Source organism: Populus alba, chromosome 2 (assembly GCF_005239225.2).
Source record: "Populus alba chromosome 2, ASM523922v2, whole genome shotgun sequence".
Lineage (NCBI taxonomy): Eukaryota > Viridiplantae > Streptophyta > Magnoliopsida > Malpighiales > Salicaceae > Populus > Populus alba.
The window spans coordinates 14,205,286-14,341,019 of NC_133285.1; the positions used below are offsets into that span (position 1 = coordinate 14,205,286).

Genomic DNA, 135,734 nt, shown 5'->3' on the forward strand with positions numbered 1-135,734 from the left:
CACACAACAAATAACATTTGATTTATTTTGAGTAATTCATTGATCTAAGAGGGCAAGCACATGGATGGAAAGTTGGAGGGGACATTGTCACATTATTTTGGGTCAAAAAGAAGAAAGAGACACCTCATAAAGAAGGAAGAAAAACGTGCACCAAAGTGTTCTCCAAGTTATCCTGATTTGATTTTCCAGAACACCTTTCAGTGTTATGTCCATAACTTTTGACTCAGATGTCCAAATGAGCTGTGCTTTAATGATCTGGAAAGCTAACAAAATGACCTATAAATATGTCTCTAATAACCATCTCCTCGAGGCTTCTAAGAGGGTCGAATTGTTGTCCAAAGTTAGAGTCAGATTTGTGTTAGAATTTTTACTGAAATTTTGTTGTGATCTTCTTTGTAGACTCCAATTCTTTAGTTTGTAAAACTTATTATTTCAGTTTGATTCAAGTTATTTTGTGTTTATTAAATTGTTCTTATATATAATTATGGTTGGCTAATCTTTTTCTTGGATCCAAATCAAAGACGTGATGATTGAGGTAAGTTCTTTTAAGATATGAATGAATCTTAATGTTTATCTTCTCATTTTCTTCATAAATGTTTTATTATTGCAAAGAAATTTTAGAAATCATTTAGGTAATGTTATAATCTTGAATTTTTATGCACAAACCTTAGTTTTGGTATAGAGATTACTTGATTCAATGTCTTACTTAATATGAAAGTACTTGTTCATTCTTAAGCAATAATCAATCTTCATCTTTTTAAACTTCATTGTAATATCTTCCGATCTAATACCACCATCATTGATATTAGGTTGAGTTATCTTATATATATGTTGAAGGAATCACCAATACATCACTATTAAAATTGATTTGGACCACGACTTACTTTTTCTTATCATTTAAAATCTAGTTACACTTTTTCATCTTTGAAAACAAATCCATCAATTATTTTCAATCAAGTTATTGTTAATTTAATTTTTTTTTTGTTTTTTTTACCTAACTTAATTTTCAGATCTAACTCTCTGTGGATATGACATCGATCTTACCGAGTTAATTGTTACATCGCACACTCGTGCACTTGCGAGTTAAAACAAGCGGATCATAAAAAACGGTCAAGCAATTTTACTGAAATGTTTGAGGTACTAAAGAGCCCTCATTTCTCCATTCAAAATTTAGGTGGTTCCTCCATCCAGGATTATAGGTCTCAAAATAGGGATTGCCTACTTGGTTTGAAAATGGCTTTCTAACATTACTTGAATCAGAAGTTTGGCCATATAGCATTTCTTTGAAGGCTGGAATGGTAGGACACTCAGTTGTCCTATGCCCTTTGCTTTTACGAACAACACAACTTTCCTCTTGTTGTTCACTCATGACATGCACTTTTTTTTTTTCTCAATAGACTCTACTTTCCTAGCCAATGAGGCTAATCTAGCATTGAGGTCATCAGTCTCTACTTTCAATTGGAACTTCCCACTTGAATGAGAAATGGTGTTTTTAGACTCAACATAAAGTGGGAGAGAAGTCTCTCATTGCTTTGTGTTCTTAGCCAATTGATAAAAAAAAATCAAAGGCTTCACTTGGTTCTTTGTCATAAAACTCACCATTACACATGGTCGACACTAGCTTTTTAAAATCTGCGGTTAGAGAGTCGTAAAAGAAACTCACTAACCTCCACATCTCAAAACCATGGTGGAGGCATGCGTTTAACAAGTCTTTGAACCTTTCCCAAGCTTGGTGAAATGACTCATTTGGACTACAAGAAAAAATCATCATTTGACGTTGTAAGGCTGTCGTCCTATAAGTGGGGAAGTATTTTTTCAAAAATTTAGCTTGCATTTCTCTCCATGTACCTATATACCTAGGACGCAAGGAGTTTAGCCAAAGCTTGGCTTTATCCTTTAGAGAAAAAGAGAACAATTTAAGCCGGATAGTTTTCTTGGTGAATGTTCTATCAATAAAAGTATTACATACCTCTTCCAAGTCCTTAATTCGTAAAATTTATGGAATCACCCGCAAAGTATAAATTCACTAACAAATTTACTCAAGATTGAGGTTGTATGTATGGATTTTCAAAATTCATACCATGAAATGTGGAAAGAAGTTAGATCATGCCTGATTTCAAACTGAAAGCTTTTTGGTTAAGAGGTAAGATGATACACGAAGGTGTACTTTGTCTAGCTGGGTGAAGATACTCTTTAAGAGTTCCAAAATTAGATTGATCATTAAATTGTAAGGTCCATTACCTTGAACACTCCCTTTACCCTCTACATCTTCAACATTAGCTATGACAAGGAAAAAAAATATATATATAAAAATTATATGAATATGAAAGGAAAAAAAATAAAAAAAGAAGATTGCAAATAAAAGTAAATAAAACGTAAAAGATAAAGTAATAGCACAAAAATAACAATATAACAAATTAAGAAATTCACACTTCAACTAATAAGCAATATTAACAACAATAAACATTAAAAGATAATTATAACAAGTATGAATAAAAAGACGGTAATACCGGCCAAGCACTTCAGACAATAAATATTAAAAAATAATAAACAACAAAATAATAATAATATATAAAAAAAACAAGAGGTGGTAAAACCAACCTTATAATATAAAGAATAAATATTATAAACTAATTAGAATAGAAATTAAAGGAAAAACGGTTGAACCAACCAAAATCCAACAATTAGTAGTCCAGTCCACAGTCCAATATCCAAAAAGTTGAGGTCAATTTTTTTTTTAAGCGATAGAACCAGCCATTTGATTATATATATATATATATATATATATATATATATTTTCCAATAATCAAAACTAAATTTGTTACCTTTGTTTAGCTCCCCGGCAGCGGCGCCAAAATTGCTTGACCCTTTTTTTATGATCGGATTGTTTTAACTCGCAAGTGCACGAGTGTGCGATGTAGCAATTAACTCGGTAAGATCGAGGTCATATCCACAAAGAGCTAGATCTGGAAATTAAGCTAGGTAACAAAAAAAACTCAAAAGAAATTAAATTAACAATAACTTGATTGAAAACAATTGATGGATTTGTTTTCAAAGATGAAAAAGTGTAACTAGATTTTAAATGACAAGAAAAATTTAGTCTTGGTCCAAATCAATTTTAATGGTGATGTATTGGTGATTCCTTCAACATATATATAAGATAACTCAATCTACTATCAATGATGGTGCTATTAGATCGGAAGATATTACAATGAAGTTTTAAAAGGTGAAGATTGATTATTGTTTAAGAATGAACAAGTACTTTCATATTAAATAAGACATTCAATCAATCAATCTCTATACCAAAACTAAAGTTTATGCATAAAAATTCAAGATTATAACATTACCTAAATGATTTCTAAAATTTCTTTGCAATAATAAAACATTCATGAAGAAAATGAGAACATAAACATTACGATTCATTCATATCTTAAAGAACTCAGCTCAACCACCATCATCCTTGATTTGGATCCAAGAAAGAGATTAGCCAACCATGATTATATATAAGAACACTTTAATAAACATGAAATAACTTGAATCAAACTGAAATAATAAGTTCTACAAACTAAAGAACCGAAGTCTACAAAGAAGATCACAACACAATTTCAGTAAAAATTCTAACACAAATCTAACTCTAACTTTGGACAGCAATTCGACTCTCTTAGAAGCCTCGAGGAGATGGCTATTAGAGACATATTTATAGGTCATTCTGTTAGCTTTCAAAAGTATTAAAGCACGGCTCATTCGGACATCTGAGTCAAAAGTTATGGACATAACACCGAAAGGTGTTCTGAAAAATCAAATCAGAATAGCTTGGAGAATACTTTGGTGCACGTTTTTCTTCCTCCTTTATGAGGTGTCTCTTTCTTCTTTTTGACCTAAAATAATGTGACAATGTCCCCTCCAGCTTTTCATCCATATACTTGTCCTCTTGGATCAATGAATTAACCAAAATAATCAAATGTTATTTGCTGTGTGGACATGTAAAATCATGGATTGTGCTTGAGTTGATTTTGAGGTTGATTTAGGGCTTGTGATTGTGCATCAAAACTATCATTAAGTTTCTTATTTTACATATGTATTTATTGTTTTTATTTGGGTTTTTTATAACAATTGATGTGCTTTTTAGTAATGAAGTTTCTTTTAATGTTTCCATAGGTTTTTGAAGCTTAAATGAATTATTTCAGAAAATTCAACGTCGGAATTCAAAACAAAGAATTGAAGAGAAATTTAAATGAAGATTGAAGCAAATCTTGGTTCAAATAAATGCTCCAAATTTGCCCAAAAAATCAATTATATTCCTATTCTAGAAAAGATTATCATATGATCTATTTCAAGCCCAAACTTGCCTTATGTTGTGTGCAAATTTCAACCATCAAACACTCAAGGGTTCAATGTAAAACTTAGCCCAAATAATAGGTACATTTATATCCTTATTTGATGCTTAAATTAAGCCCCAAATCATACCCAAATCAGCCTCAAAATCAGCCCAAGCACAATCCATGATCTTACATGTCCACACAACAAATAACATTTGATTTATTTTGGGTAATTCATTGATCCGAGAAAGCAAGCACATGGATGGAAAGCTGGAGAGGATATTGTCACATTATTTTGGATCAAAAAGAAGAAAACGACACCTCATAAAGAAGGAAGAAAAACGTGCACCAAAGTGTTCTCTATGTTGTCCTGATTTGATTTTCCAGAACACCTTTCAGTGTTATGTCCATAACTTTTGATTCAGATGTCCACATGAGCCGTGCTTTAATGATCTGGAAAGCTAACAAAATGACCTATAAATATGTCTCTAATAACCATCTCCTCGAGGCTTCTAAGAGGGTCGAATTGCTATCCAAAGTTAGAGTCAGATTTGTGTTAAAATTTTTACTGAAATTATATTGTGATCTTCTTTGTAGACTTTGGTTCTTTAGTTTGTACAACTTATTATTTCAGTTTGATTCAAGTTATTTCATGTTTATTAAAGTGTTCTTATATATAATCATGGTTGGCTAATCTCTTTCTTAGATCCAAATCAAGAATGATGGTGGTTGAGCTGAGTTCTTTTAAGATATGAATGAATCTTAATGTTTATCTTCTCATTTTCTTCATGAATGTTTTATTATTGCAAAGAAATTTTAGAAATCATTTAGGTAATGTTATAATCTTGAATTTTTATGCACAAACCTTAGTTTTAGTATAGAAATTGCTTGATTCAATATTTTACTTAATATGAAAGTACTTGTTCATTCTTAAGCAATAATCAATCTTTACATTTTAAAACTTCATTGTAATATTTTCCGATCTAATATCACCATCGTTGATTTTAGGTTGAATTATCTTATATATATGTTGAAGGAATCACCAATACATCACCATTAAAATTGATTTGGACCAAGACTAAATTTTTCTTGTCATTTAAAATCTAGTTACACTTTTTCATCTTTGAAAACAAATCCATCAATTATTTTCAATCAAGTTATTGTTAATTTAATTTCTTTTGAGTTTTTTTTGTTACCTAGCTTAATTTCCAGATCTAGCTCTTTGTGGATATGACCTCGATCTTACCGAGTTAATTGCTACATCACACACTCGTGCACTTGCGAGTTAAAACAAGCCGATCATAAAAAGCGGTCAAGCAATTTTGGCCCTGCTGCCAGGGAACTAGCAAGCAAAGGTAACAAATTTAGTTTTGATTATTGGAAAACAAATATATATATATATATATATATATATCAAATGGCTAGTTCTACCGCCTAAAAAAAAAATTGACCTTAACTTTTTGGATATTGGACTGTGGACTGGACTACTAATTGTTGGATTTTGGTTGGTTCAACCATTTTTCCTTTAATGTCTATTCTAATTAGTTTCTAATATTTATTGTTTATATTATAAGGTTGGTTTTACCGCCTCTTATTTTATTTTATTTTATTTTATTTTATTTTATTTTATTTTATTTTATTTTATTTTGTTGTTTTGTTGTGATTATTTTTCTAATATTTATTGTCTGAAGTGCTTGGCCGGTTGTACCACATTTTTTATTCTTTTCTTTTTTTTTTCTAATTTTTATTCTAGTTTCAAGTATTTTTCTAATATTTGTTGTGATTATTTTTCTTTTCTTTTCTTTTTTTCTCTTTCCTTTCATATTCATATAATTGTTATATTATTATTTTATTTTATTTTCTTATCATGACTAATATTGAAGATGTAGCGGGTGAAAGAAGTGTTCAAGGTAATGGACCTCCACAATTCAATAATCAACCTAATTTTCAAACTCTTAGAGAGTATCGTCACCTAGCTAGACAAAGTACACCTTCTTGTATCATCTTACCTCTTAACCAACAAGCTTTCAATTTGAAACCAGGCATGATCCAACTGTTTCCCACATTTCATGGTATAGATTCTTCCCACATTTTATACTTTACGGGTGATTCCACAAATTTTATGAATTAAGGACTTTGAAGACGCAAGTAATACTTTTATTGTTAGAACATGCACCGAGAAAACTATCCGACTTAAATTGTTCCCATTCTCTCTAAAGGATAAAGCCAAGCTTTGGCTAAACTCCTTGCGTCTTAGGTCTGTAGATACATGAAGAGAAATGCAAGCTGAATTTTTGAAAAAATACTTCCCCACTCATAGGACGGCAGCCTTACAACGTCAAATGATGATTTTTTCTTGTAGTCCAAATGAATCATTTCACCAAGCTTGGAAAAGGTTCAAAGACTTGTTAAACACATGCCCCCACCATGGTTTTGAGATGTAAAGGTTAGTGAGTTTCTTCTACGACTCTCTTATCGTAGATTTTAAAAAGCTAGTGTCGACCATGTGTAATGGTGAATTTTATGACAAAGAACCAAGTGAAGCCTTTGATTTTTTTTTGATCAATTGGCTAAGAACACAAAGCAATGGGAGACTTCTCTCCCACTTCATGTTGAGTCTAAAAACACCATTTCTCATTCAAGTGGGAAGTTCCAATTGAAAGAGACTGATGACCTCAATGCTAGATTAGGCTCATTGGCTAGGAAAGTAGAATCTCTTGAGATAAAAAAATATATATATATATATGTCATGAGTGAACAACAAGAGGAAAGTTGTGTTGTTCGTGAGAGCAAAGGGCATAGAACAACTGAATGTCATACCATTCCAGACTTCAAGAAGTGTTATATGGCCAAACTTCTTATTCAAGTAATGTTAGAAAGTCATTTTCAAACCAAGTGGATAATCCTTACTCTGAGACCTATAATCCTGGATGGAGGAACCACCCAAATTTTGGATGGAGAAATGAGAGCTCTTCAATACCTCATTGATATTTTACGAGTTAATATTTTGTTCAAGAATATTTTGGATTCTTTTATTCAAGAATTCAATGGGGAGTCAAACACATATAATTAATATTTTGGATTGACGTCCAGATATCAATTGTTAAACACTCTCGTTGATTGCCCATTCAGAGCTTTCTTTAATTTATCTTCTTATTTATATAAGTTTTCAAACAATCTTTTTAAATCATCAAACATCAAATGAGAAGAAATATTAAATTTAGGTTGGCACCAAAAAGATTTAAATCATTGATTCTCTACAAAGTTAAATCATTTTTGTTAGGGCTTTTCAACTGCCTTAATAGTCATCAAATTTTCCTCTCCCTTGCCAACCCCTTTTTATTTTAGGACTTAAATTCTAAAATCAAAGTTCTTTTATTCAAATCAATCATAAAAGAAAATTTTTTATATACACCTAGATGACTTCAGATGTTACTTATCTCATTAAGTATAGTATAACAACCATAATCTTTCTCACAATACATGCATGCGAGCTTTAGAATCACCATCAAGTTTGTTAAAGTGATTCTAAATTTGAGAATTTTTTTATTAGATCTAAAAGGTTGATGATTGTCACCTTCAGTATTACTATTTGTACTAGAGGTAGTAATCGGAACATGTGAAGGATTGAGTTCCAAACTTAAAGGATTTGATTTCTTTGGTATAGGATCTTTCTAATTATCTATCTGGAAAAAAAAAAAACAATAATAATAATATGTATTAACTAATAATTAACAGCAACCAATGAAGTATTAACAGTATATTACAAGCTAAAAAATTCCAAAAATTACATCCACCCAAATGAATCTAGCATTAATATATATTAACATTAGGTTAATCACAAAATCCTTCATCAAAACCAACAAATTTATATTAATAGTAAATTTAATCAAAGAAAAAAAAAAGAATAATCAAACAATCTAGTATTAATATATATTAATATTATGTTGGTTCATTATCATGGATCATCAAAACCCATAAATTTATATTAACAGTTAGTTTAATCAAAGAAAAAAAATAATCAAACAATCTAGCATTAATATCTATTAAGTTAGGTTAGATAAAACCTGAAAATAGGTTGCGCCGAGTCACTGAATACTTCTTCATTTTTTCTTTTCTTTTTTTGGTATCAAAACAAAATACTTCGTCAAAACCCAATTTGAACCTGAAAAGCCTTTAAGATTACAAAATTAAAATCAGCAATCAATTAAAATAAAAAATAAAAAACATACCATGTTTGCAAGCGAATAAAGAGAAGAGAGAGGAGAGAAACGAGTCATGAACTCATGGTGACCGTCAAGAGAGAGGAGAAAAAATAATACAGTTACTAATTAAATTAATACATTAAATTAAATGAAATAATTAAGAAATTTCAAAAGCGATTAAGAAAAACCCTAACTACTAATTACAATCCAAGTTACGAGAAATTAAAAAAGAAAATTGAAGATTGCCTTAAAATTGATGGATTGGGTCTTCGATCAAAAAAGATGAATGAAAGAGGGGCAAGGGGGATGGGGAGGTGCAGCTGCTGCCAAAAAGGAACAATCGAGGATAGAGGAGATGCTGCTAGCAGCTGCTGTCAAAGGAAAAGGGGGGGAATGTTTTAGGGTTATTTTGGTTTTTAAATTGGTTTCTTCAGTTTTTTCTTGCAGCTGGTGTTTTCAGTTAATTTGTTTTTTAAGTTTTCTCAGTTGGTTGGTTTTTTTGATCACCTCTCAAAGTAATTAGAAATCTGCAGAAGTCGAGAAAGATAATGCACTAAATGGGTGGAAGGAAAAAAGAAACTTATGAATGAATTTCTCAGAGAACAGGGTCACAAATGACATAGGACATACTTTGCTTCCCCAAAATACACATCCAGGAAAATCAGAATACCCACAATATCATAATCAGACAGTAATATCATGGTTTAACAAGAAGAGAAAAATATACCATTGCGAGTTGTTCAGCCATGCCATGGTTCAATTCCTCAAAACTGTAGTTTCCCCAATTTTCATGGTTGTTTATGACAGCATGAAGAGATTGTTAGCACAGGCACAGAAACCATTACTCAGATTTGCAGAATATTTCAAGAATATGAACTTGAATACATCTGAAAAAATTTTGCAGTTCTAGAACTGCAGTTCCTTTCTCTGAACAAGCAAGCAATCTAAGCAATCACATCAATTCTTCAATTAAGGGCTGGCCAATTGTTTCATCTTTATAATTAGAAACTTGACAAAAGTTTATAATTCTTTTATTCAAGTTTCAACCATTATCAATCCAATGGGCAGTCAAACACGTATAATTAATATTTTAGATTAATGTCCAGATACAAGGTTTTCAAAAACACAATTTTGACATGGCATGGAAAATGCAAAATAAACTTGGATCGTAAAATCATAAGGAATTTTTTTTCATACATAGATCAAGCACCTTAAAATACATGCTTCAAATAAAAATTCATATTCAAATCAGCCCTGGATTAATCAATCCAAACATAATATGATTCTAATTAAATCTTTGTTAAAAAAGAAGTACCATAATACATGTGTTAAAATCTGCAATGATAACAAAACTCACTATAATATTCTCATTCAGCAACTAAACAATTAAAATCCATGCATGGCAGTCCCCAAAATATACTAAATCTGCAATGATAAAAATCAAAAGGGAAGACCAAAAACTTATTTCTCCGATTCAAATGACAGAGAGCATAAATAAAGTAATTATTTCTCCGATTCAATAATAATTGACATCTCAATTATTTTTTATTCTCTCCGGTCTCCACCATTATTAATTGTTAAACATACTTGTTAAATTATTAATTGTTAAACATACTTGTTAACGGCATTGAGAGCTTTCTTTAATTTACCTTCTCATCTACATAAATTTTCAAACAGTCACTTTAAATCATCAAACATCAAACAAGAATGAACATTGAATTTAGGTTGCATTATCCAACAAAAAGATTTAAATCATTGACTCTCTACAAAGTTAGATCATTTTTGTTAGGACTTTTCAACTGCCTTAATAGTCATCAGATTTTCCTCTCCCTTGTCAACCACCCTTCATTTTAGGGCTTAGGTTTTAAAACCAAAGTTTTTTGCTTCAGATCAATCATAAAGATAATGAAGCATGGGCCATAGTAAAACCAAAATATGATATGATCACTTTAAAAAACCCAAATAATGCATCATTAGCATGGGCCATAGTAAAACCAAGACTAAATATTTACCTCATGCATTTCTCTCAAAACAGCTTCCTCTCCAGCAGCCTTAGCTCTTAGCACTCTTGATGGAGATGATGCAGATGCTCCTAAGCAAGAAACTTGAATAAATCTGATGATGCCTCCAAGTTCTCTTGAAATCTGCAGAAGTCGAGAAAGATAATGCAGTAAATGGGTGGAACTTCTGAATGAATTTCTCAGAGAACAGGGTCACAAATGACAGAGACCTAAGATAATAAGATAACATAGGACATACTTTGCTTCCCCAAAATACACATCCAGGAAAATCAGAATACCCACAATATCGAAAATCAGAATACCCACAATATCATAATCCAACAGTAATATCATGGTTTAACAAGAAGAGAAAAATATACCATTGCGAATTGTTCGGCCATGCCATGGTTCAATTCCTCAAAACTGTAGTTTCTCCAATTTTCATGGTTGTTTATGACAGCATGAAGAGATTGTTAGCACAGGCACAGAAACCATTACTCAGATTTGCAAAATATTTCAAGAACATGAACATAAATATATCTGCAAAAAATGTGCAGTTCTAGAACTGCAGTTCCTTTCTCTGAACAAGCAAACAATCTAAGCAATCACATAAATTCTTCAATCAAGGGCTGGTAGAAAAGCCTGTACGCCTCCATAACTTCAAGATACTACATTGCTTCTCATCCGGCAATGCCGAAAGATCAACCATCCTACGTACCTAAAATTAGAAAATAAACTGTTATTATCCACACGATCAGAGTCTGTTCAAAATGAATTCTTTGCAAGTATTTGATTGAAATTTGAGGGATCAATTAGTAAATTTTATCAAACTATGTATAAAAACAAATTGTTCGCAAGTATACATCAATCAATTTAATGTTTTTTCAAATAAAAAGCAATTTGAAAAGCTATTAAATAAAAAACTCGGGGATCAATTCGTAAATTTATCTTAATCACAGGAGTCTCAACAGGACGGACAAGGTACCCTCCAACTACCATCACATACATCCCTGTACAATTCAAAAATACACCCAAGAAAAACAGAGCGATCTATATATGCTAAAATGTGCCAAAAGAAAAAATAAATAAGAAAGGAAAAGGGGTACCTAAGTCCCAGTGACGGAGGCAGAAGTCGCCAGAAAGGCAAAGCTCGATGACACCAGTGCCGTCATCGAGAAGGAGACGGCCGTCACCGTCGTTGGAGACCAAAATTCCCTGGAGAACAACAACAGAAAGGAATTACATGGGGGAGGGGTAAAATGGAGAACCGGTAAAAAGAGAAGAAGAGGAACCTGCACCCAGGCGCGTTGGAAGAGAATGCCGCCGAGAGTCAAGGCGTTTTGAGAAAGAGTCTCACTGGCGTCTTTCAGTTGGACACGCAGTAGCTTAAGCGCTGCTAGACTGTAATTCATCTCCTGATCTCCACCGATTCCTCCTCCCTCTCTTCTCTACTCTCTTCCGTGCATATAGAAATTTTAACAAAAAATACCCCCCAGAAACAAAAATCAATTTATGACACCAATTATAATCATTTGTCACTACAAATTTGCAATCTCGACTCAAAATCAACAACAAGAACAGCCCATTTGAGCTTTCAATCACTTTTACACATAACAATTAGGATTAAAGAAAACAACAATTCTGAAAAGAGAAAACAAATTTTCCCAAATAATGTAAAACAAAGCAAAATACTAAACCGCAAGACTATTCACAACTTAAAGAGACAATAAAGTGACCGATGGACATACGGAAACAGAGAGAAAGAGAGAGAGAGAGAGTAATAAGTTACCGTTAGGATTACTGCTGCAAAGAGAAGTGAGATTAAAGAGTTGCGGGCCTTGTAGGGTTTATGTTGTCGTTGAAAGCCTATCAAGTAGAAAACTTCAAAGATGCTGTGGTAATAGTGGGCCGGGCCTTCATGGTCTAAGTGGATAACAACAATAATTTTCGGTGGTTTTTACTTTTCGTTCCGATTCAAGGTTTACTTATTTCATATTCCTAAGATTCTTTTAAAAAAAAAAAAAAAAACTCATTTCATCCTGTCTATTTGGAAAAGCGTGCGTTTCCAAAAAATAAAAAATAAAAAAAATACAGCAAAAGCATGTTTTTTGCTGCTTCTAATTTTTTGGGAACGGGATTGTACCGCTGTCAATCCCGTGGTCCCAAACAATGCCTTACCTCGAGGAATCGATAGCGTCACGTGTGTTCCAAGTTTCCAAATAAATGATGGAACATGAACATTTTAAAAGGAAAGATCAAATAATCTTATGGGAAAGAATTAGGGGAAACCCTTTCGCTGGTTTAATTGTAAACTTCAAATGATGTTGTGCTCATAACTTTTACATGGTTTCTTCTATGGTCTCGTAATAACAAATTTCAATAAGTTTCAAACTTATTATCATGAGACCATAGAAGAAAAACATTACACTTGATAAGGATATATATATATATATATATATATATATATATATATATATAAATCCGTATAATTTATTTTTATTTACAAATTGGTTCTCATTTTCAAGTTTTTATTCTTATATTTTATAAAATTCACAATTTAATCCTTTTGAAGGAAAAGAAGGGAAACCTCAAATTAACCTCTAGCATTATCAATCGAGTCTCATATCTTTTGATTTTATCAATTTTAAAACATAATAAATTAGACAGTGTCACCTTTCGATCCATTCATTATTAATAAAAGTTAATATTCCATCTAACATACACAAACTTGTTATGTGCTAGCATCCAAAGCACCAAAATAGACCTTAATATACATTAAAAATACAATTTTAGTTTCAAAGCATAATAAAACTTTCTCCGAAAACCATCCACCTTTTTTCTTTTCTAAAAGTTGCAAAAATGACAATGGAATGTCAGGCAATCATACAGCCCTCAAGCATCTACAATTCAGGTTATTCCGGACACTCTTCAGAAACTTATGATGCTGAGGCTATGAGCTTATTATGAACTTCATAAACTTTATAAACGATACAACTGCAATATCCCAAGTAAAACATGGTTTATTCGGATGAATGTTTCTTTCACCGTGAAAACAACGTCATTTCGTCCATGTCTTGGTTCCCTCAAGAAACCGATGGTGACATATGTGTTCCAAGTTTCCAAATAGGTGATGGACCATAAACATTTCAAAATGAAAGATCAAAGAATCTTATGGGAAAGAATCAGGGGAAACCCTTTCACTGATTGTAGAACCAAATTGTGGGCCACCCTTACGATATGAGATGAGAAACTCAATAGGGTATCCCTTCAGCTTATGCGGTACAATCCCAAGATCATTGAATGTTAAAGCTGCAAGCCAAACCCAGAGGCAAGGAACACATAAGTGAGAAAAAGAATGAAACAACGCAGCAAAAAGGACAACCTTAACTTACTGAACTAACCATTCTCTGACACAACTGAATCGATAGTAAGGGCATTGATCTCATCCAGGTTGAAGATGTTTGGAGTGGGTAAAGGAAATGGAACCTTATTAATTAATACTGCTCGTGGTGTTGCAAGTGCCTGCAAACATTCAATATGCAGGTGCAATTAAATGAAATTAAGATGTCAACTAACAAGTCAACTAACAAGAAGTTCAAAATTTCCATCTAGAAAAAATAGGCAAGAGGATGCATAGCCATTAACATATTGGTGAAAGCACACCCAAGGTATGTTTATTTGGCATTGTGCATGATAGAAGATATCTGCTGGGTATCAGGAAGTGTGAACATGAGCATGTGCATGCACACTCGTCGTAATAGTGATATCTGCTGAATATTAGAAGTCTGTTTGTTCCAAGACAAGCATTTTTGTATCTACAGTACAAGTGAATTTTAGATCAAACAGCTCAAACTCGAGCAGTATCATCTCCTCAATGCAGGTGAATCAGATACTCAATTTCAAATGACCTAGAGCCTTATGGGTAGTTCAGAGCAGTAATAAAAGCACTTTCTTCTTTGGAGTAAAAATAACTACCAGCATACAAAAGCTCACATATTTACCTTGGCAATGGGAAAAGGAACTTTCACATATCGAGGCCATTCACGAATCACGTCATGCATAAGGTCTGCCTGCATTTCACAGAAGACTTTAGCATTTCGAGCATCTCAGTATGAAAATTAACAAAATGGGAGAGAGGTTACCAATTCTTGCATGGTAAAGATTTCTGGCCCACCAAGCTCATATACTTTCCCCATACTGCTTCCATCATCTTTCAAGGCTGCAATAATTGCAGCAGCAACATCAACAACATATACAGGTTGGATTCTGCAAACAAGACCCTATTAGGAATAGAGGCACAAAAAGTTCAGAAAGGTTTTTTTTTTTCATGCTTAATTCAAACATTATTGACATACTTGGTAGATCCATCTCCAATGAGTGGAAGAAACGAATATTTTTTTGCAAAGTGGGCCCACCGGTTCAAGATCCGATCCTCTGTACCAATCATCACAGCAGGTTTCATGACTGTTGCCTGTAACAAGTCAATGTATGTAAAAACTTAACTTTCAAAAAAACAGCATGCTGACAACCAAGAGGGGGGAAATTGTAGAAGGTGGAGCAGTTTCTTGCATGGTCTTACATCAGCTTTGATTTGCACCTTACAAAATGGTTGTCCAACTAATTTTTTTCCCTTCCCCTCTCCAATATGTTTTGGATACCACAGTGGACAAGTTAACCTAAGGAAGACATCTACGTATTTGCATTAGGGCAGTTCCTGTTATGGGAACTTTAGAAATATCTGTAAAACAAATTGTGCAGTCTCAAGAGAAATACATGACATTCTTATAGTACCTTACATCACAGGGTACATAGTTGAAGTTATCCAAAATAAAAGGGGCTGTACCAATTCAAACCAGATTAAGAGGTTATCAATTCTAACACCCAAAATACTTCTCTAATCCCACATAGTGTTCGCAAGCACACACAAGTATTGTGTGCAATAAAGAAAATTTAATCTTCAAATAATAATGTCTGTGATTGCAATCGGCTCAAGAAAATATACAAGCATATCAAACAATCAAAACATGAATCAAACAGGTGCCAAATGCAAGCAGACAAAACACAACATATGCAACAAACCCTTGTCAGTTGTGCTTTGAATCAACAAAAAAACACATTAAAACACAAGTGCATGCACAATGGAGGAAATTGGAAGAGAAGATAAAGAGGTGAAAGGAAAGGAAAGAGAACAGGCATCTCTCTTCGTTTGGCAAGAATGATAAAAGGGAAAGGAGCTTCCCCTCCAAAATAACAAAAATATTTTCATTGGAAAGTGGATAGAATAGAGGGGAATGCATACTTTTGTTGGATCAAGGTAACAAAAGCTTTCCACCAAAAGTAGAAGCAAAATGCTCCACTCCAAAGGAATGGTGAGGATACTTAAATGCATGATGAAAATTTGCTTTTGGAGTGTGGATCCACCATAGGGCTTACAGCCAAATGACATCTCCAAAATCCCCCTCTTCTTCAAAACCAAATTCACAGCTTCTATTTAACATTAAGAAACACAAAGCACATAAAAGGATTATTGGTTATAGCAACTCCTGGGCGCATAAGCCATGCATGCATCAAGATCGTTGTAGGGTTGAAACTTAGCTCCCATGATATGATCACTTAAAAAAGCCCAAAGGATGCATCATTAGCATAGGCCATGGTAAAACCAAGACTAAATATTCACCTCAGGCATTTCCCTCAAAACAGCTTCCTCTCCAGCAGCCTTAGCTCTTAGCATTCTTGATGGGGATGATGCAGATGCTCCTAAGCAAGAAACTTGAATAAATCTCATGATACCCCCATGTTCTTTAGAAATCTGCATAAGTCAAGAAAGATAATGCAGTAAATAAGTGGAAAGCAAAAGGAAACTTCTGCATGAATTTCTTAGAGAACTGGGTTACAAATGACAGAGACCTAAGATAATAAGACAACATAGGACATACATTGCTTCCTCAAAATACACATCTAGGAAAATCAGAACATCCACAATATCATAATCCAACAGTGCTATCATGATTTAAAAAGAAGAGACAAATATACCATTGCGAGTTGCTCGGTCATGCCATGGTTCAATTCCTCAAAACTGTAGTTTCTTGTCTCATGATCCCTTCCTGTCAATAATAATGCAAAACTGAGTGAGCAGTTTTGCAAACTCTAAGCTCTAAAAAGCTCAAAGATACTACAAGTGAAGTACATACCAATAAGATTAATAACAACATTGGCCTTCGCCATTACAGCCTTGATAGAATTCTCATCTCTTGGGTTGTATTTCATTGGTACTATCTGAGCAAGTCAAATGACAAGATACCAACGTTATCAGGAAAATCAACATGACAAAATATCCCGAAATATGCAACAATAAAAAACTGTGCTTCCTCCAGACAGTTTACATAATGAAAAACTCTATATTAATTCACCACTCTACCTGACCCAAATCACCCATCAACTTGAGGTGGCGATGACTATCCTCAGAACCTCTAAAAGGAACTAACACTTGAGAACCCATTTTTGCTGTAGTACAATCAAGCAACATTAAGAATTACTTACCAACAAATAACAAACTAATACTGCTGAAACGTAAGACTTGAATCAAGGGTAAAAAAAACAAAAAAGAACACATTTTGGATAGAAATGATCATATTAGTAGTTAAGTTACAGCCATAATAGAACCACAGCAATGTACTTCCCATTCAACTCACCAAGTTGTTGCACAACATATCGACCCAGGAACCCCGTTGCTCCAAACACCGTAGCAACAATTCCACTGCACACACAAAAAAAAAAAACACTAGGCATCAAAACACAATTAATTAACCCTAAACATCAAAACAAAATTAATTAACCCTACACATTAAGACACAATTACTTAATCATAATTAGCAAGAAAACATCTTTCTTTATCATTTCAATTGTAAAAAAAAAAGGAAAGGGAGACCTGACAGAGGATCTGCCACCGGTTCCCTTGCGAATAAGGTGGCCTACACCTTTGGCAGCGATAGAGGAAGCGTGTCGTGGATGATCAGCTCCATAATCTGAAGATTAATGACTAAAAAAATAAGGAAATTGAGAATTAGGGCATCGTAAATGTTTATAAAAACCTTATAATGTGGAGGATTACGGTGATCGGAGAGCGGGTAAATTGACTTGAAAGAAGATAGTGAAGCAGCTGGCTTCAGCGATTGGTGCCCTAATCGCCTCGATATGGCTTGCATCCTTCTTGGTTAGAGAGAGAGGCTTGAGAGTGAGCGTTCGGCACTAGAGAGATAGAGAGAGAGATTGGAGAGAGATGTCGTCACTCGTCAGAACTCAGATGTGAGAGATTTGGATTTGGATTTTTTATGTTGCGATCCGGCCCAACTTATACGGGCTGGGTTAACAAACGTAGGCCCATATATGCATGACCTGGCTGGTTTGCGCATCGTTTTGACATCGGGATTCGATTTTTTTATTTTTTCCTAAAAAGCTCCGATGTTTTTTATATATAGTTTTAATATTAAAATTATTAAAAATCACTAAAGAAAAGTATTGTATAAACACCTTTTCATATATAAAACATTCTTAACCACGTAATCATACACACACTTTTTTTAAGATAAAATAGAAAGTCAATTTCTTTTTATTTTCAGTTCAGTAAGAAGAAATATTATGGGACTAGTCAGTGTTTTTAAAAAATTTAAATTTTTTTATTAAAATTAAATTTTTTATATGTTTTAGATAGTTTTAATTCGTTAATCTAAAAAATTATTTTTAAAAAAATAAAAAATATATTATTTTGATATATTTTGACACAAAAAACATTTTAAAATGCAATCGCAACCACACTTCCAAACAGACGATTAAAATTTTCTCTGAATAATCTTAAAAACACATTCATAAGAATTTAATAAATTTATTTAGATTTCAATCTTGAGATTTAAAACTCAAGAAATAAAATTCTATTTTAGATATCAATGTTTATTAATTTTTGTAATGGTTTAAAATTAACTTTTAACAAAAATAGATAATTTTCTCTTCTTTTTAAGATAAATTTTACTTTTATTTCTATCTTAAAAAATTATACTTGGTTATTTGGAATTACCTCAATTATTATAATATTAAAATAACTATTCTAGGTTTGTTTGGAAGTTGCTTTTCAAAAGTGTTTTTCGTGCCGAAATATATCAAAATAATATTTTTTTATTAAAAAATTATTTTTTAAATCAGCAGCATCAAAACGATTCAAAACACATTAAAAAATTAATTTTTAATAAAAAAATATTTAAATTTTTAAAAACACAATTTACACTACATACCCAAACAGATCATGAAATGGGTTTAGATTTTATTCCATTCTGCAACCTCAAGTTTAAAAGAAATTGTTTGAAAATAGATGAAATTATATTTTTTTAAAAATTAAATATTTTATTTAAAATTAATATTTTTTATATTTTTAAAATATTTTTTTTATTTTGTCCATAAGTAAAATAAAATATTCAAAATCTTACCCTTTTTTATACACTTATTTTTTCTATACATCCAAGAGATTCAGATTCCTCCTATATTTTAGTATTTTAGTAAAACAATTCAGTAACTAGCATCATCATGAATAGGAAATTATCCTAGCGACCTGAAATTATATTTTTTAAAAAATTAAATATTTTATTTAAAATTAATATTTTTAAATAAAGTTTTAATATTAAAAATAATTGTTTTTTTAATATATTAATAAAAGATATTTTAAAATCATTATAGTTGCTTTTCAAAAAAAAAAAATTACTTGAAAAAATTTATTTTTAACCTCAAATGATTTAAAAATACTCAAAAATATTAATTTTAAAAAAATAAAAAATAATATATTTTTTTTAAAACACAAAATCATAAATCAAGACATATTTAAGTCTGAGGTTGAAACAAGCATATCAAAACAGGAAGAAAAAAATAAAAGCATAACAAAACAGTACCATTATTTTCTACCTCTTTTATTCAAGACAGCAACCAAACACCAAAGTAGATCCTTATGAAAGATTAAATACATGAATAAAAACAGAGAATTTTGTACCTCTTTTATTCAAGACAGCAACCAAACACCAAAGTAGATCCTTATGAGAGATTAAATACATGAATAAAAACAGAGAGAAGCAGCAGAGAGGATTCAAGGAGAAATTGGCGGACAAAATTTCTTAGAATCAAAAAGTCTATCTACCCTAAGACTGAATCATGGTGGAAGGAGTGGGAATGGCATTTGACGAGTTCAGCTCTAATGATTTTGAAATACAAAAGCTTGCCTCAACCTAGACCCTACTGTATGGACACCATTGAACAAATACAACTGTTCCCTCCTCTTATTTGTTCTCTTCCCAACAAATAAACTTATTCTCTGTTACAAAATATGATAGAGATGCATGCTCGAGGGGGGTGAATTGCCTTGCCTTGCCATGATAAGTTACTTATTCCTAAAGGGACTTTGTGCAAGCACCTACACCTGTGCCTTCAGCCTTCCCATTTGTCTTCCAGTTTGCTGAACGCAACAGCTGCGAGGAAAGCAGCACCGGCCACTTTATTTTGGAGCCCTTGGCCTGCTCTTGCTGACTCTCACCTGGAGGTTCTGGGCATGCCGTCTTGTTCAAAAATCCGGGATGCCACTTGACCTTGAAGAATACTCTGTTACCAGCTTTAGAAACATGGATGATTTATCCTCTAACAGCCGTGTTGGAGTATCAAACTCAGCAACTAGACCTGCACAAAAGAACATGTCTCATGAGCATTTTGTAGCGGCTCGATTATACCCGTCTCAAAAGATTGCTTAATAATGTGACTACCACAGCAGTCCCAGACAGTTGTAAGGAGTTCACTAAGAGGGGCAATAGGGATAAATAACCAAATTAGTCCCAAGGATTAAGTTGTCAAGCTTGTGAGCCCAAAGCCCTGAAAAAACTGTTTTGCAGACGAAATTGGACAGGTAAAACAGACAGGATCATTCTGATCTAATGACGTCGTAACTAGATTCTCAGGAGAGAGAAATGACGTCCTAGCTAGAGATTGTGATTGAAATTGTTAACCATGTCAAGATTCTGAGCCACATTTACCAAGTAACCTCTTGACTCTGAACCCAAGAAACATTTAAATGGTTCTCGATCCAGATGAAAGGTTAGATTTTCACTTCATAAAACTCCTCCCAAAAGAAACTTTCACTTCATCAAAGTTGTTTATGTTAATTGTTTCATGCTATTTGGAGTTGAAAAAATAAAATAAAATATAGATATGCACGCACCATCACTGAGAACCAGAACAAGGTCACTGTCAATGACAGTTGGGATGCGATGTGCAATTGTGCACACCGTGCAATTCTTAAACTCTGTCCGGATAATCTTTTGAATGAGATTATCAGTAGCTGTATCAACAGATGCTGTCGCTTCATCAAGCACCAGAATTCTTGCCTGCTTAAGCAAAGCACGACCCAGGGCAACAAGCTGCCGCTGTCCCACACTCCAGTTATCTCCATTTTCCACAACTGCAGATTATGCACTCAATTACAACCAATCATTTATTTCAATGCACCAATAAATCTTTGACAGTACCATTGCATTAACAACTTGTTGTTACATACCTAGTGAGTCAAGCTTTTGTTCTTTCTGTCGGACTATCTGTCCTAGTTGTGACTTATCGAGAGCCTGTGCCAAATAGTTGAACCGTTAATTGGGGCACATCATCATAAATGCATACACATAATTTTAAGATTCAATGCAGTTTATGTTTTGGCATACAAGGCAACATATTGTTAAAGGCTGGAAATAAAGTTATCAAATCTACAGTGATTTAAATCGGACCATTCAGTACATGCTTTGGGGATTGTGTAAAAAAAATAGAATTGCAATTTGGAAAGAAAAAAAATTACTCTTGAATCTAAATTCCAGAACAAACTAAATAAATTTATAGTAACAATAATATCACCCAAAGATTTCTCAGAATTCTTAGACATTTCAAGATCAGTCATAATTTTAATAATTCAGGCACCACTGAGATTTTTTTAAGTTCTTAGGCATGTTCAGGAAGAAGAGAAAGACCTGCCAAATTTCCTGATCTGAATGCTCTTCAAGGGGATCAAGGTTTCCCCTAATGGTCCCTTCAAATAAAGTAGGATCCTGGGGTATGATACTCAGGCGGCTACGAAGATCATGGAGGCCAATAGAAGAAATATCGATGTTGTCTATAATGATCCTCCCACTAGCTGGTTCAATTAACCGAAATAATGCTTGTATCAGTGTAGATTTACCACTTCCAGTTCGTCCCACAATTCCAATTTTGTTCCCACCAGGAAAAGTACAGGATATCCCATGAAGCACCATTGGAAGATTCTCACCATATCGAACCTTCAGAAATAAAAACAGTGCTGATTGTTAATAACAGACTCAAATCAAAATGATCATGGCCAAAGGATAAGGGAAATCAATTCCAGAAAAAAGGGATTATGATTCTCCTTTAGGAAATGCTTTGCAAATAACAGAACATATAACTCGAAATAATATTGAGCAATTAAAATAGTTCCTCCACATGACAATGCACATGCATACTGGAATAACTTAACAAAATACCTTTAAATCGATCAGATCGATTGTTCCATTCTCTGGCCACAAGGATGGAGGGCGAGAATCCTCTATAACTGGTGGGGCTTCACCAGGAAGTTGGCTATACTGATAGATCCTTTCAATGGAAATAATTTTATTTTCAAGCTTGCAAAAGCTAAGTATCCACCGTGATAAGCGTGCATTTAAATTAAGGCCATAAGTCACAGCAAGCCCTGCCATGCCTGTTAAAAAACAAGCAAATGTGAATAGAAGAACCATAAATTCACAAATTCCAAATGTTACATATTATCAGATAGATCAAGTAATGCACAGTAACATCCTTACTTGGATCAATACTTCCCTGGGGAAAGCTAACAAGTAAAACCATGCAGAAAGCAAATACAAAGGTTGAAAGCAATTCCATGCGTAGGCAGAGCCACTCAATAGCAGCAAGACTGCAAAAGAATGGACGAGCAAAACAATCAAGAAGATACAGATTCCTCTTCAAGAACCTCTTCTCTTGCCCAAAGCCCCTTATTGTGGCTGCTCCTGCAATTGTCTCCCCAAAAAGATGGATGATTGGAGATTTCTGAATGCTAACAATACGGACCAGTTCCCTTGATGAAGCCATGTAGTATTTCTGCAATCATTGATACTAATAGTAAGGTAATTTATCCTTCAATACCATTTATACAATAGATTTAACAGAATATGAATCCTTAAATGGGTAGTTAAAGTCAAAATGCAATAGGATTTATGTTCATCATCAACAACCTCTGTCTTTTCTAATTATTTAGTGGAAATTAAATTTCATCAGTGATGATTGGAACAGCTCAAGGTACTGGGAGAGAAATGATGAGGTTTCAAGCATTTGAATCATCAAACCAAAAAAAAATCAGTTTCTGAAACCATACAGATATCAATTTATACGATGGGTCCAGCAGCAATGTGTATTGACTTTCAGTTGCAAAAAAGGTAATATAATGTTTAAAGACGTAAAAGACTACATTGAGTGAACCTTGAAGGAACAAAGGATTGTTACTGAAATGGAAGTCAAGAAAAAGATTGACAATTAACTTCCATCATCCACCTTATGGATTTTATGCTTTACTCAAAATGAGGCTCTTGTGAATGCCTAGTGTGAACGAAATATTAGACCTCTGCAGCTTATATTTGAAGCAACAACATGTCCAATTTCGTTCATGACCACACATCACATATCAGTGGTCTCTAGAATCAGTTGCATAATTACAAAGCAATATCTGTTCATTTCCCTAATCTTGTCCAACAACCAACAATGCCATCGTTAACTCAGGGAAAAGGATAATTAATCACCTGCATCCAGAAGCAAGCAACAGCCATTGGAACAACAAGCAACAAAACTTGCCAGGTGACTTTGGTCATTACACCAACAATCCCAAAAAGCTGTATGGTAGTTGAAGCAAATCCACCAAGCCTGAAAGGAATATCAAGATCCACTACACTTTGATCAATTGACACCTGTAAGATTGTAAATGATCAGCACAAAGCAAAGTGAAAGACATAAAAGAGAGACAAAGGAAGCAAAGAAAAAGAAAATAGTCATCTACCATATATGGGTGGAGAACATGTATAGGATAAATATTTCCAGCAAAAAAAGATGAACTTACTCGATTCAAGATCCGTCCAGCTGGAGTAGAGTCAAAAAAAGACATTGGTGCTCGGAATACACTTCTAAGCATCTTCAGAAACAATTTCTGAGCTGCTGCTAAACCAAATGTAGCAACCAGAACAGCCCTGACAAATATAAACCACGAGCTCCCAAAAGCAAGGGCCATATAAACACCAAGAAGGACCATAGGGCTCACTCTAGGCTGGCCTCCTTCCATTTGGGGATTTGCCCAGGCCATCCACCAATTACTAGCTATTTGAAGAAATTGAAATGAAGCTTGTGCAAGGATTATGAGTGGAATCAATAAGCCTTTATATGCTGCAGCCATATAGGACAAGTAAACCTTCATGCTGACTCTTCCTCTTACTCTTTCCTCTTCCTGAACAAGCTGCTTTTTCCTTGAACGTTTTCCTTTCTTTTTCTCTTTGATTGCTTTCTGATCTGAAGCTGATGCACTCTCTTGCACTTCCTTTGCTAAGCTTTCAATACTACATTCTGACGCATTGCATTTTTTATGTAGTGTGGCAGATCCATCCAACAACAAATTTTCATCTGATTCATCTGATGAGTGATTTAGAATATCCATAGCCCCAATTGCTTCATTGTGAGCTGAGACTAAGGTGTTAAAGTCAGTTCCTGCTTGCAAAAGTTCATCATATTTCCCTGCCTGTATTATGCGGCCTTCCTTGAGAACCTGATGTGATGAAGATAGATATCAGAGAATATTTTTTTATGGAATAAAGGAAAAGGAGAAGCATCAAATACATGGTCTCTGATTTACCTTCTTTAAAGCCCCCCTTCCCCAAAAAAAAAATGTAAAGCGAGGGTCTTACTAAATGAAGCAAGCAAAAACATGATCTAATACTTTTGTTGAAATGTGTTATGACATTTTTATGCAAACATGTGCTCATATTCTACAAAGTGACGATGCCCAGTTGTACATGCTAAGAACCTATGATGCTACCAGAAAATTGGTTGAGTTAAAAAAGGTGAGATGGCTATGCATGAATGTTAGAATGACTATCCTAGTCTCAAATTAAACACAACCTGGTATTTAAATCAAGCTAAAAGGAAACATTCAACTCTATGAGATGCAAAACGTAAACCATAGATACCAATCAGTTCTTTCATTACACAAGCATTACATAGAGGTGAGATATTAAAACAACTCCATACCAGAATTAAATCGGCGGCGGGCAGAAATTCAACCTGATGGGTCACAAAAACCACAGTCTTACTTGCTAATGCTGTCAATATGTATTCCTGCAGTTCACAACACATTTAGGCAAACTGCATTCATTTGAAAAGCAACATTGATTTTACACAAGGAAAGTCCAACCTTGAACAACTCTGAACCAGTATGCGCATCCACAGCACTGAAGGGATCATCAAGCAAATAAATGTCTGCATCTTGATATAATGCTCTTGCTAGTTGAACCCGCTGCTTCTGGCCACCGCTCAAGTTTATACCTCTATCACCAATAATTGTCTGGTCACCATGTGAGAAGAGTTCCAAATCCTTTTTCAGTGAACAAGCATTGATTACGTTTTTATACTTTGCTTTATCCATTGGACTTCCGAATATAATATTTTCTTCAATATTTCCAGATTGTATCCATGCTGACTGTGAGACATAAGCAGCGGTGCCACAAATTCTCACCTGGAAAAGGGAAAGGGAGAACAGGAATGAATCTTCAATGCATAATAGATTCCAGAAAGAAGAAATCACATTTAACCGGAAATATCATTTAAGCTATGAAATTAAGAAAATAGGTCCATGAATCTAACTTACTTCGCCAGAGATTTTGGGAATCTCGCCAAGGATGCAGGAGAGAAAGCTTGATTTGCCAGAACCAACCACGCCACAAACAGCTACCCGCATCCCCCTCTCGACTTTCATTTGTATCCCTGATAATGTGGGCCTTGAAGAAGAAGAAGAAGAAGAAGGGTCCCAGCAGAATGCAGCATCTTTAATTTCTATGGCCAAGTTTGTAATGCTTCGAGGCAGAACAATGGTTGCATCTTCCTGCAACTCTTCCTCCTGCAGGAATCCGGAAATTCTATCAAGAGAAACTTTAGTCTGGGCCATCATCGACACCAAGTCAGGGAAATTCCTCAGTGGTTCTTGTAGTATTCTGAAGGTGGCCAAAGCAGAAAGAACACCTCCCGCTGTGAGCTGATCACCTAACAATATAGAAGTACCAAAAGTGACAGCTGAAACAAATATGGGGGAGCTCCAGAAAATGAAGGTAATAAAAGCTTGTGAATAGAGGGCTTTCCGAAGCCACCGGAACTCCACACCTCGCATCTCCTCCAATTTTACTCTATACCTGTCCTCCCATGCCTGCAACTTCAGAATCCTCATGTTCCTGAGGCACTCTGATGTTTTCCTCATCCTTTCATCCTTGGCAGCCATTAATTTGTCTTGATAATCTTCTTGTATCCTAGCCACGGGGATTGTGATAACAATGGAGATAATGGTGGCGATCAAAGTTGCAAAGGAAGCAATTCCAACATTCTTATACAAAATTGCAAGAGCAAGAACTATTTGCAGGGGAAGCATCCATATATCATGGAGATACCAAGAGTAATCCCCTACTCTTTGGACATCAATTGCCATGTAATTAACAACCTCTCCACTGGTGTGATTTTGCTTGGCCAAGCTCGACAGCTTCAGTCCCTTTCGGTACACCATTGCTGTTAAAGCTGACCTCACTTGCATACCCAGGATGTCAACCCCAAGATACCATTGCCGGGTCGTTAACGTCTCCACAAGCTTGGCTGAGAAGAATATCCCAGCAAGAATATAGCCCTCGTGAGGGAAAGTCTCCTTACCCCCCAGATAATCAACAAAATAGCTAATCATGTACGGACCAACGTATGAAACAAAGGTGTTCAGCAAGGCAAAGATGGCATTGCAAGCTGCTTCCTTCCAGAATGACTTCAGAATTGCCCAAGCTAAAGACGGCTGCTTGGAAGGATTTTCAGCTTTTCTTCTTTCCCAATTTGAATTCAAAATCTTATAGTTTGTCTTGGCACGATCTTTCGGTGCAAGAAGGGGAATGTCCTTAAGCTCTAGCGGTCTCTTTGCGCCAATAGAAAGAAGGGGGTTTAACCAAGAAAGGGTTACTAAGCTGAAAAGCCCAGCATCGCTATAAGGAGTGACCTTAAGACACCCTGCCTCTTCTTCAAGAAGCAATGGCTCCTGAAGATCAGAGTTCCTACAAACTTGTATACCAGTAACACCTCTAAACGCAACAAAACATAGAAAAGCAAGAGCTGGGGTTGCAGCAAAATTCGCCACAACATGAGAACTCAAATGCTTTGAACCTCGAGTAAAAAAACTGCTCCCATCAACATACAAAGTACACAAACAAATCAAAAATGAGAAAAACCACCACACCCTCAACAAGACAGGAAATTTCTCAGACAGCTTAAATTTACATTGAAGAGCTGAAAAGCTCAAGACAAACCAAGCCAAACCTTGTGCAGCAGGGACACAAATCTCAGACCAATCCACATCTTTCCCCTTAACAGCCTCTCTAATCAGAGCAACTCCATCAAACCCCAACACCAAGAATTGCAAGAGCAAAACATAGAAACAACAAAACAGACACAACTTAAAACCCGTACCGATTATAACATCACGAATCTCTCCGTCAACACTAGACCTTCGAATTGGAGTCGGATTGGGAACTGTAGAATCATCCTTAAGGAATCTTACTCTGCCAACACAGACAACTATCTGCCTTGCAGAGATAATGAAGAGAGACACGATAAAAAGTGTCAAATTCACACAAATGGAGGCGAGTTCCAACGTGGGCAGGCCTTGAATTGCCTTCAAAACAGGGTTGGTTGATCCTGAGCTGATATTATTAAGCAAGAAAACGATACCCATTATTGGAAACAAGAGGTAGTGATTGAAGAGAGTAAGCCCTCGTTGTGGTCGTCAATGAAAGGCAGCAGCAATTTGATGAAGAGGAGAAAAGATCAAATCGTATAAAGAAGAGGGGCATTTCACCATCTGGGTTTTGAACAGAAAGGTGTTGCTATATTGGAAATAGAATCTGCAGACACATTGCACAAAGAAACAACCAGGTTTTCATCAACAACGGACACGAATACAGAAAGAGAAAGATTATAAAGAACCCTCCTTTCGACTTTGCTTTGATCCTTCTACCTACAGACTCTCTCTCTCTCTCTCTAAAGAAACAGAAGGAGACAGAGAGATGGACGTCAAAATCTCGAAATCTGAAAGAGAAAACACCAAAGTTACTGACCTCGAAAATTGTCCAGGGTAAGCCGGTGGCGATTGTCGAGGTAAAACCAGCCTGTGATTGATAGGAACCTCTTCGTATCACCTTAAACACCCAAAAAAATAAAAAGCTCTTTGCCTTCTCCTCCTTCTACACCACACACGCACACATATAAAGAAACAACGAGTAGCAAGCGAAAATGACTTAACTTTAAAATGCAAAGATGGAGAGAGAGAAAACGAGAGAAGTAGAAAGACTGCAACTTTTGATCTCTCTTTCTCTTAAATCTTTTATAACGATAGGAAATAAATGTATTGACTAATGTTTTTATCTCTTGGTTTTTTACATCTATCTATAATTGAAGTTTGCTGCTACCTTGGACGGTTGCTGGTAGTAACTATAGCACTTGCCGTGTTGGATGTTTCAATGTGCTGTGAGTCACTCGTGGTGACAGAAACGGGAGGTGCTCCTTTAGACGAGAGGCTAAAGGTTCTACCTTTTCCTTGACAATTAACAACGTTTTCAGGCTTTTAGCTTATGTTTTCAACCTCGCTTGAGTTCCCATGTCACATGTATATATATATAAACAAAAAAAAAAAACAAAAAACAAAGAGATAGCCAGCCAGGGGGTGTGAGAATAAGAATATTAATTGCTACAGCATATTTGTGAGAGCAGAATGTGGATCAAAGTATGTGATAAGATATTGATGGGGATCCAGTTAAGAATGGGTTGAAAATAAATTATATTATTTTAGATTGGAGATAGAATTGTTTGTTTATGCTTTACAGTGGAAGATGACGTTGGATTTCAAGTGAGAGTGTATGAGTGTGATGCCCATGATGGTAAGCTTTTGAGGTCATTGATTTTTAATTTATCATGCTTTCTACATTGGACTGCCTTTATTTATTTATCAGTATATAGTATAAATAAGTAAAGTGCTTTTCAAGAAAACACTTTCCTTTAAAAAATTAAATTAATTATATTTTTAGTATTCCTTGATGATGCAAAAACATAAAAAAAAATCTAGAAAAAATATTATGATACCAAACATGCTTCAAGTGCTTATATAAAAGAAGAAAAATCAATCTTATTATAAAATAATTTAAATCATATCTTAAAATTTTATTTAACAGTTTAAACTATTAAATTGAGATGATTTTTAACATGGTTTCAGGACCTTAATAGCCTAATAATCTTCAAGGTTTAATTTTATTATGTCTATTTATTTGATAAAAATTAAACACAAGATAATGTGATTCTGTTCAAGTTTCGAGCACAAAAACTTTCATTTAAGATAACGTGTTTGAAAATGATATAAATTATATCATAAAACCTCACCTAACAGCTTAAATTATTTGATTGAGATTATTCTTTAACAAATCTTTAAATATTTTTAAATGGTTTCAATCCACTATATTAAAATTAATGAGAGAAAAAAAAAAATCAAATATAAACATTTGTGATCATACTCGAGCTATAATATATCATCAAACAAGAGTGAGTGTGTTGCATGGTATCCAAAGGACACCGATTAACAATGTATACAAAGACAAGATCATGCATCATTGATGTCACAAGTGTTCATCAGACAAACTGGCATTGTCAGTGGGACCCAGCCGCGTAGGAATGGAGGGAGGGCTAGTAAAATTGTAAATAAACATCTTTTGTTTCTTGTGTTGAAGACAACAATCTGCCCACTTATCTCAAGTTTCTTTGCTGCAGTCATGAAAATAAAGATAAAAATGGTGACCTAACTTTTTGTGCTTGCAATATGACCGTGTACGTGATTTTATTTTATTTTTCCATGGATTATTTGCTTACAAAGTGCTGCTGGATCGTACTTATCTAGGTTTTACAATTTTTTAAGAAAATATATTAATATATTTAGCATTATTTTATCATTTCCTTATTAAAAATAAAAAATATATTATTTTAATATATTTTATATAAAAAAAACATTTTAAAAAATATTATGCACCACGATAACACAACTATAATTAAAAGCTTTCAAGTATTGAAAGGGCATGATCTTTCGCTACTGTAGTTTCGAGCCCACACTCGAGAACTAACTCGGAATTACAAAATCATCGGAATGATTCTTGGGTTATTAAAATTAGGGGTGATTATTTTTTATTCGGTTCAGTTTTTATAAGAAAAAAGGAACCAAACTAAAATTAAAAAAAAAAAACCAGTTCAAACCAATTTGACTTGGTTTTTCAATTTGACTCGGTTTTTTCTAGTTTTGCCCAGTTTTTCAGTTTAGTTTTTTCAATTTCATGTTTATAAAACCAAAACACAACCCAACCGATAAGTTTTTTTAAAATTTTAATCGATTTAATTGTTTTTTTTTTACAGTTTTATTTTTTGGATTACTTTTTTTTTTCTATCGGTTTAATCGGTTTTTTCGGTTTTTTTGCTCTTTTCTAATTAGAATAATCTTGATTAATTATTTTTATTAAAATAAATGGTTTTTTTATCCCTTTCATGTTAACTCCACCAAGTTTAGATCAGATCAAATAAATTATTAAAAATCTGAATATATCAATCAGTATTTATCAAGGAAATATTTTATCCATTCAACTAAAAATCTGAACCGAATCAAGATAGGATCACAAATTTCTCGGGAGATCCAACAATTATGTTTCCTAGCTCTCAGGCATTGCATAAAACGACAGCGCACCAGCAACACTGCCAGGGAAAGAAAATCAGCGTCTCGCAGCCCGCATGAACCAGCAATCATCTCTTGATATGATTGGAATTTAAGATAATCCCAAAATGGCAATCAAAGCATCTAATTAATTGCCTTGATCCATTATGATCACTGTACAGTTATTTTTAATTAATCAAGGCATCTAATTAATTACCAAAAAAGGTTAGAAAAAAAGTAATGCAAGACATAAAAAAAATATAACAAGAAGAAATTATGTTAATGTAAATAAAATATTCAATCAAAAATACGATAAAAACATATTTGCTAAGGTGAAAACATATTATTTATATTTATTTTTTTAAAGGATCCTTTTTTTTTTTGTTTTTAATTGCTATGATTTAGTTTTAATTTTATTAATCACATTTTTTTTACTTATTTATTGGTTAAATTAAGGAACGCATTAAGTGACAATTGATTAAAAGCATGTTTGGAAGTGTGATTGTAGTTACTTTTTAAAATATTTTTCATCCATAAATGTATTAAATAATATTTTTATTTATTTTTTAAAAATTATTTTTGATATTATAATATCAAAATGATCTAAAAATATAAAAAAATATTAATTTGAAGCAAAAAAAAAATAATAAATTTTTAAATTTTTTTAAAAGTATTTTTAAAATACAAAAACAAATAGGACTTTAGTAGATTTATCACTTTTTTCCATTCTGTAAAAAAATAAAAGATTTTATATTATATATTCCAATGTTATATGATGTATGCTGTGGAGAATTATCATTGGATATAAATTATTGTTTTTTTATTGAAATCTTCTTATTAGCAGGTACCAAATGGCGGAGAATTGTGAAGCTATGTTCCTTCTATGATATTAATCATATAAAAAAAAAACACTCGGTTTTTAATTAATTATTTAAATAAATCGAGTGAGGTTTGATTTTATTTTATTTTTTAGCAAGGGCATATGACACTAAGACAATTCGTTTTTTAATTAATCAGATAAAGTCTCAGTGATACTAAACCCGGTCTAGTAGGGTGTAAAAAATTAAATCAAAACCAACCTGGTTTGATTTCTTCAATTTTATTAAAGCTTGTTTTGATTTTATTTTTTTTTAATTCAAAATAACTATGTTAATATTATTTTAGTATGTATTTGATATTACAGTATAAAGAATTTTTTAAAAGAATTTTTTATTTTAAAATATATTAAAATATTTTTTATTTTTTATATAACCGCATAAAAAACCTTTGATTTAATATTTTTTAAGGCTGACACATTTAAAAAGCGTATGAAAACAAATACTACTTCATTTCCAAGCAAGTTAATTGATCCGGTTTAACTTGTCTAATTTACAACCTGTATTTTAGAGCGATAAAGAAGCGAGCCAGGTTTAATAATTTTGGGGTATTCCTGCTCGTTTCTTGCTTAGATCTTGTTTAGTATTATAACAATGATTACTTTTTAAAGTATGTTTTACTTAAAAATATATTAAAATATTTTTTTCCCTTAAGTAAAAAAAATAAAAGATTTTATATTATATATTCCAAATGTATGTTGCGGAGAATTCTCATTGGATATTCTTATTATCAAGTACCGAATGGTGGAGAATTGTGAAACTATGTGCCTTCTATGATATTAATCATTAAAAAAAAAAAAACACTCCGGTTTTTAATTAATTATTTAAATAAATCGAGTAGGTTTGATTTTATTTTTTAGCAAGGGCATATGACACCACGACAATTCGTTTTTTAATTAATCAGATAAAGTCTCTGATGATACTAAACCCGGCCTGGTAGGGTGGAAAAAATCAAATCAAAACCACCCTGGTTTGATTCCTTCAATTTTATTAAAGCTCGTTTTAATATATATATTTTTTAATTCTAACTTCGTTTTAGTATTCCTTCAAATACTACTGCACTTCCAGATAAGTTAATTAATCCACTCCAACTTGAGCAACTCATAACCTGCCAAGTTTAATAACCTCGTGGTATTTTGTTTATTTCTTGCTTAGAAATTATATTTAAAATTATTTTTAAATTTTTAAAATTAATTTTTAATATCAAGACATCAAAACTATAAAAATAAATTAAATAAAAATAAAAAATATATTTTTTATTTTGAAAAGGGGATTTTAGACGGTTTACATGGTATTGATGCTGGCTTGAGATAGTGTCACAGTAGTGTAATGGGAGTAATCACATCAAAGTTGGCAAGCCAGCCCCATACGTCACTGGACTTGTACAGGGTTGCTCAGCAATTTGTCTCCTACTAGAAACTTCTTTCGTACGTATAATTGTACTCCTGATCAAAATTAATTACCATAATATATAAAATATCTCTGTATAGTCATACTTATTCGTTTTAAAAAAATGTTTAAGCACACCAATATATTTATATATATTATATTAAAGTAAAAAAGAAGAAGAAAAGTTAAACTCTCTAGTGGCGGGGGCGGGGGCGGGGGCCCGGCACTTGCAAGAATTTCTTTTTCAGCCCCTAATGATTTATAGTCTTGGCTCTGAAGTTAGAGAAATTTAAATCTTGATTCCGTGAGAAATCTGTTTTTTAATCTAACCCCTCTAATTAAGTCTTCTGGCGCCGCCCCTGAAACTTCACCTTCAAGTTTATTTTTCATTTTTAATTGGCGAGTATTTCTGAGACTTGGATTCATAGGTTGACCCCTCACGTTATCAATTTTGGTTTGAATTTTAAAAAAACATTAAAAAAATATTTATTGTAGATATATTCTCTCAGTCCCACAGTGTTTATACAGAATTTTTTAGATATAAAAAAATTAATTAATGGTGTTTTTTAATAATAATAATAATAAAAGAAAGAAGCCATGGCGGCTGTGAATTTTGCTGAAGAAGAAATATTTTGAAATAAGTTTTATTAAAACTTGCAGTTTATTTTGGATTTTTCTTGAAATCAATGACCGGCGTGTTGCATCCTCGTCATCAACCAACCAGTGGTCTGGTCTGGAGTTAGCAAGTAGTTTACGTCTGCTGACTTTGGTTCGGTTCTCACTGTCAAAACCGGACGGAAGACTCTGAGTCATAGTTCAGAAGGTGGGTCCAGACTTTTTATTTTTTTTAATAATAATAATAATAATAAACTCTATTTAAAAAAAAAATTAAAAATTTTGACCGAACCAGTCTAATTTTTATTTTTATTTTTTATTAGCCTAGACTAGTTTAGATTTAGGGCTGAATCACCAAGTCAGTCCAAATTTTCAAACTATATGATTTAATTTATACCACAGTTTCATAAACGAGAAAAACTTAGATTATTAGATGGAAAAACTAATTTTTAAATAATCAAATTTTTATTTGTTAGAACAAAGTAGTTTTATTTATTTCTAGATCAATCACGAACAATGTCGTTTTGTTTTCTGTCATTGACAACGTGGCTTTCATTTTGACACAGAGGGAATTGGACCAGCGAAGGACAGGGACGACCGACCAAAGAAAAAGACGTCCTACAGCGTGTCTCATGACAGGTTGTAGTCCCTCTCAAGGTGTGAAATACACTTCAAATTTGCTTTCATTTTAAAGGAGTGTTGTTTACTGGGTAAAACTTGTTTTTTAAATTAATTTTTTATTTAAAAAATATCAGATTACTTTTTAGATATTCTTAATAATTCTGACATCCTAATATACAAAAATAATATATTTTTAATTAAAAAAATGTTTTATGCAGAGGGACGTAAAACTTGATGGAAAAATAAAAATTCCATGGAAAAATAAAGTTAAAATATGAAACACGATGAAGAACACGAGGTATTCATTTTGAGAGAGGCATTCATTTATCTCCATCATTCATCTCGACATTGTCTCTATCATTGCTACAAACACCACAAAATACCTGCAACAATATTATCCGCCGCAGGAAAAGCTGAAATTATCAACATCTATAAATATTTATGCTCACCAGGTAAAATATTTGAAGCGGATAAGTACAAGTTATTTTTGTTTTTATATTTTTTAAAAAAATAAAAAAATTATTGACATGTATATTAACATAAACAATTATTTAAAAAATAACTATAATTATTAAATAATCTACTGTTCATTTCTCTAGATACACTTTTCTCATGCTCTTCGTATCATTTTTTTTCTATATATTATCTTCTTCGGAGAGTTTTTTATTCTGTAAAGAAATTTGTGCGGCAAGAAACACCGAGCCTATAGAAAAAAACCCAAGTTGCAGCCTATAGAAAGTCCATTCATGGCTGAAGTTTTCACGACTTCATCATGATTAATTAATTTTTTATTTTTAAATTGTTGCAGCAAGTTTTCACTCAGTACATGTTTTATGCAGCTGGATTCATATGAAAAGTAAACTTATTATAAGATAGCTACTATAATTACATTTTTGTATCTTATGATGATGATGATGATGAGTATTTAACTATTGATTGTGTTAAAAATATCCAATAGGTTATAGAATAAGAATGCAGGAGAAGAGGTTTACATGATCATATATAATAGATCGAGATATATTTAAATTAACTCATATATTTATATTAATTAAAAAAAATACATGAATGGAAAGATTTATAACCATTCTTTCTTTATCTATTTATTTTGTGGCTATGTGATATGTGATGTAGTGGTTTTTGTTTTTTTGCCGAACCACAGAAAAAAATCATTTAATCAGTCAAATAGTTTGAACTAATCTCGCATATAATTGCGTTTTAAATTCTAGTTTTGTAAAAATTAAAATAATATATTTTTATTTATATTACATGTAAAAAATTATCTCCCAATAATTTTAACCAAACTTATTTTTAAATATAAACAATATTTACAAGTTTTTAAAAAAACAAAACTATTTTTTTAAAATCACAACCATGTAAACAATTACATTAATATCCAACACAAAATTAACAAAACCAACCCAAGCCAATTTAGAAATCATAAGATCCACTATATCCACATCTCAAAACACCATGTTTTCAACAAGATGATAATTTCAATCACAAAAAAAAAAAAAAAATGTAGAAAAAAACAAAAAATGAAATACCGTTCATCAATGCGAATACATCTTCAATGCTAAAGCTTTACAATCCTGTCTACGATGGAGACGTAGATGGTTTTTCATTTTCTTTTCATTATTTTTTTGTGTGTGTTGATGCATCCACTTGAACAAATTTTAAATTCAAAGTTGGTGAAATTATAAATGAAATGAGCTGCCTTGCAACGTTTTTATTACATACGATACCATGTTTTCAACGAGGCATGAATTCTGACCACAGAGAATTAAAAAAATAAAATAGAAATAGCACCATAAATTTAAAATATCATATTACAAGTACCAACTACCAAGAATGAGTACTATTTATCTCCCTACCACATTTGTATCGATTATAAATTATTATTATTATTATTATTATTACATGTGAGATTTGAATTATCATTAAACTACGGCTCACGAGTTAGAAGTGAAATATTGCAACTCCTGATTAAATAAAAATCTAGACTTCATTTATAAAAAAAACATTTAATTTAAATGAAGAGTTATTCCCACTCGAATGTATATATAAGTTTTTTTTATAAATTAAAGTCTGAAAAACAATTTATTAAAAATATATCTAACAAAACTAAATCATTTACAGCTACACCAACCCGGTATGTGGACAAGATAGCGACGGCAGTGCGCCCTTATGCAGTGGCATGGTCAGCTCTGAACGGACAGCTCAGCGGCTGCACCATGTGTGGCTGGTCCTTGGGTGTCCAGCTCTTCTATCTTTAATATTTTTGTTGTCTAGTTTATGTAGCCAAGTATCGATCTTGGCTACCATGTCATTGATTAATTTTATATTTTTGCAAAAATAAATAAAAGAAAATGGCACCCCTGAATCGTACCATCAAATGATTAGATTTTGCCATGAGTTTATTGCGACCGGACAAGATTTTTATATATATATATATATATATATATTTGAAAATATATATAAAATAATATTTTTATTATTTTTTAAAATTATTTTCAACTTCAGTATATCAAAAATAATCTAAAAATATAAAAATAAATTAATTTTAAAAAAAAAATTTAATTTTTAAAAAAACACAATTTCAACCATGTTTTCAAATATAACCTGTTTTTTAGATCCTTTGATTTTTATGGCATGTTTAATTTAGTGTTTAAATAATCTTTTTTTTGCAATGAAGCCTTTACATGTAAACACTTATTTTAATAAAATTGGTCAAATTTTAGCAAATCAAATTAAAAAAAAATAAGTGATAAAAAAAATATATGAAATAAAAAACCAAGAATTATTTGTTCTATTGGACAAGCTTATTTCATCCTCTATAGCTGGACAATAATTATTTTTTAAAGGTAACTTAGGACACTATAATTGAAAAATGTTTTTGAAAAAAATATTTTTTTTATTTTAAATTAATATATTTTTTATATTTTCAAATCATTTTGATATGTTTATGTTAAAAATAATTTTTTTAAAAATAAAATATTATTTTAATATATTTTAAAATAAAAAATATTTTAAAAAGTAATCCTCGCTACTTTCAAACACCCTTTTAGACATAACAAGGAAATTTCGTGGAACATTCTCAAAACTTATCTTCTCATTTTTAAAGTGATCGGAACCTAAACTAAGCTTGAATTAGCTTAGAATTATTGAAAGAGCCCGTGGGTAGATTTAGAGAGATGTTTTGAATACATTTTCTATTTTTTGAACGACTAGGAAGACTTAGAATATTCTTCTAAGAAAATATCCTTGGAAAAGTATTTTCTTGGAAGAATTTTTATTTTTCCTTTCGAAGACCAAGAGAATATGGATATGGTAGATGTTGCCTGCCATGAGAGGCACATTGCCTCTTTGTCATTTTAAGCATGTGGGAGAGGCCCTCTTTTCAAAGAATAATGGATAATAGGCACATAACAAGAATATACCTTGCAAAATAACTCTCTCTCTCTCTCTATATATATATATAAGGAACATATATAGAGATTTCCTCGTCAAATAATTTTCTTAAAGGTAGGAGATATTCTCTTATTGATTGGTGCTTTAATCAAAATTAAATTCTCTAAATGGATGATTTTCAAGATATATTTCACATTCATTCATAAAAGAAATTATGTTGTCAGCAATTCATGGATTATCAAACAGTTTATTTCCTAACAAATCTAATATTAAAGAATAAAATAAAATAAATTAAAAATAATTAAAAGATATATATATAAAAAAACAAAGCATATCTTATTGGTGAATAAACTTGTTGACCCTATACTAAGTTGGGCTAGTACACCAAACTTATAAACTAAGTTATGGACTCCGTTAGGATTATAATTTGTTTTTGAAAATTATTTTTTATTTAATTGTATAATAACAAAAATAGACAATTGTGAAATTAAATATTAATCCAATACCGGGATGTTTTTTTAGATCATAATAATCTCATAAAAGGCGAAGCGAAACCAATTATGAAATTGAATTATCAATTAACCTGTTATTTAAGGATGAAATAAAAAAACTAATTAAAAAAAAATTTAAACTTGCTAGACTTGCGAACCAAATCAACCAACCAAACCTGCGAATAGGTCTATGGACTTTATAAAGTTTGATAACATAACTTTTATCTAAAATTATTATTTTTTAACTATATAAGAAAATAAATAGATGATAAAAAAATCAAGTTTAATTAAAAAAGAAAAGCACTCTACTAAATTCATAAACCGGGGTAATTCGGATTACCTTGAAAAACCTGTAAACCATGCTAACCTTATAGAAAAATAAAATAAAATAAAATAAATTATGAAGCCAAAATTTCAATCATCTTAGTATTAAAAGATGAAATCAGCAATTTTTTTTTTATAAAAAAATCAAAACAAAAGGAAAAAAAGAAAAAGAAAAAAAACATTGTGAATTACAACTGTTATTCATAGTGCAATGTTTGTGGGTGAACAATATTTTTCTCACACCCTTTAATTTTTGTTATTTTATAAAGTTTAATAACATGACTTTTCTCAAATACTATTTTTTTTTAATTATATGAAAAAAATAGACTATAAAAAAGTCAAGTTCAATTAAAATAAAGACAACCTATCAAATTCATAAATCGAGGTAGTCTAGGTTATCTTGACAAACTCATACACCAAGCTAATCTCATATAAAGACAAAATAAAAAGAAGCAAATTATGAAGTTAAATTATCAACAATCTAAATCTTAAAAGATAAAATCGACAAAAACATATTTGAGGAAAAAATCGTAACAAAAATTTAAAAAGAAAAAAAGAAGAAGAAAGCAAAACATTGTGGATTGTAATCCACCAATGCAATCAGTGTTGGATGAAAAATGATTTCTCTATATCCTTTAATTTTTGTTATTTTATAAAGTTTAAGAACATAATTTTTTTTAAAAACTATTTTTTCTAATTATATTAGAAAAAAATAGACTATAATAAAGCCAAATTCAATTAAAAAAAGAAAAGAAAAAACTCCACTAAACTCATAAATCAAGATAACCGAATTACCTTGATAAACCTGCAAGCCATGCTAACCTCATAGAAAGACAAAATAAAAAAAAAAAATTATAAAGCTAAATTTTCAACCATCTTAATTTATATATATAAAAAAATAAATAAAAATAATTTTAAAAAAATCATAACAAAAAAGAAAAGAAAAGAAAAGAAAAGAAATCATATATTCAAGAAAAATAATAATATAAGAAGACACAATCCATAATTCACAATTCCCCAAATTTTATGAAGAAAGCTAAAATGATTTCCCGAGCATGCTTTGAAAAAGTAAAATAACTTTATTTGGAGAAAGAATATATGTAATGATTTTTCATTTTTGTGTAGCATTGATTCTCAAATGTGGGGTTAATTAAGAATATAAAGAGATGTTAAGTCCGAAAATTTGAACTATCAACTTTGTAAAATATTCATTTTGATTAAATTGGTCAAATTTTATTTAACCAAATTAAAAAAAATAAATAAGTGATAAATAAGAAACGGACAATATAAAATTCCATCTTTTATGACGGGACAAGAAATTTGCTCGGGAGGTGTATTTCAGACAAGAACAAGGATTTTAGTCCTTATTCTGTCCGAAATATACATATTCGATTTTTTGAACGACTAGGAAGACTTATATTCTTCTAAAAAAATATCTTTGGAAAAGTATTTTCTTGGAAGATTTTTTTTTTCTTTCATAGACTTTAAGAGAACATGGATATGGGAGATGTTGGCTGCCATGAGAGGCAACTTGCCTCTCTCATTTTAAGCACGTGGGATAGGTATTTTTTTTTCATAGTTTTAAATCTTGTTCGGTTTAGTGAATTGACTTGGAACCCAACCAACTCAGAACTGTAATCGGGTAGAATTAAAAAAAAAAAATCTGATATGACACGACTAACTTGGTGAAAAACTCGGTTGCAATTTGTTGATTTTTGTTTTTTTATTACTAAAACGATATTGTTTTGATATTTTTTAAAGGATTGACCAGGTCATAACCCGAAACTCGAGTCTTGGATCGGGTCGGCCACTAGATTGGATCTAAAAACTATGTTTTTTTTTTCCCCCAAAGAATATTGGATAACAGGCACATAAGAGTGCATGTAATTTGAATAAGAATATACCTCACAAAATACTCAAAAAAAAAATAAAGACATCTTCATAGAATAATTTTTTAATTGGATTATTTTAAAGATGTATTCATATTCATTCATAAAATAAATTATATTATCACCAATTCGTAGATTCTATCTGGTCAACAAGATTATCTTCGCATTGGTAAATTACAACCATGCAAGTGTATTGATTTTTTAGCCAATTAGTTACGAAGAATCAATGCAAGATGATGATTTTCTTCCAAGAAATGAAGGCACAAAGACATTGAAAGAATCAGAAGCTGCCACATAGAAAGCGATCTTTTGTAGAAAAATTCCTTGTAGATTGAATATTCCTACGGAATAAAATTATTTTAAATTAAAAAATACTTTTTTAAAAACACTCTGTTTCAAGGAGTGATTTTACTTATTTCTGCATTTCAAAAACGCTTTTGAAAAAATTTGATTTTTTTTTTTTTATTAATTTAAATTAATATATTTTTAGTATTTTCAAATAATTTTGATGTGTTGATGTCAAAAATAATTTTAAAAAAATCAAAAAACATTATTGGCATGTATTTTGGCACGAAAAACTGTTTGAAAAACAACAATAACCACACTGCCAAACAAGCTCTTAATTAGCTCATCAACCTCTCTTATTTTATAATTTTCATAATATAGCCCCTCCTCAATTAATTTTCACAAGCCAACTCGGTATTTAACATCAGAATTTGGGTGGAAGGACTTCTTTAAGCTTATTTTTAGAAAAAAATTGTCTCTTTCCAGGTACTATGTTGTTTGAAAAATTAAAAAAACTTAAGGTAGAGAAAGAATATATGTAATGATTTTTCATTTCTGTGTAGCATTGATTCTCAAATGGGGTAAGTAAGAATATATGCAGAGGTGTTGAGTCGAAGTTTTTCATGGATTTGATCTTATCATACATGGACCAAATCAATTTGATTCCTCCTTTAGCATAATTGGTTACTGTAATTCATCACTAAAGAAGGGTTCTGTAACATGATTGATTCTATTACGATAATAATTTAGATTTTTTGTGTTAGAAAATAATATAAAATTATTTTGAAAACGCAATATATCATCGAATAACAAGTTTCTCAATTGAAGTGGTTCTTTAAATAAAATCTAGCAATGGATTTGACAATCAATCCTTGGATATGCTCTGGTGGGAAATGATATGCCTGAAGTAACAGTTCTAATGCTCACAGGACCATTTCTCAGGTTCAGGATTCCGGGGGAGGATAAGAAAACCTGACAGGTCCTGTCTGGTGGTGAGAATTGAAACTTCATCTGAACGTAACCAGGCAGATTGGGACTATTTTTCAAGAATTTTAGATTGGATATTCCCAGCAGATTATAGCAGAATCAGCATATGTACAAGCTTTTTCAAGTTGATTATGGTATCCATCCTAATTTCTCCTTTAGATCAAAATTCGATAGAACTTGGTAGAAATGTAAACAATCAGGATGGTGATTCAACATTGAGGCAAAATATTATGCTGGCTTCTCAGCAACTTAGCTTGGTCACCCCAAAATCATGAAACAATTCATTATTCTCCTTCTTTTTAAGCTCTGCCTGCAAAATGTCTGTTACCTTTTTTTGTGTCATGTCAAATTTGGGAATCATACAGACATTCGAGGATCAATTTCATGATGGAAAGAAAAAACACACCAGAATTTTTTCATTTCCCCCCTTCTTTTGCTTGTGTAAAATAAATGGCAATCAATCAGGAAACAAAACAAATTCACCATCAAGAACATCTTACAACGTTGTTTCAGGCTCATTTGGAGCAGAATCTGATATATGTTTTTATCATGAAACTAAGCAAATTCACCATATTTTTTACGATGTTCATAGGGCAAACAGCAGCAAGGTTTGTCGAGTGCAGGATTCCGAGAAAGGATAAGAAAACCTGACTGCCCTATCTCATGGTGAGAATTGAAACTTCATATGAACGTAACCAAGTTGACTGGGACCATTTTTCAAGAATTTTATATTGGATATTTCCAACAAGCTATAGCAGAATCAGCATTGGTACAAACTTTTTCATGATCTGGTTCAAGCATATTAATATCAAGATTAATTCAGCGTTAAAATGCATAAACACAATTCAAAATCAAAACATTTACCACTACTGTAAAACTTTCAAGACTTACATGCATAATAATTGGTTGCTTCTTGATTGGACATGGAAATGTGTACTGCTAGAGCTAGAACTTGAGGGATGGGTTTAGACTTCAGACTTTGCTCTTTATAGAGAAAATGAAATGCACTACTGCACTAGCTAGCCAGCTAGCTGATAATAGACAGCTACTGGTGGGTTTTAAAGGAGAAAACAACGTTTTTGCAATGGACGTGGGAGAGAGCTTCGATGGTCTCTTTCTCCATATATATTTTTAAATTGGTTTTTGAACTTCTTTAAACGTCTTGGTCTCCACAAATATACATCAAAATGTAGAACTAAAAATCACTGTAATTATGGATGATAATTTGATATTCCCAAATCATCACCTCATACATCAAAATGTAGAACTAAAAATCACTGTAATTAGATCTGGGCTATTGTTCAAAGCTTTTCAAGAAACCTAAAGTGGTAGCTTACTGTTATTAAAGCATAATTTGTAAGAAAAAATTTAAAATCCTGCATGCATCTAGTTGTAGCCTTGACCCTTCCCTTCAAACTCAAGGTTACCAGTGAAATCACTTGCTTCAGAAGACTGCATCTGATAAGGAAAGCTTGACATGGGAAATTGTATAGATGGCATAATTGGCTGCTTGGTTGGAGCAATATAGCTCACTGAGGAATCAACATTGTTGAACCATACATTATCCCACATCCATGGTGTGCGGTTAGCACAAGGCAGATTACTACTGTTAGACAGCTTACAAACAAATTGATCGCTCGTATTCTGATCGCAACCCATCTTCATAATCGCATCTTCCATTGCATTTAGATATGACGAAGTCCTATGAGCATTCTGCTTAGGTTGGAAATGCATTGGTGGTTGAACGTTCAATGGATTTGGTTCTAAGTAAAGTTGCAGGTCTGTTGAATAACAGTTGCCATTGTTGCTCTCCCATAAACTTGCATTCCTTGAAGTCCCATGAGAAGTCTGTTTACACTGGAAACCGACCGGTAACTGATCATCTAAAGGCCTTGGTTCATAGTAAACCTGCAAGTCTGTTGAGTAGCCATTGCTATACTTACTCTCCAGTAAGCTGGTCACCTGAGAACTCTGCTCAGGGTAGAATGCCATAGGTGGTTGAGCATCAAAGGGATTCGAATTGTGAATAAGCTGCAAAAAATTGTCATCTCTGCTCTTCATGTAGCTCTCCATGTCGTGAGAAACGCTTGGACTCAGCGAGGCAGCTTGCACCCCTGGTGCACCCATGGCATACTGATTTGCGTTGAAACTTCCAAGTTTCTTGTCAGCAAGATCGATTTTAACATCCAAATGACCAACAAGAACCCTTAATTGATCTGCATAAAGCCTGTTGAGACGATCATCCCATGCAGGGTACTTGGCTTTGATAACTTGCTTGTGCAATCTTGCAAGCTCAGAATCAATCTGTTTCTTTTTATCAGCAAAGTAGTCAGAGACCTGGTAACATCTTCTTGGTTGATCACTGCCCTTGTACCTGTTGATAATACACCTAACGTCTTCAGAACGTGGAGGCCAAGTCTCAGTTGCTACAGGATGATGATCATCCTTGTGCTTTGGTCCGAAGATTATTACGCATGCATCAACACCGCAAAGAATAGAGAGCTCAGAAGCCTTTTTAAGCAAACCTGCCTTCCTCTTCCTGAAAGTAAGCATACGAGATTTCTCCTTCCTTATCAATTCCATTTTGATTCTTTTTTGACCCATTGTTTGATCTAGCAAAACGGTGACACTTATCAGAAACACAAAGCATCAATGACATAAAAAACAAAAAAACGTGTTCAGTTGAAAAAACAAAATAAATATATTAAGATGTTTTTACCATCTTTATCTCTTCTATATATTCATCTCTTTTATATCGATAGAGTAACTAAAATTCGTATTGCACAGTAGGGAAATTTAATATCAATCACTATAAACTGGGATAAATCACTATCTGTAGGGATGAAGGTTTCTTATGCTCCAGGAACTCTGAATATATCCATGGAACAAAAGCTGGGATAAATCCCAGTTTACACAACGCGCATGATAGAGTCAATACATCACCAGCATTGAAAGCAAATTAAAAGAGCAACAGAAGGAAAGCGAACCACCACAATCACAACACAATTTCATTGATTTATTGCTCAACAAAATATCCCTTTTCCTACGATTAAATTGAAACAAGAATTGTGGTAACAAAATAATCATTACACCATAAATAATTAGATAAATAAATAAATAATCATCTTTCTAGGCATATTTAATTACATGTTCCGCATGCATCAACCTAAATTGTCATAAATTAGAATTAAAATCAAGAAAAAAAAATCTATAACCCTATAAAGCATATGAAAAGAAGAGTTTAGAAGGTAAAAAGCTCTCATGCAACCCTGAAATAGAAGCTAGATTTTTTCCTTCCAAACGAAAAAAGAAGCTAATTTTCTCATGAAAAATAACAGTTATTATTACTATAAAAGATACAAAGACAAAGAAAGAAAAAAAAAATCAAAAGAATAGAAAGCAGAAGAAAGTACCTTTAATGGCAGACTGCTAAGAGCTCCAAAAACCTAATACAACACTCAATGTAACAATAATATTTCTATAACCCTTATGGCCCTTTATTATATAGGAAATATAAAAGATTTCCAAGAACACTAAAATTGATTTTCTTTCCAAATCAAGAAAACAATTAGTTGCTGCAATAATTTTTCCTGCTTTATTTAGGAAACAAAGCTATAGCCATAATGTCTCGGAAGATTTTTTCTTTCTTTCATAGACTTTAAGAGAATATGGATTGGTAGATGTTCGCTGCCATGGGAGGCCCTCTTTGTCACTTAAGAGTGCATGTAATTCGATACATAACAAGAATGTGCCTCGCAAAATAACTATAACTATAACTATAATATATATATATATATATATATATAGAGAGAGAGAGAGAGAGAGAGAGAGAGAGAGAGATTTCCTCGTCAAATAATTTTCTTGAAGGTAAGAAATATTCTTGTATCAGTTTGTGCGTTGACATATTTCATGTTATTCAATAATAATATCTTCGCATTGTTCAATTGCAACCATGCAAGTGTATTGATAATTTTTAATTTTTTTTTAAACAATGACAAATTAGATTGATTTCGGTCTCTCTATGACCCGTGTTATAGACTTTATTAGATTCAATAAATTTTTTAGATAAATATTTTTTATTTAATTATATAATAAAAATAAATGCTCACAAAATTAAATTTCAACAAAAACAGACACTTATTTGAGGTAATTATTCCTATAGAAAGTAAACAAAAATCAATAATGTAATCTATTTTCCAACCAATCGATCTAATATTAAAGGATAAAATTAAAAAATAATAAATTAAAATCAATTGAAAAAAACCATATCTTGTAAGTAAACTTGTCAAACCTATGAATCGGATAAGTCAAGTTAGTACACAAAATCTGTGAACTGGATTATGGACTCCATTGAAATCATAATTTGTTTTTTTAAAATTATTTTTTATTTAATTATATGATAAAAAAATAGATGATTGTGAAATTAAACATTAACCCAGTATCGATATTTTTTAGAATGTGATAACTTCATAAAAGATGAAGTGAAAACTAATTATAAAATTAAATTTTCAATTAATTTGGTATCTAAGGATGAAAAAAAACTAATTAAAAAAAAGTTAAACTTTCCAAACACGCAAACCAAGTCAATCAGTCAAACATGTGAATAGGTTTATGGACTTTATAAAGTTTGATGACATAATTTTTATCTAAAACTGTTTTTTAATTATATAAGAAAAAAAATAAATGATAAAAAAGTCAAGTTCAGTTAAAAAAGAAGACACCCCACCAAACTAAAAAACCAGGGCAACCCAAATTACTTTTATAAACTTTTAAACCATGCTAACCTCATAGAAATGTAAAATAATAATAATAAAAAAAACAAATTCTCAATTATCCTAATATTAAAAGATGAAATCGACAAAAATAAATTAAAAAAAAAACATAACAAAAATTAAAGAACATAAGGAAAAAGAAAAAAAAAAAAGCATAACACTGTGGATTACTATTGTCGTTCATAGTGCAATGTTTGTGGGTGAACAATAGTCTTCTCACACCCTTTAATTTTTGTTATTTTATAAAATTTAATAACATGACTTTTCATAAAAATCTATTTTGTTTAACTATATGTGAAAAAAAAAATTTACAAAAAAGTCAAGTTCAATTAAAGTAAATACAACCTACCAAACTTATAAACCGAGGTAACATGGATTATCTTGGCAAACTTGTAAACCATGCTAACTTCATATAAAGACAAAATAAAATGAAGGAAATTATGATGCTAAATTCTCAACAATCTCAATCTTAAAAAATAAAATTGATAAAAATAGATTTAAGAAAAATATCATAACAAAAACTCAAAAAAAAAAAAAAAAGCAAAACATTGTGAATTATTATTGTAATCTACATTACAATAGGTATTGGGTGAAAAATGGTTTCCCCATATCAGTTAACTTTTATTACTTTATAAAGTTTAATAATAAGATTTTTCTTAAAAAACTATTTTTTTTTTAACTATATGGAAAAAAAATAGACTATAAAAAAGCCAAGTTCAATTAACAAAAGAGAAAAAAAAAAGAAAAAAAAAAAAGAAAACCCCACTAAACCCATAAACTGGGGTAACTTAGGTTATCTTTACAAAATTTGCAAACCACGCTAATCTCATAGAAAAGAAAAATAAAAAGAAAAAAACAATTCAAAGCTAAATTCTCAATCATTTTAATATTAAAAAATAAAATTGACAAAAATAATTTTGAAAAAAAATTATAACAAAAAGAACACAAAGAAAACAAAAAGAAAAAGAAAATCATGTATTCAAGCAAGAAAAATCAGAAAATACTATAACAATCCACAATGTTTTATAAGTTTTATGAGAAAAGCTAAAATGATTTACCCCACATCAAGGTTTTTAAAAACATATTTTTGACACGGCATGAAAAATGCAAAATAAACTCGGATCATAAAAACGGATCGTAAAATTATAAAGTTGTAAGGAATTTTAACATACATTAAAAAAAAAATTCATGCTTCAAATAAAAATGCATACATAGTTCAAGCATCTTAAAATACATGGTTCAAATAAAAATTCATATATAATTTAAGTAACTTTTCATTAACTAATAATTAACAAACTTAAAACAAATAATCTGTTGGTGTGTCATGTAAACTAAAACCAGCTTCATTACCTTCATCTTCCTCATTATTCCTCAGACATTCATCAATATCACTAGCATCAAGAGGATTATTAGTGTCACTACTAGTACCAACACCAATATTATGAACATTAGTGCTATTACTAGTACCAACACCAATATTATCAATTTTATTTAACTTAAAACTCCTTGAATTCTCTAAATTGTCATCAATTTGAATCTCCAAATCATCTTTAGTACCTTGACTCTCCATTTCAGCATCATTAGGAATTTCTTCTTCATCACTTTCATCTTTTTACCATTTTTTCTTTGTATTGCATAATTAATAGCACTAAGCAAATCAATGATTGAATGTTTTTCTCCCTCAGTTATCAAATCATCATCATATGAAAGATCATCTTTTATACCAAAATCATCAGCTTGCTTTTTGACTTGGTTATCATTTAATTTTAGATTGCACATTACAAATACCAAGTCATTCATTTTTCTCCGGTGCAAACAATTTCTTTGTTTTGTAAGAACCTAAATAAACAATTCAAATTTATAAGATTTTTATCAAATATTTCAACATTTAAAATAAAAAAAAAATAAAAGAACTCATCATTTCAAATGTACTCTAGTTACGCTCACGTCTAGATGAAGTACAAGTCAAGCTTAGAACTCGGATTGCAAACCTTTGTAATTCTAGACATTCATCCCTATAAGAATCCTACCATTAAGTTGGAGTTTTTTTTATCTCTTGATGTCTTGGAAGCCTCAATGCCAAACAACCATTTTGTATCCTTGAAGGATTCATGTTACAAATCAATTTTGCACCTTTCACTTGCATTAGGTACCATCCTTTCTAAGCATTGATATAATCCATTTTTAATGTTGGCATTAACCTTAAAATAGGAATTATAATGATAATGAAGATTCAAATAATAAGATGCTGCATGTAAGGGTCTGTGGAGTTGAAGTTCTCATCTTGCATCAACAATATTCCATATAGGTATAAAACTATATAAAAAAAACAATAAAAATACCATTACAATCTAGGAATATCTCAATTGGAAGTATCTCTAAAAACATTCATATTAACAGATGACAACATTTGAAATAAAAATTAGCAAAATATATATATCTTTTTTTCACAGAACCAAAATTCACTTGTATCTTCTCTTTTGCTCCATCCATTGCTTTTTATATAAAACCCATAATGGTTTTTATTCTGAATAAACTAATCGAAGAACTTTAATTAGAGGATATGTTGTCTTGATACATATAGTGACATCATGCCAAAACCTGTTGTCCAAAACACAATTTTAAATTCGTTTCCCTTCTTCTATTCTTACAAACCTACATGAACTCCATTGTTTGGAAGTAAACATAGTTTATTAGCTGCATTTTATGATCATTCAAACATCCTAGAGTCAAATATGTAGTAGCAAATCGAGTGGCAGAAAGCCTAATCAAATCCCTTCCTTTTGTAAAGTGCCTTAGCATGAAAATAAAAATAGTTTTTAAATAAACATATGAGGTGATTCTCCTCCTTTTAGTAATAGTTACTTGATGAACCACTAACTTTTTCTCAAAATATTCTAATATCAAGTCAATACAATGGGCAACACATGATGTCCAAAACAAACTCTTTCTTTTTTCCATAAATAATTGTCCCGCAGCCTTATAATTTGCAGCATTATCGGTGACTACTTGGACAATATTTTCCTCCCCAATTCTCTCCACAATGGAATCTAACATCTCAAATACCTTATCAGCAGTCTTGGACATATTAAAAGTATCCACCGATGACAAAAAAAAATTATCCCTTTAGGACTATTAGCAAAAAAGTTACAAATACAATATCTTTTTTTATATGTCTATCCATCACATACATTATTGAATAACTTGTTTTTTTTTTTTTTTCATTCTAGCTTGTACTTCTCAAGCAATTTCATTCTTTGATCCACTTTTTGCTTCAAATACTTCTCTCTAATATCATGGTAGGATAGAGGCTTAAAACCTAGCCCATATTTTGCAACCAATTCAAGTGCTTTAAGAAACTTAGGGTTTTTTACACAATTAAATAGAATTGCACCAGTGTAGAAAAACCTTGCAATTTATCGACATGCTTATTCTTTAATATCTTTTTTTAGCAATTAATTTAGGGTTATTTGTGTACTTTCACTCCACTAGTTGCTTTCTTTTCTTTGTCCTTAGAGCTAATTTTTTTTTATTTCATCATCATCATTTCCACTATATTGATGGGCCTTTCTTTTCTTTTTATTTGCTTCTTGATTTTTCACCAAAACACTCAAAATCATTTGCTTAACATTTTCTAATACTTGCTGACATGGCTCAATATCTTTACGAATGTAAGCCAAATGCTGCTTGAAATGAAAAATACCTTAGCTGATAATTTTTTGACAATATTTGCACTGAACTTTTCTAGAATTTTTATCAATATCTATACTATGTTGCCATCCCATATCAAGTCTATTACCAGAATAATTTTTTCTAGATGCCACAAGTTTAACAATTCAAGAATCAACTCAAATCAACCATGTAATCAATCCAAACATTTTATGATTGTAATTAATTTTTTTTTTTTAAAAAAAGAAGTATCATAACATGTGTTTGAACAATAATGCATCTAGATATTAAACATCCCATATGAGCTATCTAAAAAGAAGTACCATAATATTGTTTTCAAAAATTAATTAAAATCAATAACCTAAGTCTTAATCAATAATTTTGAGATAGAATCATGTAATGAAATGTTGATAGACTGAACACAGAATAGAACTCATTCTAGCTTGTAATGAGATAAAACTAATTAAAAATAGAGGCATTGCTTTGAGTGAAGTTGGTAGTCGTCAAATAGAAGGCTAACCTTTATTGAAATGACAGAGCAGAGTTTTGATTAAGGCACAGAACTGTTCAAAAATCTACTATTTTATTAGAACGGAACCCAATGATTGTGACTCATTTAAAACTAGTCTTTCTATCTCCTTAGGGTGGCTAATGATTTAGGGAATCAAACTCGATCAACATTTCATATATATGGTAAACAACAAGTCATGTTAAGATAAAAAAACACAGACAAGTCATAAGCAAAAAGTGGGTTAAAAAACACAACCTAACAAATTTTATTGATCAATGATCAGTTTAGTTGGACAATCAAATGGTTCATCTAAAAAAAAAACTATACAATCAAATGGAAACTTTAAACCATGTAGAAGGATCTAACAATCCAAAGAAAAAGGGAGCCAAAAGTTGGGAACCAGTGAAGAATGGACACGGAGTAATGTTAAGCTATAACAGAATAAGCTCTTAAGTCCTAAGCTATCTAAAATCTATACACAAGTGATATCTATTCAAACATAAGATGGAGCATGCACAAGATCAACATATAAAAAATATGGATAATAGAGATGCAAATGAATGTTGGTTTATGCAGTGCTAGTTGTGTTTTTCACTAGGAGCCAGTGAAAAGGGCCTTGCAAATCTTTTAACTATTGTAGCCATGTATTTTCCCTGGTGCTTCGCAAGAGGTGAAAAACAAAGTATGAAATAATTAACAGTGTACACTTTAGATCATGATGCTTTTTGCAGGAGGTGAAAAAAGATAAACATAATAACTTACTTGGTGGAGACTTGAGAGACGTTGTTGTTGTTATCTGGAGTCTGGACTTTGGATCTTACGGTGGCTGGTTTTCTAGACGTTGTGGATGATGGAAAAATAAAAAATAAGAGGATGGTTGGGGGTGGTTGATTGTTAAAAGGCTGAGAGAAAGAGACTACGAATTTAGAAATTTAAGAATTTCAATTTTGTTCTGTAATCTCTGTGTGTGGGATAGTGGGAGTGAAAGTGAAAGAAGTAAAGAACGACAGAACGTGATTTTGCTTTTGTTCAGTAATAGCAATAGGCCAATAGTGGCTGGACACCTGGAGCAATAGGCCAACAATAATGACAATTTATGTTCTTTGATAAAATCATTCAATTGGTGGTGAAATCACAATTTTAAACGATTTCACCTGATTCCAACTCAATTTCACCCATTTCTGAGTTTTTAGAACGATTTCGCACGTTAAGCATATATTGACGTGTAAAATCATACGATTTTACGAGTTAAATCATGATTTTAACAACCTTGCACCGCACGAGCTAAAGCTTTTTGAAAAAGTAAAATAACTTTAGGTGGAGAGAATATATGTAATGATTTTTCATTTTTGTACAGCACTGGATCTCAAATGTGGGGTTATGTAAGAATATATGCAGAGCTGTCAAGTACGAAAATTTGAATTATCAAATTTTTAAAATATTTATTCTAATAAAATTGATCAAATTTTATTGTTGCTTGAATAATTTTTTTTTGTTTCTTATTTAGGAAACAAAGCTATAGCCACAATGGGTTTGAGAAATATTTTCGAGTATCTGGTGGATAGATTGATTGCTTTTAGGGCTTTTACTTTGGCCAACAAAGCACAGCTTAATAGATAGCCACAGTGGAGCTATTGACGCAGAGAAAAAGATAATTGGCTATGGCATTTCTCTGAATATTTGATGTTTATTCAAGATTATATTGTTTGATTAATTTAGGGCTTTAATTCAGGATTCTTACACATTAATTTCCCGAGTGCTGTAACTTTTAGCTCTCATGCATGTTTACACTATGGTATTAGACATGGATATCAAACCCCGGTTGAATTGACAGATTAACCTGGTGATATATTTATCTAGAACATGATTGAGGCCATATTTGCTTTCGAATCGTGTAAGAAATAGAACTTGTCACACTTAAATGATTTGACGCGTCTCAATTAAATAAACTTCAAATTATTTTTTAATTTTTGTTTAAAATAAGAATATTTTATTTTTTTCAAATTGATATTGTTTTATTTATAAAAAAACTAAAATGATATTATTTTATTAACTTTTTTTTTTAAAAAAAACTCTGAAATAACATCCTAACGCGCGACTAAGTCTGGGATATAAATGGTGAATTGCATGCTAATTTGCTCAGGTCAAGTTTATATATATATATGACATGTTGCTAGGATGCCAATGATTATCCACGGGTTGAACTTTTTTTATATTTATACTTTATTTATTATTTTTTTAGTAAGAAATTTATATATTTATAAATTCTTTATTGGGTTTTGAGTATTGGTATCCATTATTATTATTATTTATTATTCAATAAAAAATAAAATAGTTAATATATATATTGAAGTATATATTTGTATATTAAATGATAAAATAATAAATATTATAAACATTTTTATGTCAACATTAAGATACATATATCATAATGTATTAAGAAAAATTTAAATGTTCTATATATCTATATAATATAAACATATATTTTGAGTTAGATTCAGACGGATTTCACAGTATTTATATTCTACCCATTATTCATTGAATAAAATAACTATTAATAAAATATTTATTTATTCAGGTTGGTCAATTTTTATTGAGTTCAAATTAAATTGTAATTTTTTATGTTTTGTAAATACTTAGGTCATCAATATCTTCATTTGGGTTATCCTACAGAGAGAGTATAATCTCTCAATGATCAAATTAGAATTACAAAACATGCTAGACCTGTTAGAAATCATGCATGGCAAGGATAGGTCTATTAATTGAATTCTCATTGTTCCAAAATCCAACCTCACTACTAGGAAGAGTGTCATTTGCTGAGCCTGGATATGCTCTGGTGGAAAATAATATGCCTAAAGCAACATTTTTAATGCTCATAGGACCATTTTTCAACCAATAAAGTGTTGGTTTAACGTATTTCCCTGCAAAAATAAAAACACAAGTTCGATCCTCAAGAAACGTATTTATTAGGAGAAGCAGCTATGAATCTTGAAAAGAGACTAATCTCACTCTTTAAATAGGATGTAAGGATATCTAGGTAAGAAAAATAAAAATAGAACCATTTTTCAGGTTCAGCATTCTGAGAAAGGATAAGAGAACCTGACAGGTCCTACCTGATGGTGGTGAGAATTGAAACTTCAGCTGAACGTAACCAAGCTGATTAGGAACATTTTTCAAGATTTTTAGATTGGATATTACCAACAAGTTATAGCAGAATCAGCATTGGTACGTACTTTTTTTCATGCTGATTATGGTATCCATCCCTTCTCCTTTAATCACAATTCGACAGAACTTGGTAGAAATATAAACAAACAGGATGTTGATTCTACATTGAGGCAAAATATCATGCTGGCTTCTCAGCAACCTAGCTTGGTCACACCAAAATGTTGAAAAAAATTAGTTGTTCTCGATCTCTTTCAGCTTTTGTTGCCAGCCAAAAAATGCCTGTTCCTCCCTTTTGTGTTTGTCAATTTTGGGAATCATCATAGAGCACAGACATTAGAGCATCAGATTCCTGATGGGTTATGCCAATAACAAAATCAAATAAATCAGAAGGAAAGGGGGAAAATGAAGTGTGGTGAGTCAATTTCATCAACCACGGGTAGATTGCACTAAAAGGATTAACTAACCCTATAGACTTCCTAATAAAGCAGAGGCCTCATCTTGCAAAACCTTCCATGCTGCAGTAACATGCCTCTCTTCAGTCAATGGTGCTCCCACAGCAAAACGTAATATGTACTTGCCTGATAGAACCTGCAAAGATTGGCTATGATCAGACAAGCAAACCACAGTTCTCCTTTCCCTTAAGTAGATGATAAATTACAAAAAGAGAGAGAGAGAGAGAGAAGAAGAAGAAACCACTGCATGAGCATTTTAGTTACTGCAGAAAAGATATATAAAAGTAACATCGATCTTACTGTATGTGATATGAAAATTTTCCCTGTTGAGTTTACAGCATCTAATAGGTCATGGTTCAGATTGTTTCCGTGATCTTCATTGTTGTTAGGGGGTAGAAGGCGAAAACAAACCAATGAAAATATCCGAGGGGTGACAACCTGCAACATGAATTATGGTACAGAGAAATCATAAGAGTATTGATTTGCATAAAAAAAACATAGCTATGGGGAAGTTTCATAAACACGTAGACATAGAAATGATTAAAAAATGCAATGAAATGGTAGTGGTTGCTTATGGCACCTCTCTTTCACACCAGTTTTCAATCTTTCAGCCTAGTTTAATGCATCTAGCTTATTACATTACAATAGCAACACCAAAAGGAAAATTCCTGTTTCAAGGCAAGCAGTGGTTGTGTGCCGAGGTGAGTAGCTAACATAACTGATTTCTTATTCTGGCAATTGAAGGAAGGTTACCCACTTATTTCCTATCTTTTCCAAAGGGTTCAATAGGCATTTCATGCTTAAGACCACTAAGCCCAGCAATGGCTTATCCCATGTCAGGTGCGCTAGCTGACATGAGAGGCAGTACTTACACCCCTTCAACAAATACGGGAACAGCCATTTCAGCATCAGCTCATCCACCCTTACAATTTAAACTCTTCTCTACCAAACTAACAAGACTCAGGACCAAGTTTAAGTAAAAAACAGCCACCATATCAACAAAAATCTGCCAATTTGGTGAAATTAAAGGTGTTAAAGATAAAAAGAATAGAGTAACTAGACCTGGTTAAAAACGTTTTATCTGTGAATAGGTATGTATTAGAAAGATCCGAGGTCCAATCAGGTGTGTAAAATAGAAACACATATAGACACACATAACAAGGTCTATCTACCTCAAATCTTGAATCTGCAGCAACAAGCCCTTCAAAATATTTAGCCAAGTTGATATGATTTCTGATGTAGCACTGTAGATTTTCCAAACCATATAACCGCAGTACCATCCACAGTTTCAGTGATCTGCGAGGTAGCATTTTAAGTATGATTAAATTGCACTTCTGGTATATGGTGCATGGCTGTGCAATAGAGAAACTTGTGTGAGGATGCATTCACAAAAGTTTTCCAAATCTTTTTGATTTGGCTGAAAAGCCTATGAAGGAAGAGGCATTGAGGCAAAAGTTTGATGGCACACCTGAACCGACGTCCAAGAGGAATTTGCCAATCTTTGTAGTCCACAACCATGTTTGCTTGAGAGGCCTGACATGTCACTATGTTAGGAAATATCATTACTGAAATGTGCATCATAATCCATAAATTATGATTGGTTAAGAATTTAATTTGTTTGATATTAAAAATCCAATCATCTACAGCTAGCAACTTGTTCTAATGTTACATAAACCTGTAACCTTTCGAGGCTTACAAGCATGTTAAGAAAACAAGTTCAGAGATTGACATGTATAACAAAATTTAAATCATGAAAGCTGTAACCCCCAAGTTGGGAGATTATGAATATCTTCTTAGAAAATTAAATGGGCTATTTTGGAGCTTTTGAATTGCAGATTGATGAAACACGTCCAATGGCAGTCAAATCAAATTCATTGTAGCACACTTTGGGAAGACATGAAAATTCCCACCCTTCAAGTCCTCACAACATAATCCTTTACTTAGTGAACTTCAGGTGCAAAAATTGTATGGAAATAAGATTAAGAAGATGTCAAGGATTCTTACTTTGTTCTTCAGGAACTCGGGATTCGTAGAGAGGGACTGGATTAAAGCATTTCTATCCTGTTGTCCAGCATAAAAATAAAACTCATTTAATGTATTTGCATATTCAAACAACTAAACTAACCAAAGAAACAACAATCAGTAGCCCAAACAATTTAGGAATTACAGCAATTATAGTCCTCGTGTTTTAATTATAGCAACTAGCTTTTCATTTCTTCTTGGACAATTAGAAACCAGATATTCTAGATTTACCAAGAATCCTTGTTTATCTGGAACTGCATGGACTACTTGACATTTCAAAAAAAATTTAAGAGCTGAAAGCACATTTATGATGCAGCATTTTAATGATTCCTTTAGTGACAATAGTGCAACACTTCAAGTGATTTCATCATGCATCATTTCTAGATTGCACAAAACAGAACTTGAGTATCTGCTCCCATGATTATTTTTGAGAATCCCTTCTGTATAAACTGTTTGAATCAAAGAAGATTGATATATTCTTATACTGACGAGGATGGTAGTAAAGATATGAAGATATCTGACTGAAAAGTGCAGAGCTCCAAAATATTGACTTTTTGACCAGACAGAAATATGCACATGCACAGAGCAATAGATATAAAAAATATCGACCATGCATGCATATGCAGTGCAATAGATGTTTCACTGCAAGTAGTACAGAAAAAGGAAATGTCAATCGTGTATATTCCATGAAATTTTCTTTTAAAGATATTGGATATAATGATTTTTATGTTACTGACTTACTAAATGGAACCTTAACCTCAAACTCCAAAAGAATCCCACCCCAATTCTCGTTTTCCACAGGAGGGAACTGCCACTGCCCAATAAGGGGTTCAATTACGTATGAACTGCAACTTAAGTGTACACAAAGAGTGTGCATGCTAGCAGGCACGTGTTCATGTGTGTGAGTGAGGGAGGGGGGGGGGGGGAGTGTTCAGATTTTAGCATCACTGAGAGTGAGTGAGCTATAAGTGCTTGTGGACAAAACAATGATTGGTGCAGATAGCATGAAAAAATGTAAAAATCATTAAACATGGGCCAACATATGATAAATATGAGCAGATAAGAAAAAAGCATACCTTTACCCAAAGAGCCGAACAATCAAAGTTCGTCAGAAACCATTTATGAGCATTCATGTTGAAAGAGTCTGCTTCTTCAACACCATCAATGTAACAACGATATTCTGGACAAATACAAGCACTTCCAGCATATGCAGCATCCACATGAAACCATATTCCATTATTCTGTCAAGAGGCCATGTATACAACCTTTGTTATCACGAACAAAAACTTTCATGGTAGTGTCATCAAGGTCATCATATAGGATCTATCAAGGTCATCATATAGGATCTCACACACCTCTAGATAAAAAAAATCCTCAAAGGGTTTGAGAACTGGAGTGTACTGAAGGAGGTTTTAGGATACAGAAACGCCGGAATTTGTTATCATAAACAATTTTTCATTACAGGCCTTCTAATAGACAGGTTAATTTTGATGTCAATGTTTCTGAGTTTTTTAACATGTTTCTTTTGGAATTCTACTGGGATGTGTGTGTGTGTGTAGAGCGAGAGAGAGAGAGAGAGGGTTACTTGGTGAATTCATTTTAACCTGCAGCCAGGGTAGCCTGCTTGTTTGGCTTAGCTTGTGCTACTTACCAACCCATCCCTTCCTTATGCTCTCTAAACAAAATTCTACCTATTAAACTTTAATTGTGGGTGCAAGACTGCACTTGCCATTGCTGCTAGATCTTGATAACAATAGAGTATGGAGTTTTGTACAGGCTTAAAGCAGATTTCTTGCTTATTTCACTAAACACAGGCTACCTGTTACCTTAGCCATCTTTCCTAGAGAAAGCAAAGGGTCAACAGCTGTTGATGATGTAGTTCCTACCTGCAAGAACATGAAAGACTTTTAGTACCATTAAAATACCAAAAAAGAAAAAAAAAAAAAAAAGGGAGTAAAATCTACTTACAATCACATTACATGACCATGTATAAGGATTCACATACATAATCACTGGTTAAAATGGAACCTGAACTTTATATCTGGATTATTGCTAGTCCAACCAAATTGTCTTGTACAAAAAAATTTACAACTTCAACACCCATAAGGAACCAAACACATTTCTTATCTACATATTCTGTGATCCCATTAAGGAGCCACAGCCTACTGCAACAGTAGAAGTTCTAGCTTGCAAACACAAACTGTAAGGTTCTAGTCTTGAGAGAAACCATTACATGCAAGAATTGTAAGTGGCAGTTCTATTTCTAGAGTTTTATCACAGGGAAAAAATAGATAATGTCCTTTTGAATATCTATCCTAATAATCAACCCCTAAGTGCATTGCACAATTTGGTGATGCCCAAATAACCCCCAAGTCAAAAACCATAAAGATCCACAGATCTATATCCAGTTCCTGAATTCAGTAAGCTTTATATGTGCTGCAAGATGACAAAAATCTTGCGATTTATCAATTCTCAAGCATATGGTGGCGGATTTATTTGCAGCTAGTGTGATCAAACTAATCTTTTGAGAACCTATTGAACAAAAACATGTTTGCAACCAATTCAAAATCCAGTTACTAAATGTCTTAACAGTTGACTAAATCAAGGATTTAGTGAGCTCTTTCTAGTTTATTCCAATAGAGTAACCAGATGACAGGTATAGGTTTCAAAGAAGATTTTCATATTCCAAAGTCATCATCAGCATTCTACCTAAAAATAAAACAGTGCTTGCCCAAGCACAGAGCCAATAGACCTTTTAGGATGCACCAACTTGTTCCATTGACGTGTTTAAAAGACAAAAAAAAAAAAGAGTACACGTCTTAATTCTACCATTATACAGAAAGAATCACCAAAAAAAAAAACATATGGTCAAGGTCAAAGAGCATCAAAATAAAGCAACCAAGGAAAGTATTTTCAGTGTCTTACTGTAGCACATAAGAAGAAAGGGACCAATCCAGTGGAAATGTCATCTGAAATTGCTTTACTAAGTAAATCTGGAGAAAGGGCATAATTTGTTGAAGAGTCTGTTTTTAGCAGCTTGCAATTTTCTGGATGGATCCCTCCTATCTGTCATTAATTAGAAAAAAAATATATCATACGAATATAAAAGACATTACAAATAGCAAGAATAACTTCACCATGGTAAAAATATATCCATAAATACACACATCTCTATATAAGTGTAAAAATAAAATAAAATGAAAAACATGTGACTGCTGAATAGTGATATGTGCTTAAAAAAGCTCTGAAATGTATATATTATATTTTTATTATATAAAGACTAATCATGGTGCTAGCTTTCACTAGCATGGACACATGATTCGTCCCATGTGAGGGGAGACCTTGACAAACTCCATCGTAATGGAATGTTGTGGGAGTTTTTATTCCTAAAGCAGCTGGAACAATCGGTTTTAGTACCACACCAACTTGGTTTCAGCTGGAACATGTAATTTTATCTGATTTAAGAATATGAAAATTTGATGCACAATGCAATGTAGAAAATGAAAAATTGAAAACTCCACCCTCCCCTCGGGCCTGAAACCCCTACTCAGAAAATGAATGCTTATAGTTCAGCACGAAGCATCATGTTCAGAATACTTTTTCTGTTGGTCTTCTTGGGAACATGTCAACAATGGAAAGTTAATGGTATGAAAATGCTCTGTAAGTTATCAAGCAGCTGGAAAGGTAGCTTTTAGTGCTGCACCAACATAGTTGCCAGCTTCTGCTTAATTTAATATGAAGTGGCATCCATTGACCAAAGTTAGAGAAATTATCGTGTAGAGCAAAATTAGCTTGACCAAAGGCTACAGGTAAGAGTAAGACTATGGAATAAGAAGTTGAAATGCTGTGTTGGGCCATATATGAAGTGCATTTACTATCACTCACCTCAAATAGTACCACTTAAATATTTATACTTGATTTATGAAAAATGGGCACATAACAGAGTCATTACAAACAAAATTTTGGGCTCCACCCCCCCTCCTCCTCCAAAAATAATCGTGACTCAGAAAACGGAAGTCAATAGTTCAGCATGAAGCATCATCTTCGGAATTTTTTGTGTTATTAATGGGTGCAATTTTATGGATGCTTGTGCATAGTTTTACAAAGATACCTGGCAGGCTTTTTGCAAAGCAGAGTGTGTTTGATCGGATGCATAAACAACAAGCTTTTCAAGGGCATTTTTTCCAAGCTTCCTCAAGACCCTATCACGAGCAGCCAGAAGCACAACTAGAACAGCTTCACTTGCAGTGCCCTGTATCACTCCACCACCTTGTCCTGCTTTGCAAAATTGCACCAACCACAAACATCAATAATTTAAACTCTTTTGACCATAACTCTGGTATCAAAACTGCTTATGCAAGTGTCCTATGAGTGAATCATTGTGCAATGCCATCTTCAGACAGCTGTTGAAAACATTGCAAGAAACATTTCAGAATATCAACTGAAAAGACTGAACACAGCTGGTTTCTGCTATACCATTGACAAATTACTGAGCATTTTATGGCATCCACGTGAGCACATAGACCAAGTTTGTGCGGATATCTTGATAAAATTGTATGACAAAAAGCCTGTGCTGCTTTTCCTTACGAACTTTAACATTCATTCATCAGAACCCTTACCGGTAGAGAGAAAGTCTTCAGGTAGCTTGAGCAATTTACCAAGCCAATCTAGAACAATCATTTCAAGCTCAGTTGCAGCGGGAGATGTTATCCAGCTAAAACCCACCATATTAATACCAGCACTAAGCATTTCTCCCAAAAATCCAGCAACACTACTGTTAGAAGGATAATAAGCAAAATAGCTCGGGCTTTGCCAATGGGTCACCCCCGGTAAAATCTTTGCTTGAACATCTGCATTCACATCAAGAAACTAATCAATGGCAAGAAAAAAACAACCAAAAAAAGTTCATTTTTTCCCTCTCTTTGTTTGTAAAATAAAGCAAATTCACCATCAAGAACATTTTGCAACGTTTCAGGTTGATTTGGAGCAGAATCTGGCAGAAGTTCGCGTAGATATCCAGGCTGCACACACAGAAAAAACCCATTTGCCACCAAATTCACACACACTCATACACAACAAAAAGAGAGACCATAAAGAAATCAAAAGGGAAAGAAGCGCAGATAAAGTTAATGAATATTAAAGCTTAGGAAGGTTAAAAACCTCAACTTGGCTGAGAACAGGGAAATTCTCAATGGATTTGTAATAATCAGCAATAAAGTCGACCATTTTATGTGCATTCTCTCTCAGTTGCTCTGAATCCATTGGTTGCAACCCCTTACTCTCCCTAAAAAGCACATTAACATCAAGATTAATCCATCATGAACATGCGCAAACACAGTATAAAATCAAAGCATACACTACTACTGTAAAACTTCCAAGACTTACATGTTTAGTGAAATGTGTGCTGCCAGAGCTTGAGCTTGAGGAGTTAAGACTTGAGACTATATTCTTTAAAGAGAGAAACAAATGCACCAATACTCTGGTGGGTTTAAACGGAGAGAGCTATGTTTTTTAACACAATCGTTTGAACGGATGGATAGGTAGGCAAGGGAAGGGAAGGGAAAGGGAGATGGAGGGAGCTTCGATGGTCTATTTCTTCATGCGTAAATTATGAGTCAGTCCCTTTAGTTTTAAAACATAAATTAAATAGTCCCTCTATATTTGTTAATTTTATGGAATTTGTAAAACTTTACATATAATTTTAGGACGGCTTGATTTTTTCAATCTTAGCTAAAAAAGAGATTCTAATAATCCAAGAGATCTAATCGATATTACTGATAACATGATTTTAAAAATGTTTGATTTTTTGAAAATATTATAACAAGGTTGATTTATTTTAAAGTGATGTTTAAAATTGTGGTAATAGTTAAAGTATTTTTTTATGGTATTTATTTTTATTTTTTAAAATTTATTTTTGATATCAAAATATCAAAACAATTTAAAATCATAAAAATAATTAATTTAAAATAAAAATAATTTTAAAAAATTTTAAAAATAATTTTTAAACACAAAAACCACAACCTATGTAAAATTATGTAATTCAAAAATTTGAATCATGATTTTAGTAATTAGGGTATTCATTGACTTATTTTGATGGTATTTTTTTTCTTTTCTCATTAATCTTTCCATATTATTATTTTTATATTTTTATTTTTTAAAAATAGATTATAAAATAACATAGAATTGATGAAAAAGATTAAATTATAAAAAGGATATATATATATATATAATTTTTAAACCATGAAAACTAATTAATTAGTTTTAAAAATTACAAGGACTAAGGTATAATTAACTCATTTCACAAATCAGTCCTCAAGGTGTAAATTTACATTTTTAATTTAAAAACATTGCTTTGAAACATCATCATTTTTTTTTGAAAAGAAAAAAAAAATCAATCCATCAAAAATACTAAACACAAACTAGAGTTATTAAATTTAACTCAGGATAAGATTAGAATTTCGAATAAAAAAAAGTTAATACCAAAATAGATTATACTTGAGTTTTCATCTGGATAAAATTAAATCAATTATTTCCTTTTATTTTTTTAATCCAAATTAATCTAGACCTGGAATTGACCCAAGAAATCTGTCCAGGTTTTACAACTACACAATTGCTGTGCTTTACAAAAAAACACAAAAAACTCAACTAAATGGAAGTGCCATAAAAGAGTGTTTTATTTCCCTGTTGACATTTACAAGAAGGTGGTCTGATGGGTGATGAAGGGAGATGGGGTTTCAAAAAGCCCTAGATCATACTCCCCATGTAAGAAAGACAAAGACTATGATCATATTGCCTGTGTCCTCAACTGATACAACAAACATATCATTGATGCGAGGCATGTGAGGAAATGTTGCTATATCTCTATCTACATTACAAAAGTCAGTTTCTTTTTCGCAACTTTCAGCTGCATATATCAGTTCACAGTTGATGGCTCCAAAAGCTGTTGCTGAGTCAATAACAATGGCAACAGAGGCCATCATCCTGCATTTTACTTAGATTATGCTCATTACCACCTTGAAAAACTGTTCCAGTGCTGGCAAATTGTTAAGTTAGAAGCTCCCATGCTCGAAGCTCGACAAACGAGAGTCTGACAGAACGGCAAATAGTTGTGTGTCTACAAAATGCTGCAGAACACAAAAATCAATACGCAAAAGCAATTGAAAGTCTTGTGATCAATCAATTCAAAAATGAAGATTGCATATATTAAGCTCAGTTTGAGAATCTAGAAACATGTATCCAAATATAAAATTGTAAATGTCGGTAAAGATTTGTATAAGAGTTTGTTTGTTAACGCGGCCAACCATATAGTGGCCGCGTTAACATTAACAAATGCTAAATATATGTTTGCTATTATAGTAGCTTTTATGATTGTGATTTGAAAAAATAAATTTTAAAAAAGTTATAAATTATAACTTTTTTTTTAATCAGGATTTCAAGGGAGTTTTCAATAGGACACGTGCAGAACTGTGGTGTGTTGATTAACCAAACACTTCAAACACTATAATTGGAGCAAATCTCAGTTTCATTCAAACCTCACCGCACTATCAAACAGGCAGCAGCATTATTGGGCAAAAAAGTTGAGAAGAAGGGTGAAAGAAAATGAAAGTTACCTTAATAAAGGATCGGTCCCTACTATTAAAGGAGTCAATGAAGCTATCTTTGAGAAGTAAAGAAACCTGAAAAGGATTAATTCCAGATAAGTATATACTTGGAATTGAAGGTACTTGGTTTTTTTTTTAATGATGACCTCAGGTGTTCTTACCCTGTCATTGTTTGATTGCACGCTCGTTATTGTATAAGATCTCAAATCTGAACAAAGAGACTCCAAGTAGCGTCTCATGACAGTCAAAAATCGTGTTGCAGCTTCAGCCTGGAATTATCAAATATAATCAGCTACCATACAAGAGTGCAGGATGAGAAGAAATCTAACAGTAAAGATTCGATGAAGATGTGAAGAAATCTAACAGAATAATGATGGTGGTGGTGAGTTTAACAATGACAGTAGTGATGATCATTATGTCGAAAACGACAGCAGTAATGGTTAAGATGGCAGTCTTTTCTTGAGAATTAGCATCAAGAAGGCTGCAAACAATGAAGAGATTTTCCCAGTAATGATGTGCAAAAGCAATATACACTGGCCCCGCACCATTCTTACAATAATTTTAATCAACATTCGACCAGATAAACTTTGCTTAAAGAAGCCACCATGCCTGTCAATGCTTTTGTGAAGCTTAAGTTTCCAAGAATAAGACAGATAGGCATGCAAGAAGAGAGGTTTTGCATTGAGTCCAGCTACAAGTAATACCTGTACATCATTGCACCTATACACAGGATGCCTTTTAGCAACCGAGCTTTCTAATGATAGCCTGTCGTGCAATGGCCGAAGTTCAGAAACAAGCTCTTTATACCGTGGAAGTGTCGGCAGGTGGCACATTTTCACCTTCAGTGGAGAGGAAACAGTAAGAACACTTGAAGAGTATCATGATTTATGAAGTTCAGGCTCAAGTATACAAAAGAAGGGAACGGTCAAAAAAGCTACCCAACCTGGTTTTTGAGCACATTAACATGAACAAGGTTAGAGGTTTTTATCTTCAAGTCAGCAGGTCTGTGCTGTATACCAACCTGTAAGAGAAAAAGGCTATATTAAAACATTTGACATGAATTTCTTAGTGTTCTGGATAATTTAGCTCAATGTCTTGACCAGCATAAATTTCTTGGATCATACTTCATGTAACAAACCTCCAATATCCAATTTTATTTGACAGGTTAACTCAAATCACTACCGCAAAAAGTTACATAAAGCATGTTTCCAAGTGTTTGAAATAAAAAGTTCAATGTCAGAGAAATTGGAAACTTCTCACTGAAGACAATGATTGTAGACTTTACACTAGAACTTATATGATATATTTTTTAAAACTATTTCAAATATTGATCAGAAAAACAAGACCAAAACTTACTGGAGAGCTCATAAACTCTCATAACAACAGATAAGATAACGATGATCGGAGCAGGATTGTTGAGAACATGCACCTTTGCCCATGTCCTACTAAGCTGATCCCTCAAAAAAATCTGGGGCAAAAAACCCACCTCCCAGTGCTTAATCTAATATATACCGTTCTGGTCCTTTTTTTTTAAGGACATCTGCCTTGTTGGGTGATACATTCTCCTGTTTAAGCATCGACCTCTACTGGAAAAAATGAATCACGGTCTTGCTCACTTTGCCATGAGCTTTTCTCAATCTTGAGTGGAAGATTTTGAACTTGATTGAAAGGTTCAGTGAGGCTCATAAAAAAAGTTTCCAACACCTGGACAATTTACGCCCGAAGAGATGAGCGAAATTGTTAAACTCAACCAAACCTCCATGGCAAGACATATTTATGCCTGAAGATATGAAATAATATGTTAATCTTGCGTTTCAGCCTCATGATATATCAACCCTTATCCCAGGCCAACTTGTCCATGCTTTAATCATCATTTCAACTTTCCAGCATGCATCAACTCCAAAACCTTGTGATCTTCTAGCAAGAGCCATCCTAGGTACTAACATAAACCAGTCCAACCTCACCACACCCAGTTACATGCAGGTCAGAACAGCAGTTCCAAAAGGAGAAGTTGCTGTAAGGTCTTTCACAACACCTGATCAATCCTGCATTGTTTTCAGAGAAGTGACATTTTGCTAGACTGACAAGTAATCGATTCCCAGAAATTCAAAGTTTGCGAGCTCTTCAGCTACAAACTGACAAAGGATTTTTCTGGAGATGGAAGGATACTCCCTTGAGAAGCATCCAAAACTGGCAACAGCCCAACACGTGGCCAACAATAGAACTTCCAGCCACCATTTGATGACAGACTCAATGTTAAAATCTCAATTCTCTTCTATCATCTCCAATCCTTTAAAATGTTGCTTGCCCATTTGACTTGTGATCACAGAAAGGACAAGATGATGACATCCTAGTTCCCGGAGATAAATGAAATAATAGAGCACAGTACAAATTAAAAGGAAGAAACACAAAAAGCACAGACCAATACAATTGCATGGTAACTGCCTTAGCAAAAAGAGAAAAGGTTAATATCTGAAACTCACTATAAAGGGAACAGGAGCATCAAGAAAATCAAGCATCTGCCGTGGCAAGATCTGCGAAAGATCAACATAAATTTTAGCCAAAAAAAGTCATGCCAGATCGATAAGCATCTAATAGAAGCAGAAGTGAAGAATATTAAAATTCCATTTCTACTAAACCAAAACCTAAAAAGGCAAAGAAAGAAAGAAATTCCAGCATCCATTTTGACCAAAACCAAGAAGCTACTGCATCTCAACACAGCTTCACATATCCTGAACAGACCACCACCAATTATCTGATGTAGTATTCCAACTCCAGTTAAGCTTAACGTATATTCAGAGAGTAATATTTCAATCTTTTCTGTCTTTTTAACATTTCCATTTTGGCTTGCATATCAGGATTTTTAACAAGGATTAGTTATCCATTGTTCTTTTATTATGTCTCATTCATTTACATGAACTTTCAACGACACTTTGAGGAGAAATAATCGAGGATGTGTGACAGTAACGTCATTATTTTAGCTAAATCCATGATGTTCTCCATTGGCTCAAAACAGAAAACTATAGGGGTATAAAAATTATGAAACTTACTGGAAGGAAACTTACTGGAAGCAATAAACTCTGCCATTGAAATGGACGAATCATGGGGACAAGGGATAAAACGACTGCAGATAAAACACCCTGCAACAAATGGAACTCGAGTCAGGACAGACAACCAATTCAAAACAGCTACTTTGCATAAGACATTGTCCAGAGCTGCAAATAAATATACATGCGTGCATACTCTAGAAAATATGTGTACAAGCGTGTTCATGAACAAATAATTCATCTGTGGGTTGACAAAATTATCTCCAATAACAACATTAACTCACCAGGTTTGGGCACACTACCACCACTTGTTTTTCCAGTAATACGCCTGCAACCAGTGCCAAAACCTGGAAGAAGAAGCATATATCAGACTTCCAACCACCAATCTGAAAATGCAACATGGAAGAAATGGAAATAGGATTGCCTGAACAAATGGAATAAGATTTCAACTACAATGGAGGGTTAAGCTTGAAATTGTTTCCTAACTACCTGCATAGTTTCTCAGGATTCCTTTTCATAAAAACAGAAATTTTTTAAAGAAACTTAATGGTTATAATTGCTGATAAACAGTCCTAGCCTGAATCTACAAGACCAAGACTCCACCTCCGTATTACACAGCAACCCTTTTCCACAATTATGCAGCCTCAAAGGAATTGATTAGAAATACGAGTGCTTGCTTAAGGATGTTACAAGTGGTGAAGCAGACAGTTGGAAAAAGATTGAACGCTGCTGAATTCAAGACAACATAACTTCATATGATAGGGACTTTACATTTTCCAGTGACAGAACCCGACATACAGTTGCAGTTGTCCATATTGACAGCGCAAGAGCTTCCTCAGCAGCAGCTAACTTCGCATTGACCTTTTGTACAGAATACCAAGATTAGAATATCAAGAAAGAATTTTTAATTATTTATCAAGGAACATAGTCTAATGACAATCAAAACGCTAAGAAATACCTTGGCTGCTTCGAATGAAGCTAGATAATTATTGCAAAATCCAAGGTCAGAGGTTGGAGGCCGCTTATACTCGATAGCTTGTAAATGATCAAGAGGCTGAAAAACTATCCTGTTTCCTCGTTGGGGAAGAGGCATTGCATGATAACCACAAATTATCTGTAACAAATCATTTTTGTTTTCCTACCCAAGATCCAAGAGGTAGCGTTCAGAAAAAAAAAAAAAAAAGATGGAATGGAACTCGGTAAGTCACATGGGTGAACAAATGTATAAACAACAGGAACAATCATAAACTAACCTTAGCCCATTCCAATATCAAGTCATCACCAAAATCTTTTTCATGATCTGGGAAAAGTTCGTCATCATCGTCCTCTGATACCATGCTTCTAACTGAACTGTCAAAGACAAAAATATATCACTATTGTACCGAAACAACAAGTGCCTTGGAGTTACATGGCTTAATGGAGTTGAGACACATCAAGAACTCAACACACAGTTAACATGTGACAAATGTAACTACTACCTAAATAAGGTATCAAAACTTCCAAGACGATCTAATCTGCGGCTCCTAGAGCAGGAAAACATCCCAAGTACTGGAGAAACATGACCATTTTCATCACCTCCATAACTTCTTTCTAAAGCATCACAATGGCTTTCTGGAGACAGGGAAGCATAATCATCAAAATATTGCAAATACTTCCTGCCATCCTTATCTACTTCCCTTGCTTGGCTGGAATCTGAAGCCTCGCTAGCAGTAACACTTTCAGGAGAGTGAGGTTCCCAAATCTTTGGTGATAAGGTTGGAATCACATAATCAGGTATAATTCCAGCAGCAGCAGCAGTAAGGGCTACTGCACTGTCAACAGGTATTGCAGAAGCCATCCAATCAGCATCGTACTCTCTATCAAGACAGTCAACATTTTCATACATTTGCCCATGCTGTTTAGATACTGAAGGCATGCAAGCAGTGAGTGACATTTCACTAACAAACTGGGTTATCCGATTCAAACGCTCCTGTGCAATGATACTGCATCCATGTAAGTAAATGTAGTGAATTGCACTGAAGTAACTGAACCAATGTGGAAAACATTAAATTTATTTGTCTCCCTAGAAATCATTAACGACTAATTAATTGATGAAATTAATATTAACCTGTTCAACATCTCATAATGTAATTCAAAGAAAGGAACCCTCGTGAGCACACAGTAGCAGCGAGGTGCAGAAACCAAAAAACGGCAGCATCGACCAGTTGATCGAGAAAGGGGTGACTGGCTGCTTAAGATACCAGGTGGCCTTTGAACGATTTCTGTAACATGCAAGCAGACCCCGTAAAGTGTATCATTGTCTGCCACCTGATCACGAGAACAGAAGGCAATTTTAAAAATCCAGACAAATTCAAAGAACCCCATGAAAAACAACCAGACAAATTCTTGAGACAAATCAATGTCCAGCCACCAGCATTAGCAGTGAATCTTTTTCTTTGAATTCCAAACGTTTAAATCAAGATCACACGAAATACATCAAGATAACCAACTCATTTATATCCCAAAAGGTTTTCCCAATTTGGTCCTTTTTTCCCTCCAAAATGTGTTCTTCCCATCTTACCTACTTCAATTTTCTTAATTTCTATTTTTTCAAAACAGAAAAAAAAAAAAAGAAGAGATGAGAATGATTCCAACAAGCTGGGAGGTCAAGGGATTATTTAATAAATTTTGGAACAAGAGGGGCTAATTATTTGTTTCTTGAAAACACAGCTACTAAATTTGATTTTCGTATTGATAGTTCAGTAGCTCGGGAGAAGGAGAATTCACAACTTAAAACCTCCATTGAGGCCAAGAGAGCATGCCAACTTAGGCTTTGCAATGGCCATAAAAGGTATGTGCGATATGTAAACAAGATGAAGAACAAAAAAGGAAAAGCTTACCTTAAGTGAAAATATGAACGAGAAATCGTCTCTGCCCAAATGCTCCTGCAACAAAATGAAAAGGAACGTTGCGTTATGACTGTAAGGTTAGAGAAGTTTGAGAGAACGTAGCAAACATAGAGGTGCTAGCCAGTGAATAAGTACGGTAAATAAACAAGAAGTAAAACATTGCTTTTGATGTCAAAATTAACATGGATTCAGTAATTAACTTCCAGGCCCTAGATTGTGCTATCTAGGAATCGTAGCCTCCGCTAAATTACTCTTATCCAAACATTGTTTTTAATAGGATAGAGCAGCTCTGCAATCACAAAAGCTATGTGGATTTCTTGAAGCAACGAGAACAATGCGGACAGGACGCAGTAAGTAAGCAAGCTTGAAAACAGTAAGATATGCGAGGTGAGAGATGCTCTAGCATACCTGTCCATAAACAAGCTCGTTCAGTTCACTCAACGATGGAGTCCTCTCCAACAACCGCGTCTGCACCATGAAAATCCAACAGAAATGAGGAAATAGATTAAAAAGGAGAAGATGACCAAGAAATCTGTATATAGGGACCGCGTAGAACAGTTACATTAGAGAAAAAATATATGGATTTATAACACTAGAAATTGCTTCTCAACCTCAGGACTGTGATGGGAACATTTGATATGTACTAGACCTTCAGCCCCCGCACAATGAAGATCAATTAAAATTTTGAAAATAAAAACCGAGATCCTTGAATTACGAGTGACACAGCAAGAGTGATCAAGGGGAGAGGAGGCAACTTCAATGCCCAAGAAGTAACGAAGGGGGCCTAAATCTTTCATAAAGACGGTGTTTGTCTTCCATTATACATAAGAAAATTAAGCTGTGGAAGTTAGCTCCTTTCCTCTCTACGCTTTAGCTACTTTAAGAGACTCTGTCAGTAAAGATAAATAGACACTTTCCAAAACCATGTTCTTGAGTGTCTTGGACCTCTAAGGTCATGGTTTTCTGGAGGTTGCAAACACCCATTTGGAATTATAAACCCATTTTTAGCTCAAAACCTTTCGTTTTCCAACTCTACTACAATCCAAACACGAACTCTTAGACAGTGGAAGATCTGATATTCTATATGCAAAGGACACATGATCTACGATAGTTGAACTTGGCTGGCTGCATTTTTGTCTATTGTTGGAATGCAACACCATGGCATCATACGACAATGATCGATTTACAAAAGAGTGAGAAAGCAAATGTTTTAATGTCATATGAGTGAGGAATACATTGCATGTAATCTGTACAGTAACTTAAAATTAGCATGAACTGAGGAGCCATGTAGATTAAAAATCACAGAGACTAAATCTTAATTTATAGATGATCCATGTGACCGTCAAACCTTGACACCTCCAGGAAAACAGAAGGCAGCTAAATCCTTTGAGCGCATAGCTAATCTCTTCCCAGGAGGATATTTAAATAGTATCTGGAGCAAAAAGAAAGTAGTTAAAACATGAAAATGAGCTAAGTACTTTCGGCTGTAGAACAAAAAGCAAATCCCCTCTATCACAAGGGACTAGGAAGCACAATGATAACAGCTAAATCATTTTCTCAAAAAGAAGCTGCAGCGGAGAATTCCACAGACTTAATTAAGCAGAAGTGCCAACTACTATATGGGTTCAATCAAGTATGAAACTGTAGCCAATGCCAAACCATATTCAAATTACTGATGTGGCTAACCTGAGGTTCCAAAGTTGGAAATGAAGGTGCCCGTCGCTGCATGGAGTTGAAATCCAACAAGCCAGACTTCTCCATATCCGACTCCCACTTCTTCTCTGTTGCAAATGCATCCTCCACTTTCTCAAGATTGGCATCCGGGTGAAGCCCCGCAACAATGAAGTGTTCAAACAGTGATGTGGGCTCATATTTTGAATGATTCTACAACATAATTAAGCACACATAATTCACTAAGTATAACAAAAAGAAAAAAGTGCAAATCTCAACATAAACACAACAGAAATCGGATGATTGTTTAGTTTAGTACCAGAGATTTAGAATTAAACTGATACCACTGGCGTTTCTGGTTTGCCAAGACCTCTGGATTAAAACTCGGCGAGTAACCTCGTTCCCTCGAATCACCACCCCAGCGCCAAGCATTTTGCATCCGAGTTTTCAATTTACGAAAGCTACTGCTACGTAAACTCCCAGCCCCATTTGTGAAAATTTCACTCTGGCTACGCTGCATTGACTTAAAACCAGGATCAGTTCCTGGGTAGACGCTATGCAGTGCCTCACCAGCCACCCTAAATGCCTCCTCTGATAAATGCTGCAACACCGAATAAGGCGAATGCGGACGTTCTTCTTGTGATTCACTATCTCCTTTTGTGCCCATTTTCTATCTTTTAACAACCAAGTATGTCACTTACCTTGTCATTAACCTCTCTAATCACACTTGTCCACCATCATCAACATACTAATACCCCAAGCCAGACGTCAAGAAACAAGCCATTTGAATCTTCCTTCCTTGAACGTTAAGATTTATGATTACATACGCAGCAGAGCAGGATCAAGAAAACCTGTAAAGTTGAATCGAAAAAGAACAGAAATAAATCAAGAATTTATTAACTCTACGTTTGTGTACATGTTATTGAGAAAATTCGAGAAAATTAAAGAAAAAAATGTGTAACGGAAGATGGGAAGATTTTGAATTCAAGGGAAAGAAGTTAAATGCAGAATTTATGAAGTGATGGTTACAAATTTTGGTAAAGATGGGTCATAACAGGCTTAATTGGCTTACCTTTGTGTTATGGTTATGGAGGTGGAGAGAGAGGGAGAGGGAGTTTTTTGGTTAGCAGAGGGAGGGGGAGAGAGAGGTTTGCTAAAAATGGAAGGGAGAGCTGCAGGAAAAGAGAAAGGGAAGTTAGACACAAAGCGAAGGAAGGAGATGGAGTGGTAATGCTTTTTTCAAAAAAAAATCATGAGAGGGAGAGAATACAACTTGAGTGGATGTTGATAATTTTCATTTATTGCAAAAACTACCCTCTTGCTTCAAGTATTCTATTTAGTACCCATTTGACAATGCAGTGCGTTGCAATTTATGTTTAGAGAGTGTTTAGAGGTATAATAATGATTGTTTTTTAAAATATTTTTTATTTAAAAATAAATTAAAATTATAAAAGAGATGTGTGTTAAGAAAAATAAAAATAAATATAAAAAAAAACATGAAATAAATATAAAATATAAATACATAATTTTCAAAAACCACGAAAAACTAAACTACAAGAACTATATTATAATTAACTCATTTTTCAAATGCTTACGAGTTAACAGCCCTTCATATTCAAGCACGATCAAATAAAAGGTGTTTGATTAAGGAATTGCTTACAAGGAAGGGGTGTGATTGACGAATGGAAATAAAAGACTGGGCTTTTCCATAATTACCAATAAATTTGATTCCAAAATTAAAACAATAGTATTTCAAATAACTTCCAATAACGAGAAAGTGCATTTGACTTTGGACCATCGGCGTGTCGCGTCAAGCACATCAACCGTTGACTGCATGCGGGCTCCCGGCTCTTCTTACTGTGTTCTTCAGATGTAGCTTCTCCTTAGATCTAAGCCGTTGGATTGAGACTTTTGGGTCCCGCATTAATTATCGAATTCACCCATTTCACTTTCTGCTTTGGGGCGTTTATTGCACGCTCACGTTAGAAATCTATAAAACATTAAATCCATGCAAAAAGGACTGTTATTTTTGTTGTTTGAACTAATTAGTTAAAAGTCATCCAATATATATCCGAATAGATGAAAAAGGACTTGCATTCAAATATAAATTTTGTTGAGTAAATGTATATTTGCTATTGTAATGTATGATGTTTTTTATAAGTGTTTTTTATTTAAAAATATATTAAAATTATATATTTTTTTTAACATTCAACACATCAAAATGATTAGAGAACACTAAAAAGTATTAATTTAATGTTTTTTAAGTGAAGTGCACTTTTAAACTGAATCTAAAAATAGAAATTATTGCACTTTCAAACACTCGTTAAATTCACTTACAAAACATTGTTTTAATTTCTTTGAATTAAACAACGCATTTTGAATAAAAAAAATTAGCTAAGATAAAATATTTATCACCATGTGCATGATATAAATAAACATTTCAATATTTTTTTTATAAAACCAGTCATTGAGAAGTATAACTTCATATAATCATTTTACTCTCCAACAAAAATATGAAAACATGTGAACTCTTTATTATAAATATACTTATATAAGATTCTTATGTAAATAAATATTTATTCTGACTCTCAACATCTTAATTTTTTATTGTCTTGTTCATCTTATATTTTCTTTTTTATCTAATGTATTTTTAATTATTTAAGTATTGAAAATCTTCCTTGTAGTAGAGCATTTGCGTATATTTACAAGTGACATATAAGTTTTTTCATCTCTCATGATTGATAACACAATAATAAAATCAACTTAATTTTTTTTACTTCACTTAGCTTTGATTATTGACTAAAAGTTGTATGAATTTTTTAATAGAAAAAAAATAAGATAAATTTTTTAATTTTTTTTAAATATATTAAAATAATATTTTTTATTTTTAAAAAATTATTTCTAATATCAACATGTTAAAAAAATTCAAATATATATATAATAATTTTAATTAAAATAAATTTAAATTTTTTAAAAAATATAATTTCAAACATGTTCCAAACGAAATATTAAACCCATGGACAAAATTAGCGTGCAAGCAACGCGCATTATTGCCGTGGACAACGTCATGAAACCAAGGCATTAATAGCGGGAAAACCGTCCGAGTTTGCACATGCATGCTGCCGTCCTTCTTTCTCGAGCACTGGAATTTATTAAATTTTTGAATATTTTAAATATTTTTGGAAGTAACTTTGTGAGAAAGATTCTCTCATTGCTGAAAGCTAAGCAGATTGTATAACGTGATTGATTAATTAATATATAATATGCTCTATCGATATTGGATTGTTATTATTATTATGTCCCCTTACTATTATGAAAAAAAAAATAGGAGCATAACAAAAATTATTTTCTATTTAATATTTTGAAAATAAAAAATTTATTTATTTATATATATTTATCTTATTTTTTCAATCAAATATTTTTTTTTTATTTGTATCATCTCTTCTTGTTTTTTTTAGAATAAGAACCACACATTAACCTTAATTATCATGTAAGAATACAGGGTGTGAGATATGAAGCTCGAAGAGAAAGTTTGAAGAGAACTTTTAGCCCTTAACATTTTCTTAATTATTGATGCACTGTATTTTTTTTTATATAGAAAAAATTATTTTTAAACCAATTTATATAATTATTGAAATTAAATATTCTTCAATATTATTTATATTGATAAGATACCTTCAAAAGAATTTAATATTTTTTCTTAACATTACATCATTAGTTAATTAACAAGCCTGGATATTATCTTATAATTTTTTTGGGATTGTGGTGGAGATTATTTTTTAAATTTGATTTTTACTTGGAGATATATTAAAATATTTTTTTAATATTAACTTATCAAAATAACTAAAAAAAAACATAATAAAAAAATAAAACTAATTTTTTTTAATTTTTTTTTATAATATGATTCAACTACAGTTCCAAACAACACATGCACCAGGGAAGACTCGGTGTTGCGGGAGGGAAAAGTGGGGAAGGGGTTTGTTGAGGATGGCATAACCAATTATCAGTGCAGATGATGCCTCTGTAGATGAGTGCCATTAGAGGGTTGGTGAAGCTTGGTGGGCAGTAGCTCTCGAATTTATTTATTTTTTTTTTTATTTTTTTTTTCCTTCTACAATTGCATCATTTGGAAAAATAAAATAAGCTTGCAAAGCCCACAGAATTCTTAGAAAAATTAATGCCACTGGTCTCTCTTCTTCTTTTTCTTTTTGTTTTTTTATGGTCGATGGACCACCTACGGTGGTTGGTGGTGGTGACGCCACCAACCAAAAGGCCGAGAGATGCATTTAATCCCGACCTCCGTCCCTTAAGCCCATACAGACAACGCAAGGCTGTCTTGTTCATACGCAATGGCACATAAATAGGATATCCGAGGGAAGAACATAAATTAATTAAAGAGAGTTTAATGCATAGCCGTGAAACCCATATCAATTTTTGGGAAAATAAATTATTTTTTTAAAGTATTTTTTTTATATTAAAATAATATTTTTTATTTTTAAAAAATTATTTTTAAATCAATATATTAAAATAATTCTAAAATATATAAAAAAAAAATTATATTTTTGAAAAACCAGTTTATAAACATTCCCCAGTTAGAAATTTAAACAAATCTAGGTTTTGAAAAAAAAATTTTGATTAATTTATTCAAAAAATTAAATTTATAATCATTAAAGGACTTAGTTATATTTTCAAATATGATGGATTAAGTTATAATCAAGTTCAAATCCATTCCTAAATATTAATTTATTACCCGAAAGATTCCAATACTCTATTTTTTTAAAAGGATCTGTCAATGCTTATACTTACATGAAGAGCAAGTGTCCCAAATCCTAAGATTTGAATGGAGATCTAAAGCAAGGCAATGTTTAATATTTTATTAAATCATGATTTTTAAAAATATTTTTATTTTAAAAATCCCATCAAGTCAATAACTTGATTGTCAAGAAAATATCACGAGCCAGACCAATTCTAGCTCAAAAAGAAACGTGGACTTTGAAAAAATAAAAAAGACTTTGATTGTTTTTTTGTTCTTATAACATACGTTGAATTTTTTGTAAAGTTTATGAATACCTTTCTAAAATTTTAATTTCTTGAAGGAAAACCAAAGAGGTATAGGAAAAATTACAAAGATGTTTTAATGAGAAAATAATGATTAAGTAAGTGTTTGGGAACGCGGTTTGTTAATTTTTTTTTTACTAAAAATTATTTTTAATACATTTTAACATAAAAAAATATTTTAAAAAGTAATTATAACTATATTTTTAAACAATTTAATACGTGATTTAAATTATTTAAAACATGTGTAGGTATGTTGCATTGTCTGATTATGTTGGTGGCTCCTGTCTTCTGCCCACCACCATCAATCCTCCATTATTACATCATACCTTGATAAATATTCATGGACCACTCGGGATTTTTCCTCTTAATGGCTTCCAACCAGAAAACAATGAAAGCTTGGGGCCATGAGCAAAGCAATGTGCATATGTTTGGTAGCAGTAGCCTCATGTTGCTGTCGGCTAATGTTTGAAAGTGTAGAAAAATTATTTCTTAGGGTGTTTTTTTTTTAATATATTAAAATAATTTTGTTATTTTTTTAAATTTATTTTTAACATTATTATATTAAAATGATCTGAAAATATTAAAAATTTAATAATTTAAAGTAATTTAAAAAAAAAAAACATTTTTAAAACCTAAAAATAAAAAAAAATCCTGGCAGAGAAATCCGATGCCATTATTCTCTATCTCCACATCCACCAGCCACCTTCACCCTAACGGGCATGAACTCTTTTCCAGGTATTTCCACCGGCACAGAACTGATGTCTTGGTTCCTGGAGCTTGAACGCAAAGTGAAATTAAGGTAGTGTTTGGAACGTGGTTGAAAATATATTTTTATAAAATTTAAATTTTTTTATTTTTTTATTAAAATTTAATACGATTTGTACGTTTTGATGTGCTGATATTAAAAATAATTTTTAAAAAATAAAAAATATTATTAACATACATTTCGGCATAAAAAATTATTTGAAAAGTAACCGCTACCACATTACCAAATATACTTTGAGCGTATTCGGCAGTGTGGTAACGGTTGCTTTTCAAAAAACTTTTCGTGCTGAAATATATGTCAATGATTTTTTTTATTTTTTAAAAAATATTTTTGACATCAGCACATTAAAATGATCCAAAAAATATAAATCACACTTAATTTTAGTAAAAAAAAAAATTAAATTTAGAGGGAACATGGTTTAAATGGCAGAACCCAGCTTGTCTTTTCGAGCGATCCATTTCTTGACGCGTTAGTGACACGAGGATTCCTGGGATTTTATCACTCAGAGCCCTGTTTAATTAGATATCGTGATTTTATCACTCAGAGCCATGTTTAATTAGATATCGTGATTTTAAAATATGTTGCGAAATTAGCAATACCCGTCAATGGTTGATCGAATTCCCTTTCAATGTAATGCTTGAGTGATGATGCATTCACGACAAGCCTACCGTGATAATTATTATTTTTTAAAATATATTTTATTTATAAATATATTAAAATAAAATTTTATTTTTTAAAAAATTTTATTTTTAACATTAAAATATTAAAATGATAAAAAATATTAAAAATTAAAACAAAAAAAACCTAATTTTTTTTTAAAAAAAACATGATGATACCGCAATGCTACATAATACCTTAGTAGCATGCATCATTTCAAATCGTAGCTAGGATAAAAAAAAAAAAAAATCAAGGCTTTTCTTTCCAACCACAATTTCAATGATATCATTACCATGTAAATAAATAGTTAGTCATTAATTGCTTGGATGTTGATGTATGATCATTAATTATGTGTTTAGTATTGTGATATAAATTATTTTTTATTTAAAAATATATTAAAATAATTTTTATTTTTTTTTTTTATTTTAGCACATCAAAATCTTAAAAAAAATACTAAAAAAAACATTAATTTGAAATTTTTTTAAAGCTAAACACACTCCAACATAATTTCAAATGAAAAAAAAAAGGAGGAGGAGGAAATAATCAAACCCATCGGACTAATATTGATCGCAAGATAGATCTTGTGATGTTGAATGAACGTACGAGGCCCAAGCTCAAGTATGAATGGAAGGCATTGAACCACCATGGCCCATTACTAATGCATGAAAGAAAAAAGATTTAGAAACAAAATCACAATTGTAAAATTAAAGAAAGGATAAATGTATTATTAATAATAATCAATCAAGGATCCCATGATGATTCAAGTAAAAATTAATTAAACCCCGAATTATCATAATATTATTTATAATATGTAGTTACATTCATAAATAAATCTGTTTAAAAATAAATTGAATTACCTTGTATTATAAAATTGAACTTGTAAACAATTTATAATTCAAAGTGATAAAACATGAAAAAAAAATAAAGAATAATATCAAAAAGCTTTGTAAATATTTTAAAATCTCACAAACCATTTAAATTCAAGTTATCCAACATTAAAATGTGTTTTTTTTATTATCCAAAACATAGAATATATAGACAATAAAAATAAAATTACATATTTTTCTTATACTTAATGTTTCTCGTAAATTAAAAATACAAAAATTTATTTATTTTATATTTTTATTTATTTATATTATTAACTTCATAGTAACTAAATAGTATTTTATCAATATGTCTTTAATGTTCGCAATAAAAAAAATACTCCCATCAAGTCAATAACTTGATTGTCAAGAAAATATCATGAGCCATACCATATCTAGCTCAAAAATAAACGTGGACTTTGAAAATATAAAAAAGACTTTGATTTTTTTTTCCTAGTTTGATCACTTGACCATTCTCTGTTTCTTTTAAGAGAAAAATTAAAATCAAAACCCAACCAAGAAACAGTAACAGTGGACAGGACAAAAGTTCTCGCCGTTCCAAACAGCACCAGAAGTTCAACCTAACTAACCACTTGCCTGGAAAAAGTCTCGTGACGCACCTAGACCGGGTATATTACAACGTAATCCTTATAGTATAGAAAAATAATCAAAGAATCCTTATAGTTTTAGAAAATATGTATTTAGTCCCTATATTTTAAATTCACTTATATTATGGCCCTTTTGTCAATTTAGTTTTGTTTTTAGGGGATATGAGTGGTATTGCAGATTTTATTTAGGGGTGCGAGTGGAGTTTTATCTACACCTTTCTCCCTTTCTTTCCAGCCCTCTTCCAACCTCCCTCCCTTCCCTCACTCACTCTCTCCCCCTAAAATAATAAAAATAAAACTCAGACTCTCACTCTCTATTTTCTAATCCCTCTACACTTGAATTGGGGATTTCTAGATTTTGATCAGCACATGGTAAACGTCAAGTCGTTTACACAAAAAAACCCTCAATTTTGCCCTAATTTACAATGGATTCAAATTCTGTTGTGTTCGACATCAGCTCAGACGAAGAGCCGGCGATTGAAGAGCCCAAGGAGTTCGACGACGATTGTAACTGGTTGACGGAGCTGTTACGGACCGTTGACAAGGAGAAAGATGATTCTGACGAGGTTGTGATTGTCGGGGAGTATAATCCGCCGAAACCTAAGTCCAAGTCAAAGTCGTCGAATCAGGTGGCGGATATTAAGTTTGTTCTCGATGGTGACGATGATGATTGCGTTGTGTTGGGCGGTGATCCTGATAAGCCGGTTTCTGCTGCTGATGATGTCTGCCGGAACGAGACCGATAGTTCTGACGACGGTGATGATGTTCTTGTTGTTGCTGAAAAAGGCCAGGTAATTCCTTTCTTTTTTTTAAAAAAAAAGTTAATGTGTGTAAATAAGATGGATTTTTTTATGTTAGGGTTCTTGTGTGTTTGAGAGAAATATAATTATGTGGTTTTGTTGGCGACGAATGGTGTAATTATTGTGTGTAGGAAATTGTTGTTGATTTTGTGTTGCAGTAATGTGAAGGTGGAGGATGAGAAATTGAGACAAGTAAGGGGATATGAAAGTGCAACCCCACTGGCGATTTTACTATCAATTTGTTGTTTTTGAATGATGGTTTGTGCTGCATTCATGAAATGTTGGGATGATTATTGTTCTGTTGGAAGTGAAGGATTAGGGCTGGATTCTTTCAAGGAAGGTGAAAGAAAGGAAATTAAAATACATGAGCTATGGCGAAAGCCTCTCGAGCCTGTCATGAAGGGAGCTTCTAAACTGATTATTTGGGACTGCCTCACCGTTACTTAATGCGATAAGGGGTTTAATTGAGAAAATTACATTTCTTAATGGTTGAGCATTTGGTTTTGGTTTTGAGATTATTCATGGAATTTTGGTTAATTTTGTTCATGATATTCACTTCTGTGTCGCATGCAATGCAAGTTGTGTGAATCATTTAGGGACTTGGTTGGAGGTTACTTCTGGCCACTATATGTTCGGGTTCGTTCCCTGAATTTGTGTTCATTTTTAACATGTGAGAGGTTTGTTAACAGATTTGTAAACTACCCTTGGTGGGTGTCTTTTTATTCTGTTTGTTGCTCATGTATTACTAGGCCTGACTTGTTCCTGGAGTTGTAATTTGATGTAAGACAGTCAATTTAACAAGAGGAATTATTCTTCAAGTGCGCTGCTTTGTGAATAGTATTTATTAGTAGCATCTGAAAAAGTAATTGAAATTTCTTAGGCTGCACAATTGTGTGATCCTGCTGGCTTCGCGTGCAGCATTAGAACTGTGCTGCACACTTATAAACAGAGGTTTAAAGCCTGTAATTTATGTTAATTTAGTTTGCATTCATTCATTGAAAAATAAAGTATTGCGCTCACTTCTGCACATACGCGGGATAAATAGTTGTAAAGCTTGAATGCTCAGAAAAATAAGAGCTTTTGGGCTATCAGATTGCCTATGACTATATATTAAAACTCTTAGAATGTAGATAACCTCAAGCTAGGACACAATGGTGGAAATCCAACTCAACATTAAGCCTGGAAATTACCAAAATCAAGACTTGTGAATGAAGAGAACATAAATCAATGAAATCAATTTCTTCCTAACCTAATTAAATGTGAAAATATGGTGTAAATCTGCTGATATGGACTTTGAAAACTCTTTAGCAGGCCCTCATCTGCTTAAGAGAAGAACTCTAAATGTTGTGCATAATCCATGGATTTTTACTATTTGCTGTTAAACAGTCAAAATTTGTCTGCTTGCAGTCTGATAATCTCTTTATTTTGGTAGCCCTAAATCCCATTTTTCCCCTGTTTGGGCATGAAGCTGGTGGTACTATTTCTCTGATGCTTACCTTCCTTTTTGCAGGTTGCATGTCGAGACTACCCTCATCCAAGACATCTTTGTGTTGAATTTCCTTTTGGTTCTACTCCACATGAAAGACATTGTAACCTGGCAAGTTTGCTCTAAACTCTTCTGTAAAAGCCAAACATCAACTCTTTATAGTCAATACTTGCATTCTGCTTTTCTGATTTCTGTGTTTCATGACATGCAGTGCCACTGTTACGTTTGTGACTCACTTGCACCATGTGTGCACTGGGGTACAGGTGTCTCTACTATTGACCATTGTCATGCCACTGATAAGCAGGAGACGTGGAAAAATCAGCGTAAAATTTGTAGAACAGGGAAAGATGTTCCAATTCCAGTTTCAAAACTTCATGACATTACTGTTCCAATGGCCTTGCCCCTACTTAACCATGTAGCATCTCTAGATATTGTACCGCATAATCAGTCCTTGACACACAATCCTATGCTGCAGAATCAGGTTTCCAGGATACATCCGATCCGTTCTTGCTCCTCCTCCACCATCCCAAATATCATCAGACGCCATAGAAGACGCCAACCAGGATGTGTTCTAGGCGGAAATAAACACCTATCTCGCTCAGTTTCACAACAAGCACTTGGTGTGCGTACTGATGTTCAACGGGATAGACATCCTAATGCCTTAGGTCAATGTCCCATCTAGTACAATGTATAAAAGGCCGGGATTTGATGCGCATGCTTTGGGTACAAACAATCCAACACATGTATCATTGAACATGAATTATGCTCCTGCTTCAGGATATGCAAGGAATGTTGCTCCTCTGGCTACATCAAAGGAAAGTCCCTCTAGTATGCATTATGGTTTACCCAATGCAAATTTTGAATCACATACATACCAGAGCTCCCCCCAGCCCAACATGGGCAGTGTCATTGTAAATACCATGCCTTCGAGATCTGAAGTAGGCAGTCAACCTACCCTGCAGTCAAACGATGGCCAAAGTCTTTATCAGCTTGGGAATCAAGGTGAAAATGATGCAGATTCGTTTTTTTCTGATTTTGACTTTTGTCAAGTTAACAACTCAAGCCAAAGTGATCAGGGAGCTTCTATTGAAAATATTATTCATGGAACAGTGTCCAACAATGAGCCATCAACTGTTAAGCTGTTAAATTCTCAGTTTGCTGAAATTGAAAGCGCTCAATTCCACTACAACGATCATGAGCTTGTTGATAGCTTTTTTTTAAACCAAGCTGTTCCAGTGGTTTCAGATGGTTTTGTGCCTCATGATCTGAATGGCTTTTCTCCTGAACGTCCTGCTATTGACACAGGTATGCTTTATTTTGATGAAAATTTTTGGAATGATCCGACACATGTTTAGCCATGGCCACTGCTTGTCTTAAGAAAATAAGCATGGATGATTGTTGCCGCTAATGTTTCACAAAATAAACATAATAGCTGTTATTTTTAAGCTGATTGTGTAAAATCCTTCTTGACAAAAATTGTACAAAGTGGCTGGCTGTTATGTGTTCTTGTATTTATGAATCCAAATGTTAGATGAACAACTCTGCAAATTTTCTCTCACTCTTTTCCCCTGGAACCTCTATGTTGGCCTCCATCATTTCCATCTATCCATTTTCTGCAATTCACGCAAGTCCAAGAGCTGGTTGTCTATCTTTCTTCAGTAGGCTATTTGCAGAACGCTAGAAGTATTGATGTTGCAATGTGATGAATGGTTATCAATCCTCGGCTGTTGGTAACCATTGATCCAGATACAGGTGCTGTTAAGAAAGGTCCGATATGCGCAGGGCTGGGTCAAGTATCAGTCTGTAGAGAGCCAGAAATGGTCTTTTATTTCCATAATCTGCTGTTGGTCACCAATGGTCGTCATGTGTGAGAAGCCATGGACTCCGCTGACAGTGATAATCCCCTGTAGCGTATTTTATTTTACTGGAAAAGAACGTAGCCTTGTTAGTTATGAAGAAGCACTATGCTCTATGGTTGGTTCCATTTTATCGGCCTGAGAATTTTCACCAGCATTTCCTTAAACATTATGATCGTCTTGCCTGAAACCATGGATGGACTTGAACGAGGTCCTGACTGTTTTTCTGGATATGATGATGGACTTGAACGAGGTCCTGACTGTTTTCCTGGTTTGAAGGGTAACCTGACTTAATTTAATTTGTTTTAATTTGTTTGTGTTTTTTATTTAATAATTTTTTTTAAAAAAATTATTATTGGGTTGAATGAGTATTGAGTATTATAATTTATTTTTTATAGAGTTCTAATGGTTTTATGATTAAGATCGTAGCTTTGACAAGTTAATCCTAGATTGATTTGTTTTCATTTTAAATATTATTAAAAGAATTGTTTTGAAATATTTTTAATTAAATTATGTTTTTACTAAAACATATATTATTAACTTCTAAATATTTTTTTTTAAACTTTAAGATCTGAATGCTAGATAATAATCTAGTATTTACTAAATGTGAAAAATCTAATTTTAACAAAAAAAAAAAAACTGAAACAAAAATCTGTGTCCCACAAGCTGCCACGGTTTAAATGATGAAAAGAAAGGATTTTTTCTTCCATAATTGGGTCAAATTTAATTTATTTTCTATAAATAATTATTTAAATAAACTATATTTATAATTTTCATATAAAAAAATTAACAATTCATTGCAGTAAAATCTTAAAACCATAGGTGTTAAAATCTATACAGTTTTCTTTCAAACCAACCATCTACTAAAATTTAAGTGATTTATTTGATTAACTCAATTATATATATATATATATATATATATATATATATATATATATATATATAAAATGTTTTCTAAAAATTAATCCAAAGTTGATCCTGGACTTTAATCAGGTTTGACTCCATACCAAGTCAGATAATTACACTAAAAAAACAAGGTACTGTTACTCGACGAAAGACATTTGATTAGAGATATTTTGACTCGGGGGAGTCCATTGCAGTTTTAAAATAGTAATTATTGCAATTGAATAATACTAAATATTAAGAAATATAATTATAAAAAACTTTAATAATACACATATAACATGAATTAGTAAAATCTATATATAGATTCCGAAATAAGATCATGTGTATTTTGAAGTTTTTTTTTTTTTTTTTTTTTGTATTTTTACTATATACTTCTTATTTATTTATATTCAATAATAAATAAAGTTATTGTAACACCTCTTAGGTCTCAGCTTCCGAAGCTTCATGAAAATCTCCGTACTGGCTGCGTGCGTGTGTGCTGATAGTATAAAGAAGAGAAGTCCATCACCCTAGACTCCCTCTGGAAACCACGAGACAAAAACACAAACACCTTTCGTGTTTCAAGAAACGCCGACGGCAGTCTTTCCTTCTCTGAGTGTCGTAAACAGCAATTAGGGAAATGGCGCTATGGATGGAAGCAGGGTCAGAACCCAAAACAGAGAGCGAGATTGCTGACCTCCAAGCCATCTCCGCTCTTAAACACTCTACTGCACTTGAACTTAAGGTAATTATTTATTAATTTATCTCTTCTTCATCTTTTTCAAGAATTACTGCTATTATTTTTATTTCCGTTCAGATTCTTGAATGCCCATGATTTTTTTTTTGAAGGAGAAAGGTAATGAATATGTGAAGATGGGTAAGAAGCATTACTCTGATGCTATCGAATGCTACACGAGGGCGATAAACCAGGAAGCTCTTAGTGATTCTGACAACTCAATCGTTTATTCCAATAGAGCCCATGTGAATCTACTGCTCGGAAATTACCGGCGAGCTCTTACAGATGCTCAGGAGGCTATTAAGCTTTGCCCCACCAACGTTAAGGTAGTTTTTATATTTGTTGTTGTTATTATTATTATTTATTATTTTTATCTCAAGTCCTTCCTTAGCTTGCTTTATCTTCTGGAAATTGCTTTGATGTTCTGGTCTGCTGTGAATCATCTGGTTTAATTACTAGGCAATGTATCGAGCTGCCAAGGCATCTCTGTCATTGAGTTTGTTGGTGGAGGCAAAATCTTTTAGTGAGAATGGACTCAAGCAAGACCCAGATAACGAAGAACTGAAAAAGCTTGCCAAGCAGATAAATTTAGTGAAGATGGAACATGATAAACGTGAGGCTGAAGTTTCAAAGGCTTTGTCAGAGGCTAAGGTTCCATTTTTGAACTTTTAGAATGAATGATGAGCTGTAAACGATAGGTAACAATCTTTTCTCTACTTCAAATGTTCAGGACCTACTTTCTGCCATTGAAGATAGAGGGTTGAAGGTGGGGAAGGCAATGTTTGGAGAACTTGTTGGATTGAGGAAACCAGTACTTGATAAAAATAAAATTCTTCATTGGCCGGTTCTTCTTCTGTATGCAGAGGTTATGTCCAGTGACTTCATTGAAGACTTCTGTGAAACAGACATGTTTTCGGCCCATCTTGACATGATATCCATTTTATTAGCATTCTTTGTTTTTATTACCATATGTCCTATTAATTTGCATTTAATGTTCCCCGCCCTTGTATATATATACTGCATTATATGATATCCTTAGCTTTCAAACATGTTCTCAGAAAGTTGTCCGCCATTGCCATGGGATACAGAAAACAATTATACCCGTGAAGCTGTTGAATTATACTATGAGGTAAGCTCTTTCTAGTCATAGCAATGCTCACAAATCATCTCATTTGTTATTCGACATTGCAGTGTTCTATCAAAGATTTAATCATGATCCTCTTGCTATTGTGCTGTATGCAGAATAATCTTATGTATTAGGGCTGCTAATATTGTGTTTGTTTTGTGTGCGTATTTGGAGATAAGGCTGCTTATATTTTTAAACTGCTAATTATTTTCAAACATGATATACCCCTTAGGCGTTTCGAGTGCTACATACTCATTATTTTGAAGTAATGTCCAGATCATAATGATTTAGAGAAGATTATCTGTCCGAAAGTTCATATACATCAGACTGACAATATTATATAGCAGTGGGTTTCATATGTAGCTTTGGTGATGACTTTTTACTTCATTTCTAATTACTGCTCTTCATTCATCAGGCTGGTTCTGGAGTTCCTTTATCCAAGAAAAAAATTCTTCATTACCTACTAGATGGGACATCGGGTGCCAATGTGGAGAGTGTTGATGAAGAGAAGGACACCATCGAAAGTCATGGTTCAGGTATCATAAAATTTTCTAATATTCCCTTACGAAGACTGTTCTTTTCAAGCAAGTTGATCACTTGATTTTGGTTCCACTTTCCAAAGAGAAGGGGATTGCAGCCACTCTATACCTGCTGTATTTTGTTGTTTGCTGTTGCTTCTTAGTTATCAGTTCCATGTATGCTGTGGACTGATAACTTCTGGTATGCCAAAACTGAGGTCTTCAGTTGGGGGTTGGGATCAACTGACTTGTACCAACAGCAATCATTTAGCGGTTTGTTCCTTCTGTCCTTGATAGAAAGGAGGGCCTCTGTTAAGCATGTGGATTGTGTTCTTTAGTTTCCAACATTCTATGTTATGATTCCCTAATAAGCATATTCACTGAACCAAATCGAATGGAATGACATGTCACCCTGTCATCAATGTTAGCCAAATACGAATAGTTTCCTTTAAAATCATGCTAGCCAACTGCATATGTTGACTCTGTCACGGAATTTGTCAGAAACCATTTTATTGTAAGAATTAAGGAATGGTTATCTTTAGAAACATGCTAGTCAAGTGGATTATGTTGGCCACAACTGTTTTATTGGAGGAATTAAAGAATGATGCCTTGAAATGTTGAATACTGTGATACTAGATAAGTTATTAGGTGCACCCGCTTCACCAATGGCTTCATTCTCTAATTTCAAGTTTCCTTACCTTGAAACATGCTTATTTTGTTAAGACTGATGATATAGGTTGATGTGTTATTATTTAATCAATTTGGTCCACATTCACAATCGTTAGCTAGCCAAAACTAAGGAGGTTGAAATCAAAGAACCTCTGCTATATAATCAAAGAACACGTGCTATATACTTGCCAGTGGAAGTACTAACTGTCAAGGAGTGAAAACTACAAGGAACTAGCTAACTACTGGTGTTGGTACAAGTCATGTTTCTTTTGACCATTTATTTCTCATCAACATGGATTGTTTTATGTATTACCCAGGTGAATGTATCTAAACTTCTTCTGTTTAACTTTCCAGGAAAGGGCTCTTCAAAATGGGTAAAAGTAAATGAAAAGAGAATGCTTTGTGATGTTTTGAAAGAACCTGACTTCATAATCTCTGGGATCCCAGGTCTGCGTATAGGTTCCTGACAATTTTTGCGTGCATAAGTGCAGCCATTTCATTTCCATTTCGTTTTATTTCTCTCCATTCAATTTGGTATGTGCAGTTTTTTATGTCGTTTCAAAACGCTCGAGCTTCTATAAAGAGTTCAAAGCTGGCAAGTGGTCTCTTCCACCATGAGCAAGTTGTGTCTGGACGATAACTAGTGACACTGGTTTTCAAAGGTTGTCGACATCCACTAATGAGTCAAAGCAAACTACCTCGATGGCACCTAGTACCAGCCACAATTTCATTGTTCAGGATTATAGATGTAAACCAACCATAAAGTATCACTACCGTCAGCAGCCCCAGCACCGTGTCTGGAAAAACAAGGGTGTCATGTATCAACTGTTCAGGCTATCATGCTGCTTAAATTTCCTCGTATCAAACCATTGAAAATGAGTACTTATTGCTTATTTTATATGGATAGCCATTAGCCAGTGCTGAAAGCGCTTGAAAGATGTGTAATGAGCCTCCTTTAGCCCAACTTTTGCTAGTCCACTGTTGTTACACCATTTGCAATTGTTATTTATCAATATATTGACCCATATCTCTTTTTTTGCCTCTCCCTTAAATGCAACTCCAACTAATTAAGTTCCTTGGGAAAAAAATGGAAAATCTTGCCTTTTTTTTATGGCATTCTGTACCCTTCCAAATTCTTCTGACCTTTTCTTAAAAAAGAATATACTGGTGGCAAATCAGGCATTATCTTCGATACTTGATTTTCATAATGACATATGCCAAGATCCTCCCTGAGTCCAAGGAGGAATAAAGGGAAATCGGTTACAAAGTCTGAGTCTACGAGTATTTGTGTCAAAATGATATTCTAACCCTGGGATCTCCTTGGAATCTCCTTCAACCCAGGAATCTCTCTTATCTTTCCTTCATAAAACAAACCCTAAATCTTCCATACAACAAGCACGCACACAGCCATTTTTCTTCTCTTTTTTTTTTTTTTTTTTAAATTTCTATTTACAATGGCAGCTCTAACTTGCTCTGCCTCTGACCTCCAGTCCTTACTAGGTGGTGCTGCCAATGCCACGGCAGCTGCTGAGTACATTTGTACTCGCTTTGTTGCGGTTTCAGACCATTTTGTTGACACAGCCTATGCTATTGACAACACTTACCTTCTTTTCTCTGCCTACCTTGTCTTTGCCATGCAACTTGGCTTTGCCATGTTGTGTGCTGGGTCTATACGTGCCAAAAATACCATGAACATTATGCTAACCAATGTTCTTGATGCTGCCACTGGTGGCCTTTTTTATTACCTTTTTGGTTTTGCCTTTGCCTTTGGGAGCCCTTTCAATGGATTCATTGGCAAGCAGTTCTTTGGCCTTGAAAGTTTTCCATCACCTTCTTTCGACTATGGTTACTTTCTTTATCAGTGGGCTTTTGCCATTGCAGCTGCTGGGATCACTAGTGGATCCATTGCTGAAAGAACACAATTTGTTTCATATTTGATATACTCCTCATTCTTGACTGGTTTGGTTTATCCTATTGTCTCTCATTGGTTCTGGTCAGCTGATGGTTGGGCTAGTGCTGGTAGAGCTGATGGTAATCTTTTATTTGGATCCGGGGTCATTGATTTTGCTGGTTCTGGTGTTGTACACATGGTTGGAGGGATTGCTGGACTCTGGGGTGCTCTCATTGAAGGCCCCCGAATGGGAAGATTCGACCATGAAGGCAAGTCGATGGCTCTCCGTGGACATAGTGGTACATTGGTTGTTTTAGGCACATTCATATTGTGGTTTGGGTGGTATGGTTTCAATCCAGGTTCATTTCTCAACATCCTAAGAACTTATGGAGATGTTGGTTCTTATTATGGCCAATGGAGTGCTATTGGTAGAACAGCCGTGACAACAACACTTGCAGGGAGCTCTGCTGCACTAACCACTCTATTTGGTAAACGCATGCTTGCTGGAAACTGGAATGTGACTGATGTCTGCAATGGTTTGCTAGGTGGTTTTGCAGCAATCACCTCTGGATGCGCAGTTGTAGATCCATGGGCAGCGATCATTTGTGGATTTGTTGCAGCTTGGGTACTAATTGGCTGCAACAAACTGGCAGATAAATTCCATTATGATGATCCTTTGGAGGCAGCACAACTTCATGGAGGGTGTGGTGCTTGGGGTATTATCTTCACTGCATTGTTTGCAAAGGAAACATATGTCAACGAGATTTATAGTGGGAAACCAGGGAGGCCATATGGACTGCTTATGGGAGGTGGTGGAAGGCTCTTGGCAGCACACATGGTCCAGATTTTGGTGATCACAGGATGGGTGAGTGTGACAATGGGGACATTGTTCTGGATACTGCACAAATTCAAGCTTCTGAGGATCTCAGCGGATGAGGAGATGGCAGGAATGGATTTGACAAGCCATGGTGGATTGGCATATGCATATTATGATGAACATGATGATGAAATGCAGAAGAAATCATTTATGATGACAAAGGTGGATCCCTATGTTTGATTTAGTTTCAGGAACTGCATTTGATCTTTAATCTTCTTAATCTGTTTGTCTTTTTTCGTTGTCTTAGCCTGCACAGTCTAGACTAGGAACCAATGAATTAACTCAAGGAATTTGGATGGATGATGAATTCCTTTGAGAAATCAATATTGGAATCTTAAAAATCTGGATTTCATTGTTGAATTATTTCTCTCTAAGATGGATTATGCTTTAAATTATGAAAGTTCTTCCCCTATAATGACACCATCAAGTGTCTTTCCTCCATCAGCAAAAGGCATCAACAAGTTGGCAGTCGCATGCAGGTGGGGCTTTCTCTTGACACTTCAAATTTATATGAAGGATCTCATGATGATTACATCAAGATTTGGTCAATTTCTTCAAAATTGCTGCTGCTTGGGATTTTTGGAAAAGATTTCTCACAACAAGAACTATAAAATAGCAACCTCCTGAAGAAGGCAAGGCAAGGCATGGCGACACCTGCTAATTGCAACAACTGTTTAAACCATTCAAGCACCAACATAAGCATTCTATTTACTGAGATAATAACCAAACACAGATGAAAAGGGACATCTCAAATCCTCCTATTTTATTCGAAATCTATACTAATTGTATAAAGCAATTGGAATGCTAGTGCTGTTTGCTTTCCAAGTTCTAACTCCACCCACGCATCCTTGCCCTGAAATCGACTCCACCGGAACAATGTGCAATCATGTCCAAAGACTTTCCATTTCCCACTGCACTGCTAATCTCCATCTTTCTCAGACAGCACCTAGCTGCTTTTTTACTTCGTCTTCATGATCAGTATACACATAAGCAAGCCCACCATGGCTTGTCATGTCCATTCCTGCCATCTCTTCTTCTGCTGAGATCCTCAAAAGCTTCAACTTATGCAGAATAAAAAATAGTGTCCCCATAGTGACACTCACCCAAGCCACAATCACCAAAATCTGTACTATATGTGCAGCTAAGAGCCTTGCTCCCCCTCCCATGAACAGCCCATATGGCCTCCCTGGTTGACCTGGATAAACCTCATTAACATAGGCCTCCTTTGCAAACAATGCAGTAAATATAATCCCCCAAGAACCACACCCTCCATGAAGTTGTGTTGCCTCCAAGGGATCATCATAATGGAGCTTCTCAGCCAACTTGTTGCACCCAATAAGAACCCAAGCAGAGACAAAACCACAAAGAACTGCAGCCCATGGATCGACAACGGAGCACCCACCAGTTATGGCAGCAAACCCACCAAGCAAGCCATTGCAAACATCAGTAACATTCCAGTGACCAGCTAACAACCTCTTGCCAAATAGAGTGGTCAATGCAGCTGTGCAGCCTGCTAGAGTTGTGGTCACTGCAGTTCTACCAATAGCACTCCATTGTCCATAATAAGAACCACTTTCATAACTTTTCGAGATGTTGATAAACGAACCAGGATTGAATCCATACCAACCAAACCACAACAAGAAAGTACCTAAAACAACCAATGTGCCACTGTGTCCACGGAGAGTAACAACACGTCCAGCATGATCAAACCGGCCAATACGGGGACCTTCAATGAGGGCACCCCACAATGTTAGCATTATGGAGACAAACAAACCCCACCATGTGCAAGTGGAATTATAGTCTCCCACTTAGCACATGGTGGAGGACACCCCCCACTCCCACCTTGTATAATTATGTGTGTTCTGTGTAGTGTAGTGTGTGAACTGAAGCTACGAGAGAAACACAGAGAGAGTTGTGTGAAACACAGAGAGAAGAGAGAGCTTGAGTGTAGAGTTGAGTTGAGAACATTCTCCTCCTCTTGTTGTTGTATTATTTCTTTGTAAGCTTGATTAATACAACTAGTAGCTCCGTGGAGTAGGCAAGTTGCCGAACCACGTAAATTGTGCGTGTTTGAGTTCTGGAAATATCCCAACAACTGGTATCAGAGCTTGTTCTTGACAAAGAGGGTGTTTGATCCAAACTCAAAAATCAATGTTCTCAAAACGTGTTTTTGACCATACCATCGTGTAGAGGAAAACCCGAAGAATCCACTGGTGAAAACCCGGCGAAGAACCGACGTCCTGCATGCCCGGACGCGCCAGCACGCTCCACCGCACAGCCTGCCCACGCGCATCAACGCGCCTCACGCGCGACACGCTCCTTCTTCACCCGTTTCTCTGCAAAACGGGTCGGGTCTGACCCGCCACGTCAGCAAGTCACACGGTCAACGTCCACGTCACCTGCCACGTCATCGAAGACGCAGTAACTAATCGGATGACACGTGGCTTAATCAGACCGTTTCTGAGTTTTGATCCAGTGCTCCTCATGCCCTAATCTGCGGCCACGTGGCTTAATCTGAACCGTTTCTGTTTTTGATCCGGTGCGACGCAGACAGTAATCGGCTGACACGTGTCTTCATCAGAACCGCTACTGAGTTTTTATCCGGTGTGACGCAGGGGGTACTCTGGCTGACACGCGGCTGCATCTGAACCGTCCGTTAATCCAAAACTTTGATTGCTGAAATCTGAGCCATCCGAAGTCCGATTGGGGTGATCTCAGTGTCATTTCCAAGGTTTTTGGCCGTTCCGGACACATCGGTAAGGTCAGATTTGGAAAATTCGAATCGGAGAATTCGTAAAAATGGCAGATGAAATAAAGGCTGCTGGAATTGAAAAATTTGACGGAACAGATTTTGGATACTGGAAAATGCAAATTGAGGATTATTTATATGGGAAGAAACTTCATCTTCCCTTATTGGGAAGCAAACCAGAAAAGATGGAAGCAGAAGAATGGCAACTTCTTGATAGACAAGTTCTGGGCATTATCCGGCTATCGTTATCAAGAAGAGTTGCTCACAATGTTACGAAAGAAAAATCCACTGCAAAATTGATGGAAGCCTTATCTGGGATGTATGAGAAGCCATCAGCAAATAATAAAGTGCACCTGATGAAAAAGTTGTTCAACTTGAAGATGGTTGAAAACACTTCTGTGACACAACACCTCAACAACTTTAATACCATCACAAATCAATTGTCATCTGTTGAAATTGAGTTGATGATGAGATTCGTGCACTCATCTTGCTAGCTTCACTTCCAAGCAGTTGGGAAGGCATGAGGACAGCCGTGAGCAATTCAGCTGGAAAATCCAAACTGAAGTATGATGACATTCGAGACTTGATTTTGGCTGAAGAAGTGCGAAGGAAAGACTCGGGTGAAAGTTCAAGCTCAGGATCAGCTCTCAACATCAACACTCGAGGGAGGAGACACGATAGAGGCTCATCCAGAGGCAGATCAAAATCCAGATACAGAAGTAAGAGCAAGTTTGGATCCAGAAAGCAGGTTGAATGTTGGAATTGTGGCAAACCTGGTCATTTCAGTAGGAATTGCACAAAACCGAAGAAACCTGAAGCTGACTCTGCAAACGCTACCACAGATGAGGTGCAAGATGCTTTAATTCTTGCTGTGCAAAGTCAAATTGATGAGTGGATTCTTGATTCTGGTGCTTTCATTCCACTGTACGCCACACAATGAAATGCTGCAAAATTATGTTGGAGGAGATCATGGTGTAGTCTACCTGGCCGATGGAACACCACTGAAGATTGTGGGTATAGGAGATGTGCAAATCAAGACTATGAATGGATCTATATGGACCTTGCAGAATGTAAGGCATGTTCCTGAATTGAAGAAAAAGTTGATCTCTGTCGGACAACTTGATGATAGTGGTCATTCAATACTTTTTGCTGGAGGAATGTGGAAAGTATCAAAGGGAGCAATGGTTTTAGCTCGTGGAAAGAAAAACCGGCACCCTGTATATGACCACAAGATTTGCAGACATCATTGCCTCAACTGAAGCAGAAAATCAAGCACATCTATGGCATTGTAGACTTGGCCATATGAGTCAAAAGGGGATGAAGATACTTCAGTCGAAGGGAAAGCTGCCAGAGTTAAAAAAATGTCGATCTAGACATTTGTGAAAGCTGTGTTCTTGGAAAACAGAAGAAGGTCAATTTCTTGAAGGTTGGCAGGACCTTAAGACCAAGCAAGCTAGAACTGGTACACACAGATTTATGGGACCGTCTCCAGTAGCATCTCTTGGAGGTTCTCGATATTATGTGACTTTTATTGATGATTTCAGCAGGAAGGTATGGGTTTACTTTCTGAAAAATAAATCTGATGTGTTTTGAAACATTCAAGAAATGGAAGGCTATGGTTGAGACTGAATCAGGTCTAAAGTTGAAATGCTTTGAGATCTGATAATGGAGGAGAATACATTGATGGAGGTTTCAAGGAGTATTGTGCTGTCAATGGTATCAGAATGGAGAAGACCGTTCCAGGCACACCGCAACAGAATGGCGTTGCTGAACGGATGAACAGGACCATCAATGAACGAGCTAGAAGCATGAGGTTGCATTCTGGGTTACCTCAAACATTCTGGGCTGATGCAGTTCATACCGCAGTTTACTTGATCAACCGTGGACCATCAGTTCCTTTGGAATTCAGACTGCCCGAGGAAGTATGGAGAGGAAAAGAGGTACAACTCTCTCATTTGAAGGTCTTTGGGTGTGTTTCCTATGTTCACATAGATTCTGATGCTCGCAACAAGTTAGATGCCAAATCCAAGAAATGTTTCTTCATTGGCTATGGAGATGAAGAATTTGGATTTCGGTTCTGGGATGATCAGAACAGAAAGATTATTAGAAGCAGGAATGTGATCTTCAATGAGAAAGTTATGTACAAAGACAGATCAAGTGGAGAAACAGAGATGGCTGATTCAGATACAAGTCCACCAAGATCTGAATTCATAAGATTAGAAGGACTTCCCGATGTTACTAAGGAGAACAACAATCAAGAGTCTTTACAAGAAGATTCAAGCACATCTGTGCCCACTTCCACACAAGAAGATGCTGAGCAACTTGAACCAGCTGTTCGCAGGTCTTCAAGGACGATAAAGCCCCCGCAACGGTTCACACTTTTACTGAATTATATTTTGCTGACAGATGGTGGTGAACCGTTATCTTATGAAGAATCCTTAGAAGATGGAAACTCAAGCAAGTGGGAGTTAGCCATGAAGGAGGAGATGAGTTCGTTGCTGAAGAACAAGACTTGGGAGCTAACAACATTACCTGAAGGAAAGAAGGCCTTGCAAAATAAGTGGGTCTACAGAGTGAAGACTGAGCATGACGGAAGCAAACGGTTCAAGGCAAGACTTGTTGTCAAAGGGTTTCAACAGAAGAAAGGCATTGATTACTCTGAGATTTTTTCTCCAGTTGTGAAGCTCACAACAATCAGAGTTGTTCTGGGGATAGTAGCTGCAGAAAATTTACATCTGGAACAGTTAGATGTAAAAACAGCATTCCTTCATGGTGACTTGGAGGAAGATATTTACATGCAACAGCCAGAGGGGTTTGCAATGCAAGGAAAGGAGAATCAAGTCTGCAAGCTACAGAAAAGCCTATACGGTTTGAAGCAAGCTCCAAGACAGTGGTACAAGAAGTTTGACAACTTCATGTGCAGTTCCGGGTATACAAGATGCCAAGCTGATCATTGTTGCTATGTCAAACATTTTGACAACTCCTACATCATTCTACTATTATATGTAGATGATATGTTGATTGCAGGATCCAGCATTGAGGAGATTGATAAGCTGAAGCAGCAGTTGTCGAAACAGTTTGAAATGAAGGATCTGGGAGCTGCTAAACAAATACTTGGCATGAGAATCATCAGAGATAAAGACAAAGGCATACTAAAGCTCTCACAAACAGAGTATGTCAAGAAGGTTCTCAGCAGGTTTAGTATGGATAATGCTAAACCAGTAAGTACACCACTTGAGAATCATTTCAAGCTCAGCAAAGATCAGTCACCAAAAACTGAGCTAGAAAGTGGATACATGGATAAGATTCCATACGCCTCAGCTATCGGCTCTTTGATGTATGCTATGGTCTGTACCAGACCAGACATTGCCCATGCAGTGGGAGTTGTAAGCCGATATATGAGCAATCCTGGAAAGCAGCATTGGGAGGCGGTGAAATGGATCATGAGGTACTTAAAAGGTTCATCGGAAACCTGTCTTAGTTTCACAGCTGGTGGTTTAAAACTTGAAGGTTTTGTAGATGCTGATCTAGCAGGAGATATTGATAGCAGAAAGAGCACTACAGGATATGTATACACTCTAGGAGGCACTGCTGTTTCCTGGAGTTCTACCTTGCAAAAGATCGTCGCTCTTTCAACAACAGAAGCTGAATATGTTGCAGTCTCGGAATCTGCAAAAGAGATAGTATGGTTGCAGAGTTTCTTGAAAGAATTGGGCAAGTTGAATGGAAAAGGTACTTTGTATAGCGACAGTCAGAGTGCAATCTTCCTTGCCAAGAATCCAGCATTTCACTCGAGGACGAAGCATATTCAGATCAAATATCACTTCATCCGACAACTGCTGGACGACGAGCAACTAATGCTAGAAAAGATCTGTGGAAGCAAGAATCCAGCTGACATGTTAACCAAAGGAGTTACACTTGAGAAACTGAAGTTGTGCAAAACTTCAGTTGGTCTTCAAGGATAAAAAAGGATTTCATTGTTTGTCTCCAAGTGGGAGATTGTTAGCATTATGGAGACAAACAAACCCCACCATGTGCAAGTGGAATTATAGTCTCCCACTTAGCACATGGTGGAGGACACCCCCCACTCCCACCTTGTATAATTATGTGTGTTCTGTGTAGTGTAGTGTGTGAACTGAAGCTGCGAGAGAAACACAGAGAGAGTTGTGTGAAACACAGAGAGAAGAGAGAGCTTGAGTGTAGAGTTGAGTTGAGAACATTCTCCTCCTCTTGTTGTTGTATTATTTCTTTGTAAGCTTGATTAATACAACTAGTAGCTCCGTGGAGTAGGCAAGTTGCCGAACCACGTAAATTGTGCGTGTTTGAGTTCTGGAAATATCCCAACACACAAACCAGCAACAACACCAACCAAATGGACCACACCAGAACCAGCAAAATCAATAACATCAGAACCAAACAAGAGATTTTCGGCTCTTGCAGGGGCTAGCCCAGCCATCCGCGGACCAGAACCAATGTGAGACAATAGGATAAACCAAACCAGTCAAGAAAGAAGAATATACCAAATAAGCAACAAACTGAGTTCGTTCTGCTATAGAACCACTTGTGATTCCTGCTACTGCTATAGCAAAAGCCCACTGATACAGGAAATAACCATAATCAAACGATGGCGATGGGAACTTGCTCAAGCCAAAGAAGTGTTGGCCAATGAATCCATTTGATGGTGAGCCAAAAGCAAGAGCAAAACCAAAAGTATAGTAAAACAGACCACCGGCTGCAGCGTCAAGAACATTCGTCAGCATGATGTTCATCGTGTTCTTTGCTCGGACAGAACCAGCACAGAGCATGGCAAAGCCAAGCTGCATTGCAAAAACCAAGTACGCAGAAAAAAGAAGGTATGTGTTATCCACTGCGTATCCTGTATCAACGAATTTGTTTGAGATAGCCTCAAAACGGCCACAAATGAACTCAGCTGCAGCCGTGGCATTGGCACCATCGCCCAGAAGAGGGTAGAGGTCAGAAGCTGAGCATGATAGAGGCGATGATGCCATTGAAAGGTGGTGTAAGTTCTCTTAGTGCTTCTGCCAAAAGGTATATGTTGACGATGATGGGGTTGGTGACTAAATATAAGAAGGAAGGGAATGACTATGGAGAGAATCTGATGGTGGGGACTTGCTGTTTATGGTATCCGTATATTCATGGCAAACTATGGGGTGGCTATTTGATGGCCGTTGACTGTATATTCTCTTTGGCTAAATGAAGCCTGAGGTCTATTTCTGGCTCATAGAAGCGATAGAAATTAGCTGTATCCTCTGCTAATTCCCAATTTTAATGCTCAACAACAAGAACATATACTAAATTACTAATAAAATTTATAAATAGAAGAATAGAAGATACGAAGATACAGAGGGAGGATACAAAAGAATAACATGATTTCATATTTTTCTTTAACTAAATATATTTATATCTTTTGTATTTTAATTTTTGTGGAATACTAACTGGTTATTTTTTTTTAAGATTATGATTTAATGGCTAGTGTGTATTTTTGTATTTTTTCTTATCATATTTTTTTAATACTTAGTGCTAGTTTACTTCTCCTACTATGTTGTGCGAGTTGAATTAAAAAATATTTAAATGTAAAAAAAAAAAAATCAAGTTAACAAAATTATTTAGTATTATTATCAAATCTGGTTTAGCAAGTCAAACTTTAAAACTTTTAACTTAGTCTTTGTCAAGTTCATGTTATCAAATTAAATTATATGAAAGTTATTTTAATGTAATCCGGTCAACTTAGCAGATTTAAAGACAAATAAAAATAAAATGATAAAAAAAAATACATGTGTTTAAAGGCAGTGTGAATAACCGTTAAAAGGGATTTGATTTTAAAAAAATAAAAATAAAATTGAACCTAACATTAATTTTCCTTAACACTAAGATGATAATGTATTTGATCAATTTCAATCAATTCAAGTTAATTCGTCAAATATATAACCTGAGTTGTGGATTTTAAATGGATTCGATGCTAATTTTTTATTTTATTTATATGATAACAAATGAAAATCAATCAAAAACCAACCTAATATTAAAGGTTGAGATTGAAAAAAAAAAAAAAACATTCATCAAAAACCTAATGTTGAAGGTTTTTTCTTAAAAATAAAAAAAAGAGGAGGAGGAAGTCAAGCCAAGTGCGCAGACCTGGATTAGGCAGCCTAGATAACTTGTAAAAGGCAGTTTGACTTTTCAAAAATCAATTAAAGTTGATATTTAAAAAAAAAAATAGATGGTGATATGGATTCTAATAGGTTTAATAATATTTTTTATTTTAATTATATGATAAAAAAATAAAAATATGTTCAAAATCAACATAATATTAAAGTATGAAACTAAAAAAAAAAAAACAAAACAAAAAATCCAATGCTGAAGGTGTTAGAGCCTTAAAAAATCCAAGAAATGTAGGCCTAGGTCAAGCCAGCACTCTTAGGCTATTTTTTTTTTTTAATAAGGGGTGGATGACAAAAAATGCCTAATAGACATCATAAAATTCTTTTTAAATAGTCTAATAACCTCAAAATACAAAAAAAAAAAAAAAAAACCAAAATCAACTTAGCCTAAAAAATCAAAACAAAACACGATCTTTTTTTTTCAAATATTTTTACAGGGAAAATTCACCACCATTGAACTTCTCCTCATCAAATAAAATTTGTTTAGAATAAACTTGATAATTTTTGCTTTTGATATCGCAATAACCAATTATTTTCTCACTATTCATTATTTCTCGACAACATCATCTCTCCTCTCTTTAACATAAAAAATGAAAAATAAATAAAATAAAATTTTAAATTAAAATAAATTATCATGAATTTATGATGAAATTGAAGGGGGAAAAAATGGAGAAGGTTTAGTGTTCATATGAACAATTGCTAAATTTTAAATTTGAGGTAAGCTATGTATTTTTTTCATGTTTTAATTTGGATTTTAATTTTAAATAATTAGACCATAAAATAATAAAAATTTTAAAAATGAAAAATAAAAAAAGGGTTGAAGGTCCACCTTCATATAAAAAATAAAAAATCTTGGAGAATTAATAGAATCTAGAGAGAATTTTATTTCAAAATCATAATAATCTAACGATTTATGCGTATTCTTGAATTTATTATTATTATTTTATATGTTTACCATTAATTATTTAGTATGTGTTGAATTTTATTTTTTTATGCAATCAAGGAAATGCATAATTATTATACCATAATTATATTTATCATTTCCATTTTAAAAATCGAGAAATTGAATCGTTGCACCATTTTCGATCTCTCATCTGGCTTTCCATAATTGCAGGATTCACTTGTTGGGGGGAACGACCATTGATTTCTCAAATATATCTTGGAAAAAGGAACCCTAATTTATTTTAAAGGGGCAAGAATCTGTGTGCAGATGGGATTCCATGCATCTTGATTCTTTCCAGAGAAGGTAAATTAATTATTTAATCGGTGTTTTGAAATCAGTCATTAATTGACTTACTAGCAGCAATTACAGTTCATTACTACCCTGTAATTAGCATTTTGGTTCCACAATTAGCCATAAATTTACTACTTCAGCTAGGTGACTATTTTTAGTTTGTTTTGGTTTTTATTTAAAAATAATAATTTAACTAATTTTTTTTAAAATAAAAATCCGAAACCGGTTCAAACCGACCAATTTCAATTCGATTCGGTTTGATTTTTAGAATAAAAACCAGTTCAAACTAGTTTGACTTGGTTTTTTCGGTTTGACTTGATTTGTTCCAGTTTGGCTTGGTTTTTTTCAGTTTGGGTTTGATTCGGTTTTTTTAGTTTCAGGTTTATAAAACCAAAACCAAACCAATCAGTTTTTTTCATGATTCAAAATTTTTTAATTTTCTTTCATTTTCTCAATTTAACCAATATTTTAATTTTTTTGCTCACCCCTCTTACATTTCATTGCCACCATGAATTTATACTGACCAGTGACTACTTGGCCTAAATTCAATGGATACCAATTGAAGTCAATCTTTTATATATAAATATTTTTTACTTGAAAATATTTTAAATAATATTTTAAAATTTTTAATATTAATATATTAAAATCATAAAAAAAAATTGATATTTTTAAAATAAAAAAATACTTTTAAAAAACATCAAAAAAAACAAAAATTACTATACTTTCAAAAACTTCTAGTTTTTTAGGTTATATATACAAATAAAATGCCAAACTTTTGGAGATATTTGAAGGGACCAAGTAAGTTTAAGAATTTGAAGGGACCAAGTAAGTTTAAGATAGAAAATAAAAGCATGTAGTCGGAGTGATAATTACATAAAATAAAGAAATTTTTTTAAACAATTTTAAAATGATTTTTTGATCATTTCAATACAAAAATAAATAAATAAAAAAATATATTCTCATTGTCCTAATTATTATGTTATTTCTGAACACTTAACTAAATATCAAGATTACTCTTTAAAGAAGATTCCATTAAAGCCTGATTCTTGAGATAGAATACACTGCTAACCGATGGAGTGCAATATAACATGCCTTGGCAATCCCGAATGCTCACCGGAACTTTTGTGCGTTTAGAATTGTGGTTTAAGAGTGTTTTTTTTTTTAAAAAAAAAAAAAAAAAACATGTTAAAATTATTAATTTAATGTTTTTTGAAATCAAAAATATTTAAAAAAAAAAAAAAAAAAAAAACACAAGCTATCCAAACACAAACACAGACACAATCTGGATAGGTATCCAAGTCTTGATAACTGGATCGATTAATAAGTTTAGTGGCGGATTCATCTAGCACTTTTGGAGTTTGGTTTCACAATTTTCATAATCACCTAGTGTTATTCATAAATCTTGAGTTACAAATCAGCATCCATTCACTTCCAAATCTGCAAGACAATCTCTCCTGCCCTAGCCTCACTACATTGGAACAGGTTCTGGTTCCTCGTGTCTTCACCAGCATGCCTGCTGAAAGGATTTTTAAGCGCCATGGGATGGTAGGAAGTGACACTGTAAGTTTCCATTAGCACCAAGCCTCTGTCGACTAGGTTTGTGCTAGATGCCAAAGGATGTTAACCGTTAACTAAAGTAAATATACATATGCACAACATACCATTATCCAGCAGCCATAATCATTTCCGGCGAAAAATCAGTTACTCCATTGGACAATTCAAAAGGTCGGATCAACACACAGATGCTTCAGTTATCATCATTGTGACATTGCAATAAGTAACACATATATTCATTTAACACAAACACAGCAAACATACCATCCTTATCCATGCAAAACCTCAAGATTCTATCAACATTTCAATAAGTTACAGCACCACCTTTCATACAAGTAAAAGCTTATAAGTACATTGTGCACACGATTCTTATTTCATGCATAAAATCCTTGCACCTAAAAGGTTTTTTTCTTTTCCATTCAACCGAAAAGAAAAGAAGGCGACAGCACAGCACATCGCATTCCCTATAAAATAAGGCAGGCAGGCCATGAAACGCCATGGGACTTAACCTTAGACTTGCATATCAAGCACGCACCGGAGGCAGCTACCTTCATGCAGCAGATCAAATGCCTGGTTCATCTCTGGAAGAGTCAGATTATGGGTGATGTACTCATCAACCTTAATTTCCTGTGATAAGAGCGGATAGAATAACTCAGCATCCTGTTTAGTTTATGTATTGAACGCACAAAGAAATATATAGTTACATGATATGCTCGAACCTTTTTCATGTACTTGTCTACGAGCAAAGGCACCTGTGAACGGCTCTTAAAACCACCAAAAGCTGTTCCTTTCCAAACACGGCCAGTCACTAACTGGAAAGGACGAGTGCTTATTTCCTGGCCAGATGCTGCAACCCCCACAATAACCGAGGTTCCCCAGCCCTAAAAATTTCCAGGCAAGTCACAAGTGATCTCTAGATAAATACATGGCTATTACCACTAATTCAAGCATACTTGCCTTATGACAGCACTCCAAAGCAGCCCTCATTACAGAAACATTTCCGATGCACTCAAAACTATAGTCAACACCACCATCAGTGAGATCAACGAGCACCTGTTGAATTGGTTTATCGTGGTCCTTTGGATTCACAAATTCAGTAACTCCAAAATCCTTTGCTGTTGCATAGAAATTTACAAATAGTAATTAAGACGGGCATCTAAGCATGATGTATATTGATATAAGCATCTTTCCTCCACAGCTTGGAAACAGATAATCTCTTAGGCTAGATAAAGCGAGGAAGATGATGCTGGATCGACACTCCCATATTCCACATTAAAAGGCAGTTCTGATATGTAGATATGTTTCCTTTCAAGTAACAGGTTTTGGAGGCGTTTATTTGAACCACAGCTGAAATGCAGAGTGTTGGGCATGGAGGTGTGCTAATTTAGTTATAATACACCACACCAAAGGCATGGCAATTTTAAGCATATCCATGTCATCCAGTATAAGACATTTTATTTTCCTACTAGTTGCCAATTGAATGGACCAGCAGACAACGAACTACAACCATGTGTGTGGGGATTCAGGAAGGGAGAGGGAGGAAAGGAAGTGGAAGTATATGAAGGGAGTTGAGGGGAAGACAAAGGAAGGGAAAATGGGAGTTGAGAAATATTTTTTGGGTAATAGCAAGGGTGGGGAAGGTGATGATTATATATCCTTGAGGTTATGAGGTAGAGTTTATTATAAAGTTACCCCTTTCTCCTTTATTACCCACCAACTTGGGAGGGACCTTTTCAAAAAAATGGAGAGGAATGGAGGGTTAAAAAATTCACTTTGCCTCCCATTAAAAAGTTCTTCCAGACAAGGTCAGTTGATTAAAGACACAATATCCCTCAGTTTGAGGACAGAACAATGATTGTCAAACAGACAAATTATGTAATTGTATTCTTGAACACTCAAGCATGCTAAATGGAATGGAGAACAAAGAGGTACCTCTATCAAATTTTTTGCTGTCAATATCTATACCAATAATCCGTGAAGCACCAGCTGCTTTTGCACCCTCTGCAACCTGTCCATAAAATAAAGTTATTTTTAAGTGGACAACAGAAAATGGTTCTATTTTTCCAAGGGTGAGGGAGACCAAGCTAGATAGGCATTTTCACAACTTACTGCAAGGCCAACTGTCCCAAGTCCAAAAATAGCAACAATGGACCCTGCTTCAACTTTTGCAGTGTTCCAAACTGCTCCAAGACCTAAACATAACAAGTGTGTTATACTAGCATACATGAAGATGAAAGCATTACATCATCTAAAAAATCTAAACAGACATCGAAAAACACAAGAAGGCTTCAATCAGAAGAGTAATCGCATAAATAAGAATTAATGTTGCAGCTAAGCTTAATTTTTAGCAAGTCAGCTAGTGATTCAAACAGAAACTTCAAGTGCAACAAAAGAATCTTCCTAGAGAAGAATTTTATTTTAAAGGGATAGATTTAAAAGTTCCTAAAGCAAATCAATAGTAACCACAATGTAGCAAAAAGAACAAGCCATTAGGAAAACGTGTCGAGGCATTGTTGAATATGAACAACAATATCCAAGGAAAACAATGCTTTAGGAACCGGCTCTCCACACAAGTATGCCAAAGATTAACAATAGAAATGCAGTTTATCAACAGAAAAATTACTATGTCGTAATTTAAAGTATTGAAAAACTAAGATACACTTACCGGTAGGAACACCACAGCCAAGGAGGCAAACCTTCTCCAAAGGAGCTTTTGGGTCAATCTTGGCAACACTAACATCATGTACAACTGTGTACTGGCTAAATGTTGAGGTTCCCATGAAATGGTAGATAGGTTTTCCATTAATTGAGAAACGAGTTTTACGATCATTCATCATGACTCCAGCACCAGTTGCTGTGCGAACTTTGCCACAAAGGTTTGTCTTCCCTGATTTGCAAAACTTGCACTCTCTGCATTCTGCCTGGTAGCAAGGGATAACATGATCACCTGGTTGAACCTCAGTCACACCTTCACCAACACTTTCTACAATCCTGTGTCAAGAAAACCAACCACATCTCCTGTTCCAATAAAAGACAACACAAGCAATTGAATACATTGGATAATGTCTATGATATGCATACCCAGCAGCCTCATGACCAAGAATACAAGGGAAGAGCCCTTCTGGATCCTGCAAGGCAAAAATTAAATAACATCAACATCAAAAATAATAATAATAATAATAATGGCAGCAAGGATATGAAGCCCAAAAAGAAAAGAAAAAAATGGAAAAAATCTTGAATGTTTATTAGATTAAGCAACAAGGCATTATGTTTAGTTCTTCGTAAAAACACAAAATAAAACTAATATATTTGTAATAACTGTTCCTTTTCAGGCTACTCGAAATACACCAAATCGAGAGCATCTATTCTTTTACTGCCCTAAGCCTTGCACTTTCTAGTTTAGATAACATTCAAGCTTATCGCACTGACAGATGGCAGCAAAGATCAACCCTTTTTGACCAATGAAGACCTGGAAATTCCTAAAATCAAGCGCATCTTTTCTTTTACTGCCCTATGCCATGCACTATACAGTTTAGCCAACATTTGAGCTTATCACGCCCATAGATGGCAGCAAAGATCAACCCTTTTTGACCTACGAAAACCTAGAAATTCAAGACAAAACACCCAAAATCAAGTGCATCTTTTCTTTTACTGCCCTATGCCACACACTATCCAGTTTAGCTAAAATTCAAGCTCATCACACCCATAGATGGAAGCAAAGATGAACCCTTTTTGACCAATGAAAAGCTATAAATTAAAAGACAAAATACCCTAAATCAAGTGCATCTTTTCTTTTACTTCCCTTTGCCACACAATATCCAGTTTAGCCAACATTTGAGCTTATCACACCCATGGATGGAAGCAAAGATCCACCCTTTTTGACCAATGGAAAAATAGAAATTCAAGACAAAATACCCTAAATCAATATGATCTTTTCTTATACTGCCTCCGTCACACACACTATCCAGTTAGTTAACCGAGCTTATCACACATATAAATGGCAACAAAGATCAACCCTTTTTGACCAACTAAAACTTAAAAATTTCAAGAACAGCCTTTTCTTTCTTTCTTTTCCCCCCTTTTTTCTATAATAATTGCCAACATTTCCTACAAAAAAATTAAAGAAAAATATATATGGGCATTATCAAAAAGCAAATAATAATAACAGTACGAAACTCTTGAGATCAGGAAAATTCCCGGAAAAGGAAATGAAATTTATAAAAGAAAATACGATACCTTGCCACTCCAGGTGTAAGCATCAGTGTGGCAAAGAGCAGCGAAGAGAATCTTGACTCGAACCTCACCGGCCTGTGGTGGAGCCACCTGCACTTCCTCTATCACCAGCGGCTTGTTCGCCTCCCAAGCAACCGCAGCTTCACATTTTCATTTCCAAATCCAAAATCATAGATTACTAAATAAAACACACACACGCACACACATGCATACATAGATACATTACGTCTGGGTGAGAGAGAGCGAGAGAGAGTACCTCGGCAAGTGATGACCTGTCCCTGGGTAGCCATGGATGGATGGATGCAGTAGAATTCAATTATAGAGCTAAGAGAGTGGCGGTGGTAGAAGGTGTTGATGTTTTTTATAGATAAGTAGGGGCTAAGGAGTTCCCCGTTTATTTTTTATTTTTTATTTTTTATTTAATAAGATGCCATCATATTTTTTTAAAGAAAAAAAAAAATAGTTGTTTGGTTTTTTTTTAAATAATTTATTAAAATAATTTATGAATATATTATATTGATATAAGATTGTTTAACTTATTGAATAATATTTTTTATTATTGAACAAAAAATAAATGATAATATCAATAATAACACTTAAATAATAATGAAATAAGCATTGATGTATTAATATTATCATTTATTTTATATTATTTATCATACTTTAGTTAACAGTCATTCATAGAATTCAATCATAGTTTAGAATTATTTTTCTTAGAATTACAATTCTAAAATTCTCATGACCAAATATTCAATAGTTAAATTCTTATATTTTTTATATATAATCTCTCCAGCCTAATTTCATTATAAACCTAATCTAAATATTTTAGAAAAAAATAAAAATATATCATCTAAATGTAAATATTAATTTTAATATATGAATTTAAAAGATTAAAAAAACATTTAAATATTTTGTTATCAAACAGAAAAAAAAATCATAAACCCAATAAAAAATATATTGTTTGATATTAAATATAAAAAAGGATTTTATTAATTATTAGTGATGGCATAGGCCAGATTTATAATTTATGACCAAGAAGAAACAAAATCTTTTCGTAACGAGGTCAATGCTTTGACAACTCTGTGGTAGCCAATAGGTATGATCCACGTTCTGCAAGAGAAATTCTAAATGTTATGGAATAATCATTTATTTAATGATAAATACAATTATTTAGTTTAACTTGAGTGGTTAAAGTAGAGATACAATTATTTTAACTGCCAAGCCTGCCTGGAATTTTTTAAGTTTATGCTAAGCTAAATTATCAATTGTTTTTTTAAATTTTTTTATATATATATTAAAATAATATATTTTTTTAAAAAAAAATTATTTTATCGAATACTATAACTATTTAAAATAAAAAATAATAATTTGAAATAAAAAAATAAAAAATATTTTTAAAATATAAAAAAAAAATAAACTTAAAAGGAATGAATTTTATAATCCGATAATTTAAGAATTGTTTTAAATTAAATTAAATTTTGAACTGTTTGTTTTTTATACTGACGACCTAATGAATTGATAATTGAATTTTGTAAAAAATAATACTATTAAAAATAATAATAATAATTCACTCGGATGTATCTAGGCCTAAGCTAGTTCGGACTTCAGAGCCTGGGCCACAACTATGCCTATACTTAGAGCTTTCTTCGCTAAAGTGCCTTGGGTTCGTGGTGGGCCTACTCTAAATTAGTTGGGTTTTGGAGATGTGAGTCTCTCGTGTTGATTTCGGGCTTTTGAAACAAGCCTGCAAAAGTGGGCTTGTGTGGGCTTTGGCGACAGATTTGAGAGCCAGGTGAGTGCAAGGGAAGTGACTTGGGCTCAAAAAGCCTTAGAGCCTTTTTGGTGTGACAGTAATCTCGCTATTAAATAAAGATTTAGAGACTATTGAGAAAAGTCAATTGTACCGTGTTTCAAAATGATATTCGGAATGTTTTTAGAAGTGTGATAATATGATTTTTTAAAAAATATTTTTAAAAATATATCAAAATATATTTTTTATTTTTTTAAATATAATTTTTTGATATTAAAATAATCATAAAAAAATAATTTGAAGCAAGAAAAAAAAATCAAATTTACACCTACTTACAAGGGCTTGATTAGCAACTCTAAGCTGCAAGGATCCTAACAATGTGTTTAGTGTATGAGAATATTTGGGAAATAATATGAAGCAAACGAGAGGGTTAAAAAAAAGGAGTAAAACGACGTTTCATTTGCTATAATTTTTGTAAATTCAATTTTAGTTATTTTTATAATTAACTTATAAAAAATCACAAATATATCCAGTTAGAAATAACTTTGAACTTAAATAAAAGAGTTATTAAAAAATTGAGTCACGATTTTTCTACTCGAAAAAGTGTTTCAACTCATTTTTATCAAACATTCTTCTAATTTAAAGTCATTTTAAATTATTTTTGTCATAAATTATCTATATAGAAAAACATCATTTGAATTAAAACTCAAAATTTTAAAAAAAATCACTTTTCGTAAATCATACCAAATGGACTCCTAGACTTCTTTATTTAATAAATTTCTCATATTTAGTTACATAAGTGAAAAAAAAATAAAACTCATAAATCATTAGCTTATACTGCTATCTCTAAAGGGAAAATATTAATAAAAAGATTTTTAGCAAATCACTTTCATTTCATTTCCATCAATTCATGGTTTACATGATATATTAATGTTCTAAAATTAATATTTTGTTCTTCAATATATCAAGAGGGAGAATTTAATTAACGAACTCGTGTTCATATATTTTTTTTTTAAAAATATAATATATTTAAGAATAATAATAATTATTATTTTTAAAGTATTTTTTGTTTAAAAATTTATTAAAAATAGTTTTTTATTTTTTTAAAATTTATTTTTAACATAAGAAATACTTTTGAAAATAAAAACAAACATGTTCTTGGAAGAATTACTTTAGTGATGACTCTAGAATTCGAGCCTTGTATTTTTAAACATACTTTCCTGACCACCGACCATGCTTTCCCATATTGAAACCGTGTTTTAAACAAGAAATGAAGATTCAGAACTGGCCGTACGAGGCGGCGACTCTTAGGCTGTCAAAGATAGGAGAAGGTAAGACGATGCCATGAGCATGAAGCAAGAAAAGGGAGGAGGCAATCCTTGAAGAAGAAGAGTACAAGGACTCGTGACAAGAAGTGGTAGAGGCATGCCCATAAAGCTTTGTCAAGAAGCATGAAATGTATAAATAGTAGAAAATAATCATGAAATACAGTTTTTTTTAAAGTGTTTTTTTTAGAAATATATTAAAATAATTTTTTTTATTTTAAAAAAATTATTTTTAAAATCAACAAATTAAAATGATCTAAAAAACATTAAAAAAAAATTAATTTAAAGATAAAAAATTAAAAAAAATAATTTTTTTAAAAAATATTTTTAAAATATAAAAACAAACATGATATTTGCATGCTTATTTGATAATGAAATAAGTCATGTTTTTTATTTTTTAATTTTATATAAACACGTTCAAATCATTTAAAACACATATAAAAAATAACTTGAAAAACACATTAAAATAAAGTTTCAACTAAAAAATCAAATAATCATCATGGACTGAGTGATGGGTAACGAGACTCTTGTGAGTCAAAGATGAGCTCTAGAAAAGTTGGTGTTAATGTCTTGCAAATGACAACATCATGTTGCCATCTTTCGACATCCTTCCTAAATGAAATCTTGATAAATCACGAATTAGATCTTCTTTTTTGACGTTTTTCAAGATCAACTATGTAGACACACGTAGTGTCGTAAAATAAGAGACTATTCTCTCCTTGGGGCGAGCCTCTCGCGCTCGAATGCGAATGGAAAATGACTCCCTCAACTTTTTAATTCAGCCTACAATTAAACATTATTTAGTTTTTACTGACTATTTGAACCGCGTTCTGCTAAGGGTTAAATATTTTTATTTTTATAAAAAATTATTTATGCAAATTAATAAATACATTTTGATAATTCAAAAAACATAACAAAATCAAAAAATATATTTTCATGATAGATATAATCTTCAAGCCTGATTTTAAAGTTGACCCGGTTAAGGGATCGGAATTCTAGATTACACATGTTGACTCAAATCAAACTAGAAAAATTAAAAACAATATTTAAGGGTGGAAGTGCGGAGAAAGTATGGTTTTATTTTATATATAACACTAGTTATTTTGACTACACTTCATCGTGGGTTGTAATTTAAAAAAAAAAATGGATATACATGTTATTTTGATATGTTTTTTATATCATAAAATTTAAAGTTTAAATTGAAAAACTTATGCAAGTATTTGATTAAATATATCGATACTTATCTATATAAAAAAACAGAAAAAGTTTTTAACAATAATTAAAAGAAAAATTGAAAAAGTCGAGAGATGAATATATATCAAAATATTTGATCCCATAAAATGAGACTTTTATTCATTTGTGTGTACTAAATTTATTTATTTATTAAAATCAATATAAAATAATAGAAATATAAATATATATGAAACTAATTCAATAAAATAAAAGGAAAAAAAAATATGCAATAGCGAACATACTAAAAAGATTATTTCATATATATATAAAAAGTAAAGCTCATCTATACAAAATAAAAAATCTTCAAAAAATTAAATACAAATAAATATGTTTTATATAAAAAAAACTCTATTTAAAAAAGACATGCAAAACTTATGGTCTAGGTCATGAAATTGAGATAAATTGGTAGAAAATAAATTGAAAATAACCCAAAATCAATTTTATTTTTTAATAATAATAAAAAAAAAGATGTCGAATCACATTAAATTTTCAAACTCATTACTCATGTCATTAAATTAGAAGCACTACAAATTGAAAAACAATAAAGCTCGTTCCCTAACAAATTAACTGTAATTATATGATAAGTTGCGATTTAAGAACAAAATTGAAAACATAATTTTTTTCATAAAAGGACCAGGGATATATATATATAATATATATATATATATATATATATATATATAAGGACTAAATTGAAAAAACCAAAAGAAAAGAGGACATACATGTACTTTCTCTAAAAGATAAAAAGGAATGAGAAAAAAAACGATCATCGATGACAAACAACTCATCATTTGTTGTCATGCCAGCAAGAAGAGGACACGGTGATGCTTTAAAAAACACAACTGAAGGGCAAGTTTGGCTATTGAATAGTATCGCACACGCCGCTCAAAAGATGCAAACGTTGTTAATGTTCCAACAACTTTTTGAATAAAAAATTAATTTTTCAATTTTAAAATACCATGATGCCCTTCATTAGCTTGAGAATTGCAAAAAATAACATGTGAAAGTACACAAATGTCCCTAGATGGAAGCTTGTTTTTATCTTTTTTTTCTAAGGGTAAAAACATGTTTTAATTTTATTCTAATATTCTTTTTTTTGACCCATGGACAAATAAGTAGCGTTGTTGTTTTAAATTTTTTGAAAATATAAAATTGCTAACACGTAAGTGAAAAGGATCAAATTACCCCACCACCACGATAGATACTGTTTTTTCAATCAAGGATAAGATGGTAATTTCACGTTAGCAATCTAGAAGAGCCCACGTACAGTGTATTTTTATTTAATGTTATATTTTTATTTAATGTTATGTTGAATTTCGTGCGGTTCACATTCGACAAAATCAGATCAATATATGCACGTGGAAGTGCACAAGCGTTCGACATTCGATCAACTGTATGAACAGCAGAGGAGAGGATCAAATGGATTTGGATCCAAAGAGTAAAAAGAAGACCTGACACTTGACACCGCTACTCCATGTCGGTATCTTCATCATACCACCCTGGTCAACTCAAACGGTGTGATATTTATATTCTTACCCAATGATTCTCTGCCAGCTCTGCACCCAGTCAACCCTTTGACCAGGTGTAGGACCACCTCCCTTTGTTCCCCATCCATCTTTCTTCCTTCCGTGTCCTGGTTAAGCTTCCGTGTGATTATGTATTTCAACCCCTTTTTTTGAATAATTTCTGTTTGAAATTGATGTTTTTTTAGATATTTTTAAATGAATTAAAAAGATATTATTTCATCTAAAAATTATTTTTACAAAAATAATCAAATGTGTTATGTTTTAAGTAAAATTAAAAATATTTTTAGAATTGATTTGATTGAGTTTCATTTATATTTGACCGATTCAACTAGAATGTGATTGAATTATTAAGATATTATTTAAAATTATAGTTTAATTATATTTTTTTTAAAAAAATAAATTACATCACCCTTCTAAACAGGCTATTAATCAGTCTAGTTTCACCCAATATATAAATATTATTCAAAAACCTATCATTGAATATCTAGTAATTCAAACTTGTAAGAAGATGTTTCACTTGATCCACCTTACCTGGTTGTAGCGATGAGATAATAGTCACAAGCTCATGGGATAAAATCCTTAGGTCAAAATCCATCAAGAATTACTATGATAGAGTACCTGCAAGGCGTGGTCGGTTTAACCTCATAGATTGTTGATCGTGACATGGCGTGATGTGATTAGTCAATGGTTAATAATGAGGAGGCACTGACTCCTGCCAACACAAAGCCTATTCATGTCAAGGTATCTATCTATCTTATCCTCCTCTGCTTCCATGTTAAAAAAGAGATATTCCTGCGCTCCTTCTCTATCTACTCTCCAATAATATATATGCACGCAGAGAGAGAGAGAGAGAGGGAGAGGGAGATAGGGAGGGAGAGTCACTAGACAAGAGACTAGAAAAAAGTAGTTCGATCTTGTGTTTTTCCACCGTAACCTCAACCTTTTACCCTTCTTTCAACTAACCACTTTAATGGCTGAAAACCTAAGAATCATCGTTGAGACGAACCCCTCACAGTCACGACTCAGTGAGCTTAACTTCAAGTGCTGGCCCAAGTGAGTCTCTCTTAATCTCCCCTACATGTATATACAGATGTGTAGTAGCTAGCTAATCATGTAAGTAGCGATCTCTTTTCATGTATGGCTGTGTGGTAGTTAATCCAGAGTTATGCTTCGTCGTTTTTGTTGTCGTGAAATAGATGGGGCTGCTCTCCGGGGAGGTATCAGCTGAAGTTTGATGCAGAAGAGACGTGCTATTTGGTGAAGGGGAAGGTGAGAGTGTACCCGAAGGGGTCGTCGGCGTTTGTGGAGTTTGGTGCAGGGGATCTTGTGACCATACCCAGAGGACTCAGTTGCACCTGGGATGTGTCTGTTGCTGTTGATAAATACTATAAATTCGAGTCATCTTCATCATCGCCACCTTCTTCTTCATCGCAGTCGTCAAGCTAGCAGTGTCCCAAATGTTATCTCTTCTTCCTCTGCATGATCAATCAATTTATTCTTTTGAATTTGGTTATGGTTAGCTTCTATTATTGAGATTCTTCTCTCTCCTTCTGCTTCTTTCTATATATGTTTTTTTCTTCGCTGGGTGATGTACAAGGCGGTGGTGGTGGTGGTGGTTTCTTGGTCAAAGAACGGGAAAACGACTAGTAAATTAATGCATGCGCTATATTCAAACTAATCTTCTTTTTCGAGTCTTTAAATAAGCTTTTAATGCTCCCGTTGACTGGTCAAATCTGAGATATTTTTATATTTTTTCAATATTTCATGGCGAGAGGGATGAGTGGCGCTTGTTTGTAGGGAATGATATGGACACCTATATTTGTTTTTATCAATGAGAATACTCTTATTGCTGTAAAGACGAAGATGCCCACTTCTGACTGCCTTCCACAAAAACAGAAAAAACGTTTTAGGATAGGAACAGCTGCAAGTTCAAAAATCAAATAAGTTGTTGATGGCTTTTATGATTCCTAAAAGCCATCTACAACTTATTTGATTTTTTTGGCTTTATTATGATTTTTTAAAATTTTTTTTTTTTTGTTAGGAAATACATTAGATTAATAATATATATTTTTAAAAATTTTAAATTTTATTATAAAAACACAAAAATATTTTTTTCAAAAACATTGTATCGCCGCAAAAACAAACACGATCTTAGTCTAAGAACTTGGGTTTCTTCCCTGGTTTCGATCGATGAGTTTAGTTAAAATGATGGGTTATTCTAATAAAGGAAAAACTTAAAAAAAAAAGAAAAAAAGAAAACATCAACTTAAAAACAGAAGCAAAACCAAAAAAACACATATGAACATTTTAAACTTGGTCCAATCTTAAAAACTTGTAACTTGTTGAATCATGGATCTAAGTTCGATCAAGAAGCTTAATTATTAACCAATTTAATTTTGAAAGATGAAATCGTTGAAACAAAAAACTTGCAAAAACAAAAAAAAAAAAAAAAAAATTGAGAGAAAAATAGCTACGAAGAACAAAATTTGAAAAAAAAAAAAAAATTTAAAATAATTCAAAAAATAAAATAAATAGTATTAAAAAAATAAGTACATCTATAATTTGATAGATTATTTATTTAAAAAATGATATGAGGTGAAATTGATAAAAGTTATAAAAGGTTAACCCGATAGAATCAAACCCAAACATTAAGAAAACAAAACAAAAAAAGAAAGATTACAAATAATAAAAATAAACCTAAAAAAAAAAAAAAAAACAAGTAAATTCGGACGAACCTCCTAATCTCAGTATAATCTCTGAAACCTGCAACTTTTGAAATCCTGAACATAGGTTAAATCAAGAAACTTAACTCTTAACATATTTAATTTTGAATGATGAATTCGTGTAAAAACTATTAATAAAAAACTTGCAAAATAAAAACAGCAACAAAAAAATATGGATAAGATTTGATAAAAAAATATATCAAGAATGATGAAATTTAAAAGAAAAAAGATGATTTTGAACAAATTAAATTACAATCAAAAAAAATGATAATCGAATTTAAAGATTAAAAAATCATTGGAGTGAAGTTGAAAAACATTTATAATTTGATAAATTATTTATAAATTAAAATATGATAGGGGTGGAATATAAATAAATTGTTGAGGGCTAAATTTGTTTAACAAAACCAAAACCCAAAACAAATTGATTAAAAATAAGAAAATATTAGTTTAGGAAAAGGAAAATAAACCACATGAACCTTAAGCCTAGTATAGTTTCTAAAATGCCGTAACCCATGAAAAATTTAACCTGTATTCAATCATGAATAGTGAGGATAAAATTTAATTAAAAAAAATCAAGAGAATGTAATTTAAAATAAAAATAAAAAAATGATGTCAAATAAAATAAACAATAATTAAAAGAATAAAAACTAATTTTAAAAATAAAGAAAACTCATAAGGGGTGAAATTAAAAAAATATTTGTAAAAACTAAGCAAACCCATGTAAATATCCTAAACCCGATCAATTTTTAAAACATGTGAAACCATAAATCCGAGTCCAATCAAGAAGTTTATGATAAGCTAATTTAAAAATCTAATTTTTAAAAAGTTTTAAAGGCAAAAAGATTAACAAACAAAAGAATAAGAATTAAATTTACTAGAAAAAACAACAAAGGATGGTAAAATTGTAAAATAAAATTATTTAAGATTTAAAATAAAAACTTGTCAAGGCTAAAAAATTGACAAACAAAAGAAGAGGGATTAAATTTGATAGAAAAATCATAAAGTTAAATCAATTACAAAAAAAAAAAAACAAATAGCAATAAAAAAATAGATACCAAATTCAATAAACTATTCAAGATAATAAATAATAACAATAATAATAAAAAAAAGACCAAATATGAAGAACCAATAAATTTAAGGGTTGTTCTTGAATTTTAACAGACCATTGTTAAAATCTAGGTGCCGCGAGAGAGAAGAAGAGGTGAAAAGAAATGGCTTCCGGTTCCAAACCGTTGAGAATCTTGGCATGCGCGCCACCTTATTTGGTTTGGGGCATTCGAGACTTTTAAAAAAACTGCCCCGAAAGATAGTGTTTTATGACTAGATAGTCGCCCACACACCAACTTATTTTTTATATATTTAATAAAATATAATTTACAACAATGCTCCTGAACACTTTTGAAGATTATAATAAAAACAAAGTAAATTGATGGGAAAAAGTCATTAGACGAGAGTGTAATTGATTTTGTTTTTGAGGGAATCAAAATAATTATATTATTTTTTAAAAAATAAAAATATAAAAAAGTTCATTGTAGTTGGTATTGAATTATTTTATTTACGATTAAATTTGCAAGTTTTTTTTTCTAATAATAAATTTACAATTACACTCTTATGATAAATAGTAATATATACCTTGATCCATGTTAACTTACTCAGGGATTTAGTTTTTTATTTTATTATTTTTTGTTAATAGGGGTCCCCATCTCTTGCTGTGTGCTTAGGTAGGCTGTCTAATTAAACACAGCCGCTCTTTCGGCTTCCACCGCTTTCTTTTTTAATATTATAGTCTTGAAATCTGACTTTATCGGAGTCAATGAGCATCCATGGCAGTATTGCTTTTGCTAATTAATCTCCTAAGTTATGGAATATAACCTAACCAAGCACCAAACACTCAGGAGTATATGAGACGTAGGTCTATTATTATTATTATTATTATTATTATTATAGCTGCAATAACAAAAAAAAACTAAATATTGACCTTTAAATTGATTGAGGGTAATTTAGTTATTTACTTTTAAAAATGTACAGTGAAAATATTTTATTGCCCTTGAAAGCTAAAAAACTAAGCTTTTCGTATGAGGATTTTTGTGTATTTTTCCATTTATTTACATAGTTAATTAATGATTGGAGCCTTCAAAGCTAAAAAATATTGACCTTACAAACATGAGTTTTTTTTTTTTAGTCTTTACATAATTTTTGCACAGTAAAATAATATATACAACCTTTGACTTTAAAAAAATAAGGCTGGCTTTGGGAGGGCGTTTTCATTTTTGCAAATTGGTTTTTCTGTATTATTTACATGCCCTTGGGTTCTGTTTAGTAATTTGCATTATTAAAAATTTAATAAATCAATTAAAGAGGCTGACGCATGTTGTTCAGGCATATGCGCATCAATGTCGTGTGCGCTATTCTAGAGGCAAGTGGGGTGTATTTCGGTAGCAAAAAATTATCGATCTTTGACTTATTCGAAGCATAGGTAGCAACGCAGATGCTAGAGTAGCATCTGTGGTCAAGCCGGCCACTTTTCAGTGGCTATAAAGTTTTTTTCTCCTCCACTTATTTTCTCTCTCCAACGCCATGGTATTCATGCAGAGACTTTAAAAAATCAATTGTGTCCTTCAATTTGTATTTTTTTTGAATTTGATCATCATTCTTTTGATTTTAATTTTTGATTTTAATGTTTCTTGAAGTTTTTTTTTTTTAATTATGCCATTATAATTTAACTTCATTAGATTTTTATATCAAATTTGATCCTTATTCTTTTGATTGCTATTTTTTTATCCTTTGCATTATTTTTTTTTATTTTTTCCTTTAGAATTTAATTTTATTTTATTTGGTTTCCAATTTTGTATCCAATATGGATTTTTTCTTTTCTCACTCTTCTCTCTCTCATCCCCTGAAAATTCACGCATGACCTTCAAAAAAACAATCGTACCTTTTGATTTGTGATTTGATTGATTTTGGCCCTTCTATTTTTTATCAGTGTTTATTTGGTTTTGATATTTTTTTAATTTTTTTCTTTTAATTTTATCCTTGGGCATTTATTCAATTTGATTTTTCAATCCAATTCAGACTTTTGATTGCTATAATTATATGTTTTATGATTTTCTTGATTATTTTTTTTTTTCAATTTCATCCCCTCCAATTTTATTGCATTTGTTTTCTTAATCAATTTTTTTTATCATATTTATTTTAATTGCTATATTCTTATTCTTATTCTTTTCTTAATTTATTTTTTCTTAATTTTATCCCTGAACATTCAAATTCATTTGATTTTATATCCAGTTTTGGTCCTTGTTCTTTCGATTCCTTTTTTAATCCATTTCTTAGTTTTTTTTTTTAATTTAGCCATTAATTATTTTTTTTCATTTTGTTTTTATGCCATATTTGTATTGTATTGTTTGGGTTTTTAATTGTTTTACGATTGAATATTTTACTTTATTGTTTTCATGGTTGCCTTCCAATTGACAATCTTTTATTGAAGTATTTTTTTTTTCTCAAATTCACAATTTGACATTTTATTACTAAGTTCTTAGCTTCATTGTTTGTTTTATTTTTTTAATTGTGTTATCCTGATCTCATATTCCGGGTACTAGGTTAGTGAAGTTAACTATTGTTAACTCAATTTTTTCCTCAATTGTTTTAACAAATTTATTTCTTTTACAATTTCATTATTCGACGTTAAATTATTGGTCATTGAGCTATGTGATTTTCTTACTTTTCGTTATGTTGGGTTATCCTGAGTGCAGGTTAGTTAAGTTAACCCGAGTTAGTTTTTATTTTCTTACCAAGTTTGTTTTTTTATATTTAATTTTGGTTTTTTTTACTAGGTGCTTCTTTTGAAAGTCTTTTTTTTTTTTTTTTTTTTTTATCCAGGTCTCTGTTAGCATAGGCAGTAGTTGTTATTGATAGAAAACAACTAAAATAGAAGTGTAATTATAGGATAAGTATCTTCTTATACTTTAGGTCTAAATTATAGGAATGTGATGTAAATCAGGATTGATGTAAATCAGGATTGATGTAAATCAAGATTCCTTCCTATTTAAGGAACGAGACTCTCATGTAAAGAGGGCATTCAACCAATTTGATATGGTATCAGAGCTATACCTTTGAATTTGTATTCCAAAATCAGGTTCTTTCTTGTTGTTCTCGGTCTCTGGATTATTCTGGATCAATCCTAGATACATAGGACTCTTGGTCTCCTGGCTCTTTGCAATCAGTCCTAGATACAGATGACTCTCAGTTTCTTGGTTCTTTTGGTTTGGTTCTCGGTTGTCAGCTGAGGTTTGTATTCTCCTTGTTCTGTGATTTTTTGTGTATCACTACAAAGATGTCAAACAATTCTGATTTGTTTGGTGTCCGATTTACCGGGAAGAATTATTCTGCTTGGGAATTTCAGCTTCAAGTATTTGTCACAGGAAAAGAATTGTGGGGTCATGTGGATGGGAGTGATCCAGCCCCTACTGATGCTACAAAACTGTCTTTATGGAAGGTCAAGGACGCTCGGGTAATGTCCTGGATACTAGGGTCAGTTGACCCCCTCATTATTCTTAATCTCAGGCCATACAAAACAGCAAGAACCATGTGGGAATATCTGAAGAAGGTTTACTATCAAGATAACAATGCTAGACGTTTTCAATTAGAAAACGACATCTCTAATTATTCTCAAAGCAATCTTTCTATTCAAGAGTATTATTTTGGATTTCAGAACCTATGGACAGAATATACTGATATCATTTATGCCTAGATTCCAGCAGAATCCCTCTCAGTTATTCAGAAGGTGCATGAGCAGAGCAAGCATGATCAATTTCTCATGAAATTGAGATATGAATTTGAGATTACTCACTCGAATTTGATGAACCGAGCTCCCTTGCCTTCCTTGGATGTTTGTTTTGGGGAATTACTGCGGGAAGAACAGCGAATCCTTACACAAAGTACTCAAATTGGGCTTGGGTACGCTCAATATGACTTAGTGAATTGGGCATTTGGGCTATTTTCATGGGCTCCCCAAGACAACCCAGCTGTAGTTGCCTTTGCTGCCCATGGAAGAGGTAGATGCCGGAATATGGGCAATGTTCAGTGTTATAGCTGCATGGAATATGGCCACATTGCTAACAATTGTAGAAAGAAGTTCTGCAATTATTGCAAACAGCAAGGGCATATTATCAAGGAGTGTCCCACTCGTCCTCAAAACTTAAAAATACAGGCCTTTCCAGCGGTGGTATCTGAAAGCTCATCTGTGACAGTCGCTACCAGTTCTTTTACTCCAGAAATGGTGCAGCAAATGATCATTACAGCCCTCTCGGCCCTAGGGCTACAAGGTAATACTTCCAATTCACAACTTTGGCTTGCTGATTCCGCTGCTTCAAATCATATGACCAACTCATCTAGTATGCTTAAGAATGTGCGAGAGTATCATGGTTCATCACATATTCAGGTTGCTAATGGTGGTCATATACCCATCACTAATATTGGAGATATTGATCCCACCTTCACGAATATTTTTGTATCACCAAAACTGTCTACTAGCCTTATTTCAGTTGGTCAACTGGTGGATGATAATTGTGATGTGTATTTTTCTCGTAATGGTTGTCTTGTGCAGAATCAGGTGTCGGGGAAAGTAATCGTGAAGGGGCCTAAAGTTGGATGCTTATTTCCGCTGCATTTTTCCATTCCTAGTTGTCTTTCTTTTGCATGCTCGAATGTTCTAAATAAAAGTGAAGTCTGGCATAAACGTTTAGGCCATCCAAATTCTGTTGTTTTATCGCGATTGTTGAATTCTGGTTTGTTGGGAAATAAAGATAAATTTTCTTCTTTCGATGCTTTGATTGATTGTTCAACATGTAAGGTAAGAGTAAAACTCTTCCTTTTCCTTCTCATGGTAGTCGTGCCACAAAATATTTTGATATTATTCATAGTGATGTTTGGGGACCTTCACCGATACTTTCTCATGCTCATTCCAAGTACTTTGTAACTTTTATTGATGATTATAGTAGGTTTACTTGGGTATACTTCCTACGTTCTAAATCTGAGGTTCTTTCCGTCTTTAAGACATTTCTTACCTATGTTGAAACCCAATTTTCTACTGGTATTAAGATCTGATTCGGGTGGGGAATATATGTCACGTGACTTTCATGATTTGTTACTACAAAAGGGCATTATTTCACATCGTTCTTGTCTATATACACCTCAACAAAATGGGGTTGCTGAGCGTAAGAATCGACATTTGTTGGATGTCACTAGAACTTTATTGCTTGACTCGTCTGTTCCCTCTAAATTCTGGGTTGAAGCATTGTTTACTGCTGTTTATTTAATCAACCGTTTGCCCTCTCAGGTGTTAAATTTTGACTCCCCTTATTATCGTCTATATCATGAGGCTCCTAGCTACTCTGATTTGCATACTTTTGGTTGTGTTTGTTTTATTCATTTGCCTTCTAATGAACGCCACAAACTTTCTGCTCAGTCTGCTAAATGTGCTTTTCTAGGTTATAGTATTTATCACAAAGGTTTTGTTTGTTATGATCTAAGTTGTAACAAATTTCGTGTCTCTTGAAATGTGGTCTTATTTGAAAATCAATATTTTTTCCCTACTGCTACTCCTGCTGCATCTTCATTGCATGCTCATATTCTTCCTTATTTTGAGGACGTGTCGTCATTTAAGCGGTTTAACCCTGGAATTGTGTATGAAAGACGGAGCCTAATTTTGGCTCTTCCGGAGACTAACCCACCATCTGATACTGCTACTGAGACTGCTTCGGTACCTTCCCCTCTGCAGCCTGCTCTTCGTCGTTCTACGAGGGTTTTTATCCTCCTGATAGGTTTGGTTTCTCTGCTACTCTATCCAATATTATTGTTCCATCATGTTACTCACAGGTTGTCTAGCATGAGTGTTGGCAAACCGCTATGTAGGAAGAACTTTGTGCGCTTCAGGATAATCATATGTGGGATCTTGTTTCATGTCCTCTATCGGTTAAACCCATTGGGTGTAAATGGATATATTCCATAAAGCTTCGCTCTGATGGCACTCTAGACGCTATAAAGCTTGGTTAGTTGCTCCTAGGGAATCGACAAGAATATGGGGTGGAGTATGAAGAGACTTTTGCCCCCGTAGCCAAAATGACTATTGTACACACTATTATTGCCATTGCTGCTTCACAGGGTTGGCCACTTCATCAAATAGACGTCAAAAATGTGTTTCTTCATGGTGATCTCAAAGAGGATATTTATATGGCACCTCCACCGGGTTTGGTTTCATCTTCTAAATCGGTTATTTGTAAATTGAAGCGGTCCTTGTATGGTTTGAAACAAGCTCCCCGAGCATGGTTTGACAAGTTTCGCACTACCTTGCTTCGCTTCTCTTTTGTGCAATGTAAATATGATTCTTCATTATTTCTTTACACAACATCTACTGGGTATGTTTTCCTACTTGTTTATGTCGATGACATTGTCATTATAGGCACTGATTCGACATTGATTAGCAGACTTCAGCAACATCTTCGAGATTCCTTTCATATGAAGGACCTTGGTTCTCTCACTTACTTCTTGGGTTTGGAGGTTCATTCTTCATCTTCTGGTATTTATGTGCACCAACAGAAATACACTCATGATTTGATTACTTTAGCTGGTCTTCAAGCTTCTTCTCTATTGGATACTCCTTTGGAGGTGAATGTTAAGTTTCAAAGTGATGATGGGGATCTTCTTCCTAATCCATCTTTGTATCGACAACTTGTTGGCAACTTGAATTATCTTACTATTACTCGACCTGATATCTCCTTTGCAGTTCAACAAGTCAGTCAATTTATGCAATCTCCTCGTCATCTACACTTAGCAGCAGTCCGTCGCATCATTCGATATCTACTTGGTTCTTCTAACCGTGGTCTATTCTACCCAGCTAGATCTCCTATTAGTCTTGTTGCATACAGTGATGCAGATTGGGCTGGTTGTCCTGATACCAAACGCTCTGTTACAGATTGGTGTATGTTTCTTGGTGATTCCTTGATTTCTTGGAAATGTAAGAAATAAGATCGAGTCTCCAAATCCTTGACCGAATCTGAATATTGCGCCATGTCCGCTGCCTGCTCAGAGATTGTTTGGCTTCGTGGCCTATTTACCGAGATGGGATTTCACTAGACTACTCCTACTCTCCTCCATGCAGACAGCACGAGTGCTATTCAGATTGCTACGAATCCCGTCTTTCATGAGCGCACCAAACATATTGAAGTGGATTGTCACTCTATCCGCGAAGCCGTCGATGCTCATGTTATTTCTCTTCCACATATCTCCACCGATCTCCAGATTGCTAACGTGTTCACCAAATCCATGACTCGCCAACGACATTAGTTTTTGGTTGGCAAATTGATGCTTATTCATCATCCAACATCAATTTGAGGGGGGATGTTAGCATAGGCAGTAGTTGTTATTAATAGAAATACAGCTGAAATAGGAGTGTAATTATAGGATAAGTATCTTTCTATACTTTAGGTCTAAATTATAGGAATGTGATGTAAATCAGGATTCCTTTCTATTTAAAGAACGAGACTCTCATATAAAGAGTGCATTCAGCCAATTTGATAGTCTAATGTCACGAGTGGCGAGTTGGTCAAGTTAATCCAGGTGGACTTGTTTTGTCATTTCTTTGCATCTCTTATTGTTTTGTTATTTCGAGAGTTAGTTGGCCAAGCTATCCTGAGTCAATTTGCATTTTCTTTCTCCATATTTTTTTATTTAACTTTGATAATTTTTGTTAGGTCCTTTTGTATGTCTAGTTTTTTTTAACCACTACCTCATGTCGCGAGTAGCGGGTTAGTTGAGTTAATTCAGGTTGACTCGGATCTTTTTCCTTGTTTTTTTATGAGTTTTTTTGTAATTTCATCATTTTTCATTAAAATTATTTTCCCTTAAGCATGGTTATTTTTTCAATTTTCTTTTTGTTTGTTTATTCTGAGAGCAGGATGATAAAATTAACCCTGGTTAGCTCAAGTTTTTTTTTTTTTACCTTTTTTTGGTTGAACTTTGGTTTGTTTGCTAGCTTTTTATTTTGAATTTTTTTTATCTTAATCTCATATCACGGATTATTGGTCTGTCAATTGAACTCGAGTTGATTCGGGTTTTCTTCTTTAGCATTTTATTTTTTTGAATTTTTTTATTTCATATTTGACAATAGGTTATTAGGTCTTAAATTTATGATTTCTTTTTGCTTTCCTTTTTGTAGGTTGTTTCAACCTAGTATCCCAAGTTGTGTTTTAGTAAATTTAACCCGATTTGTTTCGGATTATTGTCACCTGAAAATTATTTTTCTTTTGCATTGAAATAATTTGGCCCAACCCGCGGCATAGTGCGAGCCACCTTTGTAGTATAAATTAAAAGAGATGATACTTTTATTGTTCGCCGCCTCACAAAAAACTATTTGTTTGAATGATGCTTTTTTTTTTTTGGTTTTAAATCTACTTTTCTTTTTCTAAGTTCATATTTCAATATTTATTTTATTAGAGAATAAGCTTCATAATTTATCGTGGTTTACTTTATACGTGGTTAGCTCGGTTTCATAACACGTGTCATCGGTTTGGCGAGTTGACTCAATTTTTTTTTTGTCTTTTGTTAATTGACAATTTATTTTTTCAATTACATCCTTCAATATTGGGTTGATTTTGAATTAGACTTCATTTTTATTTTGGTTTTCTTCTTATGAATTTATCTAAGTCACACGACTCGAGTCGCAGGTTTGGTGGATTAACCCAATTGACTTGATTTCTTTTTCTTTTTTTAATTGACATTTTTATATTTCATCATTTAACATTGAGTTGATTGTGAATTAATCTTCATGATTTATTTTGGTTTACTTTCTATGAGTTTATCTCGGTCTTATAACTCGTGTCACATGTTTTGCATATTAACCCTGGTAGTTCAAGGTCGATTTATTGTGTCCTTTTTTACATTGATTTTTTTTTATTATTTTTAACTTTTAACGATGAGTTTATTGAAAATGGAGTTTTATAATTTGTTTTGAATTGTTTTTTATGGGATTATCATAGTCTCACAACCTTGATCGCAAGTTTGACAAATTAATCTGAGTTAACTTGGGTCATTTTTTTAATGTATTTTCTACAAGGTTATCATGATCTTATAACTCGGTTCATAGATTTGATAGGTTAACTCATGTCAAATTTGTTATTTTTTAATTAATTTTTTCAATTTCATTCTCTAACATTAAGTTACTTGAGATTGAACTTCATAATTTATTTTGATTTATGCTTTATATGAAATTATCACGATCCCATGATCTGGGTTGCAGATTTAACATGTAAACCTAAATTCAATCTAATATGATATTATTTTAATATTATTATTTAAAATAAAATATTTTGAATTTTTTATTAATTTTAAATCCATCAAGTCAATCAAGCCTTGAATCAGATCAACCTCGAATCAAATATGCAGGATAAGAAACATAACTCAGCATGAAACTCATCGTCCCTCTAACATTTGCTTAAAGCATGTGTTTTTTGAAATTACTTGTATTTTATTTCACTGGGGATTGCCATGCATCATTGCTTGAATCATAACTCAAAGGCATCATAGGGTAGAAGAAAATGAAAGTGTTTCAACCTTGTGATAGTTTTTGAGTGCGAGAAATGTCCCCTTCATCTGCTAACATGACAGAGGTAAAGTCTACGTGAGCCAGCACCCATTGAAGCGGGCAACATCTAATTATTAAATAACAATTCATTTTGGGCAATGAAAAGAAGTTCAATTGAAGGAAGAAGTTTTTTTTTTTTCTTGTATAAGCAATTAAAGGAAAAGGTAGAGGATTAAAAGGAAAACATACAGACTTGTATTAGTATACTGCTGAGGCACAATATTTTACATTTTAGCACATAAATCAGAATACACTTCCCAATTTGCTGGTGCGGGGAAATCAGGAAGTGTAGAACTCCGGAAGTTAGTCAAACCTGCTTCAAATCTGGTACTGCAAGACGCGCAGCGAATGTTAAGCATCTGCCTCGTATACAATGGTGTGAGCTTTCTGGCCCTATGGTAGCAGACATTGCAGAACCTCAGTAAATGTACGAGCATTGATAGGGCAGAATCTGAAATTTCGTTACGTTGTATAGAAAAATGAAATAAGGTGGCAGAGTCAATACCACCAGGCCTGAGCTGCACAGATTGCACAAACTGTAATCATGGGGTTTTAACCTTCTAGAGCATATGTCTGCACCTGCAACCGACACAAAAAAAGAGATGAAGAAAAAGATACAAAATTACACACTATCAAAAGTCGGATAACTTAAATTCTTGAAAGCAGTGGATTGTATCGCCGACAATCTACAATGGAGGAAAAAAAGTTCTCAAATTTTGCCATGGCACTGAAAAACAGGGTCAATCTCCTTTCACGATAACAATTGCTGATTTTATTTTTACAGGGTAAAGTATTTGGTTTGCTCCGAGGGACAAGAAAATAGCAGGTAGAGAACTCACCAACATGAACAATTTAAGGCACTTGACAAAACATAACAAGCTCGACATGCACTAACAGAGTCATACAAAAAAAGCTACCCAACCTAGCACGTTTCCCATTATATGGCAACCCGGTTCCTGTTAACAAGAGGTAAACACTAACATGTGAACGAGACAACATGAACTAGCCAGATCATTTGCATTCAAAAGGTGGACTGATACTGTATCGTAGCAAATCACAGTGCTGCTGAAAAAGGGTGCATGGGAAAAAAGGGAAAATCTCAAAAAAAATGATATGACCCTTAGTTAATAACAAATTTATTTCACATCATGTTTCCACTTTTACATTTGACACTGCATAAAACTTTGATAATCAAATAGTGCTTTCTTTTTATTTTAAGTGTAATTGCACTGGTGCTCGGTTCTGCCATCCAGAGTAGATTCATAATTGGAAGCATGCAAAAAATCAGGGAACTGAAAAATGTCATCCTCTAGTCAATAAAAGGACAGATTAAAACATGAAAAAGAAGAAGAAAATAAAGCAACCTTTCATTCTATTCTACCTCAGCCATGTTCTCTTCAGGAAAGTAACTTGGTCCTGTACAACAACTACCATGGGCACCATCATACTTGAGGACTCTAAGTTTCCCTTCCTGCAGTTCACCAAAACCGGTTATGCAGTTCAAAAGTGCAGACTAATAAGATCAGCATGATCGAAGAGAGATGTAAACCTTGGTTCCATAAACAAGACCTCCCCCAGCAAAGGGATGAAAACAAGCGACATTGACCTCATCCTCTGCACTAGGAAGCACTCTCACAAGTTCCATATCTGAAACTCTGTAAACCTGATTGACAGAAACAGAGGATTAGACCAAATTCTGGCCTGCAGTAGAAATGGAATTGCAAAACAACCATCAGCGATAACCTCAAAAGAACTAGATTCCCAGAAGTAATATAGATGGTATATAACCCTTTCTGCTAAAATAATAGGATTAAAATTTCCTTTTCCAAAGAATTTTTCTTTTCCAAATTCAAAACCATGGTTTTCAATAATTGTGGCAATTGCAATCGTGGCTCTGGGTGTTAATTGGAAGCACATACATTACCCATCAAGGATCATCTTGGCACATTTACACTCAAAGAAACCATTTCCAGTAGTACAAATTTCTATGTTTTTGTCTATTATTAGCACAATCACTTCCAGATTTTATTGCTATTCAAGATTCATCCCTTCATTATCAAATAGAAAAACTATCTCAATCAATTCTCTGTCAGCAGATCACAAACTATGTTTGCCAGAGCAACAAATTTGTGCTTTATAGGAGAGCTACCTCTGTTAATTAGCTCTTGCCCAGGCAACAAGTGTTAAAGCATGCCGATGTTAGTGAATAAAGCAGAGAGTTGAGTTGTTTTTACATTAATGAAGCATAAATCAATATGGAAAAGGACACTTTATCGCCAAATAACTATCACCTAACTGAAAATTCTCAAGAAAAAGCGGAGGAAAATTAAAGGGCAGAGGGCATGAAAATGAACTTTATACCTCCAGAACCGTATAAATAGGTGATTTTGTTTCCCCATCAATGACAATGCTTTTTAGAAGGGATACGTGGCGTCGACCGTAAGCCAGTAATATGTGCTCAGATGTTGGTGAGAACTGAACATGGCATCAAATACAATGCACAGCAATATTAAACCAAAACAGAAATGTAAATGAAAAAGCAAACATATGATCCTCAACATCCACAACAACATAATTAGAAATCCAAACACATGAGATGAACAAATTCAAACTGGTATATAAAAGAAAAGAAAAGGTATATCAGGACTGGATATTCTAATATTTGCAAAATAAGTACTCAATAGTGTTATCTCTGAGTCACAGCATGTAAATCTCAGAGCATCATGTCTGAGGGTTCTTTTTCTTCCTTTACCAAAAACAAATGAAGAGCAATTGAGGATCTCAAAAGTCTAGAACACAAATTGTCCTCTCACAGAGTCCAGCCCACAAGAAACTAATGACAACAAGGACAAAAATAAAAACAAAAGATGTAAACATTACTGATAGACCAGAATTACAGCTCAAAAGGTCCTTTTGTTATCAACTTAGCCAGAAGTGTCTAGCACCACAAAGACGAGCATACAGTGAATTACAATTCAAAAATTCCCCTTCAGTTACCATTTTAGCCAACTGTGCTTAACAGTTAACACAACAGAAGTGCAACAGCATGTCATTTACAAATTAAATGCGATTGTATGTTGAGAGTGCAAATGAAAAATCAAGGGAACACTAATGAGCTGAAAACCAGCAGAAAGAAGAAAGGTAAGATTTGAACTTATTATGCCCAATACATGATACCCAATCAGCAAGTGGCCAAAATTTTTTTGCATCTTGTTGCAAAGAAAAAGGTCTGATTGTAACGGAAATAAACCAGTAAATATGAGGAAAACATATACATCCAACATTTTCTTTCATCCATGAAAGATCACTGACCTGGATTGAAGTCAAACAATGAGCAGCCCTAATTGCACGTGACACAAGCACTGAACCAAAACTGTATAAATAGAAATTTGGCAGATAAGATAATCACTTCTTTGGATGAAAGAACAAGAAAAATCAAGTGCATAGTGAGAGCTGGCTAGAATTTTACGTTGCCTCCTCCAGGGAATATATGCGAAGCTCGTACATAACTTGGTGAGCTGATATTGGGTGTCGAGTAGGAGAAGTTGCGGTTCCAGTATCTTGATGGACAAGCGTTTGTAAACCAGGATCAGCTTCCATATGGGGCAGCATGCAAGCAACACAGGCAGCTAAATATCTTCCACATGGTGAAAAATGAGCACCCATTTCACTGAAAAAACAATAGTTGTCAGAGGCACACAAAGTGAATATATTAAAAGGCAAGCCAGAATGTATTAGTAAAATGCAACACCAAAAGACTTGACCAAGCTGGCCATTATGACTTGAGACAAAATTGATGCTGTTATTTGATGTTCACTAAACATAAAGATGCAAAAAAAACACCCCATCCATGCTGTAGCTAGCAAAGAATGCAGTAAGAAATCAACAAATAGATCATTTCTTTTTAGTCCAAAAATTTTATTTCCATCATGCCAATTGGTTTAGTAAAAATCATAGGAGAAGCAAAAAGAAAGGCAAAAACCATAGCCTTCAACATACCTACAAAGGACAGCATGAGGTATGGTTAAGCGACATTTATCAGAATTGAGTGGAGCACAAGGATGTTCTATGTCATGTGACCACACTCTAAGCTTTACGGTGCATGGCAACTCTGCAGCAGCTGCCAATGACGTGGCAATTTCAGATTGGATTCTATTAAATAAGGGCTGATTATCAGTACCCTCGTGTTGCATATTGATGGGAGCCACACTTTCCCCAGATTCAGGCACAGAGAACCGGGAGCGTGAAACACGATGCCGCGAGCTAGATCTCCCAGAAACCCCAGATAGGCTGGTGCTTCCAGGCATTGCTAAAGAAGCCACTGCAGCTTCCACATTCTGAGTAGACAGATAAGATGCTAATGAGGAAGGGCCAATATACTGGGATGAAAGTTCATGACCACCACTATTAAGAGGAAGTGTCGATGGAACACCAGCTTGGCTCTGACCCATTAACCATCCTTGCAAAAAGGGTGGGAGCTCCCACCTTGTGGAGTCTCTGGAGGGTAGAAACTGCTGAAGTTGCCCAAAATCAGTGGACTGCTGCCTAACTGAAGTATGTGCAGGTACTCCATCCGTTGCACTATTACCAACACCAAAGGTCTCTAAATTAACAGAGTTTCCTTGTGGGTTCCCCCCTACAGACTGCATTTCATCGGTCTCCATGGCATCTTCTCTGCTGTTAGAAACACCATTTCCCATTCCAGAAGGGAAAGCATTACTTACTATACCTTCTGCACTGGTATATGAACTAGAAGGGACTGCAGGAAATGTCTCCATGGGAGATACCAAGGGATCATATCTATCTGCTGCATTTGTATCCATTTGAGGCTGGGTTGAAGTAGAGGACTCCACTAGCATTGTACATGAATTGACATGTCTATTAACATCTACTCTACTATCATCTATGGAAAATGAAGGCACGAACAGCAAAGGAAAGGACACAAGAGGTAGTTCAGAAGCCAAGCTAACACGATCATTGGACTGACCATTTGCGACAAAAACAGCAGGAGGAGGATATCTCGGGTAACCGGGAGATGTTGCCCGTGTCATCGAGGAATCTGAAGAGTCAAGATCATTGACCTGCATATCAGTCCAAAAATGTAACCTGCGCGATAGAATGAGTAAATAATCAAATAAGTGACCTTTGAGTTATTCACCTCAGCAGTCAAGAGAAATGGAGCCCCGTGCGGGTGAAAATGCACTGCTCGAAGAGAACGCCTAGTCCTCAATACAATGGTTGGTGAAGACGCCTCCCCTCTCTTATTGTAGTGCCATATGTACAACTGACAAATGAGATTGAATGTCAAAATGCATGTTAAACTACAAATTCAACACAACACGATCCTCTAACAGAGAGAGGAAAAAAAATCAAACACACTGAATTATAGTAAATGTAATATTAAATACCTTGTGACCTGATGCAACAGCCAGCAATTCTCCTTCTGCATGGAAAGCAATGGAAGCAATAGGACGATCTGTGAGGGGAAACAAATTCACCTTGTCATACAAGCTCAACAACTATAGAAGAAGAAAAGCACTTAAAAATAATAGAAGCATAAAATTGAACTTACAGAAATCACGAGATCCTATACACTCTGATGTGTTTGCATCCCATAAGCGAACTTCATAATCCAAGCTTCCACTTGCAAGAATTTCCGGATGCAGTGGGTGGAACCTGACCTATAAAATTAAGACCTTTAATATAGAGAAGATAACTTAAAAAGTTTTTCATTGACAAGGCATTTGATTTGAGATAAAAAAGAAAAGAAAAGAAGTAATACCTATAAATGGGGAGAAAAGGAAAAGGAACGGAGATCAACAACAAAACTATGATTGTATATGAAAGATAATGGGAATTGGTTGCGCAACAAAAAGGAAAGGGGAACAATAACCCTTAAGAATATGCAGTTCTTGTAATTGATAAATTGTCTAGACTACCATAGCACTAATTGAATATACTGCTGAAAGATAGTTATAGAGCCCTGACCAAAAAAATCAGCATGTTCACTGAATATATTTTATTCCTGGTACTTTTTAGCAAGAGATCTCAATGAAGCAGGGGGGGAAAGTGCTAAAACTTCACAATTGAGCCTATGCCAAATAATTGCAATGAGGCATGCAATTTACCAATTATTCATTCATGAGTAACTGGTCAGAATTACAAAGAATCAAAGAAAAAGAGCAACCATATATGTAAATCCTTGCAAGAATTCCAAATTCAAACTTACCACCCATGGCGTCCTCCGGTGACCCATCAACACCTTTAAGCAATTTCCAGTTTGACAATCGATTATCTTCACCGTGTGATCACCACTGCGATTAAAATCAAAGAGAACTAAGTACAACTTCCAGTTGCGCATGACCAGAAAATAAATCAGAGTGGGAAAAAAAACTCACTGCGTAGAAGCAAGTGTTTTTCCATCAGGACTAAATGCTGCTGCTATGGTCGACCTTGGAGGAGGCACCAACGGGCAATACTTGGCCGATAAATGCCGCAACGACTCCGCCTCAACCCTAAATCACAAAACAAACCCAAAATGTGAAGCAACCAAAACTCTTAAAAAAGATAAAAAAACAGCACATCCGTTACCACGAAATAAGACCGCGTTTTGCATCTCTAGCTTGCTCAGTTTTAGGTGAGGACGACGAATTCGAATTCCAATGAGAATCTTCTCTCCACCGCCTTTTCGGTGTGTGCTTCGTTCTCGGACAAATCTCTCTCTGCACTAACAAACAGAAGGCATTTCTACCACTGAAAACATCAAAACAAATCATACACGCCAAATCAGCACCAAAATTCAATCAAATTCACCTCCCTACCAATTTCAACTTCAATTTAATCTAAATTCTAGCTCTTGTCAACCATCACTACAATCAGATGCAAAAAAAATTCAAAATTCTTCAGAAATCTGACCTTTGAAGAGGATTAGTGGAGGCAGGAGAATCGAGCGGATTTCGATCCAACGGAAAGGACAGTCCTGTCATTTCCTTGGTAGCACAATTCAGATTCATATGGAGAGAGGAAACTGAAGCTAATCTTCTGCAATAATATCGAAGATCGTAAAAAATTAGAGAGATAGGAACCCTAATTCATTGATAGATTTGGATCGAGAGGCTCGTCGATGTATAAGAGAGAGGGGGAGCGAGAGGGGTACGCGTGTTGGATTTGAAATGGCGAGAAAACCTAGTAAAGGAAAGAGAGGAAGAGGAGCTGATGAGCTATGAGCCAATAGGAGAAGGGGGAGAAAAGAAAAGAAGAGGAGAATTGTAGAGAAAACGAGGTTAAAAATGTTGATTTTACTGTAGTAAAAAGACGTGGTTAATATTGCTATTTTTGTTACTGTATTTAATATTATCTTATCTTGGTGAGATTGCAAAGTGGACCTACTTTGTTTTGTAGTTTTAAAATCTAGATGAGATCTAGATTGGTTTGAATTAATATATATATATATATAAAAGATACATTAATTTTTTAAAAAAAAAATTATCTTGATCTAACACTATGTTAACCGGTGTAATTATCCTACACTGGGTTTTAAAATTATATTTTGTTTAATTATTAATTTGTTATTATAAAGGGTGAATACTATATGTGTTTTTTTATTAGTTGGAGGGCTACACAATGTTAATATTCGTTAGGATTTAAATGTTAATAATAAAATTTTTAAGTGGATACATCAAATTAGTCATGTGGATCTAGGATTGATTTGTGATTGTTTGGGAGTATGGTTGCAGTTGTTTTTAAAAGTGGTTTTATGTGTCGAAATGTATTAAAATAATATTTTTTTTATTTTTTAAAAATTATTTTTAAAATCAGCGCATCAAAACGATCCAAAATATATAAAAATTAATTTTTAAAAAAATTATTTTTTTATAAAACATGGTTTGCATTATGTTTCCAAACAATACCTCACAAAAATGTGTAGAGAGAGGGGTAATTATAAATGAGTTTGGTTTTGTTTTGTACATACCTAAAACTAAAATAATCATTTAAATTTGGTTTTTTAATAACCAAACATAACTTTATTGGGTTTTGAGTGTCCATAACCCAACCTGGATACAAATGTTATAGCTTACAACTATTTAATACATAATTTAATTAGTATATATATAATTTCTTTTAATTCTAAGATTATTTATTTATTTTGGATCAGATTTAAGTACTTTAATATCCATGATTAAAGTTTATTTGGAAGTGTGGTCATTGTTGCTTTTTAAAATGTTTTTTGTGTTAAAAATATATCAAAATAATATTTTTTTTATTTTTTAAAAATTATTTTTTAGATTAGCATATTAAAACGATCTAAAATATATTAAAAACAATTGAATTTTTGTGAAATGTGATTTGTACTTCGTTCCCAAATATATCCTACAAAACCGACATTTTGTATTTGGGTTTTATCAAACTCAATCAAGTGTAAATTTTCTTACTTGTTTAGGTCAGTCTGGAAAAGTATCTTCGAGTTCATATCAAATTATCATTTCTAATTGAAGAATGGATGAATAAGGAAGAATAGAGGAGATAGGAGGTTTACTTTGTTTATTATTTTTCTAGTGCTTAATCAATTCACATGTACGTCAAAGGAAGTAAACAATCAAATTTTATATTCTATAACACAGTAAAAAACTTACATTTTTTTGATATTTTGCATGCAAAAACATAGAAAAAAATGATACTTTTTAATCGCAGTCTAAAAAAAATCATAACAAAAATGAATTAATACAGATTAATGTGGAAATACAATTCCCATTGTCAAAAAATTTAGGAATTATTAAGAAATGAAACTTGATTGAGGATAATAAGGTTTTTTGTAGAAATTAAAATCAACGAAAAATTTTTTGATTTTCAACATACATTTATTTTTTCCAAAATTTATTTTTGCATTTCGGAAACAAAAAACTAGTTTCATTTTTAAAATTTAGTAGTTTTAATTTATTTCAAAAAAAATATTACTTTTATTCTTTTTTTTAATTGAAATTTTATCTATCGTCTCATTCTTTGCTATTTTAAATTTTTTTTAAAATTCATTTTTTTCAACTAATAAAATTTGTTCTTCATTATTTTAATAAACTTAAGAAAAATAAAATATTAATAAGTTATTTTCTAGCTCATTTTCCATGACATAATCAAACACTTGACTACCAAACATCAGAAAATACTTTCTCGAAATTCACTTTCCTCGGAATTCATTTTCCAAAAGGAAACTACTTTCCAGCAAACAAACGGAGCTTAGTTTAGGAATCCTTATAATAGTTCTATAATCATTTACTAAATAAAAACCATGTTCAAGATAGACTTATAACTAGTATAACTAGGGTTGTTTAGTTATTTCAACAAACTGCCAAAAAATATATTAATTGATGAAGTTTTGAATTGAGGTTTATGTGTTGAGACCCCTTCCAATAGTATTGTGTATTTCTTTATGCTTGCTGTCGCACCCGACATCGCGGCGGCCCTAAAAAATAATAATTCTCTTGAATTACGGAAAAAGAATAGATTTCTAGCATCTGGTTTTTTAAGGGAAAATGTCTTGTTTAAGGAGTCGCCACCTAGTATTATGGTCACTAGGAACCCTAACTGGTCAACAGAGATTCTATGGCTCGGGATTGATTACGTAAAAGGGAAGATATTATCACCCCTTAAACTTTCTACCTAAGGCAAACTGCATTGCTGATTTTGTCTTAAATTGCTAAATGTTTATTAGTTTATGCTATGATGATTTGTTTATAATATTCATGACTCTGGCGCCAATGAATATTCGAGCTCGAATAATTCCAACTCTGCGTTGGTAAAAATTCGTAGCTACAAAAAAATTAGATTGGTATTCCCTACTCTAGCGCCATGAATAAATACATAAAAATAATTTATTTTTACGCATGCACATATTTTTTATTTTTCTAGCTAAATAAAATAAAAATACAACGAATAAAATATATAAATTTAAGCCGGTATTTTTATTCCTGACTCTGGCGTCAGTGAATAAACCTGTAAAATTTACATTATTTTTATTCATGCATACACATTTTTATCTCTTTTATTTTTTTTCATTTTTCTGCTTTTTTATTTTTTATTTTTTATATATTTTTTTTTTGGGCTGGACCCAGCAGCCCAGCCTGGTCACTGGCCCAAGCCAGTGAGGCGGCTTTTGGTGCGTGAATTGTTGCACGCTGGCAACAGTTATTTTGCAAACTACAGTGTTACCTGGGCGTTTTGCAAACTGGACGAACCTGGCGTGCGAAGATGGTTGCAAGATGTTGAATACTTCCTCTCCTCCGGTTTATTCCCTTTTTCTAGTTCTTTGACTGATCTTCTCCGTCTAAGACGGAGACAATGGTGGTAAAAGCACGAGGTGCTGCTGGTTGATGGACCAAAATTTCCTTTTCCGTCTCACTCCCCCCGGTTCTGTCTTTCCTTTTCTTTTCTTTTATGCTGTGTTTGCTATCTTCTGGTTTTCGTTCGTCCCCTTTCTCTCTCTAACTCTCCACTCTGCCACCAG

General features: G+C 33.4%; 13 protein-coding genes across 31 annotated transcripts; 4 read left to right on the forward strand and 9 right to left on the reverse strand.

Annotated features, from left to right (window-relative positions):
• Positions 1–8,225: 8,225 nt before the first annotated feature.
• LOC118050031 (NADH dehydrogenase [ubiquinone] 1 alpha subcomplex subunit 9, mitochondrial) lies at positions 8,226–12,318 on the reverse strand. Of its 8 annotated transcripts, XM_073407721.1 has the most exons (8): positions 11,817–12,313; positions 11,631–11,739; positions 11,493–11,534; positions 11,175–11,242; positions 10,905–10,947; positions 10,537–10,668; positions 9,252–9,294; positions 8,226–8,493 (listed from the first exon to the last, which is right to left on the reverse strand). In XM_073407721.1, the coding sequence occupies exons 1-4, from the start codon at positions 11,934–11,936 to the stop codon at positions 11,235–11,237; spliced, it is 279 nt and encodes a 92-aa protein (XP_073263822.1). In that variant the 5' UTR covers positions 11,937–12,313; the 3' UTR covers positions 8,226–8,493; positions 9,252–9,294; positions 10,537–10,668; positions 10,905–10,947; positions 11,175–11,234. The 8 variants fall into 8 exon arrangements, with proteins under 8 accessions (XP_073263822.1, XP_073263820.1, XP_073263819.1 ...); XM_073407719.1 differs by having other exon boundaries at positions 10,905–11,242; positions 11,817–12,312; XM_073407718.1 differs by having other exon boundaries at positions 9,252–9,344; positions 11,493–11,739; positions 11,817–11,857.
• A 1,164-nt stretch (positions 12,319–13,482) lies between these two features.
• LOC118050030 (NADH dehydrogenase [ubiquinone] 1 alpha subcomplex subunit 9, mitochondrial) lies at positions 13,483–17,830 on the reverse strand. Its single transcript, XM_035060240.2, has 12 exons — positions 17,636–17,830; positions 17,453–17,549; positions 17,217–17,281; positions 16,943–17,028; positions 16,716–16,800; positions 16,558–16,628; positions 16,202–16,333; positions 14,880–14,995; positions 14,667–14,790; positions 14,526–14,594; positions 13,926–14,046; positions 13,483–13,833 (listed from the first exon to the last, which is right to left on the reverse strand). Exons 1-12 carry the CDS (start codon positions 17,727–17,729, stop codon positions 13,694–13,696), a joined length of 1,200 nt encoding a protein of 399 aa, XP_034916131.1. The 5' UTR covers positions 17,730–17,830; the 3' UTR covers positions 13,483–13,693.
• A 1,704-nt stretch (positions 17,831–19,534) lies between these two features.
• LOC118050029 (ABC transporter C family member 5) lies at positions 19,535–28,508 on the reverse strand. The gene is made up of 13 exons (XM_035060239.2): positions 28,344–28,508; positions 27,993–28,118; positions 25,505–27,779; positions 25,052–25,372; positions 24,889–24,975; positions 23,711–24,406; positions 23,397–23,561; positions 22,407–22,701; positions 22,089–22,303; positions 21,561–21,866; positions 21,104–21,167; positions 20,768–21,007; positions 19,535–20,232 (listed from the first exon to the last, which is right to left on the reverse strand). The coding sequence occupies exons 3-13, from the start codon at positions 27,608–27,610 to the stop codon at positions 20,120–20,122; spliced, it is 4,608 nt and encodes a 1,535-aa protein (XP_034916130.1). The 5' UTR covers positions 27,611–27,779; positions 27,993–28,118; positions 28,344–28,508; the 3' UTR covers positions 19,535–20,119.
• Positions 28,509–42,762: 14,254 nt separating this feature from the next.
• On the reverse strand, positions 42,763–44,104 carry LOC118050028 (uncharacterized). The gene has a single exon (XM_035060238.2). It carries the CDS (start codon positions 44,102–44,104, stop codon positions 42,887–42,889), a length of 1,218 nt encoding a protein of 405 aa, XP_034916129.1. The 3' UTR covers positions 42,763–42,886.
• A 9,505-nt stretch (positions 44,105–53,609) lies between these two features.
• On the reverse strand, positions 53,610–61,655 carry LOC118050027 (phenylacetaldehyde synthase). 4 transcript variants are annotated; one of them, XM_073407751.1, is made up of 14 exons: positions 61,477–61,655; positions 61,252–61,375; positions 61,040–61,112; positions 60,711–60,941; positions 60,203–60,369; positions 59,017–59,157; positions 57,918–57,977; positions 57,168–57,332; positions 56,074–56,130; positions 55,538–55,602; positions 55,242–55,365; positions 54,370–54,507; positions 54,082–54,205; positions 53,610–53,906 (listed from the first exon to the last, which is right to left on the reverse strand). In XM_073407751.1, coding segments are annotated over exons 1-13 (1,470 nt in total). In that variant the 5' UTR covers positions 61,479–61,655; the 3' UTR covers positions 53,610–53,906; position 54,082. The 4 variants fall into 4 exon arrangements, with proteins under 4 accessions (XP_073263852.1, XP_073263851.1, XP_073263853.1 ...); XM_073407750.1 differs by lacking the exon at positions 53,610–53,906 and adding an exon at positions 53,944–53,966; XM_073407752.1 differs by lacking the exon at positions 53,610–53,906 and having other exon boundaries at positions 53,973–54,205; positions 61,448–61,655.
• Positions 61,656–62,747: 1,092 nt separating this feature from the next.
• LOC118050026 (uncharacterized) lies at positions 62,748–72,549 on the reverse strand. The gene is made up of 19 exons (XM_035060234.2): positions 72,371–72,549; positions 71,618–72,149; positions 71,314–71,511; positions 70,976–71,059; positions 70,036–70,095; positions 69,619–69,663; positions 68,847–69,046; positions 68,218–68,721; positions 67,993–68,089; positions 67,698–67,877; positions 67,511–67,600; positions 67,024–67,086; positions 66,758–66,832; positions 66,176–66,226; positions 64,636–64,713; positions 64,397–64,531; positions 63,854–63,961; positions 63,702–63,767; positions 62,748–63,215 (listed from the first exon to the last, which is right to left on the reverse strand). The coding sequence occupies exons 2-19, from the start codon at positions 71,963–71,965 to the stop codon at positions 63,141–63,143; spliced, it is 2,457 nt and encodes an 818-aa protein (XP_034916125.1). The 5' UTR covers positions 71,966–72,149; positions 72,371–72,549; the 3' UTR covers positions 62,748–63,140.
• Positions 72,550–79,451: 6,902 nt separating this feature from the next.
• On the forward strand, positions 79,452–84,840 carry LOC140954163 (RPM1 interacting protein 13). 5 transcript variants are annotated; one of them, XM_035060230.2, is made up of 6 exons: positions 79,452–80,041; positions 81,561–81,647; positions 81,748–82,201; positions 82,314–82,538; positions 82,647–82,841; positions 83,283–83,623. In XM_035060230.2, the coding sequence occupies exons 1-6, from the start codon at positions 79,676–79,678 to the stop codon at positions 83,405–83,407; spliced, it is 1,452 nt and encodes a 483-aa protein (XP_034916121.1). In that variant the 5' UTR covers positions 79,452–79,675; the 3' UTR covers positions 83,408–83,623. The 5 variants fall into 5 exon arrangements, with proteins under 5 accessions (XP_034916121.1, XP_073263516.1, XP_034916118.1 ...); XM_073407416.1 differs by adding an exon at positions 80,209–80,686 and having other exon boundaries at positions 79,902–80,041; positions 82,314–82,841; XM_073407415.1 differs by lacking the exon at positions 83,283–83,623 and adding an exon at positions 84,723–84,840 and having other exon boundaries at positions 79,453–80,041; positions 82,314–82,841.
• Positions 84,841–84,882: 42 nt separating this feature from the next.
• On the forward strand, positions 84,883–88,369 carry LOC118050024 (uncharacterized). 3 transcript variants are annotated; one of them, XR_004687789.2, is made up of 8 exons: positions 84,883–85,022; positions 85,127–85,339; positions 85,473–85,664; positions 85,744–85,944; positions 86,062–86,142; positions 86,555–86,675; positions 87,443–87,577; positions 87,681–87,773. XR_004687789.2 is itself a non-coding variant. In XM_035060232.2 (8 exons), the coding sequence occupies exons 1-8, from the start codon at positions 84,918–84,920 to the stop codon at positions 87,942–87,944; spliced, it is 1,080 nt and encodes a 359-aa protein (XP_034916123.1). In that variant the 5' UTR covers positions 84,883–84,917; the 3' UTR covers positions 87,945–88,369. The 3 variants fall into 3 exon arrangements, 2 of the variants coding, with proteins under 2 accessions (XP_034916123.1, XP_073263518.1); XM_035060232.2 differs by lacking the exon at positions 87,443–87,577 and adding an exon at positions 87,871–88,369; XM_073407417.1 differs by lacking the exon at positions 87,443–87,577 and adding an exon at positions 87,871–88,369 and having other exon boundaries at positions 86,062–86,141; positions 86,539–86,675.
• Positions 88,370–88,500: 131 nt separating this feature from the next.
• LOC118050022 (ammonium transporter 1 member 2) lies at positions 88,501–90,360 on the forward strand. The gene has a single exon (XM_035060226.2). The coding sequence runs from the start codon at positions 88,781–88,783 to the stop codon at positions 90,272–90,274; it is 1,494 nt and encodes a 497-aa protein (XP_034916117.1). The 5' UTR covers positions 88,501–88,780; the 3' UTR covers positions 90,275–90,360.
• Positions 90,361–90,855: 495 nt separating this feature from the next.
• LOC118050021 (ammonium transporter 1 member 4-like) lies at positions 90,856–98,097 on the reverse strand. The gene is given in 3 exon segments (XM_035060225.2): positions 90,856–91,843; positions 97,196–97,284; positions 97,286–98,097. Coding segments are annotated over 3 exon segments (1,470 nt in total). The 5' UTR covers positions 97,853–98,097; the 3' UTR covers positions 90,856–91,029.
• Positions 98,098–102,030: 3,933 nt separating this feature from the next.
• On the reverse strand, positions 102,031–106,459 carry LOC118050020 (alcohol dehydrogenase class-3). Its single transcript, XM_035060224.2, has 9 exons — positions 106,300–106,459; positions 106,047–106,183; positions 104,892–104,938; positions 104,476–104,801; positions 103,920–104,002; positions 103,743–103,818; positions 102,768–102,925; positions 102,530–102,691; positions 102,031–102,437 (listed from the first exon to the last, which is right to left on the reverse strand). Exons 1-9 carry the CDS (start codon positions 106,331–106,333, stop codon positions 102,321–102,323), a joined length of 1,140 nt encoding a protein of 379 aa, XP_034916115.1. The 5' UTR covers positions 106,334–106,459; the 3' UTR covers positions 102,031–102,320.
• A 6,147-nt stretch (positions 106,460–112,606) lies between these two features.
• On the forward strand, positions 112,607–113,420 carry LOC118050019 (uncharacterized). The gene is made up of 2 exons (XM_035060222.2): positions 112,607–112,930; positions 113,074–113,420. The coding sequence occupies exons 1-2, from the start codon at positions 112,848–112,850 to the stop codon at positions 113,321–113,323; spliced, it is 333 nt and encodes a 110-aa protein (XP_034916113.1). The 5' UTR covers positions 112,607–112,847; the 3' UTR covers positions 113,324–113,420.
• Positions 113,421–125,408: 11,988 nt separating this feature from the next.
• LOC118050018 (uncharacterized) lies at positions 125,409–132,395 on the reverse strand. Of its 3 annotated transcripts, XM_035060220.2 has the most exons (16): positions 132,152–132,395; positions 131,828–131,989; positions 131,635–131,751; positions 131,466–131,550; positions 130,809–130,917; positions 130,645–130,712; positions 130,395–130,520; positions 130,224–130,317; positions 129,236–130,088; positions 128,706–128,906; positions 128,549–128,609; positions 127,598–127,711; positions 126,786–126,899; positions 126,618–126,707; positions 125,742–125,815; positions 125,409–125,629 (listed from the first exon to the last, which is right to left on the reverse strand). In XM_035060220.2, exons 1-15 carry the CDS (start codon positions 132,247–132,249, stop codon positions 125,789–125,791), a joined length of 2,319 nt encoding a protein of 772 aa, XP_034916111.1. In that variant the 5' UTR covers positions 132,250–132,395; the 3' UTR covers positions 125,409–125,629; positions 125,742–125,788. The 3 variants fall into 3 exon arrangements, 2 of the variants coding, with proteins under 2 accessions (XP_034916111.1, XP_034916110.1); XR_004687786.2 differs by having other exon boundaries at positions 126,601–126,707; positions 129,236–130,317; XM_035060219.2 differs by having other exon boundaries at positions 129,236–130,317.
• Between the last annotated feature and the right edge of the window lie 3,339 nt (positions 132,396–135,734).

Coding starts and splice junctions, on each gene's coding strand:
- LOC140954163 (XM_035060227.2), top strand. CDS start 79,676: ATGGATTCAAATTCTGTTGTGTTCGACATCAGCTCAGACGAAGAGCCG. Junction 82,202..82,313: donor TAGACATCCTAATGCCTTAG/GTCAATGTCCCA, acceptor CTCCTGCTTCAG/GATATGCAAGGAATGTTGCT. Junction 82,842..83,282: donor ACGTCCTGCTATTGACACAG/GTATGCTTTATT, acceptor CCATTGATCCAG/ATACAGGTGCTGTTAAGAAA.
- LOC118050027 (XM_073407751.1), bottom strand. Junction 59,158..60,202: donor CTTTGCAAAAAGCCTGCCAG/GTATCTTTGTAA, acceptor AATTAATGACAG/ATAGGAGGGATCCATCCAGA. Junction 57,333..57,917: donor CTCTAGGAAAGATGGCTAAG/GTAACAGGTAGC, acceptor GCCTCTTGACAG/AATAATGGAATATGGTTTCA.
- LOC118050024 (XM_073407417.1), top strand. CDS start 84,918: ATGGCGCTATGGATGGAAGCAGGGTCAGAACCCAAAACAGAGAGCGAG. Junction 86,676..87,680: donor CATCGAAAGTCATGGTTCAG/GTATCATAAAAT, acceptor TTAACTTTCCAG/GAAAGGGCTCTTCAAAATGG. Junction 87,774..87,870: donor CATAATCTCTGGGATCCCAG/GTCTGCGTATAG, acceptor TGGTATGTGCAG/TTTTTTATGTCGTTTCAAAA.
- LOC118050026 (XM_035060234.2), bottom strand. CDS start 71,965: ATGGGCACAAAAGGAGATAGTGAATCACAAGAAGAACGTCCGCATTCG. Junction 67,878..67,992: donor TGATATTGGAATGGGCTAAG/GTTAGTTTATGA, acceptor GATCTTGGGTAG/GAAAACAAAAATGATTTGTT. Junction 63,216..63,701: donor GGGACCGATCCTTTATTAAG/GTAACTTTCATT, acceptor TGTGTTCTGCAG/CATTTTGTAGACACACAACT.
- LOC118050030 (XM_035060240.2), bottom strand. CDS start 17,729: ATGCAAGCCATATCGAGGCGATTAGGGCACCAATCGCTGAAGCCAGCT. Junction 17,550..17,635: donor TTACCCGCTCTCCGATCACC/GTAATCCTCCAC, acceptor ATTAATCTTCAG/ATTATGGAGCTGATCATCCA. Junction 13,834..13,925: donor TTCAGTTGTGTCAGAGAATG/GTTAGTTCAGTA, acceptor TTTGGCTTGCAG/CTTTAACATTCAATGATCTT.
- LOC118050028 (XM_035060238.2), bottom strand. CDS start 44,104: ATGGGTCAAAAAAGAATCAAAATGGAATTGATAAGGAAGGAGAAATCT.
- LOC118050020 (XM_035060224.2), bottom strand. CDS start 106,333: ATGGCTACCCAGGGACAGGTCATCACTTGCCGAG. Junction 104,802..104,891: donor CTTGGTCATGAGGCTGCTGG/GTATGCATATCA, acceptor TTCTTGACACAG/GATTGTAGAAAGTGTTGGTG. Junction 102,926..103,742: donor CAGCAAAAAATTTGATAGAG/GTACCTCTTTGT, acceptor TCTATGCAACAG/CAAAGGATTTTGGAGTTACT.
- LOC118050019 (XM_035060222.2), top strand. CDS start 112,848: ATGGCTGAAAACCTAAGAATCATCGTTGAGACGAACCCCTCACAGTCA. Junction 112,931..113,073: donor AACTTCAAGTGCTGGCCCAA/GTGAGTCTCTCT, acceptor GTCGTGAAATAG/ATGGGGCTGCTCTCCGGGGA.
- LOC118050022 (XM_035060226.2), top strand. CDS start 88,781: ATGGCAGCTCTAACTTGCTCTGCCTCTGACCTCCAGTCCTTACTAGGT.
- LOC118050029 (XM_035060239.2), bottom strand. CDS start 27,610: ATGGGTATCGTTTTCTTGCTTAATAATATCAGCTCAGGATCAACCAAC. Junction 24,407..24,888: donor CCGCCGCCGATTTAATTCTG/GTATGGAGTTGT, acceptor TCATCACATCAG/GTTCTCAAGGAAGGCCGCAT. Junction 23,562..23,710: donor CTGGACGGATCTTGAATCGA/GTAAGTTCATCT, acceptor ACAATCTTACAG/GTGTCAATTGATCAAAGTGT.
- LOC118050018 (XM_035060219.2), bottom strand. CDS start 132,249: ATGAATCTGAATTGTGCTACCAAGGAAATGACAGGACTGTCCTTTCCG. Junction 128,907..129,235: donor CCTCATGCTGTCCTTTGTAG/GTATGTTGAAGG, acceptor TTGTTTTTTCAG/TGAAATGGGTGCTCATTTTT. Junction 128,610..128,705: donor TATTCCCTGGAGGAGGCAAC/GTAAAATTCTAG, acceptor CTATTTATACAG/TTTTGGTTCAGTGCTTGTGT.
- LOC118050031 (XM_073407714.1), bottom strand. CDS start 11,936: ATGAATTACAGTCTAGCAGCGCTTAAGCTACTGCGTGTCCAACTGAAA. Junction 11,740..11,816: donor TCCAACGCGCCTGGGTGCAG/GTTCCTCTTCTT, acceptor GTTGTTCTCCAG/GGAATTTTGGTCTCCAACGA. Junction 11,535..11,630: donor CCTCCGTCACTGGGACTTAG/GTACCCCTTTTC, acceptor TGAATTGTACAG/GGATGTATGTGATGGTAGTT.